General features: G+C 37.5%; 2 protein-coding genes across 4 annotated transcripts in view; one reads left to right on the top strand and one right to left on the bottom strand.

The window, feature by feature from the left end:
• The window catches only part of Bap55 (Brahma associated protein 55kD), a 201,894-nt gene extending 178,715 nt beyond the window's left edge, over window positions 1-23,179 (top strand). For all 3 annotated transcript variants that reach the window (XM_067098092.1, XM_067098089.1, XM_067098091.1), the window contains 3 exons: window positions 7,104-7,283; window positions 9,911-10,180; window positions 22,241-23,179. In XM_067098092.1, the coding sequence (XP_066954193.1) occupies window positions 7,104-7,283; window positions 9,911-10,180; window positions 22,241-22,642 (852 nt within the window). In that variant the 3' untranslated portion in view covers window positions 22,643-23,179. The remainder of the gene's footprint in view (window positions 1-7,103; window positions 7,284-9,910; window positions 10,181-22,240) is intronic.
• Window positions 23,180-41,148: 17,969 nt separating this feature from the next.
• Fdh (alcohol dehydrogenase class-3 Fdh) lies at window positions 41,149-99,598 on the bottom strand. The gene is made up of 8 exons (XM_067098088.1): window positions 99,446-99,598; window positions 86,439-86,540; window positions 82,647-82,788; window positions 77,817-78,037; window positions 69,233-69,319; window positions 57,084-57,213; window positions 56,558-56,824; window positions 41,149-41,519 (listed from the first exon to the last, which is right to left on the bottom strand). The coding sequence occupies exons 1-8, from the start codon at window positions 99,464-99,466 to the stop codon at window positions 41,353-41,355; spliced, it is 1,137 nt and encodes a 378-aa protein (XP_066954189.1). The 5' UTR covers window positions 99,467-99,598; the 3' UTR covers window positions 41,149-41,352.
• Window positions 99,599-144,179: the final 44,581 nt, after the last annotated feature.

The raw sequence follows: 144,179 nt of genomic DNA, 5'->3' as shown, positions 1-144,179 counted from the left end.
CATAAACTTTTATATATGAAAATGTGTGCAATTTCATGTAGAATACAACAGAAAATAGCTCATGGTTGTAGCTTTTATCAGCTTTGAAATATTTTCACATAAATCACGATAACTGCCAAAATTTCAACCTTCGGTCAACTTTAACTTGACCGAAATGGTCAAAAACGCAATTGTAAGCTAAAACTCTTACATTCTAGTAATATTCAATCGTTTAACTTCATTTTGCAATAAATTGGAAGTCTCTAGCACAATATTTCGATTTATGGTGACTTTTTTAAAAACATTTTCCTTATGTCTCTTGTGTAATTCGGCCGAACATCTCAGAAATTCTTTTGTCTCGTTGTCGTAATATTTGCACCGCTTTATATTAGTCGTTACATAAAGTTTTATATATGAAAATGTGCGCAATTTCATGTACAATACAACAAAAAATAACTCATGGTTGTAGCTTTTATCAGTTTTGAAATATTTCCATATAAATCACGATAAATAGAAAAAATTTGACTTTCGGTCAACTTTAACTCGACTGAAATGGTCGAAAACTGCAATTGTAAGCTAAAACACTTACAGTCTAGTAATATTCAATCAATTAGCTTCATTTTTCAACAAACGGAAGTCTCTAGCACAATATTTCGATTTATGGTGAATTTTTGAAAAAAACATTTTTTACGTCCGCGCATTACTTAATTCATGCATCATTTTGTGATAATATTTTCTCTGTGTTGCTTTGATCGTTTAAAAATTTGTTATATACCAAAATCATCGCAATTTAGTGTACAATACAACTAAAAAAATTAACCCATTAGCTTTAACCGTTTTGCTTACAGCGCGATTTGTATACAATTATATACAAGTTTTTTTTTTCGCTGTCATATATTCCAATATTTATATATGATAATGATATTTTTTTTCATTTCTGATGGTTGCCTACTAAACTTCAGGCAATGACAAAAAAAATGAGCCAAAAATGAACTCTTAATCTTAAAAACTAAGCGTGCTGTGATTTTTTGAAAAAAACTTTTTTTCCGCTTCGGCGCTAACTCACCGCTGGCATACGGGAGACGTTTTTGTAAATAGGGCTTCGACGTTAAAGGGTTAAATTATTTAATGAATTATTATGGAGACAGAGAGAATAACATGAGAGAGAGAGAGAGAGAGAGAGAGAAGTTATTCTTACATTAGATATCAAAAGATTGAAATTCGGTATTAAACTTACTTTTAAATGAAACTAAAGTTACTGTAATTTCATTTAAAAGTTAGCTTAATACATTACCCTTAAAAAAAAGAAATAAATGGTTAACATAAGAATATAGGAGTGTGTGAAGATTCGTATCCTATTTCTTTCTCCCCCCATTCCACCGATATATTTTTAGAAGTCTTCTCAACCTCGTTTTTAAAAACTTCTTTATTCTGTCTCTCTTTGTTCTGAAATGCTCTATGTCTCTATGTTTTAGAATGGTGCATTTACAGTTTGTAAACGGTACAGGTAAAATTAGATCAATTTAAAATATCTAGTGTACTGTTAAAGACATACAGAGAAACAGTAATACGTAGGTTGGCTAACTACGAGAGAGAGAGAGAGAGAGAGAGAGAGAGAGAGAGAGAGAGAGAGAGAGAGAGAGAGAGAGAGAGAACAGTTGTCCTTACTTAAGAGAGTGAAATTTTTTATGAATTATTACAGACACACACAGAGATAGACAGATAGAATTACAAGAAATGTTTGACCACTGATTGGCAACACTCCCCATTCTTGTCATGTTAAATGACATGTCTGACAGCTTTTGCCTTTGACCTTCTTACAAAAGAGGAGGGAAAGAATTTGTTTGTTTAAATAATACGAATTTTATAATCACAGTTATGTTGTTATTATTATTATTATTATTATTATTTGAAAATTAGTAGGCTACTTATTATTAGGTAAAAAATTTATTTATCATACAAAACACATAAACATACCTGTATACATGTACCATAAAAATTCTCTCATCTCACAAAGAGAGAGAGAGAGCAATTACTTTTAATATTGAAAATTATTTAATTTACACATAAAAGCTTGAAAACTTATAATTACATAAAAAATTAAACATAAACACTTTGCAAGGTTTCTCAGTGTCCGCAAATGTTCACGTGTCTGTGAAAAACTCGTGTATGACCATTAGTTAGGTTCCAATGAAAAATTCCTGTGCCTGTGAATTCGCACAACTCAAATCGCGCAAGTTCGGTGTATTACTCTGTACCTTTATCCTCCATTGTCCCAGATTTTGAAGGTTTTGGGCAATCTTCTAACCTTCAAAGGAACAACTTACTCAATAGCCCAAATTGGCCAAATAGGCATTGGTTCTTATTACTCCAACAACAGGCAAAGAGATCAATTCCACTACCATCAGCTGTTCTATCCCAGACACGTATGGATTTTTAAAAATATCTACTGGGAAAATTACTTGCCCAACATTGCTAGGTACCTAGTGCAAAAACTACGGACATCATCTATCCGATAATACCAGTCCGCATGGAAGATATAGCTAGGTTATATCCATGCTGAGAGCCCAGTTGAGATCTCTATGGAAACACTTTTAAATTTTCTGATATGCCTTTTTGAAGACAAACCCTTGCTGTTGCAACAGTCATTGTATACAAGGCAGCATTAATGGAACCCTTGCTTTATGAATTCGGTGTTGACTCTATTATAGAAATTGTCACTTCCCTTCTGCAGTCTTCTGCACTACAAAGACCCGCTCCCAATTGGCTTCCAATTACTTGGTCCTTGAATAAGGCGCTTAGACTTCTGTCAACCCCTCAGTTCAGCAGACCAGTACAACCACACCTCCCATACTGCAAAAGGCAATCTTCTTGATTGCTCTAGCATCATGAGCTCATATTAGTAAACTGGGCTCTCTGAGACGGGGACAACACATCACGCAAACAGCTGACCGTCAGTTATTGTCCCTTGGCCCCATCATTCCTGGCCAGGAATGAGAATCCTTTAAGAAGGAAACCTATTTTGATATGAAAACTCAATTTAGTAGACAAGACATTACGCCCGGTTCAATCACTTAAGGTTTACCTAGAGGTCATGGCAAACATTAATTTAGTAGGCAAGACATTACGCCCAGTTCAATCACTTGAGTTTTACCCAGAGGTCATGGCAAACATCCCAGAGGGTCTGATTTTCCTACACCCTAGCACTATCAAACCACTCTCTCTCTACAAGGGTCGAGAGTAATTTTAGTGTCCCTCATTAAAAAGGCAAATCCACCTTCCTTTACTAGGTCACATGATACTAGGAAAGTAAGTATGTTGTTGGCCATCTTCAGAAATGTCTCTTTTGAAGAAGTCTCTGAATGTACAGGGTGGTCATCAGAGACAGTATTCTTAAAACATTATTGCCATGTGCTCGAACAAATTCGACTACACTGTGTGTCAGTAGGTGGTATGGATATCCCTGACCCCATAGGCGCTACAGTGGAAAGCCAGGGGTCTTCCTGATGGGTGGGTATGCTAACTGTCACTGGGGGAAGGTGTGACAATACTGCAACCAAACCCAGCATGCTTAGGTAAGTCACTGTAGAACACTACCCTAAAACATAAGTTCGTGTTTAGTGTCATGTTCTTTGTTACCAAAACCTATGGGGTATTTGGAATAAAGAATGGGGCCTGAAACTTGTGGCTTGACTTGGGATCAGAAATGGTTTTTCTTTGGGTTGCTGGGATTAAAATATGAGAGCATAAGCCATTTCGTCATCTGTCGGTTTCTTTTTAAAGCTACTCAAGGAAGAAACAAGCGATTATTCTATAAAATAAAAAAGGTTTTGACGTAGGAAAGACCTATTTTTGGTAGTTGTTGTTGAGTCCTCAAAACCCACCCACTTTCTCGACGAAAAGGCTTGGGATTTGGGCGAGGGATCATCCTGCATTGTCCAACAGAGAGTAATGGCTTCATTGGTCTCTTGCCAGTCTGTTTGTAGACAATACTGTGGACTTCGCATGTGCTATACAGTGACCCCTCGTTTATCGCGGGAGATAGGTTCCAAGACCAGCCGCGATAAATGAAATTCCGCGAAGTACGAACAGCATATTTATTTATTTAATGAAGTAGCGACCTTGTATTTATTTCATTATTTACTATATACATATATATTTAAAGGCTTTATAAACCCTCCCCACACTCTTATAAACCTTTCCCACACTATTAGCCTTTCCTACACTGTTATAAACACTTCCTATGCACTTAAACACTGTATTACTATTTTGATCTGTTATCACCGTAATATGCATAAAAAAAAAGATCGTCCCATATTTGTAATGTTTACGTTCTGAGAATTAGCTGACTGAAGCTGCTCACTACTACCGAAAGAATTAGGAAAATCATTTTTTAGTTGCTAAAAGAAACAAATTTATCAATGAAATTATTTTTAATTTTGTACATAAAAGTTTATGATACAGTAATTCATATTTAGAGAGAGAGAGAGAGAGAGAGAGAGAGAGAGAGAGAGAGAGAGAGAGAGAGAGAGAGAGAGAGAGTACAGTACAGTACAGTAGCTTGGGACGAGACTAAGTCTTGACTTGACATGCTGGGGGATGAGAGAGTATACAGTATCCTTGAGTTGCTTACGTATGAAATTAAAGATGAAACATCAACAGTGATAAGATATTCTCTTGTGTACCAATCACGTGCCTTGTCCGAGTGCCTGTGGGCATATACAAAGCTTCCAGTCCTTGCGCGTCGGTCTCGCAAGCCGTTCTCCTCGCGTAACATGATGAAACGTCGCTGTTTTCTGCAATATGGCTGCCGATATGTCGGTACTTTTTAATTTTAATTTTTCGATGAATATTTCTGAAAAATCCCCGATGCAGTGAAGCCGGCAAAGTTGAAGCGCGATGTGGCGAGGGATCACTGTAATCACTTCCTCTTTTAGCAGGTTTGACGAAGGAATAACATGGGTACAGCTTTGCTGTAAGATAAGGGAAAGAGCCCTCTTATCTTTTGAGTCCATTATGTACTCCATCACGTGTTATATTGTTTTATCATTATGACACAGTACCCAGCTAAGAGACCGACTAAAAGAGGACTCAACAGTGACTACCAAAAATAGCGTTTTCCTACATCGATACATGTTTTTTTGTCAAAGAAACTAGAGAACTTGTGCGAACATGCAAATAATAACAAACTGTAATTAGGTACAGTAATGGAACCTTATGTATTAAAGTACAGTGCCCCCCCCAGTTGTACGCATTTTACATTTCTGTGGTTCACTTTGTCGCTGATTTTTGTGGAACACATCATTCACTTGTCCATGGGGGAATTTGACTAATTTGCAGATTTTTCTTTGGGCCTAAAATATATGTAAAAAGAGAGAGAGAAGGTGGTTTTTACATTAAAGTCCAAGCACAGTGTAAATGGATTCTTTAAGTGAAATGAGATTTTAAGTATTTTTATGGTGATTAGAGATAAAGCATCAACAGTGATAAAATATTCTCTTGTGTACTGTTATGATATATGTGTTAATCATAGTCAACTGAACTTGCAATGAAATACAGTACAATAAATCAGATAAAGCCAAAAATATGGCAGTGCTACCTACGTCGATCTGTCATGAATTGCTGGATTTGTTTATTTTTGTGTTTTTTTATGCTTATGGTACAGAAATTGATATTATTTTCATTAAAGAATATATACAGTACAAGACTGATATACAAGAGAGAGAGAGAGAGAGAGAGAGAGAGAGAGAGAGAGAGAGAGAGAGAGAGAGAGAGAGAGAGAGAGAGAGAGAGAGAGAGAGAGAATTACGTCATCACAGAAAAATTGCTGATGAAGCCTATGTATGAAATTTGGATTTTAAATAATTTTATGGTAATTAGATCAATATAGTATAAATTGATTCTGTAAGTGAAATAATGTGTTATAGATATTTTGCAATTTTTCCTTAGTATATGTATGCTGAGACAGAGAATGATGGCAGAAGAATTTTTTAATGAATTTATGGGAGATGGTGAGGACTAACCACAAAATGATGTCAACCAAGAACTTACTGTAGTAAATAATTTTTTTTTATCATAAATGTATTTGTATGTAATAATGAAAATACTAACATGACATAACAAACCTAGCATGCTGTTTGGAGGCACATGTCCCGTCATTCTAAAATACCCACGTATTGTAGATGCTCTATACAGTACTAGTACTATCCTAAAATACTTACTTGTACAGTAAATATAATTTCAAAATCATCCTACAATACAGGAAAATATCAATATATAATACATAAAATGTACATGCATCTGAATAATAGGGGATACTTAAGAGTAACAGTTGTAGGCTGGTATACTTAATTTTGCAACATGACTTTGAAATGATATTAGGGTGTTCTGGGATGATAGTCTGAGGTATATTTTTGTTTGAACTGTCAAGTTGAGCGATGAACTGTTAAAATAGGCAGTTATAAGTGTTTTAGGGGTATATAGCCTACTTAAGAGTAACAGTCGTAGGAGAGTACTGTAATGCAAGGTTACGTTGGGTTTTTTGGGATGATGGTTTGGGGGTGTATTTTTGTTTGAAATATTAAGTTGTTTTAGTATGATAATTTAAGGTATATTTTTGTTTGAACTATCAAATTAAGCAGTGAAATGTTAAAATACTCAGTTATAAGCATTTTAGTTTAAAGGGTACAAGGTATTCGGCAGTTATAAGGATTTTTAGAGGGGATTTTTGCATTTCTGCAGTAGGCTCTGGAACCTGTCCCACGCCGTAAAAATGGGGAGCACTGTACAACCAATTTTATTAAGTTGGTAGGCTCAAGTAAACTCAGATAGTGTAACGGCATGGTCTTTGGATTACTATGATTGCCCTCCTCCTGGTACCTCTTGAATGGTTTTCTGCATCTTCTTTAGCTAGAAAAAAGTAGCAGTAACATTTTTGAGTTAATGAGTATTTTCTATTAATTGCTGCATTGAGGACTTTTTTTTTTGTATTTTTACATCACTGTCATTTGTTTAGGCACTAAGTAAAATGGCACTCACTTGGAGGTGGTGTAAGCTTTAAGAATCTTTCACAGGGCAGTAAATTTGAAATTGCAAGTATTGATAATAAATTTTTCTTTTCGTAGGTACCAGCATTCTTTTTAGTAAAGTCTGCAGTTTTGGCAGCTTTTGCAAATGGAAGATCAACTGGCCTTGTCCTTGATAGTGGAGCTACTCATACCTCAGCAATTCCAGTTCATGATGGATATGTTCTTCAGCATGCTATTGTCAAGTCGCCACTAGGTGGTGACTTCCTTTTGAACCAAGTGAGTCATTTTAGTAGTTATTATAGTGCATTGTGAGTGTTCCAAACATTGTCAGTATGGATGAAATTGGTTGACTAACTAACATTAACGTAATAAAACAGGATTTTATTAAATTGTGCCTTCTTGCCAAAGGTGACCAGTAAAGCATGTAAGCAAAAGACAAAAAGAACCTTTGCTGGAAGATCAGTTGTTGGTATTGAAAGGACATGGCTAGTGATTAAAACGTTTACCTTTCACACCTTATGGAATGTCAGAATGAAATAGTTCAGCACTGAGAAGGGCATTGGACAGCAAGAGGCATAGTTTTGTCCTATATTACACAAAAAGTGTGCAGTAGAAAACTTTAAATTAATTTTAACACACTTCGTAATAATAAGTAAATGTTACATGCGAAGTTAGTTATACCTTTTTTACTCAAAATTTTATCCGTATGGGGTAGTGGAAGTGAGTTCTCTCCATCCTCTTCTGTTTTGTGCACTTTCCACTGAAATACCTGCAAGATTTCTTAGTGGAATTGATACTTTGTACGTGTTCAATGGATAATTTTAATCTTAGCATGTCTCGGGGTAAAAGTTAAGAAATTTACTAGTAATTAAAGTGTCAAGTTAAGTGTGTTTCCCAGATAGGGGAGTAACAGCCTGAAGTAATGGTGGTGCCATAGGTTACTGTCTGTCTTTTTCTTTTCATATATTCCTTTTGGTTTCTTTCCACCTGAAGATCTTGTGGACATAGAACCTCAAAAGTTAAAGTGAAAGTGCAGTACTTTACTACCCTAAAATAATTCACCTTGTATTTTAACAATATATATATTTTTACCTATTTATCATTTTTATTTTATAATAACTGATCTCTCTTTTCTGTATTTCCTGTTATCTTCTGTAACTTCTTTCAAATGATCACCATATTCTTTGAAAGCTTGAATTTCAAGTTATGATCTGATGAATGAGGGTTTATCTTCTGAATAATAGCAATTATGTCTAGTTCCAATTTTCACTTTTTCAAGAAAAAAATCTTTTGCACTAGCTCTGAGAGATTTTGGAAATGTGACTTGGTGGTTATACCTGTAGATTTATACATTGTAATCAAGGTTTTATTGATATTTGATGAAGAGGCTAATCTCTTTTTAAGTAGGAAAGTTGGTTCCATAAAAGTGTAATAAGAAATTAAAAGGGCCAATGTGTCTTACATTTTTCAAGATATATGTATCCTTAATATCATGGTAATTAACCCTTAATGGATGGGAATCCTCATATGAGTATCTATAACAAGTTTTGGGTGATGGATGGGAGTCCTCATATGTGAATGAACATTAATATTAGGCAACCATACTTTTGTAATGAATTTAGCGGGAAAGATGTTCATAGCACTTCAGTGGTCCGTAAATGACTTGTGGCAACTATAATACCTCGGCACGAGAGAGACATTGATCAGTATGCCTTGAGATTTCAGAGGAGGATATAGTGTACTGCCTCTTTGCAGCTCCAGGACATCTTTTTATTTATTTGCTCACAAATATACCCAGGGATTGCTGTTGGTTTTAGTTCTTATCTTTTATGATAGTATGTCAATTATAATTGTAATTTCCAGGACATAGTATGTCAGCTATAATTGTAATTTCCAGGACATAGTTTGTCAGCTATAATTGTAATTTCCAGGTCATAGTGTGTCAGCTATAATTGTAATTTCCAGGACATCTTTTTATTTATTTGCTCATAAGTATACCCAGGAATTGCTGTTGGTTTTAGTTCTTATCTTTTATGATAGTATGTCAGCTATAATTGTAATTTCCAGGACATAGTATGTCAGCTATAATTGTAATTTCCAGGACATAGTATGTTAGCTATAATTGTAATTTCCAGGACATCTTTTTATTTATTTGCTCATAAATATACCCAGGGATTGCTGTTGGTTTTAGTTCTTATCTTTTATGATAGTATGTCAGCTATAATTGTAATTTTGCAAAAAAATATTAGAAAAAACATGTATACCTCACAAAAAAGTTACTGCATCTCCCCATCTCGGTAAATCTCGTAAATATTTCACAGCAGATATACTCAGAATTTGTTACTGATTTTAGTTCTTATCTGTTATGATATTGTGTAAGCTGGAATTATAATTTTACAAAATAAAATAAATTATTAGAAAAAAACATGCCTATACCAAGTAATAGTCACTTTCAACTTCCAGTGGAAGGTAGTGAGAAATTTTTTGAATTTTTTTTCTTACACCTTGTGCATTTGCGTATCTTCCTCTTTCCATTGACGTGTTTTTTTTCATAAATTGGCCAACCTTCAAGTTTGCCCGGTCGGGGGGTGTGCTTGATGTGTATGTAGCCTGTCCCTTAAGGTTTAAATTGCATTTCTAAAAACTTGTAGGACTTGCCCAAGGTATTTGTTCTTGAATAAATTTAAGTTGAAAGAATGTGTACTAAGCATGACATTACATATTTTATGTAGTCAAGTGTTATTCCTTTTTTTTATAATGATTACAATGTTGTCAGTTTTGTCCAGTATGCTATAGTCTAAATTTTTGGCAGTACTGTATTATCTGTTCATTTATTGCCTAATATTTTTAAAAACCTGTGAGATGTATGATATGATTATTTTCTGATGGATGGTTGTTTTTAGGCAAACAGTTTTCTGAAAGAGTCTGGAGTAGACATCATTCCATCATACATGATAGCAGACAAACAATTAGTGAAGGAAGGAGACCGGCCTAAGTGGGTTAAGAAAAACAACGTTCCAGAAGTGACAACTTCTTGGCATAATTACATGAAACGAGAGGTAGTTCGAGATTTCCAGCAGACAATGCTGCATTGTTCGGAGAGTCCCTATGAAGAGGATGCTATTACAAGTATACCCACAGAGCCTTATGAATTTCCGAGTGGCTATAATTCTGTAAGTATTTTTGTTGTTCTTATATTTCTGATTGGTTGTTGTAAACTCTTTGAGAATTATTTTTGACTTGAAGATAAGAATTTTATTTATACAAATAGGTTCAACTTCCTGTGGTATGAAGATACTAACTCCTACATTATTTTTATTCCCAGAGAGTCTGTGTCAATAACCTAGATGTTGCAGCGCCAGTTTTAGTAGCAAAAATCATTTACATATGTACATAAAATACCATTCAGTTTATTGTCTTTCCTCCAAAAGAATATATTAGGTTCTAATCTACTTCTCTCGCCTTTAAGCTCCTCCACCACTTTAACCACCGTACAGTACTGTGCCCTTGCTGCATCCTTGAGCTCATAAACAGTTTTCTTCAGTTCCATAATCCACTCCAACCATCTTCACTAGGTGGTTTTAAATATGCCTCTTGTTGCATTTCATCACCTTGTAGATACAGTTTTTACATCTAATGTATAACAATTCCAATCTTTCAATTTTATTACTGTCAAACAAAATTTAAAAATTTCGGCATTGCATGTATGAGCGTCTTTTTCCTGTTCAGCCACTTCTTCTTCAAAACCTCTAGCTACCAGTCTTGCTTTACATATCCTTTCCCCACCTTTTACCTTTTCAGTTACTATCGATCTTGTAGATAGAGCTTTTTGCCCAACGTCATTTACCTCCTCATATATCTTGTTTTCTCTCCAACTTTGCTGTTCTTTTTCTTTAGCTTCAGTTATGCTTCTATTTTCAAATCATAGCAAAACCTCTTCTTCTTCTTCATTTTTTTTTACATGACTATAATCTCTTTAAGTTAACCCATCCCTTGTCACCTGACTGTGAGTCTCCTACATTGTACGAATCAGCTCAAGATTTGATTGGTCTTTTTCTTGCAAGAGTTACTATAGTCCATTCTTCTACTGTCCTGTATTTTCTATTATAGCTCTAACTCTATTTCCCTTTTTGAATTTGGGTATATCTTCTATTAACTCACTTTCTGTTACCTTACTGTCTCCTTCATCGTCAGTGTTTCCTCTGCCTAATCACTTTCTATAGCCTCTTCTATATCTGCATTCCTTCTCCAGCCCATTATCATCTTTCCTTCTTGCCCATCTATAGTCCCTTCCTCTGATGCACAGGATTCATCCTTCACAGTGTGTGTTTTATCTATTTTAGGTATCTTCTTTTTCTAGTGATAGTCTTTGAATCTTAGTAACATGTATTCTAGCTACTTTTCGTAGAGAATCCCCATGTTTTACCACTACCGTTTTATGCGATACTCCCATAACCTGAGCAGGTTCTCTCCATTCATTTTCATTTTCTCTCTTATAGAATACCTCATCTCCCACTACTGCTTCTTCAAATTTATGTTCTTTGACATTTTTGTTTAAAGCAATTCTTATTTTATTACAAGAGTCATTTTTGATAAACTTCTCTGGCCTTATGCATTGCATTCAGTGTATCCTTTACCATGCTTTCTTCCATAACTTTCTCTCTGCTTGCAGGGCTTGAACTTTCTTCTCCCATTAAATTTGGCAAAGAAGGGTCTTTTCCAAATACTAATTGGTTAGGGGAGAAACTACCATTATTTATTAAGCAGTTCCTAGCACTCACTACCCAGCGTAATGCTATGGACCAATCCACTTCCTCATCATCTTTCATCTGTCTTAATCTTTCTTTGATTGTGCCTCCGTCTTTTTACATATTCCATTTTTCTGTGGAGATTTAGATGCTGTGGCCAATACTTTAATATTACATCTTTTTGCCATCCTCCTTATTTTTCCATTTTGAAATTCTCCCCCATTGCCTGATAATATTTTAGAAGGCGCTGCAAATACTGTATAGCAAACCACCCATCAAAAAGTGTCTTTATGATAGTTTCTGGTTTCTTGTCTTTTATCTAAAAAGCCTGACAATACCTAGTTGCCATATCTACCATTACCAAGAGATTTCTCTCTTCTATCTCTCCCACACCCATTGCTACAGCTTCATTAAATGTTTTACTCCAAGAAAATCCCACTACAGGTTAGCTGGGTTTCTTTTGTATCTTTTTCATACCTCACAACTTGCAGTTAAGTCTGTTAGTAACTTTTTCATTTCCTCTTTTTCTTTCTCTCTCAAACCATCACTCCTGTGCTTCTTCTGTTAGCTTCCATATTTTATCTCTACTTCTGTGACCAAATTGTAGATGTAACTTCATCACTGCACCTTTAGTTTCCCTTAGACTCTTTCCCCTCCATCCCTCCAGTAACAATTCTTCTTCTACCTTCTTCCTCAAAATTGGTATTCTTAGGTGGCCCTGTTTATCTTCTCTTATCTTTACCTTCATTTCCCCTAATACTTTTATTTTAACACAGTTCTCTTAAATTTATAGTCATACCCATTTTACTCATGGTTTTCTTACCTATTAACCATGGTACATCACCCTGCAAAATTTCTGTCTTCAAATAAAACTTTCTGATTTTCAGTATCACTGGTTTTGGTTTTCAGTATCACTTGTATTTCCATTACTCCTTTCGACTTGTATGATGACTCACCGAAATTAAATACTTTATTAGACTCTTTCTTAGTATCATTCACATTCTCCTCAATTTTTCCTGATTCAAACCCACGACAATGTGTGCTTGTCACAATTCCCCACAAACTGTCGGTTTACATCCTCTGTCTAAAATTGCATCAACCTTTTCCCAAGATTCTTCCTCTGTTTTACTAACTTCTCCTATATAAACTTTTTCTTCTTCTTGTCCAGTTTCTGATTTCTTCTTATTTTGAAAATTCTGAGTACAATCTCTAGCCCAGTGCCATTCTGATTTGCATATTGCACACAATGTTACTTTCCCTTCTCTATTTATAGGACTTCTTCCACCTCTGCCTAGATTCACTTTTCCCTGATATCTTTGGTTTTCCCTCCTTCTCCCAAAATTTGCATAGCCTTCTGATCCCAACCATTCCCCCTCCTCTTTATTCCCTAATCCCTCAAATATTCTTTTCATTATCTGACACTGTTTTATATTCCAACTTTCCTTGACCACAAGTTGCTAATACCATATGTTTTTTATTTTATGTGAGATTTGCTTGTTCTAGTTCATGAAAACATTTTTCTTCCCCTTCAAGCATACTTTTTCCCATTGCTCTACTACACTTGACTCTGCCTTTGCATATTTAATTATAAAACCTCTCATCTTTTCACTAGATTCTCTTTCTATTTTAAAATAGCTTTTCATTTTACTGTAATTTTCCATTAGCGTATCTTTTCTACACATTTCGTCTAGTTTGGACTGGATTATCTTTGAACCCTCTTTATCCTTAAGTTCATCTCAATCTATTCCTTCTGTTACTTCTAAAGCTTTTCCTTTTAAGCTCATTCCTATCTCTATCCCCAGATATTTCACTTCTCCACACACCACAAGCCAATCTTCGACTTTTCCTCTCCATCCTTTATAATCGCCCTGTGCCCCGCTAAATCTCAGACAGTCTCTTCTCCATTTCATCTCCCAAAGTTTACCTTTAGATTGGTCCATTTTTAACTAACCACGCTCTGCTACCACTTGAAAGTTTTCCTAGCCTAATCTGTCCAAAAATGCTACAGTTATGCAATCCACCCACCTGTTCACATTGCAGTTCTTTTATAATACAGCTTACGACTGCAAAAAACCACAAAACAAACTTACAACCCAAAATTGACAACCTAACCATCAGAGAGCTCTCTCTACTGCACCACAGTACTTTCATTACTCCCACATGCATTTGTTTACATTTGGTCCCTCCCGCCATTTGTCGTCCTGTGATGTCACAACACGAACATACTTTTAAACATAAAGAATGTTTTGCTATAAAAACATCGTATAAAATTAAACATGTGCTTTTTATACATTTCGTAATGCCCATACCACTTCACTATTGCAGAAAATAAAAATAAAATAATAATGACTAAACTTCTAAAACTGACATAATCAGTAACCTAGTAGAAGTTCTGAAGAATCTGCATTGTTGGCAAGATTTTTGTGTCTTGGAAGTAGGCATTTATCTTGTTCATCGGACCCCAAAAGTCCTACTGCTTACAGATGATTGGAGGGTACACCCCAGCAGGAGACAGGAACTTGGTCAGTGGCATACAGGAAGTAGCGCATCCATTTCCTGGAATTGATGTCCAAAATTCCTAGTTCTCCAATTGTTTGGAGGGAATGTTGTTGGGCTGGTGTTAGACAGCTCCACCCAAACATCCAAACTTGTATTGCTTAGTGATGGAAACCTTTGTAGAAATTGTAGACGAACTTAGCAGAGGGAATCGGGTATTGACAAGGAAATGGTGATCTGGATCTGGATGTTTTTTCAGGACTTTGTGTGACTTTGGAGCATGCCTTTAGTGGACCAGTTTATGGTAAGCTTGAACCACAAGCTCCTGCTTAATGACTCAAAATAGCTGGACCCAGTGGTCTGGAAACTGGATGCCATACCTTATGCTTAGCACAACATGGATGTTTATGCCTTGGCCTTGGTTTGTAGATTTTTATATATGTAACTTACCCAGTAATTACATTAGCTAAGAGTTTCTCTTGCCTCAGCAGCTTAAAGTCTTAATTAGAATTTGAGACTTGTATGTATGATGATACAGTGTGTACTTATGTATAATGATACAAAATGTAGTTATGTATGATGATATAGTGTGTACTTCGTCTTTTATAGCGTATAATGTGTTTGCTACCAAACTGAATTTCCTTTGTAAAGAAACTTTCAGTTTTGCATTCGCTGCCTCTTCTTTAGCGTAAAATGTTGCGTTATCTACCCAACCAATATTTTCGTTTTTTGAAAGGCATAACTGTAAATCTCAAACGTGACAGGAATTGAGACGTAGATATCATCTTGGTCTGTAAAGGTTAACTTTCCTTTTCCGAGTAGTGTAATAAATGTAACCTTTTATTCGCTCTGGACCGATTTTTTTAGAAGAAATGCACCAGCGAGTCTCAAATAATGTTTAATGAGTATTGAGATATGTATGCTAAAGGAATTGATATATCTGTATAATGTTACTCTGTGTTCTGCATAAACTTGTTCTTAAAAAAATTAATTGAACATGTTATTATTCTTTCCTTTGCAGAGAACTGAAAAGTGTAAAGGCAGGAATATAGTGGGAGAGAATTGTGCTCATTGTTTTGGTTACGACGTGCTTTCGAAGTATAACAGGAATCGTGAAGAGTTACACATTTTTTAGCTCCTTCTACGAGCTCCCAGTAGCGCTCTCCTGCTCCCACTGCAGAACGCTCGGTGCCTGCTCGAGCCACTGGCTTGACGGCCGCCAGCTGCAGAATGCTCGGAGCCTGCTCGAACTACTGACTCGGCGACCGCCAACTGCAGAACGCTCAGTGTCTGCTCGAGCTTCTGGCTCCACAGCTGCGAACTGCAGAGCACTCGGCACCTGCTTGAGCTACTGGCTCGGCGACAGCCAACTGCAGAGCGTTCGGCGCCTGCTTGAGCTACTGGCTCGACGGCCGCCAACTGCAGAATGCTTGGTGCCTGCTCGAGCCAATGGCTCGGCGGCCGCCAACTGCAGAGCACTCAGTGCCGGCTCGAGCTACTGGCTTGACGGCCACCAACTGCAGAACGCTCGGCGCCAGCTTTCAGGTGCTAGGCGTCCGCTTCGGGTGCTCGGGGCTCACTCTCTGGCGCCTTGGCATTCGCTCTTGGGCACTCGGCGCCAGTTACTGGTACCCTGGCGCCATCTAACTCATCTCTCTCCCACTGCCAACCTTCCTGCCCATTTCATCCACATGCTCCCATGCCTGGCTCCCTCGCTTCCTTCTCGTGCCATTGCCATCCTTGTTTTAGGTTAACAGATGTTAACCTTGTGATAGTGAAGTATTGTGCAGTGGAGGTGTTGTCTACTCATCCCTCGATTCTCCTAGACAGAGTTCCTTGTCATATTCCCATACACTGCGAGGAGACATACTGGAAGTCCAAGGGAGGTCGGGGGATTACACATGGGTATTCGCCCCCTCAGTTGAGCATGTTGCGGGTCCCAGATATCAACAGACAGCCTGAGAAGGCGTCTTCCTGGATGTGTAGTGGAGGGGGCGGCTGCTCGTCCCGCTGATTCTCCTAGGCGCAGGTCACTGCCATACTCCCCTCTACCTGGGAGGAGGCATACCGGTAGCCCAAGGGAGGTCAGTGGGGTCTGCCCAGGGGCAGTCGTCTCCTCAGTCCAACCTGTTGCATCCCAGGTTGCAATGAGAGAGAGCCACTGGAAAGGTGTCTCGGAAGTGCATCAGCTGATTTTCCTAGGCGCAGGTCACTGCCATACTCCCCTCTACCTGGGAGGAGGCATACCAGTAGCCCAGGGGAGGTCAGTGGGGTCTGCCCATGGGCAGTCATCATCCCAGTCCAACCTGTTACATCCCAGGTTGCAACTAGAGACAGCCACTGAAAAGGCGTCTCGGAAGTGCATCGCTTTTGTCAAGTTCTGAAGAAGCGCCGCCTCGTAGGAGCCATCTTTGTCATTTTACGGAGGATCCTTGCCCACTCAGAGATGCTTCTCGGGTAAAGATCAGTCCCTACATCTCCCTTGCAGGAGAATGAGGGGGTCCTCCTTCAGTCCTCAACCTTTGTGCAGCAAGTTAGACACTCCAGAGCGTTTTTCTCCTCTCCTCAGCGCCAGGAGTGAGGTTCTAGCTCTCTACAGCTCTCGGGCGAGCAGCTCCAGGTTTCACGAAGCGCCCTGTTTCCTCGGAACATCCTGTTTCGGTGGGATGTCATGTTGAGCACCTTGGAGCAGACAAGTGTCCTGTAGCAGCCAGGTGCCATGTTGCAGCCAAGTGCCCTGATGCGACCAAGCGCCCTGACGCAGTCAGGCGCCCTGAGAGGGTCGGACGTTCTCTTGCATCGGAACAACCTGAAGCTGCTGAACTTCTGATGATGCTTGAACTTCATCAAGTTTCCAAGTGCCCTGCAGCTTCGGATAACCCGTCTTCTGCTTTGGACCCAGCACTCGAACCTTGGCAACAAAAAACTGGATAATATCCTTCATCTTTTACAGAAACCTGCAGCACAGACTGCCCATGGATCAGATTTGATGACATCTCCGATTTCTTCTGTTGAGGAAGAAAAGGAGAAGGATACGTCTGCTGCGCCGTATGCAGCACTCCTTAAGTGCCTTCTTCAACAGTTCCCGGATTTTTTCACTCCGCCCTCTCCTTCTTCTCCAGGCTTGTCTTACATGATGAGCTATCAGCCTGTGGATTCGACTAGTCTTCCGAAGATGGTTCTTTTTAAATCTTCGAAGAAAGCTCTTCTCCAAGTAGAAGAATGGGTTTCTGACAAATGGGATCAAGGAAGGGCCTGTTTTAGTGTTTTTCCCCTCTCATCTCTCACGTAGGAGGTACTTGTATTCAACGTGAGAAGCTCTTTCCATGGGAGTGCCTGACTCCTTCCAGGGGGACTTTTCTGCACTCATTGACTCGGGACAGAGATCGGCTCTCACATCGACAAAATGTTCTTTTCAGCTCAGGAGATGGATCACCTGTTGAAGAGTATTTTTAAGGCCTTCAAGGTGTTGAGTTTTCTTGACTGGTGTTTGGGAGTTGCCAAGAAGCTTCAAGAATCTCCTTTCTTGTGTGCTGAAGCTGCAGACCTGGAGAATTTTCTCTCGTGCGCAGATAGAGCCGTCAGAGGTGGATCACTTGAAGTAGCTGCCCTGTATGTCATGGGCGTCTTGAAGAAGCGCGAACTGTGTGTCTCGTTTAGAGTGAAGGGTTTCGACCCCACAGAAATCGGCCCTCCTGCTTTCCCCTCTGGATAAACAGCTTTTGTTTCCACAAGATCTTCCTTTCGCAAGTGAGGATTTAGTCCTTCATGCTCCTGTGGGGGTCAGGCTTCGTCTCTTTTGGGAGAGATGGAACAAAAGAGGAGCGGATCAGTGGGTAGTCAAAGTTTTTAAAAGAGGGATACGCTATCCCCTTTAAGGAGAATCCGCCATTGACCGACACTCCTGTTGTATTGACAGCTTACTCCATCGGTTAGGAGAAGCATTCGGCCTTGCTGAAGGAAGTGTTCTCGCTTCTGAACAAAAGGGCAATAGAATTAGTGAAAAATACAGATATCCCTGGACATGCAGGATGCTTACTTCCATATTCCGGCTCACCCAGATTCGAGGAAATGTCTACATTTCATTTTCAAGGACGAGATCTTGCAATTACGAGCACTTTATTTCGGTCTCTCGAAGGCCCCACAAGTCTTCACTCAAGTGTTGAATCCTGTGGCGGGTTGGCTACATTTAGTGGGAGTGAGGATCTCGCTATGTCTGGACGATTGGCTAATTCGATCAACCACAAGGAATCAATGCACGAAGGGCTTACAAAACTCTTCTCTTGACCCAGGAATTAGGACTGACAGTGAACTTCGAGAAGTCACAAATGATTCCCACTCAGAAGATTCTTTATTTGGGAGTTATGATAGACTCTCTGAGTTTTCGGGCTTCTCCGTCACTCAGAAGAGTGGAAGACTGTCTGAGGAAGGTAGACCTCTTCCTATCGCTTTGTTCTTGCTCCACCACCCAGTGGATGAATCTCTTGGGAACGTTGACTTCTCTGGAGAAATTCGTAAGACTAGGGAGACTTCTCCAGTTTTATTTAAGAGCTTGTTGGGATCTGAATTTTCATCAGGACAGCCATATCTTTCTGATAACTTCAGAAATAAAGGAGTTTTTACAGAGATAAGAACCCTTCCATGACCTGAATCCGTTCTTTTCTCTCTCTCTCTCTCTCTCTCCAGAACTTGATGGAAGAGAGGAAGGTTTTGACATCCAGGGATTGGGCTCCAGGCTCTCAGGAGCACCCATCAGCCTGAGTTGTTTTTTCCTCGCCCGACTTTCACCTCACCTGGCGCCAGCTACAGCCGGGTGCCAGCTCTACCCCGAGCTTCTAGGAGCGCCCACCAGCTCCCGACCAATTAGTTGGCCAACGACCAGCTCTGCTGGCCCCACCCACAGCCTGGCACCAGGTCAGTACACCCGGCGCCAGCTTCCGCTGGTCTAAAGCCAACTCTCCTGCATCCCTGGCTATGGAGAAGAGTTGGAAGCTCATTTTCTGTTGGAGTTTTATGGTATGACCTAAGCAGGATTGGAAGCATAGGTGGTTTTCATGACCTTTAGTGTTCTAGCACCCTCCGTCTAAGAACGTATGGTCCTCTCTTGTGATTGGACTTGTTTTTTCTGACGCCACTCTTAGTTTCTGGAGGGCTATTGGCTTACCTTTAGTGGAAGCTAGACACATCAGTACAACCTGCCCTCATAGCTTTCAGGCACTGTGTGTCCCTGATGTCCGGTCCATAATCAACCTTCTCCAAGACACTGAGAAGTAAGAAAACATTTTGCTCCTTTTTAGGAAGGCTAAGGATGTCAGGTCAGGTTCTACCTCCTTAGTTTTCAGGAAGTTTATGCACCTGACGTCCATTCGACAATTGTCCTTTGGGAAGTGTAATCGTCTTCACTATTTGCCTTTCAAAGAAAGTTAAAAAGTGTTAGATTCTGGCAGTACTGTGTGATCATTATTAGTAACTGACATGGCATCGTAGAAGGAAGCATAGGATTCTCTCCTACTATCTATTCACCTTGTAGTAAGGTGCCAAGACTTGTGAGAGCCAGAGGTTACAATTTACCTGGAGCACCCATCACTATCAGTGAATGGGTCATGGTCTGTTTTTCAGTGCAGGTGACAGTCATATATGGTTGTTTTTATTGGTACTGCACCCAGGGCAGGTACAATTATTTATGCTTTGTCGGCCATCGGTGTACACCTTTGTCGCAAAGCTCAATCTTATACTTTATCAGCCATCAGAGTACTCCGCTGCGAAGTGTTCCACTCAAGTAGAAGCGCTCCTGGCTTTACTGCCACGCTGCTACAGGTTAAGTTGAGCAACAACCAGAGGCAGTTCTTTACTGCAGGCACTCTTAACTAACAAGGAACTACAAGCATTGTAACCAATGCTGGCAATTTATCTATTATCTCAAATCATTACATAAATTAATGGTTGGGAACAGAATTTGTCCATGATTCCCCACCACCTTTCAATGTGGAATCAGCTAATGTAATTACTGGGTAAGTTACATATATAAAAATTACATTTTTATTAATAAAGTAAAGTTTTATATATATTTACCCAATAATTATGGACGGAGCCCTCCCTCCTCCGTGTGCATGGACATAAAGCATAAACGTAATGACGAATGTTTGCCGAGTAGTTCCTGAAGCGCTGACCCACAAATTTTTTTAATTTAAGCTGCTGGGGCAAGAGAAACTCTTAGCTAATGTAATTACTGGGTAAGTATATATAAAACTTTATTTTATTATAAAAATGTCATATTTATGCTCTAGTGGAGAATCCTAGGAACCTTCCACTCTGGAAGAGACTTATAAAGCTGCTGCACTTCAAGTTCCATGATAACCCAGGCAGCCTGCAAATTTACACCTGGAGGTTTATCAAGTTAAGTCAAAAGGTCAAGGCTTTTCAGATTTTGTTGCTGCAGCCATTGCTTATTCATCCTGAACTTCAACCATCAACTTGTACCAGGAAATGGAAAACAAATTTAATGCTTAGTTCAAATCTAATTATCATTGCTATTCCCTGTATTGCAGACTACTTGTATCTGCAGCAATAAGAGACTTTGGTTTTTTGCAATCAGGGTACTGAGTAGCTCTCTCATATGTTCTGGCACCCTAGGGTGTTGAAGTAACTACTTCAAAAGGTCTGAGAAGGCTCTTCCTTGACTCTGAAGGAGTTATTTATAAGTTGATTTAACTGCATAAGTAGGACATCTTAGTTCTTCAGTGTTACTTGGTTGCCTTATGAGCCACACTGTGAGTTTTCCCTTTAGCACTTGACCAAGGAAACTTCTTTCCTTTTAGCTTACACATCTTCAAGGCATTTAGTTGAGCTACATGTCCTGTAGGCAAAGTTAATCATACTAGAGATGATCTTTCTTGGGACTGGCATTTTCTCCTGACCTTGTTTTAAACTGACTGTTGGTAATCAAGACTGCACCTCTGCCTTTTGTCATTATGACCTTTATATGTTTGTTATTGACAATTCATAGAACGTTTTTTGCCCAGTAAGTGCCATCTAAAGATGACAAAGCCTCTTTGTGTACAGTTCATGGAAGGAGGAATCTCTTTAAGTGTTGTACCTCTGGCTGTGAAAGGTCATTTTGCAAAGCATATGGGAAAATCTTAAGGTGAAGCTAGTCAGGCAACAGCAGTTGTTCAGGAGATCAGGACCCTCTTAATTTCCTTTATCTTAAAGAGAGAGATTAAGATTATAGGTTTGCCAGTTTTTACACGAGATATTTTATGCATAAAATGTAGGGTTGCACTTATTGAGACCATTAGTTCTGTAGGACAAGAATTACCAGTGACAGAAGATGCAGCACAGTGACAGAAGATGCAGTACAGTCCTCTTCCTTTTGACCATTGCCCTTGTTCATACTTCATCCATCTTCAAGAGCATAATTTTTCAGGGTTATGAGTTTTTGTTTCATTTGAGTTTTTTTATTTCTACTGCCTATTTACATATCATGGAAGTCCAGACATCTAGCTGGTTTCTAACATATGTAGCTCCCAAGTGATCCACTGGCTCCATCGTGAACTGGTAAAAGTCTCAAACTATAAGCTGCTTGTCTTCACTTCTAAATTTCGATATAGGCTCTTTATGATTGAAGGGTTTAAGATGAAAAATTTTTTTCAAACAAAACTTGTTTTTTTATGCAAACCCATCAATCATACGTGTAGTGCCCACTGTTCATCACCTTGCTATCACTGTTTCACATTCAGCCTGCATGAAAAATAGGGAAGGTAGTTGATGTTGATGGGTCAAAGACATAAGTAAGCAGACGCTCCTAGCTTTTCTGCTGCTTCTTTCTACAAAGCATAAGAGGGTATAATATTATATCTTCGGACATTTGCACCACAAATGAGGGCTGTATATGATTGATGAGTTTATTGTGAAAAATTAAAGTTTTATGTTACAAAAACTGTTTATTATCTTTTCAACATAATTGCTGTAAAATATTTACATTTTCAGGAATATGGTGTTGAACGGTACAAGATTACAGAGAGTCTGTTTGATCCAAGCTATATAAAGGGTGTTGGATCCACTATGCTTGGAATGTCACATGTTGTCTCTACTAGCATAGGATTGTGTGACATAGACTTGAGGCCAAGTTTGTATTCAGGTGTAATTGTTACCGGTGGAAACTCCTTGTTGAATGGGTATGTGGAGAGACTTAATAGAGATTTGGCAAGTCGAACACCACCAAATATGAGATTTAAGTTAATAGCAGCCACAGGATCAACAGAAAGGAGGTTTGGATCATGGATTGGTGGATCCATTTTGGCTTCCCTTGGTTCCTTCCAACAAATGTGGATAAGTAAACAAGAATATGATGAATCTGGAAAGTCTCAGGTGGATCGCAAATGCCCATGAAGTAAAAATCAAAGTGCTGTGATACTTTGACTGCTATTAAGCAATTAAACTGCAATTTTAATGAACTGTGTGCAGATTGACTGCAGTTTTAATAAATGTATTTGTAATTATGTGCATAAGGTGTCTAAGGTACTTGGTGAGAATGGCATTCCACAAAATTTGAGAAGAAAACCTCATTACATTGTAAGTATGTACCTGTAGTAAAAAGCCCTCTTTTAATGTAGCAAAATATACACTGATTTTTCTATTATTGAAGTCTTACATTGCAACCATAGGTTCTATATTGTGTAGTGTGAGGTGGACAAGGTGATTTTGTTACAAACCGTGAAGACTCTTGAAATTCTGTATAGTAAATGTGTACCTGAATCATTTGTGACATAGGGAATAATCAGATTAATTCAGAGTGGTTATCTGAAGATTTAATCAATATTGAAAATTACCTTACAAAACTTGATGGTATTAAAAGGAACTGCATTGTAAAATTTGAAAAACCATGTGGGAAATGAAAGAAGCTTTTAAATTAAAAGTCTTTCCTAATGAAAGGATGTTAATCACCTTTTGTTTAAAAGTAAATGTGTAATTTTCAGAACTAATTTAATTAAAGAGTTGACAGGCATAGGAGAGAATTCATTTGGAATAATGATGAACTTGAGTTGAAGTTCACTCTTAGGTCTATTATCATACACAAAAATCCTGATTAGGATGAACAGACCAAAGGGAGTAAGTAAAACTTTCCTGCTTCTTCCAAAAGCTGCTACTAAATTGGTTCAGCAGTAATGAACTTCTTATAGTTCCATTTTCATCTACCCATTTCCCTTGATCTTAACTTTTTTGTTTACTGCTTTATTTTTCCTAGTCATTATTGCCTTTTTTACATGCCTGTGTATATATGAAAATATTTTTCCATAAAACTGCCAGCACTCCTAACCTCAAAATGTGGATCTAAGGGTATTTACAGCATCCCTTTTGGTATATAGTATCTGGACCCATTGTTTTGCCATTTTAGTGATGGTCAGATTTTCTTCCAGTTTTACCTGAAATCCTTGTATTTCATCGCATTTATTTTCTGGATTTTTATCTAGTTGTCCAGCCATTCTAACTCACTGTTTTTGCTGTTTAAAATACTGATTGGCTGAGAGTGGTCCAGTGCTTGGCATTATAGCTAAATTTTGGATTCATTCATTCACTGAAAATATGGATCTTAAACATGGTAGGCTCTATAATATCCATAAGTTGGATAATGGATAACAATGACTTAATGCTATCCAAAAGGGAATCAAAACCAGACACCTAAATCCCCAGTTTTATTAATGAATGGCTTGTTAAGCTGTACAGTAAAATTTCTCCTATCCAGACTAATTGGTTGGAAACCTTGCCTGGATTTGACTAAATACCCTGATGAATTTCATATAAGATAACCTAGGTAACCTAATCATACCATTATCATTATCATCATCATCATCATTTTGTTTATGTTTGTTTCTTTTTGTCTGAACTCCTGCCAGGTCTAGGTTTTAGTCGATCCTCTTTATGATTTCCTTTGTCACCCAAGAGATCTTCACCTTGCTTTTTTGACCAACTGTTCCTCATCCCTGTGACATGTCCAAACTTCATTTTTTGAGATAGTCTTTTTTTTTCCAGCCTCTTGATAGTGCATCTACACAAATTCAGATTTTTAAAAGGTGTGGCTGTATTGTCACACCTATTATTATTATTATTATTATTATTATTATTATTATTATTATTATTATTATTACAGTAAACCCCCCGTATTCGCGGTCTCATGATTCGTGGACTCATCTATACGCAGGTTTCTCAATGGAACATATATACGCATTATTCACGGAAAATTGGCCCATTTGCGGTATTTTTCACTGAGAAAAATTCACTAATTACTGTATTTTCATATTTTCATGACTAAATGCACTTTTTGTGATAAAACTATTAAAATACTCAGGTACACAGGTAGTGCTTGAGTTACGATAATTCGATTTTGCGATGGGGTAAGTAATTAGTACTGATACGACAATATTTTTATAAAATATTTTTAAATTTCATGAAGGCGCAGGCAGCAGCGTACAATCAGGCAGCGAGAGAGACCAAATTACAATAGACCAACTTCTTTTCCTCCATCTCTTATTCCACCTTCTAGTTAAATAAGTAAAAGAGAATGGTGAAAGTATTGTTAGTAACATTATACTCTTGCGTAAATGCGTACAGCCATAAACAACCGAACAAGAAACTGTTGTTCTGCTTATAACCGAATCTGATAACAACAGCTGTTTTGCTTGTATTTCAACCATCTTATGGTAGTAAACAATTACCGTAGTTATGGTATAATTGACGTTAATAGGACTGCTATATTTTTACATTATACCCTTATTCAATATGGATAAAAGATCAACAAGGAAATATATATACTGCTAAATTTATGTTGCAAGTTGTAGCTGAAGCTGAGAAAACAATGTTCAAGCTGCTAATGACTATAAATTATTGTTCATCGGCAACATGGATGAAACTCGACCTTAATCAAAATTGGAGAAAGTATTTTGATCAAAACTACTGGGCATGAAAGAACACATATCATGTACTGTTATTTTTACGCTGATAAACGATAAATACATAAAGCTCATATTATGATGAAATCAAGTGAAAAAAGCGAATGGAATCTTGATTTTTTTTTACACTAAACAAACATGCCCCTAAATGGCCAGCGCCATCTATTAACGAAAAAAATAGCTAAATTAACTTCACAATGAGACATTTAAGTTATATTTTGACTTAAAAACACTTTGTATAACAAAAAATAACTTGTCCCATATAAATAAAGTACTGTATCCAGAGATTCATTTATGCTAACTAGAAGCAAGAAAAGCACTCTGAACTGAGTTAAATCGGCGAAATAAACGTACTGCGTATTCGATTTCCAAACCAAAACATTGATCACTATGATTGCAATTTATAATACAAAAAGTTAAGTATACCTTAGTTTAACCAGACCACTGAGCTGATTAACAGCTCTCCTAATACAAAAGCAGTGTAAGAATACATACAATATTATTAGATACAGTGAATTAAAGCATGACAATTTAAAAGATCCATGGAAAAGATGCATATTCGTTATGTTGATGTTTGCATAATATGATATTATATGAATATAGAGTACAGTATAACGTAGGGTAGGCTGCTGTATCTGTATACAATATACCATTTTGTAGGCTAAGCTAATTCTTGTTATTCAATTTCTCATTGTATTGAATTATCATAAGTCACTTTGCATGAACCTCCAGAATTAGCTGATATTAATAATTACTATACTATGTATGTACAGAGTATACTTTATAGTGTAGGCTAGGCTATATTCGAGATACGTTTTTTCCAACAAATGTTTGGGTTTTTGGAACCTAACCCCATTGTAAGTAGGATAATACCTGTATAAGCATTCGTAGTTTTTTTGTTTGAACTATCAAATTAGGCAGTCCTAAGTGTTTTTAGAACAGTTCTAACTATTTGCGGATTTTAACTATTCGCGCAGGGGTGGGGTACGCATCCCGTGAATACGGTGGGGTTTACTGTACAGGCAGTCCCCGGTTAACGGCGATCTGGTTTTACAGGGCTTGTTTAGTGACGAAAATCGGCAATTTTCGGCGCCGAAAATCGTCGATTTCCGCTTATCAGTGTCGATAATTGGGTATTGGCGCTGATGTATACCTAACAGAGGTGCCGATAAGCCCCGAAAATCGACGATTTTAGGTTATCATCACACCCTCGGAACGGAACCCCCGCCGATAACCAGGGACTGCCTGTGTTATTATTATTATTATTATTATTATTATTTAGAAGATGAAACCAATTCATATGGCACAAGCCCACAGGTGCCATACACTTGAGATTCAAGCTTCCAAAGAATATGGTGTTTATTAGGAAGATAACAAACTAGAAAATAAAAAAAATGGGAAGAAACCATCAGGATCTTCTCCACCCCAGCTATCAAGATTTTCCAGAATTTTCTTAACATCCCGGGAGCAAAATGGAAATTTTGTAAGAATGGGTTCAGGATGGCAAGTATCAGCAAGAGGGACATCCTCAGCTGATTGCTTAGCTTCAAAAGTTCAATGAAGCAGTTCAGCCTTTCCCTAGGGCCAGTAACCAATCTACCATCATCTCTTAGTAGTGGTGGAATGGAAGACGAGCCTGACCCAAAGGTAGATTATGCCAATTTTGTCTACCACAGATGAGGCTGAGTAATTCCTTCAAGTTTCTTGTTCAAGGAATTATTGTAATTTCTTTTGGCTGTATGGTAAGTTCTATTCACAGCATGGCAAGACTTTACAAAAATGGTGTAATTTTCATTTGAACGATTTCCTGCATTGAATTTGGTCTGTTTGTCATGGTAGGCTCGTCTATCATGTCATCAAACCATGGTTGGTCATTTGTCCTAAAACTGATTACCCTTCTAGGGACATATCTTATTAAAATAATCATCAGCATTTCATTTAACTTTGTCTTGGGATCAGGACGGAATATAGCATCTGAAATATTAAGTGTTTGACAAGCTTCAATAATGCAATCCCAATTGGCTCTGGACTTTAGCCAGACTGTTTTTCCAGTGGTGGCTTAGGAATATACTGATTGACAGATCTGTCCATCGCAAAATCTGATTTTCAGTTCTCATCTCTTAATTCGGTTATTCCACCCTTAAATATTTCCACCACCAATTTCTCAGGTTCAGCAGTTGACACTGAGTTGTTCACATATGACATCTCCCAGGACCAACCTTTTCCACATTCCTTTGTAGCTTCCAATGCTATGATAAAACAGCAGGCTCAATGCTTCCTTTATGGATACCAACCTGTATCTCAGAGTCTTCAGATACCCTTGCAACTATGTTTACTCTAGATCTAGTGCAATGGTAAAGTCAGTAGCTTTAAAGTTCCCAATATCTTCTGCTTTTGTAATGCATTTAATTATTTGCCTCAGTACTGTGTCAGATGCCTTTTCAAGATCCACAAATATGTATGTATTCTTTTCTCTTTGCACAGTACATACTTTGTCTGTAGTTGCTTATTATAAAATTATATGAAAAATTATTAATTTTCATAATTTTCTTAACCTTTCCTCCAGCACCTTTTCTAGTAGCATGCTCAGTTAGTCTTTTTCCTCTATAATCTCCACTTTGTAGTGCATCCCATTTTCCTTTGTATACCAGTAGCATGAGGCTTTTTTCCTTATTGGATGGTTCTATCTCTTCCTTTCTTGTATTCTAGTAAGCTCTTGGATGGCAAGGTCTCCTGATACTTTTATCAGGTTATTTATTATTCTAGATGGTCCTGGTACTTTTGTATTTTTCATCATCCTGGGAAAGTTTTTAATCTCATTCATTTTCTTTATTCGGCTCCATTTCCTTCTTTTGTTTACTTCGTCCCTTTTACTTCTTTCCTCTGTGACTTTGCTATCCAGAATATTTGGCCTGAGATTTTGATTCAGTTTTTTCCAATCCTTCTTTGCTTTTGCCCTGAACCTCTTTTCTGTGTATATAGTACATCTCTCATCCATTTCCCTGCCTGTTCTCTGCCATAGCTCAAAGGCTGCATCTCTTTAACCCTTAAACGCCGACTGGACGTATCGTAAGTCGACTAAAATTGTCTGTTGGGTGACGAGTGGACGTACCGTAGGTCGACTACAAAAAATTTCAACCTTCGGTCAACTTTGACTCGACCGAAATGGTCGAAAAACGCAATTGTAAGCTAAAACTCTTACATTCTAGTAATATTCAATCATTTACCTTCATTTTGCAATTCTAGTAATATTCAATCATTTACCTTCATTTTGCAACAAATTGGAAGTCTCTAGCACAATATTTCGATTTATAGTGAATTTTTAAAAAAAAATTTTCCTTACGTCCGCGCGGGAACTCGGCCAAAAATTTCAGAAATTCTTTCATCATTTTGTCGTAATTTTTGCACCATTTTATATTAGCTGTTACATAAAGTTTTATATATGAAAATGTGTGCAATTTCATGTAAAATACAACAAAAAACAACCCATGGTTGTAGCTTCTATCAGTATGGAAATATTTTCTAAACGGAAAAAAAGTTTTTTTAAAAAAATCACTGCACGATTATTTTTTAAGATTAAGAGTTCATTTTTGGCCAATTTTTTTCTCATTGCCTGAAGTTTAGTATGCAACCATCAGAAATGAAAAATAATATAATTATCATATATAAATATTGGAATATATGACAGCACGAAAAAAAATTTCATATATAATTGTATACAAATTGCGCTGTGAGCAAAATGGTTAAAGCTAAGGAGTTATTATTTTTTTCGTTGTATTGTACACTAAATTGCGATGATTTTGGTATATAACAAATTGTAAAACGATCAAAGCAACACAGGGAAAATATTATCACAAAATGATGCATGAATTAAGTAGCATACGGACATTAAAAAAGTTTTTTTTCAAAAAATTCACCATAAATCGAAATATTGTGCTAGAGACTTTCCGTTTGTTGCAAAATGAAGGTAAATGATTGATTATTACTAGAATGTAAGAGTTTTAGCTTACAATTGCATTTTTCTACCATTTTGGTCGAGTCAAAGTTGACCAAAGGTTGAAATTTCACATCATGATTTATATGAAAATATTTCAAAACTGATAAAAGCTACAACCATGAGTTATTTTTTTTGTATTCTACATGAAAATGCACACATTTTCATATATAAAACTTTATGTAACGGCTAATATAAAATGGTGCAAAAGTTACGACAAAGTGACTAAAGAATTTCTGAGATTTTCAGCAGAGTTACCTCGCGGACGTAAGGAAAAAGTTTTTTTTCAAAAATTCACCATAAATCGAAATATTGTGCTAGAGACTTCTCGTTTGTTGCAAAATGAAGGTAAATGATTAAATATTACTAGAATGTAAGAGTTTTAACTTACAATTGCATTTTTCAACCATTTCGGTCGAGTCAAAGTTGACTGAAGGTTGAAATTTTGGCACTTACCATGATTTATGTAAAAATGTCAAAATTGATAAAAGCTACAACCATGAGTTATTTTTTGTTGTATTCTACATGAAATTGCATACATTTTCATATATAAAACTTTATGTAACGGCTAATACAAAACTGTGCAAAAATTACGACAAAGTGACTAAAGAATTTCTGAGATTGTAAGAGCCTGACGCCGTCTCTTCCAAACACGTGTGTTCGTCATCCATCGGAGTGGTGAGACGTTTGGCGTCTTCACAAACAGAAACTTACACACAGTTTGATACAGAAGATTCGTTGGAACATTATGAGTAGATGATTAGAATGCTTGCATGGCAATGCAAGTAGTGGTGATTGTACATACAGCAAGACAACAATGGTTAGGGAGAAACAGACAGAAATATTATATGGTTGAAATCGCGTTCCTTTTGAGAAAGAAAACGAGACGCTCTTGTTGTCTTGTCCACTCTGATGGACGACGAACACACGAACACACATGTATTTGGAAGAGACGGCGTCGGGATCTTACAAGATTTTCAGCAGAGTTAGAGCGGACGTAAGGAAAAAGTTTTTTCAAAAATTCACCATAAATCGAAATATTGTGCTAGAGACTTCTCGTTTGTTGCAAAATGAAGGTAAATGATTGAATATTACTAGAATGTAAGAGTTTTAGCTTACAATTGCATTTTTCGACCATTTCGGTCGAGTCAAAGTTGACCAAAGGTTGAAATTTTGGCACTTATCGTGATTTATATGAAAATATGTCAAAATTGATAAAAGCTACAACCATGAGTTATTTTTTGTTGTATTCTACATAAAATTGTGCACATTTTCATGTATAAAATTTTATGTAAACGCTAATAGAAAACGGTGCAAAAATTACGACAATGTGACTAAAGAATTTCTGAGATTTTCAGCAGAGTTAGCTGATGCTTTCTTTTGGGATAAGAAAGAAATTCGCGCATGCGCAGCTGGGTCACACTTGTAAACAAAACAACAGTGTGATCCGTGAACTCCCAGTATCCCTCAAGGCGCGATTTAAAATTTTTCGCAAACGAGGCCTGTAAGTATTTTTCCGTGAATATTTAAAAAAACTTTTTGTAGTAGACGTATTTTATATCCACTTGGCACCAGACAGACAATTTTTGTCAACGTAAAATACATCCAGTCGGCGTTAAAGGGTTAGCTGATGTGCCTCAATGAGTTAACTTCCTTCACTCTTCAGGATGGAAACAATAGATTCAGTGAGAAGTTTCATCAGGAAGAGCAGTTTCTTAGTATCTGGACCTTCAAGATGCTTCCATCCAAGTATACCCAGCCTCTAGCTATCTGTGATTGCCTGGATAAGGAAAGATTTGATATCAAAGGTCCTATGCTTCAGGTTAGTGACAGCACCCCAAGTTTTGGAGAGTATAAAATACTGTCATAAGTGGCTTCCTGGGCTTAGAGGATTAGTTTTGATCTCTGTTGTTACCTTGTTGTTGGCTGGACAATTGGCTCATCCTAGCCTCTTAACCTCCTCTCTCTGGCACCTTCAAGAGCATATGAAGACCCATGGGCCCCCGCCACTTGGTAGACATGCTGATAATTTTTTGTGATGACTAGGCTGAGTTAGGCACACACAAATGTTATATTTAGTATTAGTTCGAGGTCTAGGTATAACCAAAGAAATTAGGAATAAGTGCGGAATAGGTATTTCACCACTTAATGGCACAGTCACGGTAATCGAACAGCATGCAAAACACATATCATATTTAGACTTACCAGTCTTAATCCATCATATAAGGATCTGTAAAGTAATCGTAGGTTTATGGGAATATCATAGGTAATGTTAGTAAGGATAGGATGTTGTTGGGAATTGAGATGGGATAGGATTAAAACCTACATTCCAGTGGAACGGCGTACAGGAGTAGCCTGTTTGACTGGAGTTTCAGGTATATGTTCCATCTGAACTCCATCACTTATTTCAGTCTCAGTAGGTAAGTGAGTAGACAAGCTTTCGTCATTAGGTACATTAGACTTCTTAGGTGTGGACAGATTAAGCTTTGGAGATCTTGTTAATATCTGATCTTGATGACGTCGTACTATATTGCCACCAGGCAATTCACATTTATAGGACACTGGACCTGTCTGTTTCACTACTTTTGCTGGTATCCAACGATCTTTGGACAAAGTAGAATAGTTTCTCACCATCACCGGTGACTCTGGCTGTAGCTGTAGCCCTCTAGGAACAGTAGCATCAAAATTAGATTTCTGTGTTTTTTTGCTTAGGTAATGCAGTCTGTTTTACACATTTATTAGGATGGACTAGATCAAATACTGTACGTAACTTCCTGCCAAACATCAACTCAGCGGGATATATGCCAGTAGTAGAGTGCAGCGTGACTCGATATTGGAATAGGAATCTATCCAACTTCATCCTCCAATCTTTCCTTGTGCAGTGTTTAAGGAAAATCTTGAGAGTCTTAACTGTATTCTCAGCTTGACCATTAGTGCTAGGCTGATACAGTGCAGAAGTTATGTGACAGATACCATTCTTCTCCAAAAATAGTTCAAACTCAGTAGATACAAAATTAGGACGATTATCAGGCACAAATGTCAAGGGTAGACCAAAATGTGCAAAAACATTCCTTAGTAAGTTAATAGTAGCAAAGGAAATAGTATCATTAGCAGGTAAAACTTCAATCCACTTAGAATGTGCATCAGTCAGTACTAAAAAATATGTACCATTCACAGGTCCAGCATAATCTGCATGAATCTTCACCCAAGGTTTTTCTGGCCAATCCCATGGATGTAGAGGTGCTTTCTTAGGTGAAACTCTTGTAGCAAGACATACTGAACAACTTCTTGATAATTCTTCGATGTCATCGTGTAACCCCAGCCACCAAAAATAACTTTGGGCTAGTTGCTTCACTTTAGTGGAATCTAGATGTTCTTGATGTAATTCTCTTAACATACTTTCTCTTCCTGGTGGAGGAATAATTACTCTAGATCCCCGTAGAATACATCCTTGCTGAATACTCAACTCAGCTTTACGATTGCAAAAAGCTTTTAGCTCACCCTCAACTCTTTCAGGCCAACCACTATCAAGGTATATTAACACTTGAGCTAAAATAGGATCTTTAGCTGTCCACTTAGAAATCTGCTTAGCTGTCACAGGAGTTGCATCGAGAGTGTTTACTAGTTGAATCCACTCATTACACACAGGCACAGACTCTGGGGCTTCACTTAAGGTAAACGAGTGAGAGCATCAGCAGTACGTAAGGACTTGCCTGAGCGATGAAACAACTCAAAAGAATAGGCTTGTAGAATTAGTGACCACCTTTGTATTCTTCCAGATGCCATTTCTGGAATAGGTTTGTTAGGATTAAATAGACCTAATAGAGGCTTATGATCCGTAATAAGACTAAATTGATGACCCCATAGGTAATGATGAAATCTCAGTGCAAAGACAAGAGCTAATGCCTCTTTCTCCGTCTGAGAATAAGTACGTTCAGCTTTGTTAAGTGTCCTAGATGCAAAAACAACAGGCAACTCTTCCCCATCCTTCTTCTGACACAGAACTGCACCTAGTCCATATTTAGAACTGTCAGCTGATGCAATTATAGGTGGTTTAGGGTCAAAATGGATTAGGCAAGCATCAAGCAATAGGGACTTAGACTTTTGAAAAGCTTGACTATGTTCGGCATTCCATTTCCAAGGTTCACCTTTCCTTAGAAACTTGTTCAGTGGTTCCAACACCACAGCCGCATTCACCAGGAATTTTCTGTAAAAATTTAGCATGCCTAAATAACTGCGTAGGTGTGTGGTTCAGTAGCATTAGGGATAGCTTCTAATTTCTGTTTAGTAGGTTTAAGACCTGTAGAGTCAATAGTATAACCCAAATATTGAACTTTATCAACACCAAGTGAACACTTAGTAGGATGTAGTTTCAAACCTGCTTCTTGTAATTGTCTTAGAACCTCACCTAGATTATCATTATGCTTTTTATCACTAGAGCCGGAAACTAGAATGTCGTCAAAAAACACATACCCCTGGAATTCCTCGTAGGAGATCTTCAACAGCTCTTTGAAAAATTCGCGGAGCACTAGCTATTCCAAAGCACAACCGATTGTATTGGAACAATCCTCGGTGAGTATTTATAGTAGTCAGAGGACGTGACTCAGGACTAAGCAATATCTGATTATAGGCATTAGTCATATCTAGTTTAGAAAATATTTTACAACTACCTAAAGTAGCAAAAATATCATCAATTCTAGGTACAGGGTAGTTTGTAACTTTAGTAGATCGATTAACTGTCAACCTGTAGTCTCTGCAAATCCTAATAGTACCATCCTCTTTTAGTACAGGCACAATAGGTGCGGCCCAATTAGAAGATTAAACTGGCTGAATAATATCCTGTTCCAACAATTTGTCTAAAGTGGCATCCACTTTAGCCCGCATAGCATAGGGTACATTCCGAGCTTTACAGTACCTAGGGGATACACTCTTCCAAATCAAAAGAAACTTCCAGATCCTTAAATGTTCCTAGTTCATTTTTGAACACTTCTTGGATATTTAGACACTATAGACTTAGGCGATTGAATCACAGCATGAAAAGAACTGTCATCAAACTTGACCTGGAATCCTAGGGCTGGCATAAAGTCTCGCCCCCTATAGGTTAGGCCTCTTGTCTTTAACAATGAGAATAGTACAGTCTTCCAAAACTCGACCTTTGTAACTAATTTTCACCTTAACCCTTAAACGCTGAGCCTCTATTTACAAAAACGTCTCCCGTATGCCGGTGGCGTTCGGTGAGTTAGCGCCGAAGCGGAAAAAAGTTTTTCAAAAATCATAGCACGCTTAGTTTTTAAGATTAAGAGTTCATTTTTGGCTCCTTTTTTTTTTGTCATTGCCTGAAGTTTAGTATGCAACCATCAGAAATGAAAAAAAATATCATTATCATATATAAAAATATTGGAATATATGACAGCGAAAAAAAACTTATATAATTGTATACAAATTGCGCTGTAAACACAACAGGTTAGAGCTAATGAGTTAATTTTTTTAGTTGTATTGTACACTAAATTGCAATGATTTTGGTATATAACAAATTGTAAAATGATCAAAGCAACACAGAGAAAATATTATCACAAAATGATGCATGAATTAAGTAGAACATGGGACGTAAAAAAAATGTTTTTTTCAAAAATTCACCATAAATCAAAATATTGTGCTAGAGACTTCCCGTTTGTTGAAAAATGAAGCTAATTGATTGAATATTACTAGACTGTAAGTGTTTTAGCTTACAATTGCAGTTTTCGACCATTTCGGTCGAGTTAAAGTTGACCGAAAGTCGAATTTTTTCTATTTATCATGATTTATATGAAAATATATCAAACCTGATAAAAGCTACAACCATGAGTTATTTTCTGTTGTATTGTACATGAAATTGCGCACATTTTCATATATAAAACTTTATGTAACGACTAATATAAAACGGTGCAAATATTACGACAACGAGGCGAAAGAATTTCTGAGATGTTGGCCGAGTTACAGCGCAGACGTAAGGAAAATGTTTTTTTTAAATTCACCATAAATCGAAATATTGTGCTAGAGACTTCCAATTTATTGCAAAATGAAGGTAAACGATTGAATATTACTAGAATGTAAGAGTTTTAGCTTACAATTACGTTTTTTGACCATTTTGGTCGAGTTAAAGTTGACCGAAGGTTGAAATTTTGGCAGTTATCGTGATTTATGTGAAAATATTTCAAAACTGATAAAAGCTACAACCATGAGCTATCTCCTGTTGTATTCTACATGAAATTGCACACATTTTCATATATAAAAGTTTATGTAAAGACTAATGTAAAACGATGCAAACATTACGACAACATGACGAAAGAATTTCTGAGATGTTCGGCCGAGTTACCGCGCGCAGACGTAAGGAAAAAAATTTTTTTTTCAGAAATTCACCATAAATCGAAATATTGTGCTAGAGACTTCCAGTTTGTTGCAAAATGAAGGTACATGATTGAATATTACTAGAATGTAAAAGGTACATGATTGAATATTACTAGAATGTAAGAGTTTTAGCTTATAATTGCGTTTTTTTACCATTTCGGTCGAGTTAAAGTTGACCGAAGCTTGAAATTTTGGCAGTTATCGTGATTTATATGAAAATATTTCAAAACTGATAAAAGCTACAACCATGAGTTATTTTCTGTTGTATTCTACATGAAATTGCGCACATTTCCATATATAAAACTTTATGTAACGACTAATATAAAACAGTGCAAACATTACGACAATGTGACGAAAGAATTTCTGGCGAGGACGTAAGGAAAAAGTTTTTTCAAAAATTCACCATAAATCGAAATATTGTGCTAGAGACTTCCAATTGGTTGCAAAATGAAGGTAAATGATTGAATATTACTAGAATGTAAGAGTTTTAGCTTACAATTGCGTTTTTACCATTTCGGTCGAGTCAAAGTTGACCGAAGGTTGAAATTTTGGCAGTTATCGTGATTTATATGAAAATATTTGAAAACTGATAAAAGCTACAACCATGAGTTACTTTCTGTTGTATTGTACATGAAATTGCGCACTTTTTCATATATAAAACGTTATGTAACGGCTAATATAGAACAGTGCAAAAATTACGACAAAATGACGAAAAGAATTTCTGAAATTTTCGGCCGAGTTACTCTTGTGGCGTAAGAAAAAAGTTTTTCAAAAATTCACCATAAATCGAAATATTGTGCTAGAGACTTCCAATTTGTTGCAAAATGAAGGTACATGATTGAATATTACTAGAATGTAAGAGTTTTAGCTTACAATTGCGTTTTTCGACCATTTCGGTCGAGTCAAAGTTGACGAAGGTTGAAATTTTTGTAGTCGACGTCACGCCACGTCCACTTGGCACCCAACAGACAATTTCAGTCGACGTATGATACGTCCAGTAGGCGTTTAAGGGTTAATACAGCCCCTTACTGGAATTTTAGATCCTCCATAGCAGTGTAACTCTATCAAATAAGGTAAAATTTTAGGTTGATCAGTAGGAAACATTTTGAAGAACTCTTGCTCAGTGATTAGAGTACGCGCAGCTCCAGTATCAAGCTGAAAATCAACCTCTGCCCTGTCATCTAGTTTTAGTTTCACATAATAGGGTGCTTTCAACTCAACTGAATTAGAGGAACTCAGTGAAAATATATATTCCGAAGAAGTCTGGTTACTAGAATTACTCTCCGGTTGCTCAACAGAACGAATACTCTTAGGCTGAGATTTAGGTTTAGTAGGACTGGATGTCTTAGAAAAACATACTTTAGCTATATGACCTTTACGTTTACACCAGTGGCATTCTGCATTCTTGAATGGACACTCACTCTTCCAATGACTTTTCCCACATCCACTGCAGGGTTTAATAGTCTTCTCAGGAAATTCTCTAGATTTTTCCTTCCCTCCTTGCTTAGTTTTCTGCTTGACCACGGAATTAGACTTGGAATTAGTTTTAATTCACATCTCAGTTATGTGAATGTGTTCTCTTGCTGAACTCTCTTGACATCTTTTTCTGCTGCCTCCCTCACTACCGCAATCTCCACCGCACGGCTAAAAGTCAAATTCTTTTCCGTTAACAGAACACGCTGTGTACTCTTGTTTTGGAGACCTGTACCGAATTTATCCCGTAACATTTCTTCAAGTGTGTTACCGAAATTACACGTGGCTGCTAGCGACTTTAATGGTACGACAAAAGCGGAAATACTCTCATGTGCCTCCTGATTCCGCTTATAGAATTTAAACCTCTCATATATCACAATGACTTGTGGTGTAAAGTGATTACCTAATATAGAAACTTAACTCATCAAAAGTGCACTCATCTGGTTTCTTATGACTCAAGAGATCTCTAGCTAGGCCAAACAATTTAGGACCAATAATCAACAAAAATGCCGGTACCTTCTTCCTATCATCTATCTCATTAGCTGCAAAATATAGAGATACTCTCTCTACATAAGTAGAAAATTTCTCAAGATTCCTCATAAGGACCTACACTTCCTATAAGAGTAGTCATTATTCAATAGTTTAGGTAAAAATTCTGAGAAAAAATCACAAATAGCTAGGCTAGGCCTCTTAAAACCTAGGCTATGTTAGGCTAGGTTACCTAAAGGTTAGGCAAGTTACGCTGGGTTTAGGCTAGCCTAGATTTCCCAAGCAAGATAGGCTAGGTTTCCCCAAAACAGTCTAAATTTTTTATCCTCGTTGCCAGTTATGTGATGCCTAGGCCGAGTTAGGCACACATAAATGTTATATTTAGTATTAGTTCCAACTCTAGGTATAACCAAAGAAATTAGGAATAAGTGCGGAACAGGTATTTCACCACTTAATGGCACGGTCACGGTAATCGAACACCATGCAAAACACATCATATTTAGACTTACCAGTCTTAATCCATCATATAAGGATCTGTAAAGCAATGGTAGATTTATGGGAATATCATAGGTAATGTTAGTAAGGATAGGATGTTGTTGGGAATTGAGATGGGTTAGGATTAAAACCTACATTCAAGGACACCATTTTAAGTTACATGTCCGGAAGCCCGCGCTTCTCGACAGAGAGAGAGAGCCGAGAGAGCAGTATCTTATTGGACTATCCACTCCCTAGAGTTAGGTAATGTTTCTCTTAGACAATAATAGTACTGGTTTTAGTAACTAGAATTAATAATAGTAATTAGGAACTAAAATTATACTTAATATTTATTTACACTTATTTATAATAGTACACTACTCCATTACATTTTTCCTCTGCTGAGTACTAACTATTGCCCTTACTTTTACAGGGAAACCCTTTTAGCATACTGCAATTTTACTTTTGTCAATTATGTTCCCAAGTCAGGGTTGTTGGAGTTGAAGAGTGAAAATAACATACAGTATACTGATACAGTAAAGCCACGTATTCGCGGTCTCATGATTGCGGATTCACCTATTCACGGATTTCTCTATGGAACATATATACGCATTTTTCGCTGAAAATATCTTTCACCGAGAAATATTCACTAATTACTCTATTTTCATGCCATTTTCATGACTAAATGCACTTTTTGTGATAAAACTATTTAAATACTCAGGTACCCAGATAGTGCTTGAATTACGATAATTCGATGAGGTAAGCAATTAATATCGATACGACAATACTTAGAAAATATTTTTAAATTTCCCGCGGGTGCAAGCAGCAGCGTACAATCAGGCAGCGAGAGAGACCAGATTACAATAGACCACCTTCTTTTCTTCTATTTCTTTATCCCATCTTCTAGTTAAAAAGGTAAAAGAGAATGATAAAAGTATTGCTAGCAATGTTATACTCTTGCGTAAATGCGTACAGCCATAAACAACTGAACGATAAACTGTCATTTTGCTTATAACCAAATCAGATAACAACAGCCGTTTTGCTTGTATTTCAACCATTGTATGGTAATAAACAATTACTGTAGTTATAGTACAAATGAAGTTAAAAAGGTAAAAGAGAATGATAAAAGTATTGCTGGCAATGTTATACTCTTGCGTAAATGCGTACAGCCATAAACAACTGAACGATAAACTGTCGTTTTGCTTATAACCAAATCAGATAACAACAGCCGTTTTGCTTGTATTTCAACCATTGTATGGTAATAAACAATTACCGTAGTTATAGTACAAATGAAGTTAAGTTAGGACTGATATATTTTTACATTATACTCTTATTTACTATGGATAAATGATCAGCAAGGAAATATACTGCTAAATTTGAGCTGCAAGTTGTAGCTGAAGCTGCGAAAACAAATGGGACTGATGTATTTTTATATTATACTGTACCCTTATTTGCTATGGATAAAAGATTGGCAAGGAAATATACTGCTAAATTTGAACTGCAAGTTGTAGCTGAAGCTGAGAAAACAATGTTCTAGCTGCTAATGACTATAAATTATTGTGCAGCGGCAACATGGATGAAACTCAACTGTAATTAAAATTGGAGAGGAAGTATTTTAATCAAAGCTACTGGGCATGAACGAACACATTACTGCTATTTTTACAGCAATAAGCGATAAATATGTAAAACTCGTATTATGAAGAAACCAAGTGAAAATAGCAAACTGAATCTTCATTTTTACAAAACAACATGCTCCCAAACGGCCAACGTCATCTGTTAACGAAAAAAAAAGCTAAATTAATTCCACAACGAGATGTATTTAAGTTATATTTTAACTTAAAAACACTGTATAATGAAAAATAACCTTGCCCCAAATAAATAAAGTGTCTAGAGATTCATTTACACTTACTAGAAGCGAGAAAAGTGCTCTGAACTGAGTTACGGCGAAATAAGCTTACCACATAATTGACTTCCAAACCAAAACGATCGCAAATTATAATACAAAAGCAATATATATACAATATTAATGGATTCAGTGAATTAAAGCACAACATTTTAAAAGATACGTGGAAAAGATGCATATTTGTTATGTTGGCGAGTGTATAATATGATCTGTGAATATAGAGTACAGTATAATGTAGACTAGACTACCGTATATGTATACGATATACCATAGTATAGGCTAAACTAATTCTTGTGTGTTATTCAAATATCTCTTTGTATTGAAATATGTCACTCTGCATGAACCTCCAGAATCAGCTGATATTAATATACTTTATAGTGTAGGCTAGGCTACCATATTTGTATACAGAGACTGAATACCCTAGTGTAGGCTAGGCTATATTCATGATACATTTTGATACATTTTTTCCAACAAACAATGGGTTTTTTGGAACCCAACCCCATTGTAAGTGGGATAATACCTGTATAAGCATTTAGTCTTTTTTTTTTTTTTTCATGTGTGTGTGTGTTTGAACTATCAAAGTAGGCCGTTCTAGGTATTTTCTGAAGGGTTCTAAGTGTTCGCGGGTTTTAGCTATTCGCGGTGTGTGTGTGTGTGTGTGTGTGCGGTACGCATCCCCCCGCGAATACGGGGGGTTTACTGTAAATGATACGCAAGTTACAGTAGCCCATTGACTCATCTATTGTAGTCTGATGATATGGGGATGAGTCATTGTGACTAGACTACACATATTTTTTGGGTTTTTTATTATAAATTTTACTTATGTATAATTTACACACTTTGTTCAGGGGTCACATACAGGAATTCTGATTACTGTTTAATGCAAGATAACCTTCCTCTGGGGTTAGGATAGCCCTATGAAAAACTTGACCCTTGACTTCTTGAATGCATGGTAAATTTCCAAGACTTATTTTCCCCTTAAAAAAATAAAAAGCATTTTTAATGCGGGGAATTCAAGTGTATGTGCACACAGTTAACCAAATTCTGTATAGCCCTAGGAAAAATTTGACCTCTGACTTCTTGAATGCATGGTAAATTTCCAAGACTTATTTTAAGGGAAAAAAAAAAAAGCATTTTTAATGCGGGGAATTCAGTGTATGTGCACACAGTTAACCGAATTCTGTAAGTGACAGTACTATACTTAGTTTTTGAAACGGACATGAAAAACTTCTGTATTCATATGCTTTTATTAAGAATGGTATAAGTCGTTACACGAAAGTTCAATAGCATGATCAGTGAATGGGCTTAGTCAAAAGAGCTCTATAAAAAATACTAAACAGGCTCTAGTATTCCCACAAAATTACTTCAGTCTTTAACTTTCATTATAACTTTAATTATAGTCAACCAATATATAATACCAAAACTTACAATATTAGAACATGTTGATAACAGTCCTGAGTGCTTTTCCAGCATGCATTAAATGGAATCCTTCATTTATTTCCTCAAGTGGCTTGGTAAATGTTACAAACTCATCCACCATAATTTTCTTCTTCATGTAGTCCTCAACAAGTTGTGGCACAGAGTCACGAGACTTGAAGCCTATGATGCAAAAAATTTTTTGGTTAGCCTACTTGAAAAATTCAGTTTGTGGAAATCCTTATTTCCACATAAAACTAAATTTTTTTAAGAATGCAAGTTATTTTTCCAAGTTACCAGCCTGGTTTTTACTAAATATGACAAATTTTTCATTAATTTGTATTTTACATAACTAACAAACCTGTGGTCTTAACATTAGGATAAATCTTCTGGTGCCAGCTGGAAACCGGTAAAAAAATAAGTAAAAAATTATAATAATTGTACAGTACATGCAAGGAATTGTTGGCTTCTGGCTTCTGTCATGAATGAGGTGGGTGACACCACTAACCCAAGCTTCATCTCGTGATGCCTCAGTTATTCTTCCAACCCAGGGTAAACTGACAGAGGAGTGGCTAGAGGTAGGCATTAAATGTTAAGACTGCAGATTTTTTAGTTATGAAAAATACAAATTAATTAAACATTTGTCATTTGTTCATACACAGAACAAACCTGGGTCTTAACATCAGGACAGACTCACTCTTGGTGGGAGGTAAGTAATCCTGAACCGACTGGAGTTTCAGCACACCTGGTCAATCTTCCTGGATAAGAGTATTCTAAGGAAGAAGACCAAACCTCTGAACCTATAGATACGTGTGTATCTTAGGCTCACACTACCTGGTTTAGTACAAAGCTCTGCATCTTCTGCATATGCAATGAATTTAGGCAATCTGTTCCAATAACAAACCAATGTAGCCACCTATATGGGTTTGTTATTACTCCTCTCTCTCCTTGCTAGAGAGAAGAAGGGTTTGCTACTGAAAGATATCCTTATATTAATAGCAAGAACTCACAGCATGACTGCTTCAACTGCCTGTATCCAGCCAGTTCCAGCTTATGATGGCACTATCTTCATACCGCCCGCAGGTAAAGAAGAGGGAAGAAAGAGGAAAAGAAAAGACACCAGTCACCTCACTCATTTCACTTTCATACCAACATCTTATGCAAGATACAAACTCTCACTAGGGGCACTGGATGAGCTACACAACTTGAGCAGCCACCACCAGACCCAAGGAAAAAAGTGTCCCAAGGACCTATGGGCAACATTCCTCAGGTAGAAGGAAGTGAAAGTGGTTTGATGAAGCCATGAACCAGCATTCAAAACTCTATGAACAGATGCATTCTTCCTGAATTCCAAGGAGAAACTCAATCCTCTGTCATGTGCTCTTGCATGCACGGTGTTGTCAGTGGACACTGATGATGATGAGTATGCATTCTTGATCACTTCTCGCAGCCAGAACGAGACTGTATTCTTGGACACCTCTTTCTTGTCTCAGCCTGTGCTAACAAAAAGCCTTCGACACCCCGGTCTGAGGTGTCGAGTCCTTTTTAGATAAGCACGCAGTGATTTAATGGGGCAGAGAAGCAAATCGTCTGGATCGTTGCCAACACAATCATCCAACGAGGGAATAGAAAAGGAGGCGAACCTGTCATCTTGAATTGCAGGATTTTGAGTCTCGGCCATGAATTCCAGGACAGATTCGAAGGCTACTGAACCCCAACCCCTGGTGTGTTTAACATCATATGACAGACCATGAAGTTCACCCACCCTTTTCGATGAAGCCAAAGCTAGCAGGAAGACTGTCTTAAAAGTCAAGTGTCTATCCAAAGCCGGATGTAAAGGTTTATTGAGAGCTCAGGTGAGGCTACTCAGTACCAGAGTTGGATCCCAGGTAGGTGGTTTGAGCTCTGTAGGGGAACTGGACTGCTAATAGCTTTTGATCAGCGCAGGTAACTCCCATGATGTAGATATGTCCACATTCTTCATAGGAAGAACCAAAGCCAAAGCAGCCCTTTATGGCAGAAACCAAGATGTTTTTCTGATCTGAGAAAGATTAGAAAATCAGCTATCTGCTGAACAGAGGTTCTAAGTGGAGAGTAACCCCCCAATGACACCAATCACAGTAGACAGCCCACTTCCCCTGGTACATGGATGAAGTAGACCTCCCGAGGTATCCCGAGATTTGAGTCACTGCTCCTCGAGAAGAGCCTCTCACTTGCGCTTGCGGGAGGTACTTGGTAAGTCTCCATCTGTGAGGTTGACAAAGTAGATTGTGCCAGGGGGGGTTTCTCTCTTGGAACTGCTGTTAGCAGTGACAGCAGATCTAGAAATTCTGCTTGTGGCCATAAAGGAGCTACTAGAATCACCTTGAGACTCTGTCAAGGACCTGGCGGATCAGGCAAAACGGGGAAGGCGTATATGTCCAGGTTGTCCCAGAGATGTTGAAGGGCGTCCTCTGCCACAGCAAACAAGTCTGGAACTACCGAACAGTAAACCTCTAACATTCTGTTGAACCTTGTAGCGATGAGGTCTATCATTGGCCTCCCCCACAAGTGAAATAGCCTGTCTGCAATCCCCTGATGCAGAGACCACTCTGTTCCCAGAATCTGTCTCTGCTGATTTAGTTTGTAAGCCACTACATTCCTTTTGCCTGGAATGTACCGGGCCACAAGCTCCACTGAGCTGTCTATGGCCCACTGGTGTAATTGGACTGTTATCAGGTGAAGTTGGCGAGACACCAGCCCTGTTTGTTCACATAAGCTACCACTGTAGTTGTCCAACATCAAAACAACAGTGTCCCATCACCCTCTTTTGAAACTGCTGAAGTGCTAAGAAGGCAGCTCCAGCACACTGATATAAAGCTGACTGTCTTGAGGAACCCACAGTCTGGAAGTTAGGTCTTCTAAATGATCCCCCCCCAACCTTTAGAAGATGCGTCCGAGAACAGTAGCAGTTCCAGAGGGGGTGAAAGAAGAGGAATTCCTGTTGCTAGATTCTTGTCGTCCAACCACCACATTAGGTCTTTTCTCACTTCTGTCGACAGAGGGACCTGCACATTAGGGGAATCTCTTACTGGAGACCAGGGTTCCTTTAATTTCCACTGTAAGGACCGAAGATGTACAGTAGATGGCCACATGGAGACAGCTTCTCCAAAGAAGTTAACAGGCCTAGAATAACCTGCCACTGACGAGCTGGTTGTGTCCTTTCGGACACAAATGAGCTCTTGTCCTGAACGTCTCAATCCTGTTCCAACGGAAAGACTCTTGACGCTGCTGTGTCTATGACAATTCTCAAGTATAGAATTCTTTGACTGGGAATGAGATTTGACTTTTCCAAATTTACCACAATGCCTAAGCTGAGACAAAATTGGAGAAGCCGTTCCATTCTGAATCAACTTTTCCTGGGAACTCGCTGAGACCAGCCAGTTGTCGAGGTATCTTAGAAGTCTGATACCCTGAGCATGAGCATATGTCGATACAGGCAGTCCCCGGTTATCGGCGATCTGGTTTTACAGCGCTTTTCTAGTGACGACGATAACCGGATTTTCGACACCGATTCTCGGTTATCGGCACTGATCCTTGGTTATCGGAGGCACTGATCCCCGGTTATCAGCGCTATTATCACCGATTTTTGGCTGTTGGCAATTTTCGGTTATTGTCAAGCTATTGGGAGCGGAACCCTGCCAATAACCAGGGACTGCCTGTACCAGCGTGAACATTCTTGTGAACAGCTGAGGAGCTGTCGTCGACCTGAAGCACAGCACCTTGAACTGGAACATCAGCTCTCCCAGACTGAAACGAAGAAACTTCCAAGAGGAAGGATGAATAGGAATCTGGAAGTATGTGTCCTTCAAGTCTATGGTCAGCATGTAGTCGTTGTCCCTGACGGCTGCCAAGACCGTCTGTGGAGTTTCCATTCTGAACCTCGTCTTCCTGATGAAAAGGTTACACATTGAAAGATCTATGAATGTCCTCGAATTGCCATTGACCTTGGGGACCAGAAGATTCAGCTGTAGAACCCCAGATTCACTTCTTGAAGGGCTAGGTGTTGTTGGGATCCTTGATCGTAGGTCAGGTGAGGTAGAGGGCAATCTGAGAGAGGAGGGGTAAAGTCGAACGGGAATAGATAACCTACCCAAAGAACACCTACTACCCACAGCTCTGCCCCGAATCTCTGCCAGTGGCAAGAAGTGGGGAGGGGCGTCCACTCTACCATCTCCCACCTCTGCCTCTGCCCCTATTGCTTCCTCCTCTTGGAGAACAGAATGGGGGTTTCTTTGCCGACGAAGCAGATTGAGGAGCTTTATTTATAGGCATTGGCCGTAGCATCTTTTTGGTGGGATGTTGCTGAACCTGTCTTGCAACATTGGGTTGTGAAGCAGCTGTAGATTTACTTACTGCTTGCTGTACCAATCTGTCATTAGTATCGGTTCTCCGTCTGTCAACAGTTATAGCTAGGCTATTTATTGTGGGGACATTTACAGCAAAATGGAAATGTAGAGATGATCTTGGGTAATGAGGATTAAAATTATCTTCTGGAAAGAATATAAAACGTGTTACAAGTATATTCACCAAAAACATGGTGAAAAGAAAACAAAGAATTCTGGGAAAGGTTATCTGATACAGTGGTAAGTGCCGCAGTCAGCAGTATACTGGTAGGGAGATCTAAATGGTCACACATGAACTAATAGCTATTGAGGACATAATGAGGAAAATACATCCTTGGAGCAAGAAACAAGAAAAGAAAATGAAGATACAGTGCTGAATTCTGCCAAGGCCAATTTTTATGCTTGGTGAAGCTGACAGCATACAAATGAGGGGCATGCTTAAACATCACACAAAATGCAGCAAGCTGATTTTACAGAGAGGGATAAAGAATGAAGAAAGCAATTATTTACAAAATTTTTAGAGAAAGGAAACTCAGAAATATAATAAAGTAGTAAAAAGCAAATGCATTATAACAAAGAAGTGGTTGTTGGAAAGCAATAAAATGAAGTACGCAATACAGCTGCAGTGCTAAGTATGCCATTATGGAGAAGGTATAGAGAAAGGCATATACATCATTACACTTGAAGAAAAGAAGAAACCTTTCAAGCTCTAGCAGAGGATGAGTACGACAAAGGATATGTGTACACAGGGAAAAGAAGAGAGAAGTTAAATGAAAGGTGTCAAGAGGAAAGAAATTTTGTAAGAAATGGAACAGAATGTCAAAAGAGAGGGGAAAAGAAATGCTTTAAGACAGTACAGTGGGTAATACAGTAAACGGTTAAGATGTAAAAGGGATAAAGTATATAAATAAAAGGGATAAAGTATATAAATAAAAGGGATAAAGTATATAAAAGATGAAAATGGAAAGACTGAAGCAGGAGAAATAGTCAAGATGGAAGCAGTAAGTTACAAAAAAAAACTTGAATAAAAAATGAGTACGAACTGGATGATAATGTCATGATAGCGAGATCAGGAGTTGCCTTGTATTTTTATGCTTAGGTACTGAGGGGTAAAAATTTTAATTTTTTTCCATTTTTGTATCCATCAATCTTAAAATGCAATCATTTTCCTGTCAGGCTAATAGATTTCATTTCATAAACCCTAAAATCCTTTCAATAAAAAGATTAAAAGGGTCTAGGGAATATGAAAAAGTGGAAAAGCTCCAAGATCCTTAAGAATAGATACAATTTGTTAAAAGCAACTCAGATCATTTATAAGCTGACCAGAATAGCATAAGAAAACCTGATAAAGTGGGAGGGGAGTGTGACAATATTAATATACAATGTAATTGCCAGTGCTATTAATTTCCGAGTTGTGAAGACAAACTGAGTTTACATAAAGACAATTACAAAAAGTAAGAGATTTCACTATACTACTTGAGTGAGTCTTAACAAGGTAGTTGACTGAACATCAGGACAAGTAATTAGATGGGCATTACAATAGCATGGAGTTACACTACTTGAGATCAAGTTAATGAGAGGGGTACCAAAAAGACTAATTGACTTGTGATGCTGAACAATAACACATCCAGTGATTCCAATGGAAGGTATAATGTATCTAAATTTTGAGAACTGTTGTGGTCCATCAAGAAATGGCTTCAAAGCCCTTTGCAATTTATCATATTAACCCTTAAACGCCGAGCCTCTATTTACAAAAACGTCTCCCGTATGCCGGTGGCGTTCGGGAGTTAGCGCTAAGCGGAAAAAAGTTTTTAAAAAATCACAGCATGCTTGGTTTTTAAGATTGAGTTCATTTTGGCTCCTTTTTGTCATTGCCTGAAGTTTAGTATGCAACCATCAGAAATGAAAAAATATCATTATCATATATAAAATATTGAAATATATGACAGCGCAAAAAAAATTTTCATATATAATTTTATACAAATCGCTGTGAGCAAAACGGTTAAAGCTAACGGGTTATTTTTTTTTCTTTGTATTGTACACTAAATTGCGATGATTTTGGTATATAACAAATTGTAAAACGATCAAAGCAACACAGAGAAAATATTATCACAAAATGATGCATGAATTTGTAACGCACGGACGTAAAAAAATTTGTCAAAAATTCACCATAAATCGAAATATTGTGCTAGAGACTTCCCGTTTGTTGAAAAATGAAGCTAATTGATTGAATATTACTAGACTGTAAGTGTTTTTGCTTACAATTGCAGTTTTCGACCATTTCGGTCAAGTCAAAGTTGACTGAAAGTAGAATTTTTTCTATTTATCGTGATTTATATATAAATATTTTAAAACTAATAAAAGCTACAACCATGAGTTATTTTCTGTTGTATTGTACATGAAATTGCACACATTTTCACATATAAAACTTTATGTAATGACTAATATAAACGGTGCAAACATTACAACAACGTGACGAAAGAATTTCAGAGATGTTCGGCCGAGTTACCGCGCGGACGTAAGGAAAATGTTTTTTCAAAAATTCACCATAAATCGAAATATTGTGTTAGAGACTTCCAATTTATTGCAAAATGAAGGTAAATTATTGAATATTACTAGAATGTAAGAGTTTTAGCTTAAAATTGCATTTTTCTACCATTTCGGTCGAGTTAAAGTTGACTGAAGGTTGAAATTTTGGCAGTTATCGTGATTTATGTGAAAATATTTCAAAACTGATAAAAGCTACAACCATGAGCTATTTTCTGTTGTATTCTACATGAAATTGCGCACATTTTCATATATAAAAGTTTATGTAACGACTAACGTAAAACGATGCAAACATTATGACAACGTGACGAAAGAATTTCTGAGATGTTGGCCGAGTTACGTAGCGCAGACCTAAGGAAAGTTTTTTTTTTTCAGAAATTCACCATAAATCGAAATATTGTGCTAGAGACTTCCAGTTTGTTGCAAAATGAAGGTACATGATTGAATATTACTAGAATGTAAGAGTTTTAGCTTATAATTGCGTTTTTACCATTTCGGTTGAGTTAAAGTTGACCGAAGGTTGAAATTTTGGCACTTATCGTGATTTATATGAAAATATTTCAAAACTGATAAACGCTACAACCATTAATTATTTTTGGTTGTATTCTACATGAAATTGCGCACATTTCCATATATAAAACTTTATGTAACGACTAATATAAAACGGTGCAAACATTACAACAACGGGACGAAAGAATTTCTGGCGCAGACGTAAAGAAAAAGTTTTTTTCAAAAATTCACCATAAATCGAAATATTGTGCTAGAGACCTCCAATTTGTTGCAAAATGAAGGTAAATGATTGAATATTACTAGAATGTAAGAGTTTTAGCTTACAATTGTGTTTTTACCATTTTCGGTCGAGTCAAAGTTGACCGAAGGTTGAAATTTTGGCAGTTATCGTGGTTTATGTGAAAATATTTTCAAACTGATAAAAGCTAGAACAGTGGTTGTATGTTGCTGTATTTTACATGAAATTGCAGACATTTTCATATATAAAACTTTATGTAACGGCTAATATAAAACAGTGCAAAACCTACGACAAAATGACAAAAGAATTTCTGAAATTTTCGGCCAAGTTAATACATGGCGTAAGGAAAAAGTTTTTTAAAAAATTCACCATAAATCGAAATATTGTGCTAGAGACTTCCAATTTGTTGCAAAATTAAGATAAATGATTGAATATTACTAGAATGTAAGAGTTTTAGCTTACAATTGCGTTTTTCAACCATTTCGGTCGAGTCAAAGTTGACCGAAGGTTGAAATTTTTTGTAGTCGACGTACGGTTATGTCCACTCGGCCAACCAACAGACAATTTTAGTCGACATATGATACGTCCAGTCGGCGTTTAAGGGTTAATGCAAAAGAGGTGAACTGCTATATGCACATGATTAAAAATGTAAGCGTGTACAGTACTTGCAGAGTTAAATTGACACAAAAAAAACTTGTATGGGCTGGAAAATAAACTTGAGCATGTAATTAGTAACAGAAGTCAGCAAAGTTTTAGATATGAAACTAGGAAAACAGTCCAAAATATCATGGAGAAAGGCCATACATTAACCATGGACAAAAAAGGTATCCACAAAAAAAATCTCACAACAGAAAATAGTGAACACTCATTCCACATCTAACCTTGTAAAGGAAAAATCTGATATATTTTTAAAAAACAAAGACATCCAGCTAAGAAACATTCTCATAAAAACCAAGAGCACAGACAGCACTAAAACAATGAATGCAAGTAATAGCTGTGTCTTTTGTTAGCGACCATGATGATATCATAGTGCATGACACCCATAAATTTCATTTCACTCTCATAAACAGAAAAGTGGCAGGGAAACAATTGAAAATACCTTTTAAATGAATCAAAGTAATGAAATGCTAAATACAATACTAATCCAAGTGAAGAATGAACTGATAGAACAAACCAACAGTATGAAGCAAAAATGTTAGCTTTCCACATACATACAGGCTCCCACCTTCCATGAAGCCATCATACTAGTGACATAACTTAATAGCATGACTTGTCATGACTTGTAATCAGTAGAAAAAAAGTCACTCAAACAATGGTTTGTACCTACTGTGAATTTCAGGGCTGTGTCTAATAGATTTTCATTGATAAAATCTTTACAAAGCATTGGAATAGGATCGTATTTTGGAAATAGCTATTTGAAGCCACAGCCTAATTGGCAACAATAAGCAGTGATGTCTAATGTGCATAATTCAGGCACCAATCAGAGTAAACAAAGAAATTTAAAGGGAAACTTAGCTAAATTTAGTAAGCTCCCAGAGATAGGCTAGTTGTGACGTAAATTATGACGTCAGACATAATAGCAGGGTACCCAGTAGCAGGGATGTGCAGAGAACTTTTACAGGGCAGGTGCTCAAGTGAAAAAAAGGGCAAAATATAATAATGAATGAGGCAAAATATACATACAACTTCTCAATATTCTCTCAACTTTATTTAAAATAAACTAGGCATTAATAATTCAAGAAAACAATAAACATGACTGATTATCATAGGTACAAGTAGGCTAATGCCTTAGATGAACATGCAATATACCGCACTGACTACCTGCAGCAATAGAGCTTGGGAATATATTTAAAGAAAAATTATATATTATTTACAAATAAATAACAAAAGAAAATGATCAATCAGTATGATTAATACAGTAGGTTGCTAACCAGACTTATCATTTTATATTTATAAGAGAACCCTCCTGTGTGCCATTTCTTTGAATATGTTGATAACCTCACTGTTGTTGATTTTGATATCCTTTTCAATTGCTAGCAACAAAAGATCAGATAGCCTCTCCTCACTGCACTGGCTATGCAGCTTAGTCTTCACAAGCTTGAGTTTGGAGAAGGTCCTTTCCACTGTTGCAGTTGTGACAGGCAGAGTGGCATAAATTGTTAAAAGTTCAAGCATAAGTGGAAATATTTCCTGAGTATTGTTTACCTTCATCAGGTTGAGCATTGAAGCTGCAGTGTTCTGTGGATGGCAAGGAAATGAGGAATAAAAATCTTCAATTCCAACTGTAACTTGTCTACTTCTTCTAGCTCATAAAACTGACATAATTTTTGTAATGACTTGAATGCTTCTTCATTCACAGGTTCTTTCCAGTTATCTTGGACTGTCATGTAATGGAAAGCCTTTAAGATACCCCTTGTTGTGTTGTCTCCACCTTTAAATCTTCTTTGTAGCTCTTGAGATATTTTATCTAAAAACACATAAAATACTCTCACACGGTAGTAATCATCCAAGGTCTGATATTGCTGGTCCTCAGTAGTAGCAGATGTAGCACTATACTTGTATCTTTCAGGCATTTTCCTTCTTCTGCCTTGTCCAGGAATCACAGAGGGAGGTTGATGGCCATAGATTCAGCTCTGTCTTTGACTTTTGTAAAAATCTCTTGAAACTTCTCATCATTTCTTAACTCTCTCAAGCTTTGTAGCACTCCATCCACAATTCTATAGGAAGCAGCTAAATCAAGGTCTTTCAGTTGTAGTGCATTAGATGCATAGGCAGTTTCTTGAAAAACTGGGGTAGCAATCTCAAGACAAACAAGAAATTCAAAGTTAATACTTTTCAGCAATATTGAGGCCTCCCCTGCTGACGTGTCAGGAGGATCCTTTGCACTATCTCTTCTAGAAACTGCTTCAGAGCTGGGATGACCTTCTTCATAGTTCTAAGAGCTGATTCTCTGCAAGCCCATCTTGTGTCTGATAGCTTCTGAAGTTCAAGTGGGCGATCTTCTGGATACATTGCTTTTTGGATCTCCATGAATGCAGCATGCCGTTTTGAAGAGTTAGCAACAAAAGCATACAATTTCTCCACCAAGCTGAAAAAAGTTATAAACTGAATACTTGATTTGGCACTTTCAACTAAGACTAGATTTAGGCAATGTGCATGACAATGTACATAGAGTGCCTTTGGGTTCTGTCTCTGGAGTCTGGACTGCAATCCGTTGTATATTCCACTCATATTTGCTGCCCCATCATATCCTTGCCCTCGCATATCATCTATGTTTAGGTTATTTGCATTAAGCATAGAGATCACTTCTTTCTCCAGTGCCTCACCAGTTGTTGATTGAACATTGAATACCTGTATGAAACGTTCTTTTATTTTGAAGTCATGAACATACCTCACAACAAAAGAGACCTGTTCTGTATGTGAAACATCTGTTGTTTCATCCATGAGGATGGAGAAGACCTTGCTCTGGTGAATTTCTTCTAATATCACTCTTCTAACTGAAATGGCCAAAGCCTTGATCAGGTCATTCTGAGTCCTGTTTGCAAGTAGTGACACTTGGGGTCTTTTCAGTATATCTTGTTTTCTTTAATTACATCAAGGTGCAATTGAACAACGCTGTCATACTTGCTAAACATTTCTACAAGTTCAAGAAAATTTCCTCGATTTTCACTGGTAGAGATTTCTCCGTCGCCCCTAAATGGCAAACCTTGTCTTGCCAAGTATAGTGTGATGGAGATCAACCTGTCTAAAATTTCTCGGTTTCTCTGCTTCTCTTTGTCTCTAGCAGCTTGTACTTCTCTATTTGCTGTTTCTAATGCAATATCTAATGCTTGGCTCTGGAATCCTTTCCATCGAACCATACCAATCATGTGAGATTCTGAACCAGCATGCTCTTTTATTTTCTCTAAAGCTGTCCTCCAACAGCTTATGCCCTCTGATTTCCAAGCTACTCGGCCACTGTACCTTTCCTCAGTCAAAAACAGACGACAGCTGAAGCAGAACATGGCATCTTTCTGAGGTGAATATTCTAACCAAGAGTTCTTTTCATACCATTTCTTCTGAAACAAGCGTCCTTCTAAATTCTTGGGATATGAAATTACAGGTTGACAAGGACCATACTTATTGCAGAGTTTGATAAAAGATTCACTAATACGTATCTTATAAGTAACAACATGTGCAGGATCATTTGGATATTGTAATTCAGGTAGCATGGAAAATGGCTCTTCAACATCAGTCACTTCGGCTCTTGCTTCAATCTGGGGCTCCTGTGGAGCAACTTGCTCTTCTAGGTCATCTACACTGTCTTCTTCATTTGGCTCATCGTCTGCTTCCATATCTTCAGTTTCTGATTCTTCGCTCTCCTGAGTCTCCTCCCGGTCCTCTGAATCCTCCTCCACTTGCTCAGATATTGAAGCTGCCACTCTAGGCTTCATCCAATCATAAAGAGTTCTGCTACCTTTGGCAGCATCTTGTCTGCACCGTTCCTGTTCCTTTTTCTTCTCTCCTTCCGTGGCATACTCAAGATGATTAATATAATAAAATCTGAATGGAAAGACAAATGTTACAGTATTCAATATTCCAAGATATCTAAGGGTATTATAACATAATAACATAAAATGATTAAAGATGACACAAAAGCCAAGGAAGACGGAAATTCGGCCTCATGATGCTGGATGTTGAAAAAAATTATATATATATATATATATATATATATATATATATATATATATATATATATATATATATATATATATATATATATATATATATATATATATATTTATATTTAAAGGTTATTTTGGTTAATACTTTGAATATGTTTATAAAATGAGTCTAGAAGCCAAAACCATTACCTTGGCCAAAGCTAGTCCTTAAATTCAAAGATAAAAGAAGAAAGAAAGAATATATATATATATATATATATATATATATATATATATATATATATATATGTGTGTGTGTGTGTCGTAATTTGATATATGCAAAATCGTGACAAAAATGATAGTGTTCAACCCATAAACTCCGTCTTCACCCCATAAATAACCCCCTCATCAACTGAAAAATTATAATTACCAACACCCCAATAGTACGTCTGTAGCCTGTAGGCCTAGGTCTGTGTGTAGTAAAGTGTTGTCCTGAAATGTTGAAATATGTAAAGTCTTTTGTTTTTTTTTTTTTTTTTATAAAAATAACGACACCACTTCATTTCAGCACAACACTTTATACACGTCACTTTGGGTTTCTGAAATCACTATAATAATCGTCAATCCTTTGAAATGAAATTTAAATTCACTAAGCACACCACACCATCCTTAGCCTAGGCTACATTTCACAAAATTAATTATGAGGATATTTTTCTGTTTCTTTAACACACTGTGCCATTTTCTTATTATAAATGTTATAACAGATGTTTGTTGAATGAAACATTGATTTTAGTTGTAAGTGCAGAAAATATAGCCCATGTACAAATGATAAACAAGGAATACCGATTAAAGAGCGTTGTTTTGCCTCAGTGATGTGTTAGTGTTACACTGTTCCCTCTTCCCTAGCAGTATAGCCATTAGCCAGAATGCATAAGACATTGCAAAGTAGGCCTAGTTTGAGCTTACGTAAGAATACATTTATGTGATATATCTATAAACTATAATATATATATATATATATATATATATATATATATATATATATATATATATATATATATATATATATATATAGAGGAAAAAATTTGTTCAATAATGAAATTTTCTAATGTCTCTCATTTGTAAGGGACCCACTTGACTCCTGGAGAGCTGGCAATATTGCAATTCAGCCACTGGCCCACACTGGCCATTCTCATGGTCTATGACTCTCTTTAAGCTCTTGTTTTTTTATTATTATTACTATTATTATTATTATTATTATTTTTTTTTTTACTCAACACAGCCTTCTGATAGGCTGGTATTTCCAGTCCAGATCCGGGATTATTATTATTATAATTATTATTGACACAAAAGGGCACTTTTCAATACATTTGCGAAAAGGGGCAGGGGCTCGAGCACCCCTAGCAACCCCCCTCTGCACGTGCCTGCAGTAGGGTGATAATGATCGTAGAAACACAAATATTTGACCCTCTTGTACAATATGCAATACCTTGAGTCGGATATGCGATAATTATTGAAATTTTATTCTCTCTATTTCCATCGAAAATTCTTCACTTATGGTCTGCTCAAAGTTCAAGACCCTGATTCACACAAGGTTGGCTTGATCCTGAACAAACAACAGCATACCCTTTTATATAATTTTATAATACAATGTTTGTTTTTTTATTTCATACTTCCTTCAATTTCAATAAAGTTCAGTATAATCAATGGATTAGTGTATTATAAAATTTAGGGTATAGCCCAAGCACTTGGACTATGAGTTATGACTATCATTCAGCACTACAATGTAATTATGATTAAATGAAATATATATATAATAAGAATGAGTAACTTCAAATCCATAAAAAATAAATAAATAGATAAAAACAGGGACATATACTCACTGATAACCACTCAACAACCCTACAACAAACAGTGTAGTTTCAAGTAAATGAATCAAGCGTATAGAAAAAAAAAAACTGACACAGAAGCACACATAAAATAATGAAGTGGGAGTAGTGTGCTATAGCAAGCACTGTGGATTTATTATGGGACTGATCATGCATTAAGGAAGTTAAGGTTGGAACACTTGCATTATGTTACACTCATTTAGCAGGACTAAGCAGCTACACATGAATCAGAACTTTTGAGGAGACAATATGAAGCAACAAAAACTCCAGGGTAACAATGGTTTTCACAGTGTGTGTTACTGTAAGACTTGGTGCATATTTCAAGTTAAAGGAAACATGAATTGCGCCCTGGAACTGTATTACACAATTAATATTCTCATCTGATGTCCATTCCCTTATTTTACTCTACGAGAGAGAGAGAGAGAGAGAGAGAGAGAGAGAGAGAGAGAGAGAGAGAGAGAGAGAGAGAGAGAGAGAGAGAGAGAGAGAGAGAGAGAGAGTGTGAGTGTGTGTGTGTGTGTGTGTGTGTGTGTGTGTGTGTGTGTGTGTGTGTGTGTGTGTGTGTGTGTGTGTGTGTGTGTGTGTGTAGGGTAGGTGTTTTGAGTGTGTTAATCAATATAAGAATTTCATATACTACTACTATTACTACTAGTACCAACATCTGAGTCTTCATTCACAAACTATATGGGCGTGGTGTCTGGTAAAGTACATTAAACTACAGTATCACTGAGTTGGAGGGCCTTCAGTAATGACGTTTTACTAGCCTCTATCTTCAAGCCTACCAGACTTAGCTAAGTTTCCCTTTAAATTTCTTTGATTTACTCAGGTAAATGCCTTAATTATCAACATTAGATATCAATGCGTATTTTTGCCAATTAGGCTATGGCTTCAAATAGCTTTTCCAAAATATGATCCGTATCCATGGTTTGGTAAGATTTTATTGACAGAAATCAATTAAGACACGGCCCTGAAATGCGCAATAGTATATAACCATAAAAGCTAACCTCACCTCCAAAGGCACATCCCCTCCAGACACGTCCAGTCACCAGTTGGAAGGGTCTAGTGGAAATCTCTTGGCCAGCTGCTGCAACTCCAATAATAACACTTTCCCCCCAACCTTTGTGACAAGCTTCCAGAGCTGCTCTCATTATTTTAACATTTCCAATGCACTCAAATGTGTAGTCACAGCCTCCATCTGTCTTCTCAATCAAAACTTCTTGAATTGGCTTATCGTGATCATTTGGGTTAACAAATTCAGTGACTCCAAACTGCTTGGCTGAAAATGCAACATATGACCATTTGTAATTGCTACAGTATATAGTTATTACAACCATTCCTTATATAGTGCATTAGCATCACATCTGATTTTTTTAACCTCTGGAAAACAAAATTACTACAAAGCTAAATTGTTAATTATTTGTAATAAAATATAGTTATTGTCAGTAGGTATTGAACAGCTTAATGTTACCTGTTACGTGAGGGCATATTAAAAGAAAAGTAAATAAGATACATATTTGAAATTGACCCACACTTACCAGGTTCAAACTTATCACTATTAATGTCTATGCCAATGATTCTACTGGCACCTGCTGCCCTGCAGCCCATAGCTACAGCCAAACCCACTGCTCCTAATCCAAATACAGCACAAATTGAACCTGGCTCTACCTGAAAAGACAATGAAAATTACAGTATAAGGTTGCATCTGTCATTTCTTCCTAACATTGCAGGTCTAAAATTAATGCTGTATTCTCAAACTCATGTTCACCATATGCTTTCCTTTTTTTTTTTTTTTTTTTTTTTGTTATCTAAGGTTTTACTGCTATATTGGAAGTTCACTGTCTCATCTTCCATTATTTGCTGTTTTGTATATACAGTACATTATTTCTCTTAAAAATTTTTTTTTTCAATTTATTACCCTTTTGTTCATTACAACCCATTAACCCTTAAACACCGAGCCTCTATTTATGAAAGTGTCTGCCATATGCCAGTGGCGTTCGGGAGTTAGCGCCGAAGCGGGAAAAAAAAGTTTTTTTAAAAAAATCACAGCACGCTTAGTTTTTAAGATTAAGAGTTCATTTTTGGCTCCTTTTTTTGACATTGCCTAAGATTAGTATGCAACCATCAGAAATGAAAAAAATATCATTATCATATACAGTATAAATATTGAAATATATGTGCGAAAAAAAATTTCATATATAATTGTATACAAATCACGCTGTGAGCAAAATGGTTAAAGCTAATGAGTTATTTTTTTTTATTTGTATTGTACATTAAATTGCAATGATTTTGGTATATAACAAATTGTAAAACGATCAAAGCAACACAGAGAAAATATTATCACAAAATGATGCATGAATTTGTAATGTGCGGATGTAAAAAAATGTTTTTTTTAAAAATTCACCATAAATCAAAATATTATGCTAGAGACTTCCCGTTTGTTGCAAAATGAAGGTAATTGATTGAATAGTAAGTGTTTCAGCTTACAATTGCAGTTTTCGACCATATCGGTCACGTTAAATTTGACCGAAGGTCGAATTTTTTCTATTTATCGTCATTTATATGAAAATATTTCAAAACTGATAAAAGCTACAACCATGAGTTATTTTTTGTCGTATTCTACATGAAATTGCGCACATTTTCATATATAAAACTTTGTGTAACGACTAATATACAACGGTGCAAACATTACGATAAAGTGACAAAAGAATTTCTGAGATGTTCGGCCGAGTTACCGCGCGGACGTAAGGAAAAAGTTTTTTTTTTTTAAATTCACCACAAATCGAAATATTGTGCTGGAGACTTCCAATTTGTTGCAAAATGAAGGTAAATGATTGAATATTACTAGAATGTAAGAGTTTTAGCTTACAATTGCGTTTTTTTACCATTTCGGTCGAGTCAAAGTTGACCGAAGGTTGAAATTCTGGCACATCGTGATTTATATGAAAATATTTCAAAACTGATAGAAGCTACAACCATGAGTTATTTTTTGTTGTATTCTACATGAAATTGCACACATTTTCATATATAAAAGTTTATGTAACGACTAATATAAAACGGTGCAAACATTACGACAAAGTGACGAAAGAATTTCTGAGATGTTCGGCTGAGTTATTACATGGACATAAGGAAAAAGTTTTTTTAGAAAATTCACCATAAATCGAAATATTGTGCTAGAGACTTCCAATTTGTTGCAAAATGAAGGTAAATGATTGAATATTACTAGAATGTAAGAGTTTTAGCATACAATTGCGTTTTTCGACCATTTCGGTTGAGTCAAAGTTGACCGAAGGTTGAAATTTTGGCACATCGTAATTTATATGAAAATATTTCAAAACTGATAGAAGCTACAACCATGAGTTATTTTTGGTTGTATTGTACATGAAATTGCGCACATTTTCATATACAAAACTATATGTAACGACTAATATAAAACGGTGCAAACATTATGACAAAGTGACGAAAGAATTTCCAAGATGTTCGACAGTGTTACCGCGCGGACGTAAGGAAAAAGTTTTTTTTCAAAAATTCACCATAAATCAAAATATTGTGCTAGAGACTTCCAATTTGTTGCAAAATGAAGGTAAATGATTTAATATTACTAGAATGTAAAAGTTTTAGCTTACAATTGCGTTTTTCGACCATTTCGGTCGAGTCAAAGTTGACCGAAGGTTGAAATTTTGGCACTTATCGTGATTTATATGAAAATATTTACAAACTGATAAAAGCTACAACCACGAGTTATTTTTTGTTGTATTCTACATGAAATTGCGCACATTTTCATATACAAAACTATATGTAACGACTAATATAAAATGATGCAAAAATTACGACAAAGTGACGAAAGAATTTCTGAAATTTTCGGCAGAGTTACCGTGCGGACGTAAGGAAAAAGTTTTTTCAAAAATTCACCATAAATCGAAATATTGTGCTAGAAACTTCCAATTTGTTGCAAAATGAAGGCAAATGATTGAATATTACTAGAATGTAAGAGTTTTAGCTTACAATTGCGTATTTCGACCATTTCGGTCGAGTCAAAGTTTACCGAAGGTTGAAATTTTTTGTAGTCGACGTACGGTACGTCCGCTCGTCACCCGACAGACAATTTTAGTCGACTTACGATACGTTTAAGGGTTAATTGACAGATGCCTTATTCTGTGAAGAACCAACCTGTGTCACAGTTATCCTGATATACATAAACTTTAGATAATGTGCATATTTCCTAAATATACATACTACGTCTTTTATATGGATATACCCTTTGAAAAAGCTGGTTCAGTTGTTGATGCTTGGTAACAAGACAGTAAAACTACTAGCAAGTCAGTGAGGTGTTGGGGAACCACCCACAAGACTGCATCCACTTTTTTTTTGGGGGGGGGAGGGGGCATCACACAAATAATTTGATTTAAGTATGCAGTTTAGGCCATGGTGCCAAGTGCTAGAACCTATCTCAGTCATTCAATGCTTTTTTTCCTTAGATTTTTCCTATGGCATCAAGGATATACTGTATATCTATATCCTTACTGGCATCTCATACATATCCCAGGATAAGTACCCCGCCATTTAAAATTTCTGAAATATTCTTAACATCTACATAGTATTTTCTCTTTACATGGTAATATCTGGAACAGTGCATCACAATGTGTTCAAAATAATGGTTCCTTTCAAAATAAAATAATGGGTTAAACTAGTAAGTGAAGTTGGTTAGTGGTAGGGTAATACAACCAATTAAATTATCAACTATAAAAAAAGTTCTAGATGCAATTTCTAAATGCAAAGAATACATGGACGTCCTGGTAATTTTAGGTTAGTAACATTTGATTTTAGTACTTCATATACACCACTGCCCAATGAGGATCTTGCCCATTGTACTGTGGCTCTTTACAATTAAATTTATATCGGATGTATATACCAAAAGAAAATTAGCATTGGTAAAACTTTGACCTGTTGAAGTTATGTACTGGTAATAATTTAAGTAATTTTAGTACAGGTTGACCATCACTAATCTGGCATCATTGGAGGGTGCCGGATTAGCCATTTATTAGGCTAGAATACACAAAACCCAGTAGCTAAGCACCTCATCTTGGAATTAAAATATCCCATAAATCAGTACAAGTTGGTTAATAAAGAAAAGACAATTATCAAATACAGATAGTGCTCGAGTTATGATAATTCGACTTGAGATATTTCGAGTTTAAGATGGAGTTAACAATTAATACAGATACAAAAATATTTAGGAAATATTTTTAGATTTCACGCAGGCGCAGGCAGCGAGAGAGACCAATTTCTTTTCCTCCATCTCTTTATTCCATCTGCTAGTTAAAAAAGTAAAAGAGAATGATAAAAGTACGTAAATGCGTACAGCCATAAACAACCTAACGGGAAACTGTTGTTTTGCTAATAATCGTATCGGATAACAACTGTTTTGCTTGTATTTCAACCATCGTACGGTAATACACAATTACTCTAGTTATGTTACAAATGACATTAAGTACTGTACAATAGGACTGATATATTTTTTACACTATACCCTTATTCGCTTTGGAGAAAAGACTGGCAGGGAAATATACAGTAACTTTAAGCTGCAAGTTGCAGCTGAAGCTGAGGAAACAATGTTCAAGCTGCTAATGACTATAAATTATCGTGCATCGGCAACATGGATGAAACTCGACCGTAAATAAAACTGGAGAGAACGTATTTTAATCAAAATTACTGGGCATGAAAGAATACAAATTACTCCTGTTTTCACGCCGAAAAAGATAAATACGCAAAGCTCGTATTATGATGAAATCAAGAGAAAATAGCAAGTGAAATCTTAATTTTTTTTTTAAAGAAAACAAACATGCCCCCACAACGGCCAGCCGCGATTCCGTGAACGTCATATATTAACGAAAAAAATAGCTAAATTAATTTCACAACGAGACGTATTTAAGTTATATTTCAACTTAAAAACACTTCGTATAACGAAAAATATCCTTGTCCCAAATAAATAAAGTATCCATATTCATTTACGCTAACTAGAAGCAAGAAAAGCGCTTTGAACTTAGTTAAATGCGGCGAAATAAACACCGCGATATCGATTCCCAAAACAAAACATTGATCGCAATTTATAATACAAAAGCAATATGAGAATATACGCAATTGGAAACAATGTAGTAAAGCATAACTGTTTAAAAGATCCATGAAAAAGATGCACATTTGTTATGTTGATGTTTGTATTATACTGTCAATATGTGAATAGAGTTCAGTATAATGTAGGCTAGGGCTACCAGTTTGTTGATGCAGCACACTGCACCACCAAATTGGCTGACTGAAGCAGAAGTTAGCGCAAGTGACCCCGGAAATTTGAAAATTAGTGCGAAACATTAGAAATCACTCTAGTGTTAAATTTGTGCCGGATTACTGATTGCCGGATTAGTGATGGTCAACCTGTAACAGTATAAATAGACAAACAATAGGAATTCCAATATGACCTAATTAACAATGCTAACATATTTACTTTTTATGAATCAACAGTTTTAACAATTAACCATATGGATGGCAGACTTACTCATATTCTGACTTTTAGATATACTGGTGCTGTGTGTACCCTTGAACCCTGGAAGTTCTAATACTATTAATGAACCTCATAGATCATGTTAATTACTACATATTAACATTAATGATACATTTTATACACCTAATTCTATGATAAAACAAGGTTTTTAGTTTTGATGTACTCAGACTTACAGCATTTGTCTTTAATCCTTTCGCTGCAAGCATGTTTTCTCCCTTAGTGACGAAAGCAGCATCTTGCTAACCGTGTAACTAACTAATTTTCTCCCTTTTATATTTGTACTTTGATTCTTTATTTTCATTACTGTTACATTACACTGTACTATTGTTATTATAATATTTTATTATAGAAGAGTGATAAAATATGCAAATATGTAGGTAATTATTCAGATACAGAATTATGCAGCTTTTATTAATGATTCATTTCAGTGAGAATAACGTAACGCTGTGGTATGTTTCTGAAAAGACAGTGGTTTGTGTTTTAGAAATAGTATGTTTTTTCTTGCTTAGTTTTTTTTTATTTGTTTAGGTGATTTTTTTTTGTGACAGCTGTAATGAGTTTTGCGTTGTAGGTTTTTTTTTCTTATATTGTCCTTTCAGGAGTGGTAGGCTAGCCGACCAACTTTTCCCCTTCTGAAGTTTGCCTTTTGGGCAAAGGTTTGCCCTTTGGTCTGATTATCCTGTATGTTGGAAATCAAATATTGCCATTCCTCAGTAGAATATAGAAAAAAACCTCCTTAAAATGATAATAGAAACGAGTTATCTGTTACAAGCTGCCTTACAAGAACCAAAAGAATTACAACTGAGGAGACCAATCTCACATCATGGACGAGACTTTTTGATGACTGAGGAGAACATTCCCGTGCAGCGAAAGGGTTACTGTGTATTAGTATGAACTTTGGATTGTTAATTTCACAACTGTGCTGATTAGCTAATGTTTATATTGCAAGATATATACAGTACATCAATACAGGCTCATTAGTTACTTTGAGGTCCTTTTGCAGGAAATCATTCATATGACTTCAACATATCATAAAAACTGATTGGTAACTTACTAGGCCTTGGCTCTTTGAGTGGGAAGAATATTATTTTTCCATAGGAATTTATGAGGGAAGGTAATATTTCTAATCTGAGGCGTTCCCAGCCCAGTCCATCTTCTGGCAATTCTGGCCATGTTCCAGATAGCATGGTTTGATGATGATATTAACCCTTTAACGGCGAAGCCCTATTTACAAAAACGTCTCCCGTATGCCGGCGGCGTTCGTGAGTTAGCGAAGCGGAAAAAAGTTTTTTCAAAAATCACAGCACGCTTTAGTTTCTAAGATTAAGAGTTCATTTTGGCTCATTTTTTTGTCATTGCCTGAAGTTTAGTATGCAACCAATCAGAAATGAAAAAATATAATTAGCATATGTAAATATTGGAATATATGACAGCGCAAAAAAAAAAAAATCGTATATAATTGTATACAAATCGCTGTAAGCAAAACGGTTAAAGCTAATGAGTTAATTTTTGTAGTTGTATTGTACACTAAATTGCGATGATTTTGGTATATAACAAATTTTAAAACGATCAAAGCAACACAGAGAAAATATTATCACAAAATGATGCATGAATGCGTAAGCCATGCTGGACGTAAGAAAATGTTTTTTCAAAAATTCACCATACATCAAAATATTGTGCTAGAGACTTCCCGTTTGTTGAAAAATGAAGCTAATTGATTGAATATTACTAGACTGTAAGTGTTTTAGCTATTAATTGCAGTTTTCGACCATTTCGGTCGAGTTAAAGTTGACCGAAAGTCGAATTTTTTCTATTTATCGTGATTTATATGAAAATATTTCAAAATTGATAAAAGCTACAACCATGAGTTATTTTTTGTTGTATTGTACATAAAATTGCGCACATTTTCATATATAAAACTTTATGTAACGACTAATATAAAATGGTGCAAATATTACGACAACGAGACAAAAGAATTTCTGAGGTGTTCGGCCGAGTTACCACGCAGACGTAAGGAAAATGTTTTTTTTTTAAATTCACCATAAATCGAAATATTGTGCTAGAGACTTCCAATTTATTGCCAAATGAAGGTAAACGATTGAATATTACTAGAATGTAAGAGTTTTAGCTTACAATTGCGTTTTTTTACCATTTCGGTCGAGTTAAAGTTGACCGAAGGTTGAAATTTTGGCAGTTATCGTGATTTATGTGAAAATATTTCAAAACTGATAAAAGCTACAACCATGAGCTATTTTCTGTTGTATTCTACATGAAATTGCGCACATTTTCATATATAAAAGTTTATGTAACGACTAATGTAAAACGATGCAAACATTACGACAACATGACGTAAAGAATTTCCGAGATGTTGGCCGAAGTTATCGCAGCGCAGAAGTAAGGAAAAAATTTTTTTTTCAGAAATTCACCATAAATCGAAATATTGTGCTAGAGACTTCCAGTTTGTTGCAAAATGAAGGTACATGATTGAATATTACTAGAATGTAAGAGTTTTAGCTTATAATTGTGTTTTTTAACATTTCAGTCGAGTTAAAGTTGACTGAAGGTTGAAATTTTGGCAGTTATCGTGATTTATATGAAAATATTTCAAAACTGATAAAAGCTACAACCATGAGTTATTTTCTGTTGTATTCTACATGAAATTTCGCACATTTCCATATATAAAACTTTATGTAACGATTAATATAAAACAGTGCAAACATTACGACAACGTGATTTAAAGAATTTCTGGCGCGGACATAAGGAAAAAGTTTTTTTTCAAAAATTCACCATAAATCGAAATATTGTGCTAGAGACTTCCAATTGGTTGCAAAATGAAGGTAAATGATTGAATAATACTAGAATGTAAGAGTTTTAGCTTACAATTGCATTTTTTTACCATTTCAGTCGAGTCAAAGTTGACCGAAGGTTGAAATTTTGGCAGTTATCGTGGTTTATATGAAAATATTTCCAAACTGATAAAAGCTACAACCATGGGTTGTATTTTGCTGTATTGTACATGAAAATGCGCACATTTTCATATATAAAACTTTATGTAACGGCTAATATAGAACAGTGCAAAAATTACGACAAAATGACGAAAGAATTTATGAAATTTTCGGCTGAGTTACCATTCATGCGTAAGAAAAAATTTTTTTCAAAATTCACCATAAATCGAAATATTGTGCTAGAGATTTCCAATTTGTTGCAAAATGAAGGTACATGCTTGAATATTACTAGAATGTAAGAGTTTTAGCTTATAATTGCGTTTTTCGACCATTTTGGTCTAGTCAAAGTTGACCGAAGGTTGAAATTTTTGTAGTCGACGTGACGTACATCCACTGCACCCAACAGACAATTTTAGTCGACGTATGATACGTCCAATAGGCGTTTAAGGGTTAATTAGCAAGTTTTATCAACCCCAGCTCTTAAGAGTAGGTGGAACTTCAGCTGTCTTTAGAATGCTGTGAAGAAAAGTGATACGGCTAATCTTGGATCTCCCCAGCGCATACATCTAACTGCAATTCTGGCCATTTTCAAGTTAGGGGTTGCTGGATGATGATGATGATGATGATGATCCAACGTATCAGCAAGAATAGTGATGCTGAAAATTATTTAGGTACACATTTTTGCTGATGGGCTATGACCCAAGCCAAAACTTCCCCAATCAGCTGTTTCACCATAAACAAACACTATGTTGAATTCACTGCGGTAAGTGCAAAAATGTTTTTAGATTTCTTTTAAATACAAGTGTAATTGCTTCTCGTCCCCTTTCCATTGAGATGATTTTTTAATTGGCCAATGTTAAAAGTTTTCCCAGTCAGAGTTATGCTACCATATATTTGGCTCAGATTGGAAGGGTTAACTCCCAGGTTTTTTTTTAAGAAACTTGCTCCATAGAGGATTTCCCTCCTGGTTTTTTAAAAATAAATTTTAATTAATTTGTAGAAAAGCTGTATCTATTTGCAAACATAATGTTTAAAAATTAAGATCTCATACACCTGAAAATGATTTGCATGCAGGAATATTTTTTAAATATTATTAATTTATTAAAGGCAGTAACCTTTACCTTTTGATACTTATTACAACTGTATGAAGGATCTACAATCTGGAGTTGTAGCATATCCAATTACGGTGTACATACCTTTAATTTCTATTGACAATAATTTTAGTGATTCCCACAGGCAATAATTATATTTTCTCCATGCAAATAATCACCATGTAATTTTCACTTAACTGAAGATACTTTTATCCTCTGTTCATAAAAAGGGGGGGCACATGATAATGGAAGGGAATTTGCATGCAGCCTTTTGCCCAACTTGCATCCACTATTGTCTGGGTTGTAACAGACGTGATGTTGATGTAAAACAAAATTACGTTTTTCACCTAGGAACTACGCCATCCTCCTGTTCCCACATTCATTTAATCCAAGTAGATCCATGCGGGGTAGGAGGTTGGCCAGACGGAGGCGTTTTTTTCTCAGGAAAATAGTGACTTGGAATGGTTCTACTCAGAATAAGGCATCTTATGGTTGATGGGTTTGTATGAAAACTGTTTTCATGTATTATAGAAGTGATGATTAATGGTTCATAATTTTTGTCCAATATTCCCATTTCATACACATAAATGTACTCTCCTTTTTTTATCATTATAATGTTTTAATGAGACCCTCAAGTCACATCATGCAGTGAATATACAGTTAAAGTATACTTTGTGAGAAGAAAGGTCATTATCAATACAGTACTGGCCAAGTTGCAGCCCTAGTTAGATAAGTGGAATGCTAATAGCCCAAGGCCCCAATAGGGAGCCCAGCATGAAAAAAAAGTTAGAAGAATAAATGAATTAAAGGAATACAGAGCCAAACACAAAAGATAAACTATTTAACTATGAAACAACGGTGAACATATACAAATTTACATGCCCTACCAAAACTCTTAATATGAGAATAATATAACACTTAAACCTAAAAAGATATTTGATGTAAGAACATTTTATGTGGGTATTAACCTGTGGCGTTTAATACGTTTACTGCGAGAATCAACGGGATATTACGCTCAAGACTTTAACTCTGCTTTTCAAGCTGTCAGCCCCGTAATAATACGATTACTTGTATGGAAAATGTTGGAACATCATTTGCAACACTCTCAGAACACGTAAGCTGTAATTGATGACTTATTTCCTCCTGGCAACTCTTTTCAGTTGTCGCTTGATGCCTAGATGACTATTTTTTTCATTTGGCGTTTTCAGAGACAACACTGTTTTTACGCTCGTTCTCAATGAAATGTCTTCAGGTGAGATAAATCAAATCCTAGACGAGGTGTCTGATACTGAAGACATATTTGATGATGAGAGTTTCTAGTTCTGAATCCTCCATGATGAGGATATTGAAGAAACAAACTTTTCTTCCAATAGCGGAGGTGAAGCGTGAAATTTTCAGTCAAGGATAAAGAGAATCCATTAGAATTTTTTGAGAAATAATTTGATGATGAAATCATTGATTACCTCGTGAAAGAAACAAACAGATTTGCAAATTTGTTTCTAGATGAGAATGTAGAACATTTGTCTCCACAATCACGAGTACATAGATGGATTGTGTGTAGCCCCCTGCTTTAGAGATTGGCATACGAAAGAATAATAATACAACACTTTTCATTCAGTATTTTGTAGTCTTATGAAATAAAATAATAGTAGTAGTAATAGTTTTTATCCTATCATTTAATAAAATTCTACTCTTAACTATGAATTATAAGCATAAAAATCAATATTAACTTTGAAAAACTATCATCAGTGATATGACCGCTAATTGCAAGAAAAAGCGTGATAATGCGTTACGAGCTCATCCGGGGGACGCTTAACAGGTTAAGTCTCAGTTTGCATTCTCCCCCAATTCTAAGGACTCGAGTTTCCAATGAGGTGGGCATTGTAAATAAATATAAGTTTATACAGAGGAATGTATAACAACAAGAATATCTAAGCTGAAAAATTTATGCTGGAAAAAGCAAAACACACACTTTGTCAATACAATGAGTAACAAAGCAACAATGCTTAATGTTACTTCATAGTTATTGTTTTGGACTTCACCTTGTTTGTATACACACAAATACTTTTCATGTAATGCAAGCATATAAACTTTTGTAATTCTGATAATAAACTACATTTAAGAACATTATGGTACTTGTATAAAAAGAATGAGATAAATGATGGTGTCCATCCATAATCAGGGCTGAGCCCTTTGTTATTTAACCACATTAAAGAAAGAAGCTAAACAGATGTCCAGAAAAGGAGGGGCACTGGAAACTGCTTTATGTGGATAATCTAGTGCTAGCAGAATCTGAAGAGCAGTTGGTGGGAGTGCTTAAAAGGTGAAATGAAAACAAGACAGAAAGCAAGTTTAAAGTACAACCAGAAAAGTATTCTTGAGGTTTTTGTGTGAAAAGGTGCAGAGGTGAACTCTGTTGTGTGGTGAAAGTAAAAAAAACTGTCACAAAAGGTGGTCTGGATTACAAAATATAGATACAGCATGGATGAAATAGAGATTGTTGGATTAGTGGTAAATACCAAACATCCCATTAATACAGAGAAAAAAGTTGTGATGGGTACATACACTCTGTATTTACTCTTTGCTGCAGGAACACTGACAAGGAAAATTGAGATTTTATAAAATTATGACCATAGGATATTAAGAATCTGGGCTGCATCACAGTGAGAAGATTGCAATACACATAAGAAATGGTAGAGAAAAGGCTGGAAAAACACAGATCTCCGAGACTGAGATGGCTTGGGTATAACATGAGTACAGATGAGGTATTGTTGGTCACACTGAACATGCAATGAAAAGGGATGAGGAAAAGTAAATAAAAAAAGGTGTATATAAGAAAACAATAGGGCAAAGACCTGTAGGAAGGCTCAGGAAATCATAAGAAAAGGAGTAGATGAAGACCTAGACCTCATAGTCAAGCAAGAAGAGCATTAAGGCCTAAGAGTGGTGAAGACTCATTTCACATCTAAAACAATAAAGAGAAACAAGGCTTGGTGGTATGGTTCATAAATAACTCAGTTCCTTAAAAGTGTACCTATACTGATTCAATATTTCTGGATCCTGTATTGGCAACATCAAAGCCAGTTCACTCTTACCTTGGCAGTATTGAGAGCTGCACCATATCCAGTACTAATACCACAGCCTAATAGGCAGACCTTGTCTAGAGGTGCTGTTTCATTCACCTGTGGAAAAGTTAAAATGTAAGTACAAATTCTTATACAGTATTTATATCACTATCAATACCAAGTAATAAATAGCTTACCAAAACATATCTTGTGAAAAGCTCATAAGCACCTGAAAAAAAGACCTTGATGGGTTTATCCAGATTATTCAAGATGTTAAGTTGATATTCATAGTCTTCTAGTGACCTTGAATTAATAAACTTCCTGACAGCTAAATAAAATTGGCTTAAATATGTCCAAAACAACCTTAAGACTTTTTTTTAATATATTTACAATTTAAGACTAAAGTGCATTTTTCTACAACCCATTAATTATAATTAGCCTTATTCTATGTGAAATAAATTCAGGTGCACTAAACTGAATGATTTTAAAGAAACCCCAGTTTATTTGCCAGGCAACACCATCATACCATGCTCCACTGATTCCTGAAGAGTGAAAATTATAGCCACAGATAAAAGAATATGGGACTCATATCCTTTTGCAAAAGGATGAAAAGCCACAGCAATAAAAGAATAGAGAGGACTCAGAGAGAGAGAGAGAGAGAGAGAGAGAGAGAGAGAGAGAAGAGGATGAGAAAGAGTGTTTTCTCCATTCAAGGCACATGTAGTGCTTAACATGGCAAAAAGGCCTCAGAGGAACGAGAACCCTGTTCATTGAACTAAAGTCCTCACGGGAATGGGAACCTTGTTCGTTGAACTCAGTCTCAAATCTAGACCACATTCCTAGGCAACGGGAGATGGGAGAGGATTTGCGGGGATGGTAATAGCTTCCACAGCAGCCTCTAAAAAGCCACTTCCTCAGACTACAGCTGATAATTGCCACACGTGACTATGTATAGACTCTGGACTGTAAAATGGCAAATTTTTAATTAATTTGTATTTTTCCTAACATACAAACCTGAGGTCTTTTACTTTCGGTGAAGTTGGAAAGTCCGGCCATTAAACTTTTGCAAGGTGGTTATGCATTCGATCTCTTCGGTTTACCTTTTGGCACAGGTTAAAGAATGAGGGGTGGCAAGAGGTAGGCCTTTTATGTAAAGACCTCTGGTTTGTATGTTAGAAAAAATACAAATTAATTAAAGAAAAAATACAAATTAATTAAAAATTTGTCATTTGTTCCTACAAGAGTGCAAACCCTCGGAGGGAGGATTCCAAGTAATTCTCTTAACTGACTGGTAGTTTAGCTCACCTGGTATTCTCTTCCTGGTCATGAAAGAGCAAAGAAGGAGACCATACCTCTGACCTGTTGAACGTGTGGGATGTTCAACTGCCAGACTTCTGGGCACTTCGAATCAAAGGAAAGTATGAAAACCCTTGATTCGAAAGGTGCGGACGAACCTACAATGTTGAAGACTATGTAGCTAAAAATAACCAACTGGCTTGCCCATAGTCAGTCCTCTCTCCTTGCTAGAGAGATGGTAGTAAATGCATCTATTAAGCCAAACAAAAATGGATTATAGATAGGATACTCAGTCATGCAGATCACCTGCATGCACACAAGTTCACCTTATGACAGCTTGTTTATTCCTCCTCTGTCCACTGGAAGAGGACGGAAAACAGGAGGAAGGTAGGAAGCCAGTTCTGCCCACACTCTCTCCCTGTAGCTAGACACCTCAGGCAAGATGCAAACTGTCCTTAAGAGCTGGGTAAACTACATGACTTATTGAGCACCCACCAATGATCCAAGGAAAAGGAGTCCAAGGACCCAAGGGCAATAACCCAAGGTAAAAGGATAAGAATGTGAACTGCACAATTACATTCTATCCTAGTACCAGATTGACGGGTTCTTCCTGAATGCCACTGATTGATGGATGGTTGTGGCCCCTAGAGATGTTGCCTCAAACGAACTAATGACCAGGAAATTGCAGGGTACGTTCGGTAGGTAACTCCCCTAGGCAGAGAAATTATCCCTTTGCCTATGGTCAACACTCCAAGTTAAGAGGATATGCATGTGAATTTCACAAATACATTCTATCCTAGTATTCAAACTACATGTCCTTTCTGAATGTGACAGACATATGGATGACTTTGCCTTCTAGAGACCTTACCTGAAATACACTCATAATCAGTAGGAAGTTCCAAGTTAAGCTTGGTTGATCAGTTCCCTAGCTAGAGAAAGGATCCCTTTGCCAACGTTCCTAGGGCAGCTCAAAGCTAACGAACTAGTTGTTTGCTTTGGGATGAAGGACTGGACTATGGGGGTAACACAGAAGTCATACTGTCTTTGGTGCCACAGGACCATCGAAGGAAAATTATCAATCTAACTGACCACTTTCAAATATGTAGAATAGGTAGATCAGAACAGAGCCAACAACTGGAAATCAAGAGAAGAAAGGGTATTATCAATCTTTCGAGTTGAGCGAGAACCCTAAGTCAAGATCAACCGTCCCATTTCTTGATTTCATTGAAAGAGTGCCATCTCGCTTTTAATTCCTGTCTGTCTGAGTGCTACCACTGTCGCAGACCTGACATGTCAGATCTCAACGATACCAGATGTGAAAGTGGTTTAGCACGGCCAAGAACCACTGTTCAAATTTCCACGGACATAAAAGTTCTTGTATACACATTATTGGTATTAAAACCAATCGGGTAGCAGAAACTGATAAGGGAAAGCAGGCATGCACAATCACTTTACGTTGCCAAAGAAGTGGAACTCCTGTACCCATGGTCGGGTATAGACTCCACTGATGGAACTTGTCTGACATACATCCCTCATCCTGGAATGTGTCTGGCTGATGTCTGTGTTGAGTATTCTACTGTAACCCCATTCATCAGCACTGTATACAGAGAAGATGATAGGATAACCCCAGGGGATGTCTTATGATAAGATGTTCTTTGTAGAAATGTGCTAAATATCCTACTATCAACGGACTTTGCACCGTCGACAGAGGAGATGTCCTAATACTGTCAAAGGAATGTGCATCATCAACAGAGGAGATGTCCTATGAGGAGATCCCCCTATGATGACATCAGTAAATTAATCAAAAGAGTTGCCCTATGATGATAAGAACTGCCCCCCCTTTATTCAATGCATATACGGAAATCAAGAGATCTATATCTGTTCAAGCAACAAGCTATGTCAGCCACATGCAATGGGTTTGTCACCACTCCTCACTCCCCTTGCTGGAGAGAAGTAAAGGCTATATATGGAAGTCAAAGAGAACTATATCTGTTCAAGCAACAAACCATGTCAGCTACATGCAATGGAATTGCCAACACTCCTCACTCCCCTTGTTGGAGAGGGAAGAAAAGGCTACTGAGAAGCATATTTATATGGAACATATAAATGCTGTAACAGCATGACTGCAACATTCACCTGCATCAAGCCAGTTCCAGGGTATGATGTGTCATTCTTCAAAACTGTCTGTGGGTACAGAAGACAGGAAAAAGGGAAAGAAAAGAGACAAGATATCTCACTCATTCCCTCTTCCACACTATCATCTTAGACAAGATACAAACTGTCCTGCTAGGGACACTGGATGAGCTACACAATTTGTAGAGCAGCCATCACTGGACCCGAGGGAAAAGTGTCCAAGGGCCTGTGGGTAAAGTCCTTGAAAGTGTCTGACGAAGTCAAGAACCAGCATTCAAAATCCTATGAACAGACAAGTTCTTAAATGCCAGAGAGGAACTTATTCCTCTCATGTCACGTACGCTAGGCTAAAGACTCAACTACTTAGGGAAGGCTAAGTAAGCCACCAAACCTAATCCCATCAAGTTCTTGAGGAACAGAAGATATTTCCCCATCTGTCCTTAGCCAAGAAAATCCAGAGGTGTTGAATCCTTTCTTGAGCTTAGAAGGGCTTCAACAGCAGCAGGAGTGATCACAGGTGGGGGATTTAAACTTCAGAATTGTATATGAATATTATTGAACTAACGAATGAGATCAATAACCGCTTCATAAGAGGAAAGAAAAACTTATTCTTCAAATCCTCCATTTCTTATGGTGAAGGTAAACACACCACCATAAGGAGAGAGAGAGAGAGAGAGAGAGAGAGAGAGAGAGAGAGAGAGAGAGAGAGAGAGAGAGAGAGAGAGAGAGAGAGAGAGAGAGAGAGAGAGAGAGAGAGAGAGAGAGAGAGAGAGAGAGAGAGAGAGAGAGAGAGAGAGAGAGAGAGAGAGAGAGAGACTCTTCTCACACGAAGGGCTCCCATTATTCCCCGCTCTTGACGAGTCACATCCTCGGAATCGTGAAGTTTTGTCTGCGGATGTTAAGTCAAGTCCGCAGATGTCTTAAGGGTCACGTCCACGGCATGTTAAGATTCATGTCCGCAGACGGGCTTGCTGGTTGTCGCTGACGGGCGTGGCTGTGACTGGCACGGCCATGGCCATGATTTGGATGGTTGTGGATGTGATTTGGCGCCATTCTGGATGTCCACTGAAGTTATATCAATGCTCTTCGCTCAACAGAATGATTGAGGCTGTGAACGGATGGGGAAACGGTGCTACAATGCGGCATGGCTGCAGACCATCCCTTTCTCTTTTCAACCTTTCACCCGAGCGAGGTCGATGGCCCATTCCTGGACACGCTATCTTGAGACAACTCCCCTCCCCCCCGTGTGCGATGGGTGTGTCAATATACAGCTGTACGTCTGTGCTGTCACGTCCAAATGTATGAGACAACCGACTGGTATGAATCAACTGCACTTATGTGCGTGTCTTCACGGACTCGGACGTGTGACAGGACAAGGTCGAGAGAGCCTGAATGAAGATCAGAGGGCCTTCTAAAAGAGCATGGAAAGTCAATGACTGATGTCACAGACGTTCGGACTTTAAGTCAACAACAGTCCTAGGGTGGAGACATGCCCATGGCCATGCAGAATCCCTCATGTACATCAAAGGAAAGAGCATCACTTCTTTGGCTGGATGTCCTCGAACACGGGAAGATGAACGTCAAACCTGGTCACGTCCATGGATATCTGGAACTAAGTCACAAACGTGCGAGCGTCGAGGTGACCAAGCCTATGCTGGAAACACATCCTCAAACTTCCAGAATCTCTCACATCCAACGAAGAAAGTACATCAACACTCTGGCTCGAATGTCTGCTAGCATCTCCACTGCTGCTTCTATCTTGAACCATCCGGTGAGAATCATCGGCTTGTTGTTCCGAACTAAACCGAGTGTGCTGCTCAAGCTGAACCCCTGGCCAAAGCTGAACGCTTGAGACAAGCATCCTCCGAGTCTCGGATTTCCAAAGAAACCAAAGAATTCAGAATGAGCTGCAGAGTCAAGTACAGGACGAATGCCGGTTGCTCCCTTTACCAGTGTCCATAGAAACACAGGCGGAGGAGATCCTAGTCTGGGGAATATTCCTGGAACTAGTATAGGTGACACAGGTTACCTCTTCAATTTGCTGTATACAAGGAAACTGTGCACCTGGTGCCCTGTGTAGCAGGGTCCCAGAGAGAGACCCACAACACAAAGAAATCCCAGTCTGTTGACGAGGGAGAGCACCAATAGAAGGTGATGACGATGGAGAAAGGATTCTCTTCTTTAACTTCTACTGCAACCGGAGGGCCTCATCACAGTACACGTACATGTGAAGAAACAGCAAAGAATTTCTAATTTCCAAAAAACCCCAACGTCTACGATAGCGGAAGTCAGGTCGTACTTCTCTTGAAAGGCCAAGTTGATTGATCGAAACTACATTGGAGGAATAGGTTGATGATGTTAAGAACTAGCCATGATGTCACAATCCCATCTGTGACATCACAGGAGCACATGGCTCTTACAAAAGCAGCAATTACAATGTGTAAGAGCAGGAATATTCATATATTCTAATAAAATTGTGTGATAAAACAAGTTTATTTCATATATATGACAAAAGGGCAACCAAAGTGAAGGGCACTGGATGACGAAACATCGCAGGAAGCATGAAGCAGACAAAGGCTACATCGGAGAAGCAGTCTGTCTAAGACTGGTACCCCTGAATGACAACGTAAGCTGTGCATCTGAGCCTGGAAAAGAAGAACAATATGTAGAGAGGCTCCCAAGATCTGAGTGGAACACGCCGCCATCCGGCTTCGAGGCGAGCACCAGGGCTGACAACTGTCACAAAGAAGAAGACAGGGAAGTCCAGAGACAAAGCAAGATCTGCACTGTAAGGGCTTTCCCCCTTCCCCCTCAGGAAGGGAATAAACTTCCTGTCCTGAAGGAAAGGAAAAGAAATATATCTGTATCTAAGGGAAAGGAGTCCACAACCCCCCAATCCAAAACAGGAAAGAGACAAGACGGTAAATTCTGACTAGTCCTGAATATGTAGACAGGCCAAGGCAACTGCAGGACTTGAGCCATTAACATTCATGTTGAGGTAGTGAAGGAAAACTCACGATGTTAAGTAAGATGAATCCTCGCACAAAACCCCCGGCTGCAACATGAACCCGTAACGTCTCGATCATCTTGTCTCAATCTACACAACAACCGAAAGACTAAAACATTACCATGTTCCCGAAAATTGTGTAGTTTGAATCAAAACATTGTCTAAAAAACAAAATAATTAAACACAGCCCTAATCCTACTATGCAGTATGAGTAAGTCCTAATCCTACTATGCAGGATGAGTAAGTCCTACTCCTACTACGCAGTATGAGTAAGTAAATATATCATTGAAGGCGTAGAAACACAACATATTGACTTCTTAATATACCAAAATACACATATGTTTCAATATATCTCAAACAATATTTCAAATAACAAAATGTAAAATATATAACAGGAGGAAAAAGGATGAACAGTAGGAGAGAGAAGACAAGCATGTCTTGTTGAGAGTGCAGCTGAAAGTAAACTAGAGAGATTGAATGTATACCGGTTGGGTAAGCGGTAATTATGCCCCTACCATCGGTAATGTTACCATAACTGCCTTGCAAAAAGTTCACTGGCCAGACTTTCCAGCTTCGCCGAAAGTTATCCATACGTAACGGCCAAGGGTTTGTATTCGTGTAGGAACAAACTGGTATTAGTAGGCTACTTCTGAAGATACCTGTAAGTGGAAAGAGACCTAGAATAGTCTACTAAGAGCTCCAGAAGGTTTGGCAACCACTTTTTCTGTGGTCAAGAGGAGGACTGAGTGTCACTTGGGTGTTTATGTCCAGATCTTCACCAAGACTTCTCTTTGCAGTCTGAATAACAAAAAAAACAGTTACTGCAAGGGAGACCACCCCTTTACACAGAACCTTACAGATGTCTTGAAATGGTGTGGAAAGCATCTGCCTAAGGTTTTGATTCCTATATGAATTGAAGCATGATGGAGACCTCATGCCTTTCTGTCAAGCAAAGCTCTCTATGGTCAGCTTTCATAGCCTCCAACCTTGTTCCCTCTAATTCTTTGGATAAGCGATTATCATGAATGCGTGGAGACTAAGACAACTACCTGAAGCTGTGGAACAATCTCCCTGGCATGTTGTAAGTGTTGAATCCGGAAGTTAATCAGAATGGAACGCTACTTTAAAGTACTGTGCACACAAATGCCTTCATAGTTTTTAATTTTCTCAGTTACTAAAATTTGTTCAAATACAGGCATTTTAATCTTTGGAACCTTAACTGGAAAGTCAATGGCTTTTTCCCTGTGAATATGTACTCTTTACTTCAAGTAATCTTTCACCTGTACACACACTCCCAACACAAGTGTCAAGCGTGCTTAACAAGTTTTTGTCAATAACCTGACTACCAATTGTGTATGTGTGTCCTAAGAGCCTTCACCTTAAAAGCAAACTTTGACAACTATCCATCTGTATTTATGGTGTACATACTAATTTTTCTTGGGAAAACCATACAGCTTCTACTCTTCCATAATTTTTCTCTGATAATCAGGTGCCTAGTGATGCTTAACCTGTCTCATTTGTAACAAACTATTCTCACTTCATTTAAAAGGTGAAGCTCACGCTTTACATGAAGACCAACATAAACCAATACTTTCCCAAAGCTATACTCAAGTTACATTGAATTTGCCTCTATAATGCCATTACCTTAATTTTTTTTTTTTTTTTTAGTCTACTCTTCACTTCAATTTTTTTTTTAGTCTACTCTTCATTTCGATCGCTTTCAATAACCTAAAAAACGAATGTCAATGCATGAACTTACTTTTCCATGTCTTTATCAGGTGCAACAACACCCTTCACTACAGCCTCAGTTAAAGCAACAAACTTTCTATCTTTCTAAAATCAACTCAGGATCTGGATTAAACAAACAAATTCAGCAATTTCCTCTAAGTCATTAAGAAATATTTTGGGAAGAAAGACTTCACTGTTCCAGATGGAAGTGCTTCTAAATATATTTATTGCTATGGCAAAAATTCCATACTTGAAACACTACTCAATATCTATCACAACCAAGGAAAACACAATGCTAAGAAAGAAAAGAGGAGGAAATCATGGAAAAGAACAGTATACAAGGAATTTTGCACCAGAAAAACACTTGCATTATGCCCTGACAGATATTACTACCATACATTTTAAGGGTCCATGAGTATTGGTATAAAATCATGCAAATGTAATAATTACCTTGGCAACAGAAATTTCACACACTACTGTGTACTGTGAGAAGGTTGAGCATCCCATGAAATGGAAGAGAGGTTTCCCTTTACACATGAAACGTGTGGTTCCATCAGGCATAACACCCTGTCCCTGAGTCGCACGAATTTTCTGGCACAAGTTGGTTTTCTTGTTCTTACAGAACTTGCACTCTCGGCATTGGGGAGTATACAGGGGAATGACATGATCACCTGTCAACAAAAAGAATTCAAGACATAATTCTGAAAGTTTGCCCATACAAATAATTACAAGTAAATAAACAATGCTCCTCATTACATGACAATTTGGGAGAAAAAATTAAAACAATGTTAATTTAGAAATGTCTGCAAAATCTTAAAGAAATGCAGGGTGATCCTGCTTACTCTATCTATTTTGCAATGAAAAACTGTAGCAACCTGGCCAGCCAAAACAAGTCAAGGTTACTTATTCACACTTAAATGTGAGGCTAATATTATGCATCTCACTTCGTTAACTATACTACACTTGCTGTGAACCCAAACCCCTTACTTATTTTTGAAGGCGTTGAATGATGACCTTCAGGATCACATAGGACAAATTTTTAATTGCTTATTTTGACTTAACATGTATACTTATATAATCAACCCTATCAACATCATGTACACACTGTGCATTTACTGCATACCCTACTTGCAATACCCACAGGTATAAAATGCCAATTATAATGAACAATCTATCACCACTTACTTTTGCTTGAAATTATAAGACAACAGCAACAATATGGTTGATATTAAGAGATCACAAAGTGAAACTATGAAATGTACCTTCAAGTCTCATGGAAATTATTAATTACAACACAGGAAATTATTATTTTTTTTTTTTGGGTATTGCACATTGACATGTATATGAATTCAGTTATTTACTTTCCACTCCTGGTATGTCACAGGTCTATTTATTTATATAGCAGCATCACCAAATTATCCACCTAATTTCATATTCATGTATGACAACCATTTTAAATTACAATGCATTCACTGGAATGTAAGCCATTATATGTCAAGACTCACCTTTACAAGAGCAAGACCATTTTTAATAAGATTCAAGTATTCACTGATGTGAAATCCAAACTTCAACCCTAGCCCTAGTTGTCTACATTGTTTTGAAAAATGTTTTTGGCAAATTTCAAAATTTTAAATCACACCACAAACAGTAATTTCAAAGAAAGTAAACAATGTAAAATATTACTTAACATAACTACAGCCCTGTGACAATGACTTTCAAAGGCCTATTGACTGAAAGGGATATTGTAAAAAGCAAGAAGCATTATTTTTGAGGTACAGTATAAAAAAAGGAAGGCATTTTTCTTCCTTAAAACTGAATGGCTGTAATATGGGAATAATATTTCTAGTGGTTTATGACTAGTGCTTTTTCATCTTTTGAGTTTGAATGGATGCATATAAAACACTTCCTAGGAAAAAAAAAGTTCTGACATAGGAAAAACCTATTTTTGGTAGCTGCTGTGAGCCCTCAAAGGAGTTACACTCTCATGGTTCCCTCAGGGCTCTATAAGACAAACTACACAATTACAAAGAATTCTCTTAATAGTTGTCTTGGCCAGAATAATGCTTGTTGGCACAGTGATAAAATATATAGGACTAAGTACATGAGGGATCTCTCCCCCGTACTACAACAACTGCACAGATGTGACAACATCTGTGTTGGCCATCTTCCTCAATACAAGCCAGGTCTATGCAAGGTAAATGTTCAACACAGTCCCGTGCCTTTTCGTGGGTGGATCTGAGGACTCACAGCAGCTACCAAAAATAGGTTTTTCCTGCGTCAAAAACTGTTTTTTGATAGCGTAGCCGCTGTTTGTCCTCAATGGAGCTTACAAAAGAAACTGATAGATGACGAAATGGCTTAGCTCCTAATAAATAAATCCCAACAACTGAGACCAATTTTTGGCAGGAAGTACAGTCACAGGTTATTAACCATTTTCTTTATTCCAGATACCCATAGGGTTTGGCAATAAAGAACAGAAAGACACACATGAACCAATACAGTATATTTATTAATCTTTGTGGTTAAAAGGTAACTCACCTAATTATGTCGGGTCTGGCTGCGGGATTATTGCGCCTCCCCAAGCAATATCTCAACATGACCACCACTCTCATGGCAATAGTGTTTCAGGAATTTTTTATTCAAGGTAAAGTCACAGGTTATCAACCGTTTTCTTTATTCCAGACACCCATTAGGATCTGGCAGTAGAGAACAGGAAACACGTGAACCTACAGTGTAAATGAATTATCCTTTGTGGTTCTACAGTGCCTTACCTAATTAAGTTGGGCCTGGCTGCAGAATTACTGCAGCTTCACTGGTTCAGCAATACTGCCTCTAATAAGCACTCTAGACACTCGAAGACTTCTTTGAGGAAAAAGTTTCTGAAGGAAGTGCAACAGATTCTTAAAGAATGAATATGTTAAACTTGCATTCATTCTGTCAATCCCCAACCAGACTGCTACCATGACCAAGAAAATGGACAAAAACCTAAGGAGTTATAGTCATTCTGATGTTAGGACTTCCAACTGTATACACACATTACTCCGTCATACAACATGAAAATCTCAGAATGATTTGGAAACTGAAAATGTGCAGCCTTCCTTGATAGATGTCATTAGCAAATGCCTAACCTATGGCACTTTCTCCATACAGAGGGAAACTGCTACAAAAAATTGGCCGGAAGGACTGTTATTTTGTTGTTTTCTTTAGCAGAACCTTAAAGTCCTAGAGGAGCATGCTTGTCACTTCATGGCATTCTTGAGGTTACTGCCTTAAGTGTATGAACAGTACAGAGTACATAACATTCTTTACATCCTCCCTTTGGTATGAGTTGCATTACTTTCTGCTTTTTATTAATTATTAGTTCCGTTTGACCTTTTCCCGCCTAACCCTTACTTCTTTAATCATGTCCTGTTCCACTTTATAAACCTTCACCCAATGAAAAATCCTTTCAGATTAGCCTATGTCTGGAAATTTCTATAGTTAATAGAGAAATCTTGACAATTTCATGATCAACTATCCATCAATCTTAGATACAACAAAACAGCCAAAGATATGACATTGAACAGAAAGACAGAATAACACTATGAGCCACGCACCCATTCACCACACATCCTGTAACTTTAATACGCAGTCTTCTCTCTATTGACTTTTCCTTAAACCACACAAATCTCCTTTGCAGTACTGAAGGTGATAATCATAAATAATGGATATGTAATCCAAAGTATATATAAAAAACTATTTTAATAAGTCATCTTCAATGCCCCAATGAAAGAAAATGACACTGCTTTCATCCATAACATTCCTCTTCCAACTACACCTGGAATTTGGAAGCTAGCAATTTACAGCATCCCCACCTAGGACAAAAAACTTGAATGTTGAATGATCTCCACTTGGTTTGTCAAGTATTTTGTAGTATCCTTTCTACTATATCCCAATCACCTTGATACTATTATTATTAAGTTAATGACACAAGTTTATGACAATGTCAGTGAATACAATGGCTAAACTCTAATAAGACTTGCCCAAAAAAAATGGTCTTCAAAGATAGGTAAAGCTGAGGTGTGACAGTAAGGGGAAGTGATGTAAAAAATTTTTTAAATGCAGAAAGCAATGCAGCTGGGGCTGAAGGAACTCTGCAGAAACTTTAAATATTGTGCCACAGAAGGCATACTGTAAACAGTACCTGCCTACAGTGTAGTAGTCAAGTATTAACTAAAAATAAGCTCCCAAAGAACCACATACAATGCATCTCTGGATAATTAAGAACCAGTAATTCAGCAAAGCTTCAAGAGCCCTATTCTCTTTCTCAAGGATTAACTTAAATTGTGGTTATCACAGACTTCATTTCAGTAATGGATTTATGTTCAGACAGTACCTGGCAGACTTGTACTTCCATTGAAATGTACAAGCATTAAAAAAAAAAAAAACATGGTTACTTCAATTGCACTTTTGTACAGGCGGTCCCCGGTTTGACGGAGGTTCCGTTCTTGCGCCGCGTCGTAACCGAAAATCGTCGTAAGCGGAAAATCGTCGAAAATCGTTAAAAATCATGAGAAAACCTTACTTTTAATGCTCTGGGTGAAAACGATGTAAACTGCAAATTGAGTTTTCATCTCATATTTCTTGATGCGGGAAATAATTTCTGATGAATATATTTCAACTCCTACCAATAGAACCACAAAAAGGACGCATTCTCAACTCCCTGAAGAACAGTGACATCAAATCCCTTGGAAAACCAGGCTATTCATCTTGACTCCAAGGTTTCCCTCACACCAATGCCATGGTGATTGTTTTCAATGTTCATTTGAAATTACCAAGTTGACAAAACTAAATTCAGGACACAAAATGCACTAAGATACGCAACCATATATGCTGGCACTGCAATGGACTTCTTATTGGAAACATATGAATCCAGAAAAATATAAATCATATTTTGTATTTAAGAGAATAAGCCAGTAGGCACCACAGACATATGTACAGAAACAAATGTGACCAATGCTTCCTTGTACAACCTTATAAAAGCCAATGCACCAATGTTTTCGTGTACAAACTTGCACGCATGGGCCCTTCTTTTCAGGGCAACAGCAACAAAACAAAATGATGTCAGATAAACAGGAAATTAGTAGGTTTCCATATAAAGAATTAAAAGGGAAACTTTGTAATCTTTCTTATCACAAAAGTTTCAGACCATTTTTTCACATGTTTAACGACAAAGGTTATTTCCAGGAATGATTTACCTTTCAGAAACACCTCTAGACCATAAAGAAATAAATCTCTTACCTTCTTTGACAGAAGTCACACCCTCCCCCACACTCTCAACAATACCACCACCTTCATGTCCCAAAACAACAGGGAACAGACCCTCTGGATCATGTCCACCTAAAGTGTATGCATCAGTGTGGCAAACTCCAGTAGCTAAAATCTGCAAACAATAAGTAAAAAAATAAAATTATTAACAGTATTGTTTGGTCACTAATATCCACTGTAAATATAAATATTTCTGCACAAACAGTACTTACCTACAACAAGCTTCAGGAACCCGATAGATACATTTAAAGGTTACAATATCCTGATATATACCAATAAAAGTTTACGACTAAGTAACCTAGGACCAGTGCCAAATAACAAAATAGCAATATATATGCAATCATAAATTTTGGGATTAGGTTCATTAAGGGGAGCGCTGACGCCATAAGGCCCTATTATAAAGTAAATGACTTTTTCTACCTTACGACTGAAAGGATTTGCTTCAAATGTTTACCACTTATTCTAAAACTAATAATGAAATTTCACTTGTGGGGAAATTTAGAAATTTTCAAATATGCAAAATCAAAAGTTGCACAAAAAAAGTTATTTTCCCAACAACAAAACATAGAGTTATACAACACTCTCTAAAAGTTTCATTGAATTTAGTTCACTCTTCTTGGAGAAATAAGCATTTAGTTTTGAAGAAGAAAAGAAAAAAAAAAAAAAACTGCAAAATAACAAAAATGTTTACTTTCAAAAATCCTGAGAGAATCTGGACATCTCGAGCAAGTTACCATTATAACCCATTTTCTCTGACATGTCCCATAGAGAGAATGGAATATTTTAGTAGGTGACAATTATTTTTGAATGAATTTTTTTCACATTGTCTTACATGCGTTTTTTACAGTTTGTCATTCACTGTGCCGAGCAAGTGATGAATAAAATTGTTCATGAACCAATCTAAACATTTTTTTAGCAATAAGCTTTCTAGATATGTTTATTTACATATAAAACAGTCCAAAACAGTGTATAGCTTACTTGATCCTATCCTGAATTATTCATACAAATCTTTTTTTTTAAATTTGTGGTTTACAGTGTCATACAAGCAATGAACAAAATTATCAATAAGCCAATCTAAAAAAAAATTTTTTTAGCATTATCACTTCAGGATATGTTTTAGATATAAAACAGCTGAAAACTGTTAATAAATAAAATTCGATAATTCCTCGAAATTCGGCAGTCATGCAACCCTTAATAGTGCTTTTATGGCCTTGACAACCATAAATCTGTAAGCCAACAAAAACTGATACACAATGGGAAACTATGGTGACAATATTTTTTTTCTTTAAATTTGCAAGTCATGAGGTTTTGAGGTTATAGGTTTATTCTATAATCCTGGAAATTTTCAAGTCCGTAAAGGATATCATCACTGCCAGTAAGGGTCAACTAAATATTGTATACATGTTCTCAATGTCGACCAGGAGTTTTCTCATACAGTCAACCCTGCATACTGTATATGTTGGTCTGTTATAAGGTACTTTTTTGGCTTTTATGATATTTCCTAAAAAAAGTAATGAAAATTATTTTTTACAATCAGAACAGAAGTTTAATATTCTAACTTCTTCCTAATCTACTCTTGCCCAGCTTCTAGTTTTGTTCATATTCAATGTGAAACTGGAAGAATTCAATCATATTTTGTTATAAAAAAATAAAAATAATACAGGTTACTGAAGTGAGAGTTATGATCCCGTGGGACAATTTTGTTTTTAAAATAAAGTTTTTATACAAACCCATTACAGTAAACAACCCATATTCGTGGGGGATGCATACCAGACCCGGCCCCTGCGAATAGTTAAAATCCGCAAATAGTTAACCCCCCCCTCTACAATGTATTATCCTACATCAAATATACCTTGAATTATTCTTATTACTGCATTAATCTTTGAAATTATATTATCATCATTTCAAAGTCATCTTAAACATTACTACCCTTAAAAATATATACATATATACTTCTAACCCTTCCAGCCAACAGATAGTTACCACTAATTTATAATCTGCCAGCACAAGCAAAAGAGAGAGAGAGGGAGAGAGAGAGAAACTTGTCTCTTTAATCTCTCAAGGAATGATGATCCATTTCTCTTTAAGGGACTAACAACAAAAAAATTTATACATCTGTTTTTTGTCTTCCAAAGATGTACCTTTATGTTTTTGAAACACTAATAACTAAGTATCTATTTCTCTGGCTATCTATTTATTTCTCACATTCTACCCTTTAGGAGAGAGAGAGAGAGAGAGAGAGAGAGAGAGAGAGAGAAACATTTCGTACTATTGCATCTTATTACATGTTATATTTAATTTTATTACATTATTATTATTGTTAATATTATTAATATTGTTATTTAATCTTATTATTAATAATATTTGTAAATTAGTAAATCATTATTTTATTGTATAAAATGTAGTCATGAAAATAACATCAAAATATACTAATTAGTGGATATTTCTCAACGAAAAAACCCATGAATAGGTGAGTTTCTCAGTGAATAATTTTTAGATTGGTTCCACAGAAAATCCCACGTATGGCTGAGCTCGCGAATTGTGAGCCAACGAATCCGGGGGTTTACTGTACTGTAATTATGTTTATCCTATTCCTATGTAAATCAGAACCAGCTACTCTGACTTGAAGGGATGAAACAAGCAAGATTCCACCAGGAATCACCAGCCTGCAGTCTCCGGTTGCCCACTAACTTACCTCATTTTCTTCTGTACCAACCCTCATTTGGAAGAATGAAGAGAAGGGAAAAAAGACTTTAATAATTTTGATTAATGGGTTTATACAAATTAAATAAATTCTTTGTACAAAACTAAATCATCATACTTAATCTGAATTGCAATCTAGGAGGGAAGAACAAGCAGAGGAACCTCTGAAAAGAATAGAATACCCAATTGCAAAAATTCTAATTCCGGCAGGCACCCGACACATGGCGCTGACAGCGACTTTGAACATCCAGGTAATCTCCTTAAGTAATGGGCGCACCATGGAAGACATCCCTGGATAGCTCATATGTTAAGCACCTAAGGTGTAAAGGCAGGTACTTAAAAACTACCTCCATGTGTGTAAAACAGATAAGGAGTGAAGTCAAGAGCATGGGGAGGACGAATTATTAGAATCCCTTGAAACTTGCCAAGTTCAAAAGCCTGTTCAAAGGATAGCCAAAAGCTACTGGCATACAAAACAGCTGAGAAGTGGATGGTGTTTGAACACACCGTTGATTCTGAGATAGGTGAGAGCCTCCAGAGAAGCATTTGATTATGCATGGCCAGGAAACCAGGAAGCCAACAAAAAAAAAGAGAGTTCTTGAGAGACTGATTACAGCAACTCAAGAGCAGGATGGAAAAGACACTGTGCAGGTGGTATAATTCGAGACCCTTCACCATGCAAAATGGGTAGGCTTCGGTAGAAAAATAACGCCAGGCATGTCCTTCACAATTCCACTGTATACTTTCTTGTTAACAACCATCACGGAGGAGGAAGAGGAAAAAATTAAGTAGGGGGGAGCTTTGACTCCACAGTCAGTCAGCACAGCACACATCTAAACAAAACACCTGCCAAAGAGAAACTTCTAACTTTCAACAGGTGAGTGGGGAACTCCATCACCCACCTACCACCAATTTCCTTGTTAAAATAATTAAACGACAGTTTTCAGGTCACATTGAGAATATTCCAACATAAAAAGCAATAGTTTGTATTTTCTGCAGAAAAACATGAGGGTCAGAACACTGTCAAGTTATAAATAAGTAGTACTTTCGACCAACACTTACCTTTATCCTGACTTCTCCTGCCTTTGGAGGGGCAACTTCAATTTCTTCTATAGAAAGAGGTTTCTCCTTCTCCCAAGCAACTGCAGCTTTGCATTTGATAACCTTAAGGAAGAAAACAGATAATTACCTTAGAGGTCTGGTAAGTTCTGGAAAAACATTCAGTGTTTTACATGCCATAATTTGAATATCCCATACAGTTCTAAACTCTGCAGTAACATCAGACTTAAACCAATGTTTTCGTGTAAAGACAAATCTTGAAACGTTACATAGACATTAAATATAACGCTTTTAGGAAAATGTAAATATTAACAAAGTAACAATATGCCACCACAACAACTGGAAAAATGCTGTACACAAAATATATAAACAATAATAATTAACAAGACTAAAAAGAAAAAATGTAAAGAACACATATAATTACTATATCCAACTGCAACTACTAAAGTACATCTTAAAAATACAGTAATAATGAACACATTGTTTAAAAGAAATAGCCAATACATAAAAACTGAAAAACACTATAGCCAGAATGTCCTGGAAAAAAGTAATTAAATCAATACAATTGCAAAAATAATGTAAAATGGCGATTAAGTAGCACGGATTCATATAATTACCAGTCTAAAACTCGCAACAGTAAATTCCAGATACTGCATTTTCCTAGCTATACAAGCCTGAACCTTTTACATGAAAGTTTCCCAGAGTGAGCTGGAATCTAAAAGTTTGGTAATATATAAATACAGACAGTCCTCGCTTACAGGCGGCATCGAATAATGGCATTTTGGGTTACAGCACTTGGCTAGCGACGTCATTAACCAGATTTTCAGTCCCGATCTCCAGTTAACGGCGCCATTAAAGTGGGATTTCGGCGCTAACCCCCAGTTAACAGCGCCATTAAGTGGGGATTATGGTGCTGATATCCAGTTAACAATGCTGATATGCAGGGTTTACGGCACTATTATCGGCGATTTTCAGTTAGTGGCGCTCAGCTGGGGACGGAACCCCAGCTGTTAACCAGGGGCTGCCTATACCTGAGATTTATTTTTTAAATACTTACCTCTTCATTATATTGCTTTTATATCCACACCAGCAGTTGTTCAATATATTGAACCAAAAAACAAGAACACTCGGTTTTCTATTATTCCATCTTCTATCCATCCACAGGTGGTCCCCAGTTATCGGCGGGGATTCCGTTCCCGACAGCGTGATGATAACCGAAAATCAGCCATAATAGCGCCGATCCCCGGTTATCGGCGCCACCGATAAATGGGAATCATTGCCGATAACCGTGGGTCGGCGCCAATAACTGGAGATCGGTGTAAAAAATCTGGTTATTGTTGTCACTAGACAAGCGCTGTAAAACCGGATCGCCGATAACTGGGGACTGCCTGTATTTCCCCCACCCCCACCAGGGGACCGAAAGGTACAAACATTCATAGCCGGTCAGTCTACTGTCCAATTTGGATGTGGGGAGGTAGGGAGGGCAAATTATATATAGACAGTCCTTGCTTCTCAGCGGCATTGGTTAACAATGTTCCGGTTTTATGGCCCTTGCTAATGATGAAGTTAACCAGATTTTCAGCAATGGTAAGCGATTTTTGGCATCAGTAAGCAGTTTATCAGCATCGGTAAGCAGTTTATTGGCGCTTACAACATTGTAAACGCCATTTATTACCATAATAATTGGCGATTTTCAGTTAGCGGTGCTCAGTTGGGAATGGAACCCACGCCATTAACTGGGGACTGCCTGTATGTAATGGATAGGTAAGTATTTAAAAAATCTTAAATTTAGATTTTTAAATGAACCTTACCTCTCCCTTATACAGCTGATTACATTTGAAAAAGGAGGTGGGCAAAGTGGAAATCAGCCAATCCTGTAAAGGGCATTCAGAAACAAAATATTTGATACAAAACAAGTAGAGATACCATGACCTGAAGAGTGCCGAGGGAGAAACAAGCATAGAATTTCATTTATTTTATCACATAACTCTCCAGCAGAGGTGACAGCGAAGAACCTCTTTCAGTTATAGAAGTAGTAGTACATACTGAACAACCACTATACACAAAAACAAATAATGATATAAGGTCGTGTCAAGGTGAGTTATGTCACTACACCAAAAAAAAAAAAAAAAAAAAAAAAAAAAAAAAAAAAAAAGTTTGATTCTACATCAGATGAGGGAAAGGTGACGGGATACTGAGAAGTGAGTTGGGCAGTACCCTACTGCTCACCTGCTTACCACCAATTAAACATCATCTTATAAAGTTTCATCAACAGTCCAGATCGTGCTGGGAATGCCTCTAAGTAACAGACAATGGTTTGTGTTCTCACAAAGATACAGGTACAGTATCTGCCCATGAAAGCATACAAAGATACAGGTACAGTATCTGCCTATGAAAGCATACTTTTTAAATGACAACATAACAAAAGAGCAGAACCTATGTTAATACTTACAATGTAGAAATCAAAAGCTGAGTGGGATACTGAATAATAGCACCTATACACGATAAGTATGGATTGAGCAGAAGAAACATTACAGAAATACATACAAGAATTCAGTAAAACCTTGTAAAACTACATACATTGTTTGGGCTCATCGATAAAAGACGGGAGAAACTGGTAAACTAAGCAAACTCTCAAAGACTGAAATTAGATCACCCACAGGCAGGTCATGGAAAAAAAAAAAAAAACATACTGCAATATAGCAATATGACAAAATAGACAGCTTTATGTCAGTGATGTATCCCTGATTGATGTCCAGAAAAATCTGAGCATGGATACTGAGCCTTGAGAAAACTAACCTATCAAGTTGCGCAAAGGGCAAGATCCTCATGACAACAGAGTAACTGGAGGCTCTCTTAAATGGGTCCATTAGATTTCAAAAGAGAGAGCAATTTATGTCAATTAAAATGAATGCAAAAGCAGAACTTAACTAGTTTTTCCTGGGATTCTTAAAGGATATGAAAATGTAAAGCAAATGGGAGGACAAACATTTATGAACTGCAGAAGAGGGGCTAGACTATATATACAGTATACAGGCATATCAAAAGAATCACAGGGAGTAACAGATTTAGGAAGCCAGTCCCATACAGCCCAGGAGTCGAAAATATTACATGGGCAAAGCAGGCAATGAAAAATAAGGGCAAAATAAGACCAGTGACAGGTGGTGTCCTCCTTTCTATAGGAATTATTAGTGAACTGACAATGACCATGATCCACTGGTATTCAATCTAGCATGAAGCCTCAAAGCACTAGATAATCAAATGATTAGGTCTATTGTGGATACTGCAACTGAGAGAGAGAGAGAGAGAGAGAGAGAGAGAGAGAGAGAGAGAGAGAGAGAGAGAGAGAGAGAGAGAGAGAGAGAGAGAGAATACTGTATAGTGAGCACAAAAGAGAAGCAGCAGGGTCACTTTACAACAGTGATAGAAGATAAAAAATCTTGAGGTAAACCAGAGCTTAGAAATAAAGTAAAAAGGAATGCTAAAATAGTGTGCATTTTAAAAACGGTATTAGTTTAAAAGGAGGCCATTGCAGTTTTTGTTATGTATAACCTAGTCTACGACCCAGTAAAAAGGATATGGGTATAGGCATGGTACAGATACGGGTATGGGTAAGGGTATGGATATGGGTACAGGTATGGTACAGATATGGGTAAGGAATGGATATAGGTATGGGAATGGATATAGGTATGGATGTGGTATGGATATGGGTATGGTATGGATATGGGTATTGGTATCAGTATGGATATGGGTATAGGTACAGGTATGGTACGGATATGGGTATGGAATGGGTATATGTATGGTATGGATATGGGTACAAGTATAGTATGTGTATGGGCATGGTATGGGTATTGGTATGGATATGGGTATGAGTATCAGTATGGATATGGATATGGGTATATCAGTATGGATATGGGTATGGGTATGTGTATGGTATGGGTATGAGTATGATACAGATATGGGTACGGCATGGATCTCGGAACTACAGTAAATCCCACGTATTCGTGGGGGATGCGTACCTCACCCCCCGCAAATAGCTAAAATCCGCGACTACTTAAAACCCCTCTAAAAACACTTAGAAATGCCTACTTTGATAGTTTAAACACAAGAAAAACCCTCTAAAAATGCTTATATCTGAGTATTTTAATAGTTTTATCACAAAAAGTGCATTTTAGTCATGAAAATGACATGAAAATACAGTAATTAGTGAATATTTCTCAGTGAAAAATACCAAGAATGGCCGAATTTTCGGCGAATAATGGGTAGATATGTTCCACAGAGAAATCTGCGAATACGAGTCCGTGAATCTTGAGAACGCGAATCCGGGGGTTTACTGTATAATTAATTCACACCACCCGTGCATCTGATATCTAACCCCGTCTCTAACGACACTCCCGATTGGCCATTGATCAGCCAGTCGCAGGGCTGGAAACTCGTCATTCTCTTCCAGCCTTCACCGAGTCAACATCTACACTACGACCTTCCTCATGAAATATGTCTATCAAAAGTTATAACTTTCATTGCACCTGTTTTACCCAAAGCAAAGTAGTGTTTCTCAATTTCATCACTGAACATCGTCAAGCCAATGATTTAAGGATTATAATGATATATGAATTATGTACTTCAGTAAACTTAGTGCTAAAATATGTATAGTGAAATAAACATAAGGCTATTGTCTGCACATATAGCCGCTCATTTTAATATTCTTAATCTTTTGCTTGTTATTTTCATATTGATAGCCCTACCTATAATTTTTTGGTAGCACTGTCATTCATGACATTTAAGCTATGATAGTGTATGAAAAACAAGATGATACAGTAAATGATAAATGCATTGCGATGTCATGTCAAGAACGAAATATATTTTTTATATTAAAAATTTCATGTTTATTTCACTATACATATTTTAGCATTAAGTTTACTGAAGTACATAATTCATATATCATTATAATCCTTAAATCATTGACTTGATGATGTTTAGTGATGAAATTGAGAAACACGACTTTCCTTCGGATAAAACTGAGGTGTAATGAAAGTTATAACTTTTGATAGACATATTTCATGAGGAGAGGTTGCAGCGTAGATGTTGACTTGGTGATGGCTGGAAGAGACTGACATGTTTCCAGCCCTGTGAGTGGAGCGTCGTCAGACACAGGGTTGGATATCAGATGCACGGGTACTGTGAACTGCTAACAGCAAATGAGAGTAATAGTGAGCATCTCCTAGTTATGTTTTAATCTGGTCTATTAATTTTTTAACATCTTAGTACACAACGAGAGAGAGAGAGAGAGAGAGAGAGAGAGAGAGAGAGAGAGAGAGAGAGAGAGAGAGAGAGAGAGAGAGAGAGAGAGAGAGAGAGCATGCACTGCTGTGACTGTATTTCTGTATATGTACATAAATAATAGTACCATATTAATACTGTCAATTTACAATAATGTTATTATCTTAACTTGCAGGCAATGAGGTAGGGAAGTCTACTATGGTTGCAGCAACTAAGGACATCTTAGTCCTGAGTCAGAATTGGCAAAGCCCCTTGGCAATGGAGAATCCTGGAGTGTTTCTAACTCTATGAATCTCAGTGCTAGGCTGAGTACTGTATTGGGGATGCTAACAGAGGAGCTACGCTGAAGTGAGCTAATCTTCGGTGAGGGCAAAGGTGATGACACTGAGGTTTTCTTTGCTACCAATGCTTCTTTATGACAACTCTTGGGTTGGAAGAAGGAGTCTTTTTGTTTTCCTGACTGTAACTGCATCTGGCAGACAAGATTTCTCAATTCCCTCACTCGGCCACAGAACCTTAAAGCATTTTGGTTCATGGTGGTATCCAGTCACTCTATCAAGGCATTGACATGTGACCTGACTTTAGATATTTTCTTTGGTTTATTGGGTTGTTCTTATTTTTCTTCCTCTTCCTCATCAGGCAGCACATCCACATATCCCTGGATGATTTGCCCTCAGAGAGCAATTGATGCTCTAAGTGGTCTCCACCTTCATCCAGCCACTTGTCTATGTCTTCTTTGGTCACTGGTTGATCAAGTTCGTGGAAGGTTGCATAGAAGCCACTGGATTCTAAGCCACTGAAGTCCTGTAGAGCTTCAACATCCTAAAGCAACCTCTTTCCATGCACTGACCAATGTTGACTATGTCACAGTATTCCATGCTGCAGCCCAGTTGAATATGGCACACCTAAAGTTGTATCTCTGAAGAATTTTGTCTTCTTTTCTCTATTATCTTGGTCACCACTGAAATCTTCCTCCTCAATCACTTCATTTATAAACATGGAACGATACAGCCTCCTGGTAGCACAGATAACACCCTGGTCCATGGGCTGTGTTATTTTTTTATTTTTTGGGTGGGTAAGAAAATACACCTTATCCTTCCATCCCATATTACCAGACCTTCCTCAGAGGGGTGTGAGGCGCAGGTTTCCATCAGGATGATGGCCCTAACAAGGTCAGGATGGATTTTCAAAACTTCTCCTGGTGGTGACATATCTCCCTGAAAGCATGATCAAATATATAGGATGTTGTAATATTTGTTGTAAACAGTGCTTCCTGCGATGAGTAATAATGAACTGGTAAAGAATACATTATGTCTTTTATGGCAACTGGCTGCCTGACTGTACCAACAATACAGGGCTTCAGACAGTGAGAACCATCTGCATTAGCAAAACAAAGTACAGAGATACGCAGTTTGCTTTACTTCACACCATGAACATCGTAAGTTCCTACCTGTACTTGTGTGTTATGGGGTAGGGATTTCCAAAACAGACAGGTCTCCTTGAAGTTGTAGATCTGGGCCAGGACTAGGCCTTCGCTACTGATGAGTTGCAGCAGCTTATGATGAAACAGCTTTCTTTCTTTAGACAGTGCACTACAGAAGCGTCATAACCATCCATCTGATGCACTAAAATTTTTAATATTCATTTCTTCAGCAAAGTTTGCTGCTGTCATTTTGATTTCAGTTCCTCTTACCTCAACCCCCTGCACCTCTTTGTTGTGTAAACCACTTGCGCACAGCATCATCATGCTTTTCATGCTTGCTGTGATACAATTCCTTGTGTGTTCCCATAGTTGTATACTCTTTGAAAGTATCTGAACTACAGTATACTTTTTAGCAAATCCACGCAATTTGTCCTTGCCTATCAGAATATCACTAATTTGTCTGTTACAGCCAAATTGTTCACACACCTGAGAAACTGTCCTATCATTTTTTTTCCATCTTGTTCAGAAGGTCTAACTTCTGGGCAAGATTTAGACTCTTCCTCTTGAATTTGATTCTTTAACACAAGTCATAATAAATACTTAAATTAATTCTCTGAACAGCAATAATATTACAACAATGTTTTTAGAGAATAAATTTACCTCTACACTTATTTCAACCAAAATCTTCATAATTTTACAAGTGTGCTCAAAAGTTGAGAAAAGAAATGGCTTTATCCCTTTCAACATGAAATAATCTCCTTTCAGCATGAAATAATCTCAATATTAACTATTGCTCCTGCAGTATCATTTAACACTTTTACCTACTCTACAGTACATTTACTAGAGCAATTAACAATTCTTTTAAAATAGTAATGGAATTTTGGAATACATATTCATATGATAAAGAATGATACAAACATTTAAAAAAATATCAATAACAGGTATTGCTTTTAACATGTAACACTTATTACAAAACGTACTCTGCAGCACAAACCGGTGCAATTCCACTTCTTTTAACCAAAAATCTTAGAACTTCAGAAAATGTATTTGCACAATGAACAAAGTATGATGCATTCACTTAATAAAAATTACTTGCTAAACATAATTTAACTTTCACTGTCAGCATATTACAGTATGTACATGTACGATAAAAACATTGAACATAAAAAAAGTGAAACTGCAAACAAAACATTAGAAAATCACCAAACAGCATTATGAAAAAGTAGCACAGGTTCATAATACAATGAACAAACAACTACAGACTAAGGGAAGTGTTCTGCATGGCATGATGGCTACACTTGCCTGGCAATGATGGAACCCCACTCCTACAGTTTAGACAAGCCAATGTTGGTCACAGTTGCTTCAGCACCCACTGTCTTGTGGACTAACCAGATTTTTCTGTTCTCACATATTTTTGGGGGTTGGGGACAGTTTCATTTAATACTTCTGATAAATAAAGAAACCCAATATGCTGAGGTACTACTGTAAATGAATATGTCATGGCGAAGATGAGGATGAAATGATGAAGGTAGAAATTGATAAAGATATTTCCTTGGGAGAGAAAGGGAAGAAGAAGCAAAGAAACAAAATGAAGGAGAGATGAAGAAATGAGATCTAAAGGGGTTATTAAGAAGGGTTTTTGAAAGTTCAATACAAAAACAGAAAGAATGAAACACAACAGTGTTGCTGCTGTGGGATGGGAATATAACTGAGGAGAACAAATAGTCTCTCAGCTTATCATATACTTCAGGGGTCTGGTCTTATGATAGAGCAAAATCTGATAAGTGAAAAAGGCCTATGGTATAAGCCTACACTAGAACAATTTATTTATCCTACATTTTTTAATTTATTCCTTATGATTTCTAGTCTCTGCTAACCTGTAATTTACCATTCAAATGATATCTGCAAATGTCAATTATAAAAGGGTAGCCCAGAAAAAAAAATTCAAAACTATAGCTGATAATTAACCCTTAAAGGATGGGCTAAATATATATCAAACACACCCATCAACCAGGCAAACTTGAAGGTTGGCCAATTCAAGAAAAAAACACATCAATGGAAAGAGGAAGACATGCAAATGCACATGGTGTAAGAAAAAATTCTAACAATTTTTCCCTACCTTCCACGGGAAGTTGACAGTGACTATTTACAACCCTGTGTGGGGCCTCTTTAACAAGACTCTAGTAAAAATATGTTAATTTTACCAAGTTGTGCATATTTTTTCTAATAATTTATTTTATTTTGTAAAATTATAATTACAACTCACACAATATCATAACAGCTAAGAACTAAAAACAGTAACTAATTCTATATATTTGTTGTACAATATTTACGAGATTTACAGAAATGGGCAGATGCAGTAACTTTCTGTGAGGTATAATTGTTTTTTCTAATATTTCTTTGTACTTTTCTTTTGCAAATTTACATTTATAGCTGACATACTATCATAAAGGATATGAAATAAAACCAACAGTAAACCCTGGCTATATTTATGAGCAAATAAATAAAAAGACGTCCTGGAGCTGCAAAGAGGCAGTACATCCTCCTCTGAAATCTCAAGGCATACTGATTGATGTCTCTCCCGTGCCAAGGTATTATAGTTGCCATAAGTCATATATGGAACATTGAAGTGCTATGAACATCTTTCCCACTAAATTCATTCAAACAGTATGGCGCATAATATTAATACTCGTATGAGGATTCCCGTCCATCACCCAAAACCTGTTGTAGATATTTATATGAGGATTCTGTACATTAAGGGTTAAAGAATTCTGATAAGTTCAGTTCTGATAAGATGAAAGAGAGAGAACTACAATTATTAATACTACAGTACAAAACTTTAGGTTTGACTAATACAATGGTTACTGTACTTTGGATACACATAAATGTTATGGTATATTTGACCTGGAAAATCGCACTTGAGAATGGGAAAATGGAAAGGATGGCAAGATGCTTTAGCTAATGCAAAAATGAGAAAGGAGAGCAGTGGTAAATTTTCCACCCAGATTAGAAAACAGCAACACAAACTTTGTGTGGATTGTTCCTGTAGACATGCAAGAGTGCTGACTTTTTATTTGACTGATTTTGTTGTGCACTGCCATTATTTCCTCATCCCCCAGCCTCCCCCACCAAAAAAAAAAAAAAAAAAAGTTACCCATGCATACCCAGAATCACTGGATTTAGGAGAGATTCTGTGATAATCAACCTTGTTGGATATTTCTTTGAGGATTTATTCCTTTTTATGGAAATGGATGAATAAATGTTTATCTTTTTATCTAAATATGAAAAACTTCATGCAGAACTGTTTTGTATAATTATCAGAACTGTTCCATACAATTTCCAGAATGAGAAATGGATAGATTAAAATATACAAAATTAATTCGCAGTAAAAATATAGATATATTAAGGTGCAAGCCATGGCCTAAATGGGAGGAAATTTTATATAAGCATTTAACATAACTGGATCCCTGGAGTATCAGTGGCTAATAGGACATGACTAAATTCAACAGAATTAGTAAAAGTTAGACAGAAATAAAGTAATAATCAATAAGGCTGCCAAAATGGGAATCAAGCCTGAAAAAAAATTTGGTAAAGTCTGTGACTCAACTGGCTGGGAAATTGAAAAAAATTTATGATGTAGAGGTGGTAGCAAAAATTCTATTTAAATTTACCACACACCCCAAAAAAAAAAAAAACTAACTTGAACTCTAAGCCAAATAAATTACACTTTTCTCAATCCCATGGAACTATTTAACTTTATTACATACAAGTCTTTCAATCATGGGGAACCATGTCCTAACTAGCCTAAATCTATCACCTGATGCATTGATCCTTGCCAGATGGCTTTGCTTCCCAAACCCTACTCTATTGCTTGACAATTATGGAAGGGCCCCTTTGGGAAACTGAGGTTGTTGAGTGCCTCCTGTCATTAGGCTGGCCAATACCATACAAGCGTCATTCAAGTATGGCCTCAAATAACAACAAGTGAAAGCAAGAGATTCCTCTAGAAGTAGGCCTATGGAATGTGTAAGGAGCTGGCTGGTTGCCCGGGATAGGCTATAGTCTGCATGCGTCCCCCGCACGTTTTAATATTCTTAATCGCTTGCTTGTTATTTTCATACTGAATGATAGCCCTACCTATACTTTTTAGGTAGCATTGCCATCCATGACATTTAAGCTACGAAATTTCATGAGACACAAGACGATAAATGATGAATGCACTGCGATGCCATGTAAGGAATGAAAGAATACATTTTATCTTAAAAAATTTCTTGTTTATTTCACTACCAAATATCTTACCATTAAGTTTATTGAAGTAAACAATTCATATATCATTAAGTTTATTGAAGTAAATAAGTCATATATCATTATAATCCTTCAACCATTGGCTTGACATGTTTAGTGATAAAATTGGAAAACTACTACTCTTTGGGTAAAACTGAGGTTTAATGAAAGTTATAACTTTTGAAAGACATGTTCCTCAGGTCTCGGAGCGATATTCACTCTCCTGAGCTTGAGAGAGGCTGCAGTGCACTGGCCATTTTCCAGCGCTGTGATTGACTGACCACTAGCCAATCAGGAACATCATAAGGGACAGTGCTAGGCACCAAATGCACGGCTGATGTGAATGTACTATAGGCCTTTTGTATTTAGAGTATTATGGAACCATAAGAACACAGCAATATAGAGTTGTATTGAAGTAGCCTACACTAAAGTAATACTGCTGAAAAATTTTGCCTACCTTTCCCAGGCTACATCTTTTGAAATGACAGATTAAGCCTAGTCCAGGTAATTCTAAGCCGGCTGTCCGCGGTAAGCTAGACTATGTTCATTGACGTTTTCCTATGTTATTTTACTTGCTTTACAAGAATATGAAGTCATATTTTGTCAGCCGGCTGTAACTAAACTGTAATTGACCTCTGAAGACTACACTACCAACAGGGTAGATCTAAGCCGGCATTCCGCGGTGAGCCTCCCACCCCCGTCCATAGCTAATATGGCAAAATTGTAACCAGTAAACACCCGGTAAAAATAACCAACCTGTCCGCGTGAGTTTATGGCAATTGACGTTTTTCTATGTTATTTTACTTGCTTTGAATTTAAAGTAATATTTTGTTGGCCGGCTGTAACTGAACCTAATTGACCTCTGACGTAATTCACGACTTGAATTACCTAAAAGGTCAGGTCTACAGGTTCAGTTACCAGCCGCCTCCATAAATATTACTTTAAAAAATTGTAAAGCCAGTAAACACCCATACGAAAAACGTTAGGTTGGTATTTTTAGGGGTGTTGGTAATTCTAACTCGCCACAGACTGTGGCAATTGACGTTTTCCTATGTTATTTTACCCTAGTACAAGAATTTTGTAATATTTTGTTGATCTCTTTAAGCTGTCATTGACCTTGAAGACTACGCGACTTGAATAGGTCTAAGCAGGGTAGGTCTAAGCCAGCATTCGCCTGGCCCCCACCCTCCATAGCTAATACGCCAAAATTGTAACCAGTAAACACCTCTAAAAATACCAACATTATGCTGGTATTTTTAGGGGTGTTTCCTGGTTACAATTTTGCCGTATTAGCTATGGAGGGTGGGGCAGGGTGCTTGCCGCGGAATACTGGCTTAGACCTACCCTGCGTTAGGTAATTCAAGTTGTGTAGTCTTCAAAGGTCAATAACAGTTTAGTTACAACCGGCCGACAAAAATATTACTTTAAATTCAGTTTGTATAGCAAGTAAAATAACATAAGACCTTTCAGAAAAACATCAGGTAATTAGCTAACCGGTAGGTTACAGGCCCTCGTAAGATGGTTTCAGGCTCAGCCGCGGACTAAGCCTGTAAACTAGAGATCACAAGTGGTCAAGACTGGGATAAGAAAGGCCCATTAATAGAGAACATAGGCTTGGTTGAGGTTTTATTCTCGATTTGCTGCAAAGGCCAATACCCGGTGTAGGATACTGCTATGCCGGTCGTTACATAATGATTCGTTGACTGATTTCAAAGAGTATACAAATGTTTACATGAAACAGAATACGTTTAATAATAATCAAAACTGAGTATAAGAAATTTACGATTAAAATTATGAACCTATAAAAGGACATTAGTCAAACACTTGTAGACTGAGCCGCAGCGGTACCATGCCCAACCCAAAACTCCTGGCCAGTCGCTTCATTCTCATCAGATTTCTTTATTTGTATCAACTTGACTCCTTATTTCTCTTCCATACATAAAATGTACAGTTAAAGCAGATTTTAAAAACAACCATAAATCACTACATTAATAAATAGTTTGGGATTTATCGCTACACAAACCTGTCCTTTCGTGGTCGACATCCTGACTCTGCGCTTATTCGAGGAGAGAGAAAACAATCGGAATGATTCAAATGACAGACAATAATGACATGAAATGAGATCGCTTCGAAACTGCGAAACTGTCTCGAACACAGAAACACTAAGTTTGAGCGTTCGGTTCGAGGTCGGAATTTTGCCTGGCGGCGACTTCGGCCATCTTTCCTTTCCTACCGTCAGCAGAAGTATGATACACATTTATTAGTCTGGTAGTTTTGAGGTAATTTGCCAGACATCTGCCGGTATTTTATCGCACTCTGTCCAAAAAACATTATAAACAAATACTATATACCGTCTGCTAGGTTTCCGTTCACACACAAGGCCTGTCCATATCAAATTTATAGCGCGAATGTTCTCAAGGCTGTTTTACTTTCTTTTCATCAGTGTTAATCTCTAAGTAAAATTATTAATTTCACTCTCAATTTAAATCTGAAGTGGAGAACATTGATTCGGTGGCTACACTGTGTTTTCACATCTAATACAGCAAAAAAAAAAAAATAAATAAATAAATAAAAAAATAAAAGGCTTTAAGTTTCTTGAAAACTTTAGACACTCATCTTTTAATCTTTAAGATTTAGGATTTGTGGCATGAAATAATCAAATTTATATCAACGGCTGATTCTGTCAAAGAATCGATGATAAAAGTTAACATACAAAAATCCATAGTGAGCTGTTACTGGGAAGGATTGCCATGCAATTGAAGATTATAGCACTGTCCTTTCCCAGATTACATGGATGGCGTTGGGATGCAGCTCCTCATAATGTGCGAATTAATATTTTTACCGTGATAACCAAAAGTGTAAGGTTTGTCTTTTATTAGAGGTGTTGAAATGTCATTGTATGATTATCACAACAGAATTGGAAGCAAAGCCTTGATAGCCACGTGAAAATGGTAGACTTGTCAATGATAACGCAAGCATCAGGTAATGTCCTGATTCTTGAATGATTAAACAATCCTCCCAGACCTAAAATTATCCGACACGATTATTTCATCTCTATGTAATTTCTTTCCAGCCAGTATCTATTGGATTTGATTAGAATGCCGATTTTGTAGCAGCGCGGAATGTTTCCCATTGAGTACTAGTGTTATATTAATACTTCTGAAGTCGTCTTAATTGTGCTCTTCATTTGAGCGTTGAGGATAATAAACGAAACATGCCAGTAGGAGCAGCTAAGCACTTCAAAAAGTTATTTAATCTAAGCGCAAGCGACCAAACACTTTGTTTACATCTGGATGTTGAGTAGCTTGAAGGTTCGTATGGTGCTTCGTTCTCGAAACGAACCGGGGATGTGTCGTGTGCAAATGTGGCCTTGAAGATACCACGTCCTTGTTACTAGGCTGTGGTCCGCCCGAATAGGCTCTGCAAACCGTTACTATTATAGTTTACACTGATTCCAAGTCACAACACACTATTAACTATGAAATTTAATGAAATTTATGATCGTCCGTAAGGTCATTTGTGAGAAGTAAATAGCGCTAATTGGTCTGTACACAACGAGTCATTTTTTTGTAAAAGATTCGGCCAGCATGATAATTATAGCGATGTCATGGGGTATAAGAAAAGGATGTATTCAGCGAGACGCCGGTCAGTTACAAATCGTGAAGCAGGGTCCGCTTCCTTATTGAACATTTACAACTATTGATGCAAAGATATGATGTACCACACACAGAACACAATACATCTTGATATTGTAACATCCTCAATGTTTAAATGAAATAACAATACATGTATTTGTAGCTATACACAAGAGTTTTAAAGATAGAGAATACGGTTTTACTATTTCACAAGACATAATTGCAGTGCTGTATATAAGCTGAGTGACTTCTTGACGAATTATTAAATAAATAATTTACTTCTTGGTTACTACAAAATTGTCAAATTTTGCAGGCAATTTACATCTGGTACTTCTCATACTTCTAGTCAACTGTGTACCACAGAATTCTCATGAACATTAATTGGGTTATTTTCACACAATCTCTTTATCATCTCTATTTACAGTAGCCTACTCTTTGCTGTTGACATGATCAGACTCACTGGTTTTCCTCAGATGTACCCCGTTACGTCTTATTATACCATTATCAGACGAAACATTATATGACCTTCCATCCAGGCGTGCTAACACTACAGTACCCTTGTCCCAACTCTTTTTACCCAATTCAGTAGGTTTAATCCTTATCACATAATTTTCATATCACCTTCATTTAATGGATCTAGATCCTTACTGCTTTTATTATAGTACATTGAACTTCTAAGATTGCAATACTCTTGTTTTGCTACACATGTTCTGTACTGATTATCCTAAGTTTTAATAAATTTGAGGAAGTTGGAAGTGGTGTGTGTGTGTGTGCGCCTGCCTAAGCTGCGTTGTGCTGGACTAAAATCAGTACCCTGACTCCTGAGTTGGTGTGTTTCTGCAATCAAGCATGGATAAATGTGGATCTTTACCGCTATCTATTGCCTTCTTAATCAATCTCTTGGCCATTTTGACTGCAGATTCTGCTAATCCATTGGACTGTGAATACTTAGGGCTTGTTGTTCGATATCCCATTGCTTTGTAAACTTTTGAGTCTGTATTGATGAACTGAGAACCACAGTCACTTATGAGTACTGAAGGGGACCCGTAATCTTGCAAAGTGTGGCTTCAATTTACGAATCACACCGGATGTTTTGGTATTTTCTAACCCGTCAACTTCCTAAAATTTTACTATAATAATCAACGGTTACTATGAAAAACTGCCCCCTGAGCTCAAAGAGGTCTACATCCACTTTTTCCCCTGGCCTGTCACTTAATTCATGAGGTTCTCTTTTTGTTGAGCAATTTGATATGTGTTGCAAATTTCACATCTTTTAATTCAGCATTCACTGATGGCCAGAATATGTACTCTCTTGCTCTGCGTAAGCGTCCTTCTACATCTATGTGAGACGAGTGTACAGCCTCTTTTATTTCCTTACCAAACTGAAGGATACAACTCTGCGTTCACCTTTAAGGATTAAGCCATCCCGCACAGTAAACTCATCCCTAGCAGAGAAATAGGGAATTCAGCTTGTTGGTATTTGGTCTTTTGTCTCTGTCCACCCATACATAATTACATCAGCCAACTGTTTCAGTTTCATCCTGCCTGGTAGCTTCACGCATTTTGTTTACTTGTTCCCCTCTAATGGGCAAGTACGAGTATAAGACTATATTAATTGCTTCAAAATCACCACCACCTTCATTAATTGGTAGGTAAGATCTAGATAATAAGTCAGCTACATACATTTCTTTACTAGGTGTGTACTCTAGCTCAATGGCACATTGCTGTGCGCTTAAAAGCATCCCATGTAACCTCTTAGGAGCTCTGTTCAGAGATTTGTTAACAATGGACATAAGAGGTTTATGGTCCGAGAACACTAGTCCTGCGACCATATGTATACTGATGAAATTTCTTTAAGGCAAAGACAACTGCCAGCATTTCTTTTTCTAATTGCGCATGTCCTTCTGTTGGTGTCAGTGCCCTACTAACATAAGACAGAGGGCTCCCATCCTGTAGTAGCACTGCGCCGAGTCCAGAATGACTTGTATCACATTGAATTTCAAGAGACTTAGAAGGGTTAAAATAAGAGAACAGGGGCACTAGTGACAAGGTCTTTTACTTTTTGAAATACTAGCTTTTGTTCTTCCTTCCATTCCCATATAACATCTTTCTTTGTTAAATGTCTTATTGGTTCCATTACATCTGAAAGGCTCTGCAGAAATTTTGCCAAACAGTTAACCATCCCATTCAAACTGTACACTTCAGTGATGTTGGTTGGGGCAGGCATCTTTACAATGGACTCAGTCTTAGAAGGATCTGGTTTTAATCCATGAGCAGTAACTTTAAGACCAAGAAAAGTTATCTCAGATTTGCGTAGTTCTACCTTAACTTTATTCAGTTTTATTCCATGCTTGCGACAGCGATCAAATAGCAATTTCAACTTGTGTTCATGGTCCACCACAGCATCCTTCTCAGATTCTCCATTACCATCAACAAGAACATCTGGTATACATATAACACCAAGTAAATCACCAAGAGCAAATTGAAGCATTTTTTGAAAAATCTCGCTACTTATTGCACGACGAAATGGTAACCGTAGCCAACGAAATCTCCCAAAAGGTGTTTGAAGCGTTGTCAGCATGCTGGATTCATGATCTAATGTACAATGCCAATATTATCCATTACGTAAGTCAAAGCGTGAAAATACTTTGGCGTTACTCAGTTCAAGCAGAATATCATCCATAATGGGAAAAGGGTGCAATTCTCTTTCTTTGATGCAACCACCATCCTGCTTACCCATGGAGTGGGCTCCTCTACCCTTTGGATGACCTTTTGCCTTTCTAAGTCTAACAACTTTTGTTTGACTTTTGTCTTCAAGCTCATAGTTACACGACAACTGGAAATTGCTACTGGTTTGACATTTTCATCGATAGTTAAATGAATATTGCATGGTAGTTCACCAGGACCATCAGCATAATCAGAAAATACATCTGTAATGGAACAAATGTTTTCATAATTAACAGAAATCAACCCCATCTGTTCTGAAGCTCGACTGCCTAACAGAGGCACAAAATATTGCTCTACAACTACAAATTCAACAGAGTATTTTTTCTATTTTTGCAGTTCCTAATGCTTATTCTACATCTGCCAACTCGATTTATTGTACTAGAGTTCCACATTTGCGGCTGGTATCATAAGGGTCAAGGCAACAATTAGAAACATATCGAAATGTTATGACGTTGACACTTGCGCAGCAATCAACTTGAAACTTTGCGGTGCTGTTACCAATCTGCTTTAGTGCAAATATACACTTAGGTATGGGCTTGGATTTGCCTTCAAGATTTACTTTCATTATATACTTGTCTGACGAATCATTTTCATTAGCTGCCTCATCAGTAACATCATCATTAAAGGCATGCAACTTACCGGCCACTGAACATTTACCTGAAACTTTCTTAGCTTGTTTGCACTCAGACCTGAAATGTTCCTCTTCTTGCAGTAACCGCAGGTCTTCCCATGTGCTGGACACTTCCTTGTGTCCCAGATATGACGGTTACCACAGTAACGACATCTGTCCACTGACTTGACTTTGGCTGCATGCCATTCAGTTTGCCGCTCCCCTTGATCACCAAACCTAGACTTGCTGGTAGTCTTTTGCACTCTGTTGATAGCTGTGACATCTTCACGTTCACTACGGATAAGGGACATCTGCTTCTTGGATGGAAGATTCATGTGACTGACAAATCGAAAGAGCACCTGCTAAACGTTTCTTCACGTAAAAATTTCTCTAAGCCTGTCTTCAATGCAGCCAAACACCAACTGGTCTCGGAGGGCATCATCTCTTTCAGTACCATAATCGCAGTTCTTCACCAATGTTTTTAGCCTAGTCATACACGTGTCTAGTGATTCACCAGGATCCTGCCTGCAATTTCTAAACCTATATCGTGCAGCAATTATTAGCTTCCTGGGTGCAAAGTATGCATCAAACTTTGAAATCACAGTATCTAAGACTTTTGAGGGGTCAATATTGACGCCATTAGTGTCGGCGGTTGGTTGACTGACTGATTTATAGATTTTAGGCATACATGCCAAGCACTGGGCAACTAAGGCCATTCAGGGCTGAAACGGAAAATGACAGTAAAAGTTTGGAATGTGTAACAGGAGGAAAACCTCGCAGTTGCACTATGAATCAATTGTTAGAAGGTGGCCAGCAAGATGGAAGAAAGAGAATATGAACGGAAGTACGCTAAAAGGAATGAAAAGGGTTGCAGCTAGGGGCCGAAGGGACGCTGCAAAGACCCTTAAGTAATGCCTACATTGCACCGCATGAGGTGCGCCGACGGCACTATCCTCTTACGGGGAATATCAGCAGTTGGTGGCCCGAAGTCTAGAGTATATTGTAAATCCTCAGGAGTTCACCTCCTCCTAAAGTAAGCAACAGAGCAACACGTACATCATTAGGCTTATTATTCAAACCTGCTGCTAGGATATATGAGTTAAACGTCTGCTTGAAAAAACGCCATTCCTGTTCAGTATCGCCTGAGAGTGAAAGCTTGTCAGGCGTGCCTAAATTTGCTGTAGCCATGTCGTCTTCGGGAATAGCCTATAGGCTGGGTTAAATGACAATTACTTTCATTAAAATCTCAACGATGCTTATTGTAAATCATAATAGAATACCTTTGCATCCTGATGTTTGTGTCCGTTATCCTTACACCTAACACCATGTGATGATGCTTAATTATGTCATGGGATATAAGCAAAAGATGCATTCAGTGAGACGCCGATCAATGTTTCCAAAGCGTGAAGCAGCGGGCGCTGCTTCTTCTTTATTGAGCATTAACAACTGATACAAAGATATGATATACAACATACTTAGAGCACACTATATTTTAATATTGTAACACGAGCTCATTTAAAAACTGTAACTTTCATGTGACTTGCATATAAACTATTTCGCTGAAGTTGTCGGTGTCTCTGTTAGCACTAATATTGCTTCGTCAAGCTGCCGCTGGTCGACTTTTATATGTGTATATTCATCATACATTATACACACACACACATATATATATATATATATATATATATATATATATATATATATATATATATATATATATATATATATAAACACACACACATATAATATATATGTGTGTGTTTATATATATATATATATATATATATATATATATATATATATATATATATATATATATATATATATATATATATATATATATATATACAGTACTTGTGAGAGATGCGAAAGAAGTCGCAGGAAGACAAGTACTGCTGATTTATTATTACTGAAGCGACCCGCTTATAAAGCGGCGTGCAGACGTCTTCGTATACGCAGAGACCGCGAGTACAAAAAATTTACAGGTGACCTGAGGTCAAAGTATTTCTCTACAAAACAGGACAGGTACATGCAGAAAACATAATGATTAACAATAACTGGTTGGACATAAAAATACTCTGTCACATATACATGGTATAAGGGCAAATGAATAGATAATAAATAAACAATTCACAATAATGATAATAAGGTTGCAACCGTTCTGTCTTAGGTCGCATGTGAAGGCACCGCAGAAAACGGGATGTCCATCATAGAGAACCTGTTGAGCGGGGACTTTACACACACACACACACACACACACACACACACACACACACACACATATATATATATATATATATATATATATATAAATTATATATATATATATATTATATATATATATATATATATATATATATATATATATATATATATATATATATAATGGAGACGTTATTATTTAAGATTTCACTTCTTGAGATTATACTGTACGTAAATAGAAAAAGAGAGAGAATAATGTTCTCTAGTTACAGGATGAGTGCAAGAGACCCAAGTTGGCACCTCGTTGTCACCGATAGATGTGGTGAGTAACTAACTGAACGGTCTGTTAACATATGTTACTTAATGGAGAAGGGATCGACAGATAGAAAAACACGCAAAATAACACCTAGTTCTGGCATCTGTTGAGCAGAAGGAGGAAGTCCTATATAAACGAGCTGGAGAGAGAGAAAAGGCAGTACAGTTAAGTTCGGAGAGACAGAAGCAGAGTGTGTGAAGTGAAATGAGTGCCGCCTCTAGGAAGGGAGAGTCCAGTTTATGGACTCATATGAAATTCATGAATATATCTCCCAAAGACAGAGTTCAGTTGTGAACTTAGTAGATTTTGCGGCGTCTCCCAAAAGTCTCGGTGTCGTTACTCATAAAGAAACGGGTGGAAGAGAAATTATTATGACTTTTTAAGACTCTAATAACTGTATTAAAGGGAAAACACGATCATGTCAACACCGAACAGACTAAACTGTTTTAAGATAGCTGAGATCTGAGTACGATCAAAGTGAGTTCAAGAAATTTTCTTTACAGATTCACCATTACGAACAGACATAGCTTTTCAAAGAATAAATCCCTACTACATATCTATATAGTATGTGTATATATATCTGTGTATATATATATATATATATATATATATATATATATATATATATATATATATATATATATATTATCAGAAAGCTACAAACGTCCTTTAATATCAATTCACTCTACCTCAGAAGTAATATATTTTCATATATGTTACCGAAGGGGAATTTTTAGTTGATAATAAGTCCACCGTCCCGTGAGGTCAGACCAGCGACGGACGAGGGAATCAGGACTACAGTGACACACTAACCAGTCGGCCACAAGAGAGGGTATAAGTGAATACCATCTCCCATCAACCCACCCGTCGAACTCAGGTGTTTTGCGTTTGGAGGCGATATCCACCCACCTCTGCCATGTTGACCGTGTAGTGCGTTTGTCCCACGCGTAGCCATATTATGACTATTTATCGCATCACCGTGATTCATATACAATCGAAAGCTACAAACGTCCTTTAATATCAATTCACTCTACCTCGGAAGTAATATATTTTCATATATGTTACGAAGGGAATTTTAGTTGATAATAAGTCCACCGTCCCGTGGGGTCGAACCAGCGACGGACGAGGAATCAGGACTACAGTGACACACTAACCAGTCGGCGTACAAGAGAGGGTATAAGTGAATACCATCTCCCATCAACCCACCCGTCGAACTCAGGTGTTTTGCGTTTGGAGGCGATATCCACCCACCTCTGCCATGTTGACCGTGTAGTGCGTTTGTCGCACGTAGCCATATTATGACTATTTATCACATCACCGTGATTCATATGCAGGTGGGTTGATGGGAGATGGTATTCACTTATACCCTCTCTTGTGGCTGACTGGTTAGTGTGTCACTGTAGTCCTGATTCCTCGTCCGTCGCTGGTTCGACCCACGGACGGTGGACTTATCAACTAAAAATTCCCCCTTGGTAACATATATGAAAATATATTACTTCCGAGGTAGAGTGAATTGGATATTAAAGGACGTTTGTAGCTTTCTGATTGTATATGAATCACGGTGATGTGATAAATAGTCATAATATGGCTACGTGCGACAAAACGCATCACACGGTCAACATGGCAGAGGTGGGGTGGATATCGTCTCAAACGCAAAACACCTGAGTTCGACGGGTGGGTTGATGGGAGATGGTATTCACTTATACCCTCTCTTGTGGCCGACTGGTTGGTGTGTCACTGTAGTCCTGATTCTCGTCCGTCGCTGGTTCGACCCACGGACGGTGGACTTATTATCAACTAAAAATTCCCCTTGGTAACATATATGAAAATATATTACTTCGAGGTAGAGTGAATTGGATATTAAAGGACGTTTGTAGCTTTCTGATTGTATATGAATCACGGTGATGTGATAAATAGTCATAATATGGCTACGTGCGATAAACGCACTACACGGTCAACATGGCAGAGGTGGGTGGATATCGTCTCCAAACGCAAAACACCTGAGTTCGACGGGTGGGTTGATGGGAGATGGTATTCACTTATACCCTCTCTTGTGGCCGACTGGTTAGTGTGTCACTGTAGTCCTGATTCCTCGTCCGTCACTGGTTCGACCCCACGGGACGGTGGACTTATTATCAACTAAAAATTCCCCTTCGGTAACATATATGAAAATATATTACTTCCGAGGTAGAGTGAATTGGATATTAAAGGACGTTTGTAGCTTTCTGATTGTATATGAATCACGGTGATGTGATAAATAGTCATAATATGGCTGCGTGCGACAAACGCACTACACGGTCAACATGGCAGAGGTGGGTGGATATCGTCTCCAAACGCAAAACACCTGAGTTCGACGGGTGGGTTGATGGGAGATGGTATTCACTTATACCCTCTCTTGTGGCCGACTGGTTAGTGTGTCACTGTAGTCCTGATTCCTCGTCCGTCGCTGGTTCGACCCCACGGGACGGTGGACTTATTATCAACTAAAAATTCCCTTCGGTAACATATATGAAAATATATTACTTCCGAGGTAGAGTGAATTGGATATTAAAGGACGTTTGTAGCTTTCTGATTGTATATGAATCACGGTGATGTGATAAATAGTCATAATATGGCTACGTGCGACAAACGCACCACGGTCAACATGGCAGAGGTGGGTGGATATCGTCTCCAAACGCAAAACACCTGAGTTCGACGGGTGGGTTGATGGGAGATGGTATTCACTTATACCCTCTCTTGTGGCCGACTGGTTAGTGTGTCACTGTAGTCCTGATTCCTCGTCCGTCGCTGGTTCGACCCCACGGGACGGTGGACTTATTATCAACTAAAAATTCCCCTTGGTAACATATATGAAAATATATTACTTCGAGGTAGAGTGAATTGGATATTAAAGGACGTTTGTAGCTTTCTGATTGTATATGAATCACGATGATGTGATAAATAGTCATATATATATATATATATATATATATATATATATATATATATATATATATATATATATATATATATATATATATATATATATATATATATATATATATATATATGGGTTCTTTCTACGAACGTAAAACTCTTTAGTTATTAGTCGTTTGGCGATAGTCGTGAAATTTGACGGGAAGGAAGCACTTGGTCCCCTCAAGTTCATGTGGCAAAATGATTACGTTCAAAGTTACTAGGCACAAAAACGACAAAAATCAAAGTTTTCTGTATTCTGTATAATGCTGTATGAAACTCTCAGCCACGGCCCATGAAACTCTCAGCTGCGGCCCATGAGACTTTCAGCCACAGCCCGGTGGTGGTCTGTGTTGCTGACACCTATAGCGGTGCCAGACGCATGATCATGGCTAATTTTAACCTTAAATAAAATAAAAACTACTGAGGCTAGAGGGCTGTAATTTTTTATGTTTGATGATTGGAGGGTGGATGATCAACACACTAATTTCCAGCTCTCTTGTCTCAGTAGTTTTTAAGATCTGAGGGCGGACGGACAGACAAAAAGCCTTCTGAATAGTTTTCTTTTACAGAAAACTAAAAACAATACATCCATGGAACAACGTTTTCAATTCAAATTTAAATGATGATCACATGACGTGTAAATTCCGATGTACCACGTTTCCAGAGAAACGGTAAAACCAGAAGTGACGCTCTTGCAAAATCCAACGACGTTCGATCCTGCGCTGAGTGAAAAATTATGTTAAAAATTGGCCTGAATTGGTTGAAAAAATAGCAAAATCAGGGACCGTGGCATTACTTCAAGTGACAAAGTCATAGAATCTACGAGGTTCTGACTGAATATATCATAATCCTCTTGTCGTAGGAGTAATGGCTTTACATACTACTTGAACCTTGATTTAAGAAAGCCTATGACTTGAACACTATCTGGATCGGTGAAGTTCTCTATTGCCAGCTCTTCGATAGTCTAGAAATATGACTCACAGGTGTCACTATACTAATTCATAACAAAGTATTTTATTGATTAGCGTGTTCCTAGTTAGAATTCAATATTTGGTGGTCACGCTTCTAGATTAAATAAAAAAAGAAAGAAATCAGATTTCGGCGGCAAGAGTGACAGCGTGCTTAGATGCAGTTAGTTTCCGTCACCTTAGTTTACGCAATTATACGTTTACCGTGAGCTTGATGCTTACTCTCATCAGGATTAATAGAGTACACTATTAACCCTGACTCTCACTGGGATGAGAGGTTGCACATGGAATGTGAAGCAGCTGATGCATGTAGATGATACAGAGAAACAGTGCTGAATAGTGTTGTAGAAAAAGAGTCGAAGCTGCAAAAAATGGTGAAGATTATGCAGATGTTTGTAAAGGGAAAAAAAGGTTGTTCATGAATGCTAGGAAATGTAAGATTTTGGTGGAAATGGAATACAAGAAGGTGGAGCAGTAAATGTTGAAAAGAAGGATCAATGAACAAATTTAATATTTTCTTTAAATAGCCCTCTTTATTGCTCATTATTACTATGATGAAAATACACGAAATGCCTTGGCACTCTGGTGCTTCTGCTTAGGTTTTAGCAGCTAAATAAATCACTTGCATTTATGTGACTTTTCAGCATATAATATATGCATACATACACATAAACATACATACACACATATACGTATGTGTGTGTGTGTAGGTAAGTTGAGCAGTATGCTGTGCAAATACATGGAATGAAAAGAGAGAGCCTGTGCAATAAGAAAAAAAAATTGCAAGCAGCAAAACCTGTTTTTCTCGTTACAGCAGATCAACGCTTGGGCATGGCGGAAGTGAAAAGAATTTGTTTTTTATTGTTGTGGAAAAACTCTTCGTGGAGATTGCTTGGGCTTGCGAGGGGATTCTATTCAACGAGGATTTGCGGGAAGGGGTGAAAGGGGTTGGCGTTGGAGGGTGCAATTTGCTTTCCGATTTTAGGATAAACGAGTCAGATTTTACACAAGAGATTATGAAAATTTGACATCACCGCTCTCTCTCTCTCTCTCTCTCTCTCTCTCTCTCTCTCTCTCTCTCTCTCTCTCTCTCTCTCTCTTTACAATTTTGTTCGGACGTACAATATAAGTTGATTGGTTAGCTACCCCGAAGTGCACAACTAAACTGAGCCTCTCATTAGAATTGTTATCTTTTTAATTATACTTTGACAAATTTCCAACCTTTTTGTGCCTTTTCAGCCCTAATTCTTCGTTTTGTAACCAAGGGACGCGACGGACAACGCTTCAAACACAACGACCGCTCAGAAATGACCACGGAACTCAGCGCATGAACTGTTCGCTTTTAGAGATACATGGGGCCCATTTCAAAGCGCCCTGTCCCTGAGATTAATTTTACAGCACGGGCCCTTGCTCTAAGGTGACCTGGAAGGCTGGAAAGGTGTTATAGGTAATGGGAGACATGGTGAAGACCTCGCAATGGAGATCTTTGGCTGATTTTTTTACGTGACATACTTTCTTTGTATATATATATATATATATATATATATATATATATATATATATATATATATATATATATATATTTATATATATATACAATATATGTATATATACATACACACACACACACACACACACATATATATATATATATATATATATATATATATATATATATATATATATATATATATATATATATATATATATATATATATATGTTTATTTATATATTGTTTGTTTATATTTGGTCAAAATGCTACTGTTATAACTAGTACTTTACTGTTTCCTAGGCTACCCTTTCCTCTTTTTCATATATGAATACTCATTTTTAATAATAATGATAATAATAATAATAATAATAATAATAATAATAACAATTATTATTATTATTATTACCGTTATTTGTAATGGCAGTTTCTTCTACAGTTATCTTGCATAGAGTTCTCTCTATTTTTCTTATAAATTGATTTGCTTCTGTTAGCAAGCGTTTCAGCATCTGTGCAAAGGACGTAAGGAAACAATTGATATACTCTTTAATTTAATAAACAAAGAAGATGATACCTCAAGTATTTCCTTATGTTTGGACCTACTGTATACTGCATACTGTTCCTGTCCTAGATCATGAATCAATAAGAAAAAGATGGAAGACTCCCTTTAACAACGCTGCTCTCCCAGAAGGACGACTACTGTGAAATTTTATTCTTATTATTATTGTTATTGATATTATTGTTACTGGAGAGACAAATCCAGTGATGTATGGATACATACATATATATATATATATATATATATATATATATATATATATATATATATATATATATATATATATATATATATATATATATAAAAGTAAATCTCTGCAGAGAGCGTTCGGGAATCTGACTGAAAAGGGAAATCAGAACAGATTTCCGAAAGCTCTCTGTGGAAATTTATTTTTATATATATATATATATATATATATATATATATATATATATATATATATATATATATATATATATATATATATATATATATATATACCCATACATAACTGTGGATTTGTTTCTCCTTTTCAAGACTCATACTACTATGAGTATTTATTATTATTATTATTATTATTATTATTATTATTATTATTATTATTATTATTATTATTCAACGGACTTTCACCATGAATAATTTCGATAACATCGGAGATAAAGCGTTAAAAGCTTAAACATTTGGCACAGGGCCAAATCATACATTAGGCGTGACAGACAACGTGCCTACGATTTATGAAAAGTAGTGGGAAGGGCTGAGTCCTTAAGGAATCAAATAAAACCAGGACGTATTGGCTCCTTTCTACTTTAACGATGGACGTATAAAGCGAATTTTGTGTCTTTTTTGTTATTATTCCTGTAAAATTGCCAGTTCTACTTTATTTTCAGCAGTGGTAGGAGTAGTTCAATGATTTACGTCCGTATGGATTCCCCCAGAGATTTGGTATTAAATGAGAGACAAAAAGAGGGGCAAGATAAAGTTAATGAAGCTGGACAGCTAAGTTAGGAAAATCACTAGGGAAAGGAGGAAAGGTAAATGAAGAAAGCAATGCAGTCAGGTAGACGGTAAGCGTTATTCCTATATGGGGTAGAGTATATACTCAATTTGTCACTTCCCAGCTTCCTTTTTTTATATATTTAGAAACGTATCGTACTGACATTAATGTCTAGATTTCGAAGCAGTTTGCTTTGGGCTGAAAGTACTCAAGGAGAAGACAGTCGTTCTTGCCCCACAATGGCTTCAGAAGCGTTTTGATTATTGAGGGACGGACATCCGCCTTTCACAACTAGTTGCTTGCATGCAGAGAGAGAGAGGGAGATTACTTCGAAATGCGTTTTTATCATCAGGGAAACCGGTTGATAAATGCATTGTTACCCAGGTTTTTCAGCATTCCCTGCACTGTCTTCGCTTCCACGTGTGTGTTGAGCAATGGGAAGAACTCGTCTGCAAGACTTTCCGTTCTCTTGGATGCAAGAGCGTGTTGAAGTGATCAGTTGCTTTCAATATGTGAGTGATTTGTGAAGAATGGATATATATACATATATATATATATATATATATATATATATATATATATATATATATATATATATATATATATATATATATATATATATATATATATATGTATGTATGTGTGTGTATGTATGTATGCATGTATATATATATATATATATATATATATATATATATATATATATATATATATATATATATATATATATATATATGTGTGTGTGTGTGTGTGTGTGTGTGTGTGCGTGCGTGTGTGTGTAGATAGATAGATACACTCACATCCATATATGTTTATACATGTACGCATAAACACACTCACACACACACAACTCACACAAACACACACACACACATATATACTGTATATATATATATATAAACAAGTGGTGAATGGATTGCTTTATATCAATACACCTCAAGCTTGCTCATAAAGCTTCCGTCCATCCCACAGAGTAAATATTATTGTTATTATAAAACTAAAGAGTAATAAATCCATTCTACCGAAACCTGGGTACGTATTTCTTTAGAGTTTTCTTCCTCACTTTCTTCTTTTTCTAAGACGAGTACGGCAGTACTAGCAAGAGTGCAGAGTATAAGAGTAACTAGAAAATGTTCTCTTGGTATTATTATTATTATTATTATTATTATTATTATTATTATTATTATTATTATTATTATTATTACAGTACTTGTTTATAGCTCTATATTTTATAAACTTCTTCTTTTTCAGAGAGATATAATGAATTTTAGAGCTGTGATGTTGTACAGGGTGACAGGATACGAAAAACAGGGTAAAACTAAGCAAGGACAGAAAATGGAGAAAATGTTGAGACAGGTCCATCAGCTATATTTTGTACCCATTTATCTAAGCTGACCGAATGACCCGGAAAACATCTATCGGCAGATCTTCGGTTATGTAAGAAGTAATAGCTATTACAGAGTAATACGCCCCTTAGGCTGTAGGTGAGATGAATTACTGTATAAGGCTATGGTAGTTACCCTTAAAAATGTTTATATGACTGTAATATAACTATAATAATTACAGAGAGAGAGAGAGAGAGAGAGAGAGAGAGAGAGAGAGAGAGAGAGAGAGAAAGTTCGTCGAGTAGTCAGGGCCTATCAACCGTCACAATGGTGTTCGCAACCTTGACAGCACGATAATGGCGTAGGTTTCTCTTACATAAAATACGAGTCTGTCTTATCGAAGCCATGAAGATAATTAGCTAACTGACCTATTCGCAACAATTACTAAATTAAATTCTCAAAGTGAATTTGATATATAGATCATGGGTATCAAAGTAACGTCGTAGCTATTGTCAGGACATATTCATAATTACTTTAGGTTTATTATGTTAAAAACTCATTATATAAAATGTTTCACATTGCGTGGGGCTTTTTTCAGGGCCAGAAAATCAGCAATGTGGGAGAAGCGGTAGAAAATATGAAACTTTTAAGTATTATTAGTAAAATTCCCATAGAATTTTTCATGGCTTGGAATTTTCTTTCTGTTTCTGTTCTCCTTTCCTTTCCCCTGCTTTTTGTTTTCCTCGGGCTTGGTCTAGATGGGGTCACTTTCTTTGGCATCTGCATTAAAATGGTGAAGGAAAAAATCTCTAATCTGAATTATCCGCCTCATTAATATTCGTTGGTTTCTCCTTGTCTTATTTCAATAATGTCATCTCGGTTGGATGTTTCGAGTCCAGAAGTCCCCACCAAGCGTTTTTATTCTCTTGTATTTCTCTTTAATATTGTTTTCTTTCCTTAAAAAACTCCCATTTATTTACCGGCCGCCTTTGTGCAAGGGCCAGCTCTGGCGTAAGGCCGGTTTAATCTTTATCAATCAACCAACCTCCACTATTATACTTTGCTAAGGTGTTCAGTACTCTAGATGAGCGTGACCATCTTTTTGGAAACAAAACAAACGAGTTGTGTGCGAATTTTTTCTCTGAATACAATTCTTAAGTTTATGAAATGAAATGATCTGATTCCCAGTCTACATGAGTTTGAAGTTCAGTTGCCTGTTTCACTAATAATAACAAAAATAGACTCACGGCGAGAAGACGCACTTGCTAGTTTAGTCCCGGGCAGCACAGTGAGTACAGTCGCACTATTGTTTTTTTTTTTTTTTGCGGATTAAGGTCCAATGAGTCGGAGAACCTAACACCCTTTTCAAGCCCAGGCCCGAAGTGCATAGAAAAAAAGAAAAGGAAAGGAAAAATGGGGAGGCTTAACTCTTCTCAACCCTCAAGGGACGGGCTAAATATATATCAAACACACCCCCAGACCGGGCAAACTTTAAGGTTGGCCAATTTAAAAAAAAAGAAAAACATATCAATGGAAAGAGGAAGATATGCAAATGCACAAGGTGTAAGAAAAAATCCTAAAATTTTTCCCTGCCTTCCACGGGAAGTTGAAAATGATTATTTACAAACCTGTTTGGGGCCTATTTTATTAGACACTGGTAAAAATATGCTAATTTTTACCAAGTTACACATGTTTTTTTCTAATAATTTATTTGATCTCATTTTGTAGAATGATCATTACAGCTCACACAGTATCGTAACAGATAAGAACTAAAATCAGTAACACACTCTGAGCATTTATTGTAAAATATTTACGAGATTTACTGAGATGGGGAGATGCAGTAACTTTTTGTGAGGTATACATGTTTTTTTTTCTTGGCAAAATTACAATTATAGCTGACATATTATCGTAAAAGATAAGAACTAAAACCAACAGCAATCCGTGGGTATATTTATGTGCAAATAAATAAAAACACGTCATGGGATAGAGAGAGGTTCTACCTTCAGCCAGCAAGTCTCAAGGCACACTAATTTCGGGACTGTGCGGCTGACCCGCTGTGCCTTGAGTCGTAAGAGGTGGGGAGCCGGGGGGAGGTGGTTAGGAATCCCCGCCTCTGTCCTGACCCCTGTGTTGAGCAACACAGTTGCCATAAGTCATTTATCGACCACTGAAGTTGCTATGTACATCTTTCCCTCTAAATTCATCCAGATCGTATGGCGAGTAATATTAATATCATATGAGTTAGCCCGTTACAGATACTCATATGACGATGTCCGTCCATTAACAGTATGTTTGGTAGCCTGTTAAGACTCCGACTAATGCTTCGTTGATATCGGAAGCCCATCATCTCGATTGATAGGCTGAGTTCCGAGGTCCACATCAAATCTCTTATAACCTTCAACATTTACGAGAAGCCTTTAGGCAAGGGCTCCTTCTGACCGACGTATGGTTTAACATAAACCAACAAAACAACCTATCAGCCAACCAAGCAACCAAAGCACAACACTACCGACTCGAGCCCGTGAGAGCTCTCAGGTATCCCACGCCCAAGCAAAATAATTCAGTTCTTCCCTGCCCCTGCTCCAACACAGTCTGGGTTAAGAGACTGGGGAAAGTATGCTGGATGTTGCTTAGGAAATATATAAAATACTGAGAGATCGTGCTGCATTGTGGCAGTTGTTGTGTGAGTGCTTCCAAGATTAAGCCTAATGACGCAGTGCGTGTGTGTGCGTGTGTCTATGTGTATAGTGGGGTTTGATGCCATACTGATGAGCCTTTTTGTGCAGTTTCTTGAGGTGGCATGCCTTGTGGATGCTTTATGAATTATCATAAAAGTATTAATTTGTCAGTGGTCGCTGTATTTTTTTTTATCCACGCGTGGTAGAAGACGCGGCTTATTGTTAAAGGCATATATATATATATATATATATATATATATATATATATATATATATATATATATATATATATATATATATATACAGCCTATACATAAGTGCGTGTGTGGTTTGCGTTTGTGTGTGTTTATTATAATGTAATGAGTAAAAGTCAACGGGACATCAAACCAGTGTCCACACAGCCGAAGCCTGAGCAGAAAAAACTGGGGTCTGATCTCAATAGGACCACCGTTTTACGAAAGAGAAATTATAGGACCTGCAAAAAAAGAAAAGCTGGCAGAGAGTTCCATGGTCTGAAATTCGATGAAAAGAAAAGATTACTGGACTGAGAATCACAAGAATTACATGCTCATAAATTTGAAAGGGAGTGCTGTAGCGGTTGCTACACGGTTGCCAGAGAAGAATGGTGTTCTTTGCTTTGCAGCTCGATGGAGCACTGTCAGAAACAGCACCCATAACAACTATGAAAACCTCACCACTTCCAGTGGTATTTCTTTACTAGAAAGGCGTGCTGGTAAAGATTTTTTTTTCATGAATGATGTATTGTCTTGTGCTCAGATGCATAATTTAGAAATTCATTTCTCGTTATAATGTGGTTCGGATTCCACAATAAGCTGTAGGTCCCGTTGTTAGGTAACCGAATGGTTCTTAGCCAGGTAAAATAAATCTCATCCTTCGGGCCGGCCCTAGGAGAGCTGTTAATCAGCTCAGTGGTCTGGTTAAACTAAGGTATACTTAACTTTTTAACCGCATACATTCAAATATACATACATACGTATGAGCATTTTTTACAAACGTGTCCTTGAGAAAGCAGAAGTCCGTTAATATCAATTTTTTCTTGTAATGACTAATCTTGATTTAGGACGGCCTCTTCACCCCCCGCCCCCTCTCACCAGAATAAATGAGACAAGCAAAGTAAATACGAACAACTTTTCAAAGACGACAGAATGGCAACTTTCTACAACTTCGCGAGAAATCAGGGCATAGATCCTCATCAGGGGATATTGAGACCAGGGGACACCCAAAAGGAGACATGATGCTTGGAGTAACAGGTATAATGCACGCCATTTGAGAGAGAGAGAGAGAGAGAGAGAGAGAGAGAGAGAGAGAGAGAGAGAGAGAGAGAGAGAGAGAGATCGTAATTATTGAATCAACATCAGAATATTGATGTCTTCTGATAAAAAGTCTGTCAGTTCAGTCATAACACAGGTACAGAGATGTCTACATTGTTCTCAGACTTCATACCCCTCAATGAAAACCTAATTTCTTTTTTAAATCGCCGTCAAAAAACTAACGTATCTGTAGGGACGGTCTTGTTGAGCTCTCATACTCGGTCCTTAACTTGTACAAAAACCACCCTTTTTTTATTGTCTTCCCGATTTCTGAAATATGTCATTTTCCGCGATGCTTCTTTGGGGCATTTTTATGGGGCCATGACACTTTTTTTTTACTTTTATTTTTTCATTTAACCTGGGGCAAGTAATGGAAAAGGTTACCAGTCTCATCTGCCCTTGCATCGAACGAACAATGCTTCCTTACGAGCGTCCTCTTCCACTGTTGCTAAGATCAAGCCAGGTACAGGTAGCGCGCAGGTATCTTTCTTGTCTATGTTAATCTGAAATACACAGCAACAACGCTAACAATTATGCGTTCCCCATCTGGACAGGTAAGTTATTTTGCAATCTATTACAACCGCAACGTCTGGGGACTATATACTGAGGGCATCCAGTGGCGTCATTTCAGATTTTTCTTTTTTGGGGGGGGCGGGGGGTCAAGGTTTAGAACTTATGATATGATATGGGTCAGGTGGCGGGCGAAGCGGGGCGTAGGGGGCCGGCCGCTGTAAGGCCCCCCGAGAAATTTTTGGAAATCTGTGTTCATTTTAGAGCATTTTGAAGCCATATAAGAGCTGTATTGAGTTAATAAAGCAGCAAACAGGTGTGCCACACCCACCTATATATTATTATTATTATTATTATTATTATTATTATTATTATTATTATTATTATTATTATTATTGGGGAAGCAAATCCACAGTTATGTATATGTACATATATTTAAAGATAAATCAATATAGATAGCTTTCGGGAACTTATTCGGTTCCCCTTTTCAAGAGGGGGAACCGAACAAGTTCCCGAAAGCTATCTATATTGATTTATCTATATGTACATATACATAACTGTGGATTTGCTTCTCCATTTTAAGACTCATGCTACTATGAGTATTGTTATAATAACCGACCTGGCAACTGTACACTCACCGCCCCAACACCGCTTGCTATATGTACCCTTGTAGCCTGCATGCTATTTTATTTACTCTGAAAATAAACGCCAGAGCACATTTGAAACGTCAGAGGAAATAAACCTAAGAAATTATTATTATTATTATTATTATTATTATTATTTATTATTATTATTATTTCATAGGATAGGGGGGGCAAACCACGTCTTGGGGGGCGCCATCAGTGTCTTGAGGGGGAGCAAGTACCCCTCCTAAACCCCCCCAAATGACGCCCCTGAGGGCATAAAAAGGTATTAAACGATTTGACCATCAAACTGTTACTAAGAGTAAACGGGTAATTTCCATTATTACCCTTCAGTTTCCATTTCCTTTTCATTTTATATTTATTCCCACTTCCTTCTTTTGCCCAACATGCTCCTGTAGAACTCTTTATCTACTGAGTGATGCTATTTCAAAATTGAAAACGTTTCGTAAACAAAATTTCCGTTTTATCATTCTACTGTGTTAGATACGAATATGAAAGAGCAGGATCTTAAGACTGCAATATTTCCATAATGAAAAGTGCGTGCTTGAGGACATGAAAATGGGCGTCGCTCCTTGTAGGAGTTTCTGTTGTGTTAATAAAATGAAATGAAATATGCTGGCCTTAAAGAACAATGTTTAGGCCAGTGGTTCTCAACCTTCTTTGGCCCATTCACCAAATTGTCTGCTTCAGAAGTGCGTTCCAAATAATGTGCAACAAAATACTAACACAAACATGCAAGTTAATGGAGAGAAAGCCCAGCGTAACCTCTCAATAGCGCTTTTTGTATGGTCCTAGAGCCGGTTTGAGACTGCCAATCTGTGGTCATAATTCCCCCACTGAAATTCTGAAATTCCCAACCCACTAAGCAAGAGCCCGCGTTCAGCTCATACCAAGTAATGGAACGAGTGCATTTAGTGAAGAAATAGAATAAGTGTCACCAGAAAGCTTGTCGTAAGATTGAGACAGCAGTGGTCTGACACAGGCCTTTGTTCCAGGAGCATATTGTCTGATAGAATCACTAACAAGAGTTCCCCAAGTAGGCTTTGGTAATAGGAGCAACTGTGTGCGAGATTTAAAACTTGTTTTTATTTACCTGTTTATTTATTCTGAGCGATAATCGCTCAGAAGATCACGAACCTTACTTCGCAAGGTAAGTGCTGGGTGTAAAGTGAAATCATGAGGAAAGAAAAAGTAAAAATCAGATTAGAGAACATATATGTTTTAGTCAAATAGAGAAGATATAGCTCTTGGAAAGACTACTTTTTCAATGGACGCAGAATCTGGAGAAATAAAGCAATATAAATCACTTGTAGAATACCGGTATAATGTTTCCACCTCTCCTTTGGCTGGGTGAGAACCTTGACGATGTCCTGTCCGAAGTATATTCGTTTGTTGTTTGAAATAAGTCATTAAATTAGAAATGCATTTGTTATTGAGCATGAAGCTTCTGATCGAGTTTGAACCGGCCCAATCAGGATCGTTAACCTGACTAAATTTCGACAGACCTGCTTCATCCAGTTTCAGAAGTTCTGAAAACTGGTACTTGTCCAACTTGTTTTTCTAAATGCCGGTACTGCTTGATTTGCGATGGCTATATGTACCTCGTAGAACATTCTACAGGTACTGGGCGTAAGGGCTAATGATGGCGCTCGAGTCATCTCATCTGCAAGTCTAAGTTATGGCGAGAGTAAGGGCAAAGGTCTCCGGTTTTAACGGGCGGGGTGGTGGGGCTAGAAATGAAACTTGAGATTGCCTTGGTTTGGTAAAGCTGAGCAGAATGAAGGGCAGAATGCCCTTTGGGGTGATGGCTGCCTTATTGAAGCTAATTATCCATACCCTCTCTCTCTCTATTTTCCTGCACTATTCAAGGCCATTAGATTAACGGTCCAGTTAGCCTTATAATAAAGATAACAGTACGTATGGAGCTACCTTTAGAAATGCCACTGTAAATTTCTTTATTCCAGTCGATCACTTCCAAGATTTTGAATTCCTAATTCAGTTCACCTACTATGTCATCCTTGGTTTCTGCACTTCGAAAGAAGAAGAAGATCAACAACACCACCACCACCAACAACAACAGCAAGAGCAAGGACACGAAGACAATAAAATCAAAGCAAAGAGAAAGAATTATGCTAGATAAAGTCACTAAACGACTTCCTCTCTTACACGGTCATGTTTAACTCGCTTGTTATCGAGAGGAGTTTCTTGTAACGGGATTTAGTGCTTGAACGGCGACGATGTCATCAAATTTTGCGATGTCTCATGTTTGCAAGTCTTTAGAGGGGCCTTGATGGCGGCTTGCCACTGAATGTGTTTCAAGTGGCTGAATGTGATTCGCAAATTATTATTGTTATATATATTATGACACTATCACGCGAAGGAGACAAAGATCAATTATTTACTAAACTTAACTGTACATAATGGACTGCTTAATTATCAAATAAAGGCAAGAGAAAATCAGTCAAATATAAAAGAAATCCACTGATAAAGATAAATAAAACGTCAGACAAATGAATTAAGAGCATGCATAAACAGCGAATGAGCAGCAAGTCTAATCAATGAAAACAAAAGAATCATCGGTGGTGTGACGTCGTGGCACTTAAGCTGAATTGAGACGATATTTATTTCCTAGACCAGCTTCTGGTTCTGCAAGTGTTCAAGAAACTATTACGCATTGATTAGCATATGCTCTTAAAGGAAAGACTGCTTCACAGCTTCGTTCACTACGCATTTGAAAAAAGTGGACGCGGTCAAAAGGTCTCCTTGAAAAAAAATGTTCGGTGTCGTTGTCTAAGAAACAGTATGGGAAAATGTTAATTTTGATGCACGAAGGCGATAGTATACATTATCATTATAAGCGTCATTACCCTCAGCTCTTTTATCATCATTAAAATAAACTAAGAACACGCACAACAAACACTGAAAGCTTAAAAAATGTATTTATTATCAGAAGTGAGAGCCTTCTGGCACCGGGAGCTCAGTTCAGCCAGTCTCTCGGAGTAATTTTCAAGTTATTTTTTCTTTAAGAGAAAAAGAGGATATCACATCGGCGAGTCTTCGAACGATGAGGTCATAGGCAGCTAACAGCAAACTGCAAGTGACTGTAACTTTCTGCTAACTAGACAGCTATTTTTCTAGTCTAACCTTTCTGAGACGCTAAATAACTCACTGTAAATACATAGCATGAACGCTACATTCCGTGTGGCTTCTGTGAGATGCCAACTTCGTAAATCCAATTCAATTATGACTACTGAAGTGGCTCGAGGTACACGGCAACTGCAAACGGTTTTTTGCTTTTTTTTTCAAGTTTACTTCTGATTTTGACTGCTTTCGGAATTACAGCTTGGTTCTCAATCGCAGCTGCTCATAAGATTTTTTATTAACTTTGAATTTCACAAATTCATGGCAAAACAAATTGTATTCATTATCAGTCATTAATGCCACTTCTTAAACCCTACATAATAATTGCAAAGGAAATTGAATTATCATTATTAGTAATAGTAATAGCACTAGTAGTAATGTTCATTTTTTATCTATTTTCTTATAGAACAAGTAAAAAATGCTCGAGTTTTCTGTACAGCGTATAATGGTGTATGAAACTCTCAGCCACGGCCCATGAAACTCTCAGCCGCGGCCCATGAAACTTCCAGCCACGGCCCGGTGCTAGCCTGTTGCTGTTGGCTTCTATAGCGGTACCAGACGCACGATCATGGCTGACTTTAACTTTAAATAAAATAAAAACTACTGAGGCTAGAGGACTGCGATTTGGTATGTTCGATGATTGGAGAGTGGATGATCAACATACAAATTTGCAGCCCTCTAGCCTCAGTAGTTTTTAAGATCTGAGGGCGGACAGAAAAAGGGCGGACGAACAGACAAAGCCATCTCAATAGTTTTCTTTTACAGAAAACTATCACGGCAAAACAAAAAGTATAGAATCGTACAGTACCTAAATCATTAGCAAATAAAAGGACTAAATATGCGAGTAGCCGAATTTGCTTCAAGTGACGATCGTGCTTCGTGACGTCGAAAAGCAATGTTTACGGTAATGCTCATAAAAATGCCGAACAAAAAGCGTCAGTGAAAGCATTAGAACTGGTACCTCAGGTTGCCGCAAAAAGAGGAAAGAAGTGCCTCCTTGAGATACAACTTTCAGTCGCCGAGGAAACTTTCTCCTTGACAGTACTAGACCTAGTGAAGAACTGGTAGCCTGGTGCAACTTCTGGTCTCGAGGTGGCATGGCAGTGAACAGACCGCTCGATATTCCCTAATGGACGAACTCAAGTTTCATGTCCAGTTGCAATATTTTCAATAGACGGTTACTGCAGAGGACAAGCAAATTATTCTAAAGACAGTTATATACAATAACAAATAATCTAAAATTTTCGTTTCGCCTTTATTTGATGTTTTGCATAATTCTTCCCGGTTAAATAGAGTTGCATTTGCAGGAGAGAAGGAATGATTAATTCGTGTCGCTCTCCTACACAACTTTAGAGACGAAGAACGTGAACAAACCCGTAGGGGTCTAGTTGTCAGAAGCAAAATGAGCAACGCCGAGGAACATGATAACGTGAGAGATCGAGTTGTGAACTTGTCGGATAAAATCAACTCAGTCGTCATTCAAAGACACAGAAATCGTGATGAAACGGAGGAAGATGACTGGGGACATTTAGCTGACGTTTCCACATCCGAAATGCTGAGGAAGGTGTGCCGGATTAGTGCGAGATTTTGGAGGGAGATGATGCGGAATGTCATCGAGTACACGGCCTCCTCCGCTTACGAGACTGTGAGAAACGTTGCCCGAGCAGCGGCCGGGAGGCTGACTCACCCCAGCAGTACTTCAGAACCCCAGGAGCAGTGAGACTAACAGTAATCTCTGTGTCAAAACGTTTCCATAAAAAGTACCTGTAGAGTGAGGCTTTCGTCTGTATCTAGAACTTGTACGTAATTGTAACAAATTCCTGTGTGTAATTAGTACGCTACATGTTTCATGTGCCCAGTGTTCCCTTGTGCCATAGCCATGCATGAGTTAAAATAATATTGGAATTACGTGACAATCTCTGTACTCTATCATAACTTCAGAAAGCACATTTTATACGCTCCCTGTAATTTATTATTTTACGCAATAAATGTGCACACGTCGATTAACATTTGTTTTAGAATTACCTCAGTGATGGAAGTGATAATGTTCTGATTTAGACTTAGAGTTGATGCTCACTGCACACTCACACTATATATATATATATATATATATATATATATATATATATATATATATATATATATATATATATATTACACTATCGGCTAAAGTATTTTCTGTATACTTCATTCGGTAAGTGGAAAAAATGAAGGGCCAGAATAATCCAACGCAAAAATTAACTGGAGCACGTATCCTTCCGTCCTTCTTGTGAATTATGAGTCTATGTTCAAAGAGTTTTTAATGGAACATTCCTGTCGTTTTGCAGCGTAAGTGGATTTCAACAATGGGTTCCTTAATTATGTATGACAACGTAAAGATAAAGGAACACAAACAAGCACTGAAACACACACCAATGCATATTTTTCGTGTGGCTGTTGCTTATATGCGGAGACAAACTGTATACGTAAAACGAGAGAAAAGTCGACTTTAGGAATGAAATACTTCTAAAAAGTAGATTATCACTCCGCTTTATACATAAAACTTCCGAAAAATCCGTTTTCTGTTACAACCAAATCATAAGAAAACGGTAAAAGTGTTCATGCTGTGGCGGATAAAATATGACGGCGATTACACGTTGGAGAAATGTGGCGTTAAATCTAGATTTTTTTTTCTTTTTTTATCTTTTGTGTAATGTTATTGATATTGTTACTCATAATACTGACTCTTACGGATCTTGTGAAAAGGTAGAATCCAGTAACATGTGAAGGAAGAGGAATAAAGGGACAAAGAAATGAAGAAGAAAAAACCAAATGCGGATCGATCGAGGAAGACGCAATTTAAAGGGAAAATGAATGAATGAATGGACAGAATGGTCACCTAACACAAATGGGTTCAATAGCCAGCGGCGAGGGATGTTATGTTTGGAATTTGATTCCTTTCTTACCAATGACGTCATTATGTTCCAAGTCTGTATTCTGTGGCTGTTGGCGCTGACTTGATGGTGAGGTGATGTGTTCTGTCTAGGCTTAGTTGGGATTTTGGTTCTGTCTAGAGTGACTAAGTTAGGATTTTGGTTTTTCCACACTAAGTTAGGATTCCGATTGTCTAGACTAGGTTAGGATTTTGGTTCTGTCGAGACTAAGTCGGGATTTGGGTTCTGTCTAAATTAAGTTGGGATTTTGATTGTCTAGACTAGGTTAGGATTTTGGTTCTGCCCAGACTAACCGTCTTCCAGAATCAGCAGGTTTTAAAAATTAGTTTTTTAAAACAATGCAAGATTTTCAACTCCCAAGATGTTTTCCAAAAGGTACTTCATAAAAAAGACTTTAGTGAGTAGTCGCAATGTTCAGTTCAGAAATTATGTTGGTTACCATTATCATTATTGTTAAAATAGTTTAACCAGAACACTGAGCTGGTTAACAGCTCTCATGGGGCTGGCCCGAAGGATTAAATTGAAATGGAGTCCCAGGTCTAAGCCCTAGGCTAAACACTGGGGCTAAATGATGAATGAATAATGAAACTTTAAAAATATACAAAAAGGCATATGCTTCTACACTAGAACACATGCACACATCAGTTTCATCTGTACAATTAAGAAAATAAATAAAACTGAGTAATGATAAAATCCTGAATAACTTAAGATTTTTTAAAATTGGGATTTTTTTATATTAGTTCCCCCGTGGGATTTTGTATTTTCATAAATTACCTTTTATACTTTATCGATTGATTTACATTTCCTCATGAATATTAAAATTGAGTCAAATGAAAATGTTGCAGACTCTGATAAAACTTCACCAATCGGTCTGAAACTGATTACTGTTTCAGGTGAGCAGAGCTGCAGGATAAATCATACTGAATCTCTCTTACCTGTAGACCCATTATATGACCTGCACTAGAGGCAATATATATATATATATATATATATATATATATATATATATATACATACATATATATATAGATATAGATATATGTATATATATATTTATATATATAGATATAGATATATGTATGTATGTATATATATATATATATATATATATATATATATATATATATATATATATATACTGTATAATTAGTTTCAGGTTATGCGGCTTATCGGACTACCGGTATGAAACAGAAAGATTTTTATATTTTTTACTTTCTGGCGAGATGTTTGAAATTAGCGGTCTTTAAAGCCTTCTGAAAGGCGAGTCTGCTTGCGAAACATGAAGTGCCCTCGGTCTTACAAGCAGTAAAACCGCTTCAAGTCGTTCATAAACAGATTCGAGGCTCAGATCGAAGCAACGAAGCAGCGAACAGATCACGTCTTCCACCGAAGTGTATGACAGAGACGAAGTGAGCTGTTTGATGCTTCGGTTCGCTAGTCTGAACTCATAAATAGTTCGTGAATTACAAGACGAATTTTCTTCGAGTTTGTCGGATTTGGTGCTGAATCACGCGAGAAAGTCTTATCAAATCTTTTAGCGTCTTTCCAACTCACTTCGCGCTACTTGAGCCATTATGTTTTCTACAATGGCGCACGAAAGATGTCAAGGCGGTGTTATGCTAGGGCAAACAATTACGACCTATATTATGTCCTTAAGTAAATGGGGTCAGAAGGCCCAGTTCAGCGTTGTTTAATCAGCACAAAGCTATTTCAGCCCAGAGACATTTGGGCGCAAGTCCCGTTGTTTAAATCCTTCGACTTTCACTTCAGAAACGCTTGCAAAATTCCTCAATTTCTCCACTTTCAGCCCCACCTAAATTTGTTCATGTCAAGAAACGGTAACCAAGATGATAAACGAGTATACCCATCCCCCAGGGAGTCACTGTTATGGAGGAAAAGATACAGGCATGGGAGGCGAGTGGTAGGTCTCAAGCAGTGAACCTCCAGACACAAAGAATAACAAGCGAACAGAAGGTAAGTCTCCAGCTAGCGTTGCATTATTGCCAAATAGGTAAGTGATGCGTCAAATCATGCGACGAAAGCGAAATGAAAAAACCAAGTGACGCCTTTGAAGTGATCTAGAGATTATGTTGCTTGCCTCCATCCATACGGAGCTTCGTCTGTGCTCGTAATGACTTGAACAAATCCGAAAAGGAGATGAATAATTACGAGAAACTTCAGCTGGGAACGAGCCTCAACCTTAAAGACTGGCATGCAGAGGAGCAGAAAAGAGAACATTCAAATGGTTTCTGAAATAGAGGGGAAGTCGAGTATCCACGTGTGATTTCACATATCTACCTAAATTCGTAAGACAATCTTGTACCTGTTTTTCATTTTCAGTTGAATAAATCAGTCTCTTGTTCATTCATTTCAACCGCGCGTTACTGATATGAATCCTGCAACTGTACTGACGCTGAACTAGCTTGGTGCTGACACGGCAGTGCTGCATCAAGGTTTGTTCTGTAAACCCTGCTCTGAATAGTCAGCAGTGACTCAAAACCAACACAGCAGCACGAAGTATGAATATGTTATCTCTGGTTTTTGCCCAAGTCATGCCACGTAAATAAAGAAAATAATTTTTATCCATCGTAAATCTCCATAATGTCCTTATTCTGATAACTTCATGAAAGTAACGTAGAAAATATTTAATCTGATTATGAAAATTGCATTTTTTTCAATGTCGTAGACCTGTTATCATGCACATAATCCTATATTGATCTTTACTATATTGGGATATTTGATCTTCAGATAGAAGTGTTCCTTCGACACGATTATGAAACACTTGAAAAATCAAGGCAAGCGACACTGACGTGCTAGAAAGGAAAGCATGAAAGCATTTATTTCCCAAAGCACGCACAACTTCATTGTTTTATCGTTTAAATAACTAAAGTGTTAGAAGACAGAACTTTCCACGTGAGGAGCCAAAACCGGCTCTCCTGCAAACACACCTTGTAACTCCTGTGTGCATTCCCCCCCTCCCCCCTTTTTTACGACATAATGACATCATTGAAACTATGATAACTCCCTTTCTCTTCTGTCTATCTTTTCTTTCTTTAAATCTTTAGCTGAAAACCCTTATGGACAGAATCACAAAGCTTACATGAATCCAACAGGACTCCAAAGGGAAATCTGCCTGCAGAAAGAGAGAGAGAGAGAGAGAGAGAGAGAGAGAGAGAGAGAGAGAGAGAGAGAGAGAGAGAGAGAGAAGGTGATAAATAACTATACATGAGGGAACAAAAAATAAAACCGATACATGTCAATAGAGAGCAAGAATGAAACTGCTCCTCGCTTAAACATTTGGAGATCAGAACATTCCACAACTGCGTTAGACAAACCATTCCACATTTTGATTGTAGCCAAGATAAAGCTATCTGTCTCTCTCTCTCTCTTCTCTCTCTCTCTCTCTCTCTCTCTCTCTCTCTCTCTCCACTCACACACAGCACTATCAATTTATCTAACTGATCTATTTTCCTTGCAGCAGGTGGTGGCTCAACAGAAGAAAGGAAACCAGCACAAAGGTCACCTATACACACTGGGTCATTCGTCTGTATCTTTGTGCACTCCTTAACTTCCGAGACATTAAGACCCTTCTCTTCCTGTACATCTTTCACACTATCTATCCAACTTTTTCCTCTCCTCCTCTCCCATGACACTTCTGAATTATATATTCCTTTCCCGAACCTATTGTCTTCCATTCTTTCCACATGACCAAGTCATCTCAAACACTCCTGTTCACCCATGCACCTTCGCAAAAATTTTCAAGTGATGTAGTCTCATGATCTAGTGGCTATGATACGTGCTCCACCAGCGAAGTGCTAGGGTTTGATACCGGGCAAGGCAGAGGAATTTACTGTAGACGTGCTCCGTTAAATCCTATTGTGATTGGTCGTCTAAGTAGTGAAAGAGTACCTGGTAGCTAGTTGTGGAGAAGAGCACGGAGTAGTAACCTCATCCCAAGTATTTGCTGTAAATCAGTGTCTAGCACCTACTGAAGCCACATACTCTGAGGGAAAAAACATATATATACATATATATATATATATATGAATATATATATATATATATATATATATATATATATATAATTCACTACACGCTTTTAATCCTTGATGAGTGGTTCCATAAGGGTACACAACTTTCTGGTATCTCAGTAAGTCTGTTACGGTCAGATTGCTAGGCAAATGCCCTTTCTTTAACCACACACCGCCCCCCCCCCGTCCCCCAAGCACACACTGGCACCCTTTGACAGCGGAGCTGGTTGGTGGGCGGAGGACCAGTGGAAAAACACATACATACATATATAAATATATGCATATATATATATATATATATATATATATATATATATATATATATATATATATATATATATATATAATACACACACACATATACATATATATATATATATATATATATATATATATATATATATATATATATATATATATATACATATATATATATATATGTGTGTGTGTGTGTTGTGTGTGTAATTGTGTGTGTGTAATTTTTGTATGCTTTTGAATGTGTGCCAGATTATTAAAAAAATTAATTTTATGTTCCTGACTACATACAGTAAAAAGTCAGTGATAGATAAAATGCTACAAAAACGCGATGATGTCATTGTGTTCTGCAGATTACGTAAAACAGGCTTAGTAATATATTTTTCTTCTGCCCATGAGCAACTTTCATAAAGATGCTAGTATATAATAATAATAATAATAATAATAATAATAATAATAATAATAATAATAATAATAATAATAGAGCGTTCTTACTCTTCACAATTATCTTTTTAATAGCAATGAATAGAGAACATTCATGTTAATCAAAAATATTAAATTTCAGGTAAGGCTTATCTTTAAAGGTCTCACTAGGATTGTTGACTCATATTCAGTCACATATAGTATATAAATTTCCGCCTGGATGGAAATCTGAGAGAGAGAGAGAGAGAGAGAGAGAGAGAGAGAGAGAGAGAGAGAGAGAGAGAGAGAGAGACTGACTGATTGATTATGGCTAGTGAAACTGGCGTCATAACATCTAGGTTCTTGACGCTGCAATCAATTAAAATAGGAAACTAAAAAATAATTTAGTAAAAATTTAAAAAATTTAAAAGAGAAGAGAGAGAGAGAGAGAGAGAGAGAGAGAGAGAGAGAGAGAGAGAGAGAGAGAGAGAGAGGAGTAACACCAAGTGACGAAAAATCGTACCTGGACGAGGGAGAGAGGGAGGAGTCGCTTAATCAGACGGCATGAACTGTTACAGCAACTCGCGTGACAAAAGTAACGGTAATGAAACGGCGGATAACAATCGGTCTGTTACGCGCCTCCTGTTCCTTGCGCCCCTCATAACCTGCATTGGGATCACCTTTTTCTCCCGTTGCCACAGACCGGTATCAGCTAAGGTGACTCTCGCCTATCAGATCACACACTCAAAGTGACCCTAGGGCCCCTTCGTCTTGGTATGTCTCCGAAATGTAAACAAATGGTTGAATGACACTAAAGGCCATTGACTCGCCCGGAAAATTTCCCCGTACCAGAGTACTCGAACGTGGTGAGAAGAATGAATGAAGAGATGAAGGCGTTAATAGTGTTAAAGTACGGGGGAAACTGATGATAAGCAAATAAAAGTCTTAGATATAGGAAACTTTGTGTAGCTTTGAAGACTCTCGTACATGTATGCCGTCGACATTATTATTATTATTATTATTATTATTATTATTATTATTATTATTATTATTATTATTATTATTAACTGTTCATACCATTATTATTTGAACTTCCCTGTACCTCCAAGGGTTGTGACATAATTTCGAAGGTGGAACTTAAAAACTGGGAACAGTAGAATCGTGATGGGGAATAAAACTTTCCAGGTGCCACCTATGTCACTGTAATGGTCTCAAAACCTCCCGAGAAAAAGAAAAAAAAAAAAAAAAACCGGTTCGGCCAAAGAACACTAGCGGCATTTCTTCATTTTCAACATCAATTCTACAATTCTGCAGCAAACTGTTTAAACCAAGGTGGATTTATGAAGACAAAAATTTTAAAAAAAATGTAATCAGGATTTTTTTTCTGCAGTTGTGAAATATTTTCTACGTATTATTGTTATATTTACTGAAGGCGACAGAAAAACATTAACAATACCACTAATCTGCCTCAAACAGAATAGCCATACGTGAGTAAAACAAAAAATGAAAGAGACGGAAGGCGTAATATTACCTGACAGTAAGGTTATAAAAGTCAATAAATGAATATTTATATATATTGCTTCTTCTCTGTCAATTATGATCACCACCTGCCATGACGGTGTCAAAAAGCAGTTCCGGTTTCAACCGAAAGGCAATAGAGAAAATGATTCTTTCTTTCTTTCCGTCTTATTATCTCACACCTTGATTCCTGCAGGTATCATTTAGATTTCTCTCCTTTCTTTAATCAGACAAAGGCATCGCACCGCCTTCGATATTGTGACGATAGCCAACAGCTCTTTTATAAATTTTCGCTCATATTTCTGCATTTCCCTGATAGATTTCACATCAAATATTCAGTTTCTAAGATGAAACTGGAATCGTCCATGTTCGTTCAAGAGGTATAGAACGGGAATGAACAAATACGAGTTCTGTTTTGTCATCTGAAACGAAAAATATTGGCCGGCTGCTTGCTCCAAGAGCAAGGGCCGCGCTGGCATAAAGTCAGACTAAACTTTAAATTTATGATTCCAAGAAACAGAACAATTAACTGTGTGTTCTTTTTAATGTGGATCGTGAAGGTCATCCAAAATGGACAATCATTTTCGAGACTAGGGAGCCCCAAAAGCCCATCTGGTTCGAGACGTGGAGAGACTGACTGTTTAATTTACCAAGATAAACTATCGTTGCAAAGAGAGGGAAAGAGAACTCTAGCAACCTTCAGAATCAAGCTGAGCATAATAGATTAGGATGGATGTTGGTTAACAAAGAAAGCGTCTTGAGCAGGTGAGGAATTGCCGTATCCATTTGTTAAGGTACTGTGTGACGCCTTCCTAGGTATAAGTGCCAGAATTACCTAAATTAAGATTCGAACGTTCCAAATTCAGCACCTCTTCAGAGATATAGGCCTACTCCTGGCGCTTGAAACTGAGTTAATCATCTACAGAGCAGCGTAAGTTCAAGAGGAAAGTCATGGCATTATTAAACAGTGTGTTGCAATAAGGAGATAAGCGCGCTTATCACCTTATTTACCAAACCTCGGCCCTCGCTTCCAACTGTGAAGCATTAAGGGTGAGATAACTGAAGGGTCTTTATCAGGGTGTACGGGAAGTTAATCTTCCTCTCTCTCTAAAAATAATATTCTTAACCTGAATTCAGATCACCCGTCATGTGTCTAAACTCCTCTTGCACTGTTTGGATCTGACTGCACCATTGTAAATGGGAATCCTGGGTAAGAGGTTTGTTTAAATAATGCCAGTACTCCATAAAAAACAACCATTTATTAATTTGGTAATACGTAAGAAGACAAATGAATATTTGGAAGTATTTCAAAATATTCTCATATATCACTGACATTCCTAACAGATTAGACGGACTTTGTTATAGAGTTTGAAGCTTCCTGTTTTTTACAGGGCTTAATATGTTTTTTATGGTTTGATGACGTCAGTGAGTACATGCCTCACCCGTCTGTCTGATTATAGCAAATGAAAATCTCAGTTTCCAGATCATTTCATTAATGATTTACATTACTGATCATAATTCATTTTGTTTTACGCGTTAGGAAGTGAGCAGAAAAAGAACAACTAGGCTGAAGAAGGTTAAGGAGATGGAGAACGGGAGGGAAGAAAGAACTCCGGGGAGAACTTAACTTGTGGAGTGCTCGTGAAAAAGTAAAAACAGAGCAAAACATGAGGAAAGTAAAATTCGCCTGAAAATCACTCAAGAACGTCATCGAAGCAGGTAAATATAGACGTGAAAGTCAGGCAAGACACAGCACCTGAGAAATAAGTTCGAAAAATGGGATGTCATTTGGTGAAGAACACTGTTCTTGGTAGTTAGCGTGACTCTCAGATAAATTGAAACGTTACAAGATAACGTCTCATATGATAACATACATATGTTATCAGACTAATGTAAGGGAATGATTAGACTCTATTTAGGTCCTATTTACCTGTGGACCCTCTTTACGTTGGGAACTTGATGATATTTGCTGTTCCTTTGAACATCAAGGAGATTATGAGATCCAGTTAATTCAGAATAATCTGGGTTCTGAATATTTATATGTAAACAAGGGTTAATATCACCTCGCTCCCCGCCGCAACGATGCAAGGGGCCTCTGTGAAATTCTGCCATTCAAGTCTTTCCTGTGCTTTATCCTCTACAAATCTCCAGTTCTCAATTTATCACCAAGCACCCAGCTCGTCCTCCCACTCCCCCGCCCCCGCCTTCCCATAGTTCTTATCCAAGTAAGCGCAGGGCAAAGTCCAACCTCCTTGGTCTAGGGTGTTCCCAGAAGCCCAGCTGACACCATCAAACAATATTCTCCCCTCATTATCGTCTCATCAACATAATTTCGCTATTGTATCTGCTTTAACTTTACCCAGCCATCAGACTCATATTTTTCCTAAAGTTTTGTTCTCAAATCGACGAAATCTTTTAGATACTGTTTCCTTTTCATACCATGATTCATGTTCGTATGTCAGTACAGATAGTACTAGGCTTACTTTCGTATGCAATTCCAGTCTTTTTCATTTCCAAATCTTATTCAGCCATGGGCGTAACCAGGCGGAGGTACACTCATTTCACTGCCCCGCCCAGTTGAATATAAATAATTGTATTATTTTTTTCATGGAATTATCATAAATGAGTTAATTTTGTATGCAGAAAATAAATGATATTGCAAATTTAAATTCAGGGTAGTTTTGCGGATTTGAAGATCCTTTCTAGCGAATAAAATTATTTCTCGCGATACGGAAGGTTACTTTATTAAGAAATCATCGTCTGAACAGCTTTCGAAACTCAAAATGATTCAGTAACTGTTTGGATATCAGGATTTAAACGATTTGCTTACCCGAAATTGCATATTGCAGCGATCTCTTTATCATCAGTCTAGGTGTACGATGTCTGTTTCTCTCTTGATCTATCTCTTGCCACGCACACAAGTCTGTTTATTTACGCAAAGAGCAAGTATAAGAAATGCGCCGAAGTTTCTTCGGCACAATCGAGTTTTTTGTACAGCGTATAATGCTGTATGAAACTTTCAGCCACAGCGCATGAAACTTTTAGCCGCCGCCCATGAAAATTTCAGCCACTGCCCGGTGGTGGCCTGTGTTGCTGCCAGACGTATTATTGCTAACTTTAAACATAAATAAAATAAAAACTACTGAGGCCAAAGGGCTGCAATTTGGTATGCTTGATGAGTGGAGGGTGTATGATTAACATAACAATTTGCAGCCCTCTAGCCTCAGTAGTTTTTAAGTTCGGAGGGCGGACAGGAAAAGTGCAGACAAAAAATGTGTGGACAGAATAAAGTGCGGACGGGCAGACAAAGCCGGCACAATAGTTTTCTTTTATAGAAAACTAAAAAGCACATGAAGCCGGATGGCGTTCAAACTTTCGACCTCACACACACACACACACACGCACACACCCAGAACAATTGTCAGAAAAATCCTCTAACGGATTCTCTCTCTAATACTGATGAACTTATATGAGTCCTTTTGGGAGTACGTTGGCTCCCAGTACCTTCTGGGATTTTAAGATTACTGCAGTACATGAATGCGTATCCTTTATATTAGGGAGGGAGTCAAAACTGTTCGGAAAACAATAACGAATACCGTAAAATTAAGCGACATACACGCAAGTCAACGCTTTCGGATGCCCCATGTGTCATTTCTTGAAACGCCCATAAAACCCGTAGAAGAATATTAGGATCTATAAACCGTAACAAATTGAATTAGATAGTAACGTTATTAACAGTGTTCAGTATGATATATACACCTTTCATACACACACACACACACACACACACACACACACATATATATATATATATATATATATATATATATATATATATATATATATATATATATATATATATATATATATATATATATATATATATATATATAAAGGGCATTTACACAACAGTTGCTCAAAAGCAATAAATTCTGAATAAGTTACTGAAACTCCGTAGGTTAGTACAGACGTCCGTTGGCAATTTAAATGAGGGTATAGCTGTAAATTACGTGTAGGTTGATACGTACGAATACAAGAAAATATGGCAAACCGTAAAAAAGCAGAAATATTATAATTAGTGCATGTTATATTTTCTGTCATCTATTTGAGAGTTTTTCGGAAGACACTCGTAAGCAAAGAAAGTCAGTGAATGTTTATGTACTATGTCCTTTGAAAATATATTGATCACCTGGAAATAACGATGCTTAATAAAAATAATAATAATAATAATAATAATAATAATAATAATAATAATAATAATAATAATAATAATATACCTTGATTATAATAAGAACTATTCACAAGCTGTAATAGTATGATTTATAAGATTATTGTTTATTCTTTTTTATAATTCCTACTTGCACCGTTTGTGTTTGCGGTTTCGTGAATTATTGAAATATATTATTCTGTAATGCTCGAGAACCTTCGCTCATTATGCGATAATTTCCTACGCACGGTTAGTTTTGAAGAAATAGCTGTTTAGTAAGATCTGTGTTGATGAAATTTTGTATGTTTGATTAATGTTTAAAAACAAGTCAGCACGATTTTCTTAGAGGTTTAACGTAATCTGTTTATTTGAGATATTTTCAGGCTATCTGCGTTGACCAGGATTACGTAACATCTACTCTTTAATTCAGTGTACATGCAAGAGCCATTAAGAGCTGGGGATTATACACACACACACACACACACACACACACACACATATATATATATATATATATATATATATATATATATATATATATATATATATATATATATATATATATATTTATACACACACACACACACAAATATATATATATATATATATATATATATATATATATATACATATATATATATATATATATATATATATATATATATATATATATATATATATATATATATATATATATATATATATATATATAGAGAGAGAGAGAGAGAGAGAGAGAGAGAGAGAGAGAGAGAGAGAGAGAGAGAGAGAGAGAGAGAGAGAGAGAGAGAGAAGGCTAGACAAGTCTCTCGTCCCCAATCGTCTCACGCAGAAAGGAGAATATAGTGCTTTTAGTTCAACGGAACTGCGTTAGATTCAAGACAGGAACCATTTTAATCACACCAAGTATAAAGCTATTGGCCACTGGCACTAACGAGCTACGCGCCTTACACTGTGTGACACAAGCACATTGGTCAATATTGACGCAACATCATGTAACCTCTTGAAACTGCTTCAGTCTAGCACTAAAAAACCCCTTCTCTTGGGCAGACTTCCAAAGAGAGCCTGGAGGCTCCTGCCCAGCTAGGAGACCTGCCTGCCGGGCTTCCTTTCCAGGGAGAGTCCTGTGGTGTCTGCCTGGCCGGAGGGCCTTCCCTTTAAATCCCAAGTCTCCATCCTGACCAGCTGGCCCTGATTCAGGTCTGCCTTCCACGACAGGCTGGATACCCCGCCCAGCTAGAAGCCACGCCTACATGGCTGCCTTCCACGGGAAGCACAGGGATGACCACCATCCGGGAGGAGGACCTACTCCAGGGGTGCTTCCCAGTCTGGCATAAATTCTACCTCCCTCTAGGACATAGCTCCCTTTGGGAAGGAATATCTGGAGGAGGGGTTGGATGCCCTCTTCAAGAGATTCCTTCACTAAGAAACCTTACCCTCCACACTGGTAGTGAGGCTTTTCTTTCGCTTGGTAGGGGCACTACCTCCTTCCTGGGTAGGTAGCTCCTGAAGAGGGTCTCACTTACTGGGGTGCCCTACCTTCTTCCTGGGTAGGTAGCTCCTGAGGAGGGTCTCCTCCCCAAGGGCTCCGTTGCCTAAGAAGCCGAGGCCCCAAAACCCCCTTGTGAGGGCCTCCCACAGTGATGCTTCCTGGCCTGGCGGGAGCCCTGCCTCCCTCATGGAAAGGCATCCCTGATAAGGACATTACTCCTTGGATGCCCTGGCTCCCTCTTTAAAGATTATCCCAAAGAAGCCTTGGCTCCCACCCCCTTGTTGAGGCCTATTTCCAGGTATGCATCCCAGAATGGCAGGATCCCCGCCTTTCACCTGGAAAGACAACCTCGGAGGAAGTATTCGCTGTGGAGGAAGGGGGGATCTGGCCCCCTCTGTGAAGGCATTCCCAGGGTATCCGCTTAAGTTCTTCCTCAGGGATCCTTTTCCTAGGAGGTCTCGGCCTCCAGATCTGTGGTGAGGCACTTCTCTTTGTGATACATTGTCGCTTATACCAATCTTTGAGGGTGTGATCAGGTTTCAGGAGACGGTAGATTTTTCCATTTTACTTTACTGTTTATTTGTCACTTGAAAATACCAGATTCAGAGACCATTTCTGTTGCTTTAAAACTCTGCCTAAATCAAGAAGAATGTCTGTGTGCAATTGTTATATACCAACTGGAAATATATATATATATATATATATATATATATATATATATATATATATATATATATATATATATATATGTGTGTGTGTGTGTGTGTGTGTGTGTGTGTATGTGTGTGTATATATGCACATGTATATATATATATATATATATATATATATATATATATATATATATATATATATATATATATATATATATATCTTTCAGTTAACAGTGTGCCACAGAAAACTGGAAAATCAGAGGAAGGAAGAGAACACATGAGTAGGGGTTCAGTTTAAAATTTCTGTAACGCATCACGATTACCAGACTTAACCACTTTGACTTACGCACTTTCTGAGCAGCTGTCCACTTGCGTATAATAATAAATATCTGTTTTTATATTGTTCATCTACTAAATTCATATGAACTTTGTAATTCTTCTCACTTTTTAAACATGAATTTATAGGTTCTTCGCGCATTGATAGGTATAGTAATAGTAATAACTAAACTGGCGTTTCTTCATTCATATCGTCATTAACATACGTAAATACAACGATGCATTATATTTATGAACCAACTGTGAAAGCGAGAGATCGTTCTGGGCACTGTTCCCTAATTAGCTAAGCTACTCATCCGGTTCACACCGGATACTTCATCCACAAATAAACCCGCCGATTTCGGTTTAAGACCGAGTGAGAGAACCTGCTATCTATTGAGAGAGAGAGAGAGAGAGGAGAAAATGTAACGGCTTTTGCCCGAATTGTGCTTTGTCTTGATAAAAAAAGTTCACCGTGTAACCACTCTGACCAGGTGAAACGAACTGGTTTTTATTCTTCCTTTTCTAAAAAAAGACGTTGAATAAAATATTATACCCTTTTTAGGCGACTGGACTGTAATCGGGTCATGACTTCGGAAATGTCCGTATGACTACCGTTGGTCCTATTACTCCTTTAAAACGAATTGCTGTAGACTCAATTCCTTCTAAAGTTGTATCAAGATCAACAGCAGTTATTTGGAAATCTCTTCCACCATTATATTTCCCTCATTCTTCAGTCCTGGTTCAGATAGCAGTTATTTGGAAATCTCTTCCACCATTCGTTTTCCCTCATTCTTCAGTCCTGGTTCAGATAAGGTCTCTCTCTCTCTCTCTCTCTCTCTCTCTCTCTCTCTCTCTCTCTCTCTTCTAAAGAGGTTAGATTTGATCTCTTCCCTCTTTTTTCTAGTTATCTTCGAGTCTAGTCTAAGAAAGCACACTAAATTCCGCATCCAGTAGGGTGTCACTTAAGACAAGTAGGCGACGGGAGCATTTATCAGTCCAAGTGATTTCTTTACGACGTTCCGTGGGCCTCCTCTTCACGTTGGCAACCAAACTTGTTACTTTCGTCTTTCCGGAAAGTTTGTACCGGCGGATCCCGGGAACAATAATTTACTAAATACTCACCAGACAGGTGATATTACTTGGTGTGGTGAAATTTGATACTTGGAGTTTTTCCATTGGCTATAATGAACATCAAAGTGACAGTTCGTTGAAGTTTTTAGTGTCCAGATTGCTGTAAACTTCAGAAGGGATTAGTTTAACTGCTTAAGACGACCGATAATATTTTTTCATCTACAGTACATGTCTTTACCACTAGTCTCAGGGGCTACCCCTGGGATGTAAAAGTGAAAAGCTTATCAAAGAGAAAAACAAATATTATCAAACAACATACATACACACACACCCGTATATATATATATATATGTGTGTGCGTGCGTGTGTGTGCGCACGTGTATTTTTGTGTGCGTACGTGTGTATGCGTATATGTATGTTGTTTGACAATATTTGTTTTTCTCTTTGATAAGCTTTTCACTTTTACATCCCAGGGGTAGTCCCTGAGACTAGGGGAAAAGGCATGAAGATGAATAAAGTTTTATCGGTCGTCTTAAGCATAGCTAAGCGAATCCCTTCAGAAGTTTATAGCAAACTGGACACTGAAAACTTCAACGAACTGTCACTTCGATGTTCATTATAGTTAATGGAAAAACTCCATAGAATCACATTGTATACACTAAGTAATATCACCTGGCTGTGAGTATTTAGTAAATTATTGTTCCCGTAAGGACGAAAGTAACAGGTTCGGTTGGCCAACATGGAGAGGAAGCCCGCGGAATGTCGTAAAGAAATCACTTTAACTGATAAATGCTCCCGTCGCCTACTGTATTAAGCAACATCCTACTGGATGTGGAATCTAGCGCCCTTTCTTAGCCCAGATTCGGAGATGACTATAAAAGAAGAGAGAGAGAGAATCCAAGGAACTTAACCCTGTAAAAACGCGCGCAACGGCTTAAGCCAGGAGATGTACGACCCGTTTTCATCCAAAGTTGTCTGGATTTTCCGCAAAGATTACGAAAAACAAAGTTATTTTCAGCTATCATGGAAGATTTCTACTAGACCTCATCGCTAACGAACGACTCATTTATTACTGAACAAAATAGTATAGAATATAGAATTTAGGCCAGTTGCTGGGACCTGTGAGGTCATTCAGCGCTGAAAAGAAAATCGACAGTAAAAAAAGTTTGAAAGGTGTAACAGGAGGAAAACCTCGCAGTTGCACTGTGAATCAACTGTTAAGGGAGAATGGAAAACAAGATGGAAGGAAGAAAATATGAATGGAGGTATAGTTAAAGCAGGACCCACTAAGTCTTAGTGGGTCCTGAGTTAAAGGAATGAAAGGAGTTACACCTAAGGGCCGAAGGGATACTGCAAAGAACTTCAAGTAATGCCTACAGTACACCGCAAGAGGTGCACTGACGGCACTACTCTCCTACGGGGACTCATCTATTGTATTAATTTCCTTGGCTGCCTTTCTGTCTGTGTGTGTTTGTGGCTGCGTGTTTGTGTGTGTCCCTCCCCTCCCCTCCCCTTCCCCTTCGCCCTCCCCTATCCCTTTCCCTCCCCTCCCCCATCCCATCCCCTTGCCCCTTTTCCCTCCCCCAATGCAGGTGTTTCATAGTTACCACATGAGGTTAATTAAACACTTCATAAATTCTAAAGGTCAAGCAAGTTATATTTATAAGACGTCTTCACTACTCCAGGATCCTTTGAAGTCGTCTTCACCTCTTGAAGCATTCTTGGAGAAACGCCCATTGGAATTTATGAAGTGTTTAATTAACCTCATGTGGTAACTATGAACCACCTGCATTATGAGGATCACAGTAAATGCTACTCCTGTTATACAACTCCAATATTAATTACATCAGAGTTTTAGCAAGAAACTACTTACAAATGAATTTTATATGAAAGAGAGGTGATCTTATACCAGTAAGAACTATTGCTTTCTTAGGAATCCTGAGAGAGAGAGAGAGAGAGAGAGAATTATTCCGTATGAAATTAATTCTGTTCCTAATGCTTCTTGTTAAACATTAACATTTGAACAATGAAATTTGTCTTTTTATTATCACAATCTTTGCACTGACGTATTTTGAAAATTCATTTTGCTTTGCTATAAAAGTTACCTGCATCTTCAGGCAAAGATCAGTACCCATCGAGGATTTAACTTGCTCAGATTCATTAAATCTGTTGAAAGAAAATCGCCAAACACTTGCTCAGAGCATTTTGAGATGCTCTCCAAAAGACGTTAAAACACCAAGAAGATCTGAATCCTTCTGTAGAGTGAGGCCAGTTCTTCCAAATGATGACAAGATGGAACAAACGGAGCTGAATCCAGCACGATGTCTTCAGGCCCGCTCATTCACAGCAAGACGTTTACGCAAAGTTTGCCGAGTCTCTCGACTGCCTTTTCGAGGAGTACAATTTATGCTTTTTCCTGTACGGACAGACTGGATCGGGTAAGACCTTCACACTAGTAGGCAGCCAAGGTGCTGCTGACGAGGGGCTGTTGCCCAGAATGACCAAGTTGTTTTACGGCTGTTTTAAAATCTACGACAACAAGGACGTGGATCTGTTCAACCCCCCTAAAATCAAGGATCAAAAAGTGGGCCTGAAGTTGGGGCACGCCAACGACCCACTGGGCAATCTCACCCGTTTGGAAGTCTGCGAAGAGGAGGAACGACCCACTGGGCAATCTCACCCGTTTGGAAGTCTGCGAAGAGGAGGACTTCGTCTTGCTCTCTGAAGACTTCAAGACGATTTGAAGTATCTCGGAGATTGTCCTGGAAACTTTGGAGTTCGACGCATGCGCGAATGGTATTTCTCTCGAAGGACGAGAGAAACGCCATTCGCGCATGCACCGAGCTCCAAAGTCTCTAGTATCAATCTCCGAGATGCTTCAAATCGTCTTGAAGCCTTCAGAGAAAGCAGGTGTCATTTTTGAAAAGCTGGGTAAGAGAAAGCAAAGAGTATGGTTAAGGGACCAAAGACTTCAAGGATGAGGCCCAAAAGCCCTCAAAGCTCGACAGTCTCTAGAGGGCAGCCTTGAAGGGAAGGGTCCGAACCAGAGGCTGCTTCCTTAGAGGAAGGCAGATATCCTGCCAGGCTGGGGAAACGGGCCTGAAGAGGATCCAAGAACTTCAAGGATGAGGCCCAAAAGCCCCTAAGGCTCGCCAGTCTCTAGAGGGCAGCCTTGAAGGGAAGGGTCCGAACCAGAGGCTGCTTCCTCAGAGGAAGGCAGGTATCCTGCCAGGCTGGGGAAGCGGGCCTGGAGAGGATCCAAGAACTTCAAGGAAGAGGCCCAAAAGCCCCTAAGGCTCGCCAGTCTCTAGAGGGCAGCCTTGAAGGGAAGGGTCCGAACCAGAGGCTGCTTCCTCAGAGGAAGGCAGGTATCCTGCCAGGCTGGGGAAGCGGGCCTGGAGAGGATCCAAGAACTTCAAGGAAGAGGCCCAAAAGCCCCTAAGGCTCGCCAGTCTCTTGAGGGCAGCCTTGAAGGGAAGGGTCCGAACCAGAGGCTGCTTCTTCGGAGGAAGGCAGGTATCCTGCCAGGGTGGGGAAGCGGGCCTGGAGAGGATCCAAGAACTTCAAGGAAGAGGACCAAAAGACCCTGAGGCTCGCCAGTCTCTAGAGGGCAGCCTTGAAGGGAAGGGTCTGAACCAGAGGCTGCTTCCTCAGAGGAAGGCAGGTATCCTGCCAGGGTGGGGAAGCGGGCCTGGAGAGGATCCAAGAACTTCAAGGAAGAGGCCCAAAAGCCCCTAAGGCTCGCCAGTCTCTGGAGGGCAGCCTTGAAGGGAAGGGTCCGAACCAGAGGCTGCTTCCTCGGAGGAAGGCAGG

The sequence above is a fragment of the Macrobrachium rosenbergii genome, chromosome 54, assembly GCF_040412425.1.
Source record: "Macrobrachium rosenbergii isolate ZJJX-2024 chromosome 54, ASM4041242v1, whole genome shotgun sequence".
Lineage (NCBI taxonomy): Eukaryota > Metazoa > Arthropoda > Malacostraca > Decapoda > Palaemonidae > Macrobrachium > Macrobrachium rosenbergii.
This window is presented reverse-complemented; position numbering and strand designations above follow the sequence as displayed.

Bases quoted from the DNA above. Each gene is read 5' to 3' on its own strand.
- Fdh (XM_067098088.1), bottom strand. From the start codon at position 99,466: ATGTCGACCACGAAAGGACAG. The intron at 86,541-99,445 runs GTTTGTGTAGCG...TTCTTCCTTAAG, and splicing joins TGTCGACCACGAAAGGACAG to GTTATCAAATGCAAAGCTGC. The intron at 78,038-82,646 runs GTAAGAGATTTA...TTTTGTTGACAG, and splicing joins TGTGACTTCTGTCAAAGAAG to GTGATCATGTCATTCCCCTG.